At 35.2% G+C, this 139239-nt stretch overlaps 1 protein-coding gene across 13 annotated transcripts; it reads right to left on the reverse strand.

Moving 5' to 3' along the window:
• Positions 1-53026: 53026 nt before the first annotated feature.
• Positions 53027-113898, reverse strand: GPATCH2L (G-patch domain containing 2 like). Of its 13 annotated transcripts, none has more exons than XR_007950625.1 (11): positions 113618-113725; positions 110399-111070; positions 100963-101027; positions 98306-98482; positions 92008-92087; positions 89492-89559; positions 88263-88317; positions 86764-86849; positions 68467-68528; positions 67042-67136; positions 58339-58437 (listed from the first exon to the last, which is right to left on the reverse strand). XR_007950625.1 is itself a non-coding variant. In XM_051977548.1 (11 exons), the coding sequence occupies exons 2-10, from the start codon at positions 111058-111060 to the stop codon at positions 67287-67289; spliced, it is 1296 nt and encodes a 431-aa protein (XP_051833508.1). In that variant the 5' UTR covers positions 111061-111070; positions 113618-113725; the 3' UTR covers positions 67042-67136; positions 67257-67286. The 13 variants fall into 13 exon arrangements, 8 of the variants coding, with proteins under 8 accessions (XP_051833504.1, XP_051833503.1, XP_051833505.1 ...); XR_007950627.1 differs by lacking the exon at positions 58339-58437 and adding an exon at positions 64004-64086; XR_007950626.1 differs by lacking the exon at positions 58339-58437 and adding an exon at positions 64098-64195.
• Positions 113899-139239: the final 25341 nt, after the last annotated feature.

Raw genomic sequence — 139239 nt, forward strand, 5'->3', positions numbered from 1 at the left:
TAATTTAATAACAAAATACTTAAATGGTAAAATACATAAGTCCATCTATGAGTTTAGTTTTTAAGTTGATTACATGAGTACCAACTTCTCCCATTTTTCTTGAATCATTGTAACTAAGTCTGTTTCCTGCCTGAATAATTCTGGTATTCCTATAAAGCCTTCCTTGAGCTTGTGATTGGTTGGTTATCAACATAGCCAGCACTGATGGCAAACAATTCCAAAGTAGGCTTTTAGATGCCTTAAATTGGCTTTCTTGTGCCCTCTGTTCCCTGGCAGCCTCTGCAACAAGAGCATCATGTAGGGCAATAGCTGACTCAGTTCCAAATCTGACATAAGTGGCACCAAAGCTATGATTTGAAGGAATCTAGGGATCTCAAGTAGAATGTGTAACAAATTTTGCAAATCCTAAAGTGATGTCTAAATGTTTTGTTGTTGTTCAAGCATTTTTCAACCATCTCAAACTCTTTTTGATGTCTTTTGGAGTTTTCTTAGCAAAGATATTGGAGTGGTTTGCCATTTTCTTCTCTAGCTTATTTTACAAGAAACTGAGGCAAATAAGAGTTAAGTGACTTGCTAAAGATCACACACCTAATAAGTGTCTGAGACCAAATTTGAACACAGGTCTTCCTATCTCTAGGCCCTTGCAGTCTATCCTCTGCACCACCTAACTGCCTATATCTAAATGTAAACTATCTTGATTCTACAAGGCAAGTGTAGAAGTAGAAGATCATTTGGTGTTTTATATATTTATTTGTGTATGCACATGTGTATATATATGTGTACATATGTGTTTGTGTATACATAACTTTCTTCAAATGCATATTAAAACAACTTTAACATTTTTTTTAAAGTCTTGAGTTTTAAATTCTAACCCTGCTTCCTTCACTGCCCTTCCCATTTCCTGAGGCAATAAGCAATCAGATATATATATATATATTTATACATGTACCATCAAGTAGAACATTTCCATATTTGTCATTTGTAGGGAAATATTTGAATAAAGGAAAAAACAAAAAAAAAGTAAAAAATAGAATACTTCAATCTGTATTCAAACAATATCATTTTTTTTTCCTCTGGAAGCAAATATGCTTCATCATTAGTCTACTGGGATTGTCTTGGATCATTGTATTGCCAAGAATAGCAAAGTCATTCACAATTCTTCATCATACACTATTGCTGTTACTGTGTACAACGTTCTCTTAGTTCTGCTCACTTCACTTTGCATCAGTTCATGTAAGTACAAGTTTTTTTTTTTTTAATCAACCTGCTTAGCAGTTCTTACAGCATAATAACATTCCATTACAATCATATGACACAGCCTTTTTGGCCATTCCCCAAATTCCAATTCTCAGCCATCACAAAAAGAGATTCTATAAATATTTTTGCATAAGTCCTTTTCTCTTTTTTGGAAGTCTTTGAGATATAGACCTACTAGTAGGATTGCAGGGTCAAAAGCCATGCACAGTTTTATAATCCTTTTGGGTATAGTTCTTAATTGCTCATCAAAATGGTTGGTCGGCTCACAACTCCACCAATATTGCATTACTTTTGGGAGCGACCATTGTGAGAAGCCAAAAAAGCACGAAGTATAATTTTCGCATGGGGAATAACCAGTTGGCAAGCTTGATTAGGATGTGTATGAAAGAGAGCAACATGAAATAATACTGGAAAAGTAAGTGGGAGCTAAGATGTGAAGGGCTTTCATTAATCAATGCCAGATGAAGGTGCTACATTTTCTAGAAAGGTACTAGGGAGCCATTGATAATTTTTGAGCACAGCAACATGGTTTTAAAAACATTAATTTAGTTCTCTGTAAGATGGATTAGGAAGAAAAGAAATTGGAGTCAGGAAAACTGATTGGAAAGGTATAAGAAATAAAGATGTCCATTTCTTGAAGAATGACTAAACAAGTTGTGATCTATGATTAGGCTATAAAAAATGATGAATAGGATATCTTCAGAAAAGTCTAGAAAGTCTATACAAAGTATAATGAAAGGAACATTGTATACAGTAACAGCAATATTGTATGATGATCAACTGTGAATGATCTAGCTATTTTCAGTAAAACAACAATCTAAGACCATTCTAAGGAACATATAATGAAAAATGCTATGCATTTCCAGAGAAAGAATTGATGAAAAGTGAATACAGAACAAAGAACATTTTTAATCTTTATTTTTCTTGGGGTTATCTGTGTTTTCTTTCATATGACTAATATGGAAATGTCTTGCATGACCGCATATGGATAATTTATATTAAATTCCTGGCCTTTTTTGATGATGAGAGAGGCCAGAGGAGGAAGAGAATCTGAAACTTAAAATTCTAAAAAGTGAATGTTAACATTTGTTTTTACATGTAATTAGGAAAATAAAATATTAAATCCGAAAAATTTGAATGACAAAAAAATTAGAAAGTGTGAGGTGATGATCTGATGTAGAGTAAAGACAACATGAGTAAAGAGAGAGGACAGATATGAAAGGAGGTAGGATGAATAAAATTTTGCCACTGATTGAATGTAAGTTTTGAGGTAAAGGGGAAAATTGAGGGTGACTAACATATTTTGAATCTGGGTGACAGATTAAAAATAAGAGAGAAGGAATGATCAAGGAGGGAAGCAGGAAGGAATATAGTATCAAGAGCAGAAGTGAAGGGATTAGTTTCAACAAAGAGACAAACTACCTCTTCATCAGTAAAGAGAGAAAGACAGAGAGAGATACACACATACAGAGACAGAGAGACAGAGAAAGACAGACAGAGAGAAACACACAGAGAGACAAAGAGACAGAGACAGAGAAACAGGGAAAGGCAGAGACAGAAACAGAAAGATAGAAACAGAGAGGGGGAGAAGAGAGAAGGGAAGGGAAGGAAAGAGAAAGGGATGGGAATGGAGGAGAGGGGAAGGGAGAAAGGAAGATAGGAGAGGTAAGAGAAGGGAGAAGGGGAGGGGAGAGGGAAGAGAAGGAGAATCAGTTTAAAAAGTTGAGTGACTTTCATGAGGAGCAATACCCAGCCTATGAGAAAAAAAGAGAGAAGGTAGACAACTCAAGGGTGGGATTTATTTCAAGTCTCTCCCCACTACAATCCATATTTCACTCAAGCTATCAAATTGGTCTTCCCAAAGTGAATTCTTGACCTCTAGTGATTAAACTCCAGTGATTCCCTATTATCTCCAGGAGTAAAATAAAATTCACTGATTGGCTGTTAAAACTATTTATAATCTGGCCTCTTGCTACCTTTCTAGTACCATATTTTTTTTCTTATACCTTATTTCCCTCCATACATTTTGTGATTCAATGATACTGGCCTCAATGTTACTATTCTTCCATAACACTCCTTCTACCAAGTGCATCTTCACTAGCTGTTCTCCCATTGCTGGAAGTTTCTCCCTCCTCATTCTGGCTTCCTACATGTCCCAGTTAAAGCTCTATCTAAAAACAGAAATTGTTCCTAATTTCCATTAATGTTAATACCTTCCCTGACTCAGAATATCTCCAATTTCTCTTGTATATATTTTGTTCTCAAATAATTGTTTGCTTGTTGTTTTCCCCTTTTGAGTGTGAGTTCCTCGAAGGCAGGGACTGTTGTTCTTTTTTTTTTTAATATTTTATTTTATTTTATAATAACTTTATATTGACAGAATCCATGCCAGGGTAATTTTTTTACAACATTATCCCTTGCACTCGCTTTTGTTCTGATTTTTCCCCTCCCTCCCTCCACCCCCTCCCCTAGATGACAAGCAGTCCTATATATGTTAGATATGTTGCAGTATATCCTAGATACAATATATGTTTGCAGAACCAAACAGTTCTCTTGTTGCACAGGGAGAATTGGATTCAGAAGATAAAAATAACCCGGGAAGAAAATCAAAAATGCAAATAGTTCACATTCGTTTCCCAGTGTTCTTTATTTGGGTGTAGCTGCTTCTGTCTATCATTTATCAATTGAAACTCAGGTCTCTTTGTCAAAGAAATCCACTTCCATCAGAATACATCCTCATACAATATCGTTGTCGAAGTGTATAATGATCTCCTGGCTCTGCTCATTTCACTTAGCATCAGTTCATGTAAGTCTCTCCAAGCCTCTCTGTATTCATCCTGCTGGTCATTTCTTATAGAACAATAATATTCCATAACATTCATAAACCACAATTTACCCAACCATTCTCCAATTGATGGGCATCCATTCAATTTCCAGTTTCTAGCCACTACAAACAGGGCTGCCACAAACATTTTGGCACATACAGGTCCCTTTCCCTTCTTTACTATTTCTTTGGGATATAAGCCCAATAGAAACACTGCTGGATCAAAGGGTATGCACAGTTTGATAACTTTTGGGGCGTAATTCCAGATTGCTTTCCAGAATGGTTGGATTCATTCACAACCCCACCAACAATGCATCAGTGAGGGACTGTTGTTCTTACATTTCTTGATATCCCCAGCACTAAGCACAATGCACAACACCTAGTAGACATTTAATAAATGTTTGCCTTAACTTGACTCAATGTCAAATAGAGCCTATCTGTGTTGTCAAAGTGGAATGAAGATGGAAGTCATGAATTTAGGAGAGTCGTGAAGTAGGATGGTGGGATGTTCAAAGGAGATGTCACATTTTAAGGAAAAATTCCCAAGTGTGAAGGCAAGGCAAAAGCAAAGAAAAAGACTATTTAGTCAAGTACAAACTTCCTGAGAAATAAAAGAATAGGAAGTCAGTAGGTAACGGGGGGTAAAAAAGATGAACGATACAGATGGAATAAACTCCAAAGGAAAAGACATTACACTGTAGTAATTGCAAAAGGATAATCAAAGTAGGGGTGAAGATCAAAGGATGCCTATTTCTCTTCTTAGACCAGTATTTCAAGGGCACGAAAAGCACATTCAGTTATGGAGAAGATACCAGGTAAAATGTCATCTGAAAAGAGGCAGATCCCCATTACTACAAGAAGATGGATAAAATATTCAAAGTCACTCACCTCAAACTCAATAAATCAAAAACTAAATTCATTTTCCCCAAAAAAATTCTCTCTCCTCCTACCTTTGATGTTTTGGTTGATATTACACACTGTTTTATCTTCCAATTAGTTGTAGATTGCTTTTAGTACTTTCTCAGTAAACTCTAACAGGGGACAGATAGGTGGCGCTATAGGGCTCAGAGTGCCAGATCTGAAGTCAGGAAAACTCATCGTCCTGAGTTCAAATTTGATCTCGGACACTCACTAGCTGGGTGATCCTTGACAAGTCACTTCTCCTATTTACCTCAGTTTCCTCATCTGTAAAATGATCCGGAGAAGGAAATGACAAACCACTCCAAGTATATTTGCCAAGAAAACCCCAAAAGGGAGTCATGAAGAGTCAGACTGAAAACAACTCAACTACAACAAAAATCTGATATCTACTTCTTATTGCCATTAAAAGTATCTTTGTATATACCCTCATGTCTTTTTTTTTCTTTTGCTGAGGCAATTGGGGTTAAGTGACTTGTCCAGGGTCACACAGTCAGGAAATGTTAGTGTCTGAGGCCACATTTGAACTCAGGTCCTCCTCACTTCAGGAGGCTGATACTCTATCCACTGTGTCATCTAGCTGCCCCACCCTTGTGTCTTCTTGACAGACTATTGCAGTAGTCTCCAAACTGATGTTCTCATACCTCTACTCTAAGTCTTTTCCAGTTTATCCTTCACACCTTTGCCCAAGTATTCTCTCTGATACATTGATCCCATTATTATGCCATTCAAAAGAACTCAACAAATTGCCTTCCAAATATAGTATAATCTCCTGATCCTGCCATTCAAAGCTCTTCACAATTGTATTTCATTCCACCTTTTCAGCATTATCTTTAACTGCTTCCCTTTAGTTATTCTAGATTCCAGTCAACCAATATTATACTCTCTCTCTCCCCTATCATTACCTTTTCCTTTCCTTGTTCTCATGCTTTCTAATATTCTATACCAATACTGGACTTTATTCCCCCTCACTTCCATTTTTCCTTCAAAGTAAATCAAGGTGTTACTTCCATCATTATAGACTTTTCTAACCATCCTCCCCATCTCTACCCTTACCTGAAATTGATCATTTTCTCCATAAATTTCTCATCCTATTTTTCCTATCTCCCTAGCACTTATTTCATTGTTCCTCATGTCTTGTTTTTTTCTTTATATAACAACATCACCTTCTCTACTTTCACTATGAGATTGCAAACTCCTTGAGAATAGTCTTCTGTATTGATGCTTTTTGCCCCAGTGTCTTGCCTCTGGGAGATTTTGATGTTTGTCAATTTAATAAAACTGAAAAAAGATACATGCTAATGATGGCACAATGGAGAGCACCAGATTTGGAATCAAGAAGATCTGAGTTCAAATTTGACTTCAAAACTAGATTAGTGATCCTAAGAAAGTTACTTGACTTTCTGTCAAGTCTGTTTCAGTTTCCTCCTGATAATAACACCACCTACCTCCCAGGATTGTTATAAGGATCCAGTGAGACAAAATATATAAAACATCTTTCAAATCTTAAAGTGCTATATAAATACCAGCTATTAATTTATTATTTATTCTGAGAAATAGTCAATCTGAATAGGTACAGAGACACTTACTAACAACTCCTTTGGAAAATAAAAAAAAGAACAGGTTGCAAATAGAACATTCTTGTTGAAGGGGAAATGGCAAGATCATAGAGAGTCAGAGAAAGGGTGCATTTGAGGAAGAAGTACAATTTGGCCAGATACTAAGGTCTTCATTTTTTTGTTGTTTATCATCATCATCATCATCATTGCCTTCTCTTCCTCCTCCTTCTCTGTTCTCCACTCTTCTCCTTCTCTCCTATTTCTCTTTCTTCTCCTCCTTTTTCTTTTTCTTCTTCTTTTACTTCTTCTTCTGCCGCTGCTGCTGTTTCTGCTTCTTCAGCAATTGAAAGGGTCTTAGCAAAAAATAATAAAAATCCTGGAATAAGGGATCCTCATAAATGAGAATAGAAAAAAAGAGGAAGAGAGTCTATTGATATTTCAAAAGTAGAATTCACCAAAACTTGGTTTACTATAGCTAGCTAAAGTTGGCTACCAAGAACAAGTTGATAAATTTTCAGTGAGAGCATTTATACTTGAGCAATCAGTAAATGATAAAATCTGGGCTCAATTTATGATTTTGTTCATCATCCAGATCTAAGAAAATGATGGAAAAAAACCGTAATATAATTAAATTAATTGATTTAATAATTAACTTCAAATGTATCATTTATACTTTTTTCCCAGGAGAGCTAGCTGGTTGTTACTAGAACACCCTTGCATGAATCAAAGATCACACCGAGGTTTTGAGTATGGCTGCTTGATATCATTAAAATCAATACACAAATCTGAAAGAGGAGCTATCCTGATTGATTTAGTTGGAGATTCCTTAAGTTTGATGCCCCAGAAGGACATGTGGGCAGAGATGTCTAGCTGGAAGTTGGAAATTTCTGACTGGAATTTGAGATACGAATCAGAGCTAGAGATGCAGAAATGTAAACTGTCCACATGGTTTCAATGGAGTAGATGCCAATGGAGAAATATAGAAAGACAAGATCATGTATTGATTACATATACATATATTTGATCTTATCTATCTGTGTTACTTTATACAAAAAACCCTCTCAATATTCCTCATAAATTTCATTAGTTATTGTCATATTTAGCCATTATTGCTTTCTAAAATGTTTTCCCTTGAATCCAAATCTAGATTAATTCTGTCTCCTCTCCAGCTTAGTCTCTTCTGAAATTAACATTTTCTTTATGATCCCCAGCCCAAACTAAATCCTTGATAGTCTCCCTCAGATATTGCTTGATAGATATTTTACTGTGAAGCTGCCCATGTTAGAGGCCACCTAATAAGTTAGCTGCTCTCAAGCCACTCTGAGCACTTGTGGTCATTCACACTGGGTCATTCACACACACACACACACACACACACACACACACACACACACACACACACACACACACAACTAGCGGAGTTGCTGGGATGAAATCAGAAAGACCTGAGACCAATATGGCCTCAAACATACTATGTGACCTTAGAAGCCATTTAATCCTTGTCTAACTCAGATTCTTCAGTTATAAAATAAAGAATAATAGTAGTTCCAATCTCCCAGGTCTGTTATGAGGTTTAATGAGGTAATATTTGTAAAGCACTTAGTAGAGTGTCTGGCACATAAAGTGCTTAATAAATGGTTGTTTCCTTCCTCTTCATTCCATTCAGCTAGTAAGCATTCATTTGAGAGGGAAATCTTCATAGGACAATACATTAAACATTTTTATTTAAATTTTTTTGAACATTTTAATTGAAACTCAAGTACTATTTGATTGGTTCATTTTATATTACTCTCCTATTCATCAAAGAAAAAAAATCTACCCCAAAATCAGAGGAAATAATCTGTGTAGATCAATCAGATGTTAAGGGGCTTGCCCTTCTAACAATTTATGAGAGAAACTGCCCTAATTCATGCCGTTTCAAAGTTTGTCATAAAATCATTACAAAGCTAACTTTCCAAAGCATTTCCCATCCTCTAAAAATAGTCCAAGCATTAGAGAATAAATGTAGAGAAGATGATAACTTTGAGAATCTTGGAGCTGATTAAAAACAAAGGCATGAATGAAAGAAAACACATTTGATGGAATGACTGGAAAAAAGAAGAAACCCAGAATGATGGTGCAATGCCAACCCAAACTTTTAACCATCCATCATGTTTCCTGCTAATAATCATCAGAGCATTTAGATGTTGGTTTGGACAAAGTCTATATGGAGCAAGAGAGACAAACAAACATTGATACCCTATAAAGAATAGAATGAGCACTCTATACAGGAAATAACTCAGTTTCTATTTTCTGCTCTGACTTCTCTTTAAAATCATATTCGTCAATGGGACAAAGTGTTGCTCAGTGGTAGGGAGCTATGACAGACAGGAGTGTTAATTGCATATTAAAAACAGCAAACCCAAGTCACAACAATACTGGGGAGTTTGGCCCATAAACACCCAACATTATCTTCATTTAATAAAATAAGAATAAAAAATATATGAATAAATAAAAAGAATAAGAATAAAAAGGAATGGCTACAATGGGGGGAAGAAGTAGATTCCAAAAGTTAAGAACAGAAGTACTATCACCCACCAGCTGGAATGTTCCTCTAGAGTTAGGTCCCTGATAGGTAAGGTGACAGACACCCCAACATGAGATACCTGACACTCAGCCAAAACCTGGGTTCTTCCCCCTCAGGCAAGTTAGAAAACAACAGACCATTGGCTGTTCCCCCTCTCCCTCTGGCCTTATCTCATCCCCCAAGCTGGTGATAGAATTATGTCTACAGATTTCTTGCTAAGAAGGAAACAGCAAAAGAGAGCTCTCAACATCCAAAGGAACTAATTGGGTTTGGTTACAATTGTCCAGGTTAAGCAGCACCAACAGATATATCTCCTGGAGAATTCTGAAGCAGCTGTATCAGCTCTCAGGGACTAAGGAGCCATTCTGAGCTCTCAAGCAAAGAGAGATCCATTTGTCTCCACCTGAATTTAACCCAGGTGAAGAGAGGGCAGCTGAATTGTTTGTCAGTCAGGAACTATGATAGCTTTTTTAAGTCCTCTTTTTTCTCAACTTTGCCCTTTACACACATTTCATTAAACGCAAAATAAAAAGAGAAGTGGTAAAATGTAGGACAAATGCCCAAGAGTTTTTGTTTTGTTTTGTGTATGTACTTTTTTTTTTGCAAAGAGCAGCCAGTCTAATATACTCTCCCTACCCCAAAAAAGGGGGTGAAAATGGTGTAAATACAAGGAGAAAAAAAATTTTTTAACTTGTGATTCCTAGAAGCCCTACTTCAGAAAACAGGTTTTGACAAGGTATTTCAGTATATTTTAGCAAAAAAGAAAAAAAAAATTACCTTCTAGTTAATAATGAATTACTTCTTCCTCCCCAGAAAGTTATTTCCCCAGAACTGAAAATATCACCATCATCCAGAGAGTGAGGCACAATTTGGGAGTCTTATGTCATAGTGGAGCCTGAATCCTAGAGAGAAACATCACTTTTGATTCTATTAGAGCTTCCTTTTCATGTGACTTTTATTGATGAAGATTACAGATGTCACAAATGGGCTACCCTGACAAAGGTTTCTTTGCTGGTTCCTCCTTAGTTATTTTGTGGTGAAGAGCTAAGGAAAAATTAAAATGGGAAGTATTTTATCAAATGGATTACTCTGCCTTCCTCTATCAGTTACATGTGGGCATCTTGGGGTGTTTTTCAGACATTAATTCACAGATCTTGCTCACTTAGGTGATTTCATAGCATTAGGGAAATGGAGGCACTGAAGAACAGCATGACTTTGCCTGGGATCACAGGGCCTAAGTCTATATGGCAGCTAAAACTTTTTAAAAAGAGATGAAATTGATTCATTAACATAGCATTTCCCCACTGACACAATTAATGGTCCATTTTCAATTCTCCTTTGTGAATTATCCACTTTGTAAAGATTTGTTTCTCTCAAACTGAGGGTGTGAAGTCCCATGGTATTGTGGAGAATGGGAGAGAATAGAGGTGGTTTTCATCTGTTAATACCTTGCTAGAGCCTTTCTTTCCAAATTACCTTTAAATTAACTATTTTTATATAATTGTATTAAATATCTTTATATTTACTGCATATATATTATGTGTGTGTGCTTATTACCTCCCTCATTAGAATATAAATTCTGTGTGTTAGGATTGTTTTATTCTATTTATTTTTATTCCACCACTTAGCAGAGTGCCTGGCATATAATGGGGGATTAGTAAGTATTTCATTGATTGTTTGAAAGGAATATATTAGGAAAGAGAAGAAAGTGACAGATTTGAAAATAGCTAGGCAGATAAGCACTTCCTATGTCCTTGTGGTTGCATGAAAAATTAGAATTTGTGAATAAAGAATTGGGTGATACTCCCTGAAAGACTAAAGAACTAGAGATAGCCATGGGTAAAATGGGAGGAAAAGAAATTATCTTCCATATTTCTGCATGTCCATCCTTTTTAGCCCATCCGTGCATTTTGAGTGTCTTCACTGCCACCCAAATATGTGTCTACTAAGCTCCTCTCATTTCTTCTACGGGAGCATCTATTTCCTGCAGCACTTCTTCTTGGGCCACATATGGCTTTCAAAGTGCCCAGGTTGACAATTATTTAATAATTTACTAATTTTAATAATTTAATAATAATTTAATAATTAATAATAACTCACCAACAAATATTAATAAAGTTCCTAACAGGTGTCCTGCTATCAAGGACTAAAATTAAAATACCAAAAAAAGGATAAACCTTGATCATTAGAGTGCTTATGATATGAGGAAGAAAAGGCAATATAGAAGAATTAGAAAATAAAAATAAAATGTATTAATTTTAAATGCTATAGGCATGCTGAACAGAGAGAAGTTAGTATAGACTGGAGGATCAGAGAGGTTTCACAAAGAGGTGATATTTGAACTGTACTTTTAAAATGTATAGGATTTCCAGCACCAATCCTGAAGTCAGGAGGACCTGAGTTCAAATCTAACCTCACTTAACACTTCCTAGCTGTGTGATCCTGAGCAAGTTACTTAACTCCAATTGCCTCAACAAAAGGAAAAAAAAAGTATAGGATTTCTATGATGCTGAGCATTTAAATATAAGAATAGTATGAACAAAGACATAGAAATGAATAAACATGAGACCTCAAAGAAGTTTAGTATCTCATTCAGAGCATATCTCTAAAATAGCACAAGGATTTCTGTTGGGAAGGATTAAAAATAATGCTGGATAATATTATTATAAAATTTATTATTATTAGTTACAGTTAATTTTAATATTGTCCCAAGGAGCCCTAATTAATTATTGTTTGCCTCTCAAAAAAGGCAGAGGGGCAAGTAGATGATACAATGAATAAAGCACTAGCCCTGGAGTCAGGAGTTCAAATACAGCCTCAGACATTTACTAGCTGTGTTACCCTATCCAAGTCACTTAACTCAAGCTGCTTTCAAAAAAATAAAAAAAAAACAATGAAGGGGGCACAGCTAAGTGGTGCAGTGGATAGAGTGTCAGACCTGGAGGCAGGAAGCCTCATCTTCCTGATTTCAAATCTGGACCCAGACACTTATCAACTGGGTGACCCTGGGCAAGTCACTTAATCCTATTTGCCTCAGTTTCCTTATCTGTAAAGAGAGCTAGAGAAGAAAATAGCAAACCACTCCAGTAGCTTTGCCAAGAAAGCCCCAAAGAGGGTCAAGAAAAGTTGGATACAACTGGAAAATAACAATATTCTAATGAGATATGATTAAAGGAAAAGAAAAAAGATACATCAGCCTTTTGGATGCCTCCATCCATATTGCCTCCTTCCTCCCCACCATTCTCTCAGTCAAGGAGGCTTTGATAGAAGCAGAGGGGAAAGGAATTATCTGTATCATCGCTATCTACACTCCTACATTCCAACAATTTAAGCATTAATAGCATTCTTTTGGGAATTTTTTTAAATTTATAAACTGACACCAAATCCATGTTTCTTAATTAGATAGGAAAAGAAATACAGGGAAATGCTGTACTCCGGAATGGTGCTATTTTTTAAATTTAATTTTATTTATTTATTATTATTATTTTGTTGTTGTCAGAATGGCATTTCTTAGCCTTCATCCTACTTGCCATCCAACCCCCTCAGACCTCCTGAGAGGTCACTTCTTGATCTACTGAGCCACCTGCTGCTCAGATGACAATGTGATCAAGCAAACATTTCTCTTTGTTACTGCCGCACGTGTCTGAGAAAAAAACAGCATCAAAGATCACGTCTGTTGGGATAACCTATTGATTTGTATCACATTTCTCCCAATCTCCATTTTATTGTTGTTCAAGAAGGGGTCAGGCTAGGTCAAAAATAACTCTTTCCAATGGAGGCAACAGAATGGAGAATTCTAAAAGGAATTCTAAATTCTCTAAGGAGTGTTGGCAGGGGAAGTAATAGGAGATGAAAGAATCTCTACATCAAATGTGAACTGTAGGGATGGAGGGGTAGGGTGGAGTCTATGAAATGACATCTTAGGGGAAAAAATGTGAGGGCATACAGAATGCTGCTTGAAGTAAAATAATCTATAAAACAAGGATTAGAAATATTTTGATTGTACTGATTTTTGTGGTGAGTAATGATAAAATTATAATAGCTAGCATTTATCTGACAACCTAGTATGTGTCAGGTACTGAGCTGCATGCCTTACAAATATTCTCTTATTCCACTTTTACAACACTAGAAGGTAGGTACTCTTATTTTCTCATTTTAGAATTGAGGAAACTGAGACGGAGATTAAGTGACTCAGTGTTCTAATTGGTATCTATTTCCAATCTCTCTGCCACTCTGATCCAACTTCCACACAGCTGTCAAAAAAATCTTAAGGTGCATGGCTGACCAACACAATGGGTTGTGGATGGCAGGGACATCTCCTTCACATTCTCTCCTCACCCCTTTCACTATTTGGGTAACCCAGCCAGTATAGTAGAGTAGGGGGAAGAATGGCTATACTACCATGAGGGGGGCACTCCCAACTAGTCTTTCCCTTTCACCTGGACTCCTTGAGGGCTCACCAGGTTTAGAGTACATAACAATCAATAATTCTATTCCTTCTGAAGAGATACAAGAGGGCCAGAGCTTACCATCTGCCTCCTACCACATTATGATCCTAATTCTCTATGTAACCTAAGGAGATCTAGAATCTGCCATCTACCCCATGGTTAAAATAATCTTTCCACATGGTCCTACACTCCAAAACTTCCTTTTTTGTTGACTCTCCCATTTAGGATGCAAGTTTCTTGAAAGAGCTTTCTCTTTTTCTATTTATCCCTAATACTTAGCAACAGTAAGTATTTAGTACTTATTCATTCATATTATTCTCTTGTTCAAAAACCTTCAATAATTCCCTATTATTAGATAAATTTTTCCAGTTTACATTTTAAAGCCTTCCAAAATCTAGCTCAATCTAACTTTACAGCTACATCTCACATTGTTGCCCTTCATTCACTATATGTTCCAAGCAAATTGACCTATCGTGTTTCCCTGATAATAAGACACTGTCTTATTATTTTTTTGGACAGAAAAACCCCAGAGGGCTTATTTTCAGTGGAGGGCTTATTTTAATGAACATTGACAGCAATTTTAATAAACAGGTAAATATGAACAAAAAAAGTACCTTTATTCATGTCATCTTCTTCAACAACATCGTCATAAGTGTCCATACCCTGAATTCCGTCCTGGATGTCTTGCACCTCTATTTCCTTCAGAAGAAGTGGACCCAATCTGTCATGTCCAGCAATATAGCTCTCTTTAAATGAACATGTCTTGTCCAGGTAACCTGCTCGTAGTACCCTTGGCGACACAGCTATCAGTAATTTTATCCCATGACTTCTTCACCCAAGTCACGACTTCTTGCAGACAGGGCTTCACAAAGTTTCCATGCTGATTTCTTTCCATTCTATTTTCAATGTAGTCATTGACTTCCATGCGCAAATGGTCCTTGAATGGCTTGTTTATTGCAATATCAAGGGTCTGGAGATAGGCTGTCATTCCTGCAGGAATCATTACTTGTTCTATTCTTCTCTCTGCAAGGAAGTTCTTCATTTCTTTAGCGCGGAGTGCTGGCTGAGTTCTTCTTTTATCCTCCATCATGCCCCCTGAGTTCTTTTATCCTCCATCATGCCCCTTTTATCCTCCATCATGCCCCCTCACTCCCGCTTACATACTGGGTTATTATGTTGTCCTGCTTCAGCTCTCCTCCACGGCACTGCTCTCAATGGCACCAGCAAGCAAATCACTGGGGAAGAACAGGGTGACGCGTTCACTGCTGCAGCTCTGATTGGAGGCAGCTCGGAGCGCGGCATGCATTTCACCCAGTGGGGTGGGGGTGGGGGGGCGGTGCATACAGAGGGTACTGTAATGTAGCGTGTAGCACAGGGGATCACCTTCACTACAGTAGCAATCTCAATAGGGCTTATTTTCGGGGGAGGGCTTATTTTAGAGGAATCTTACACAGTAAGGGGAGGGCTTATTTTCGGGATAGGTCTTATTATCAGGGAACCACGGTACTAACTAGTACTTGAACTCAACAAACTATCTTCTTCCTCTATGAATTCACACAAACTATTCCCACTACCTGGAACATATTTGTCTCCTTACGGCCTCTTCTTCAAATCATTGCTTTCCTATAAAGCAACTAGGTAGTGTTGAAGATAGAATGCTAGAATCCGAGCTCTAATACAGCCTCAGACATTTACTACCTGAGTATGTGATCTTTAATTTCTACCTCAGTTTACTCGTCTGTAAAAATGGATCATAATAACTGCTACTTCAAATCTGTTAGTGAGTTAGGTGGATGTCTACACCAAGCATGTGAAGATTTCCCTGGTGAATAGGAAGATGAAAATACTTTGTTCCAATAGCTATGCTTTCATAGCTACTGAAGGCATCTGAAAAGGTATTAAATGCTTAGAGAATGGACAAAGATCAAAGATATCAAGGTCATCCACTCAAAAATCAAAGATATCAAGGTCATCCACTTCATCCCAGCCATTGCCAGTTGTCCAGACTTTTTATCTTGCCATTTGACTTAAATGTCTGGAAAAAAGAGGGAGATTACTCTGCCTCGATTAATTAATTTACAAGTCAAGAAATCATTTCATGTCATTGGTCTTCAAAAATGAAAGATAAACAACAACCTCCCAAGATTGTTAGGAGGATCAAATGAGCTAGTTTTTATAAAACACTTAGCATTAATTCCTATTGTATAGACTAGGTGCTATATAAATGCTAGATGTTATCATTATTGTTATTAATGTTCAAATCAGGTGTCTCTTATCCTTTACCAGATAATAATAATTATCTTATTATTTGAATTGTCCTGGAATTTGATCTCTAGCACATTTCAATTTAAAATCTCATTTTCTCTCCTCAGTCTTCAAATACATATATGAAGTGAATTAGTGGTCAGTACTATCATAGTTATTTTACAGATATGTGGAAGTAGGAAAAAACAAGTTATGTGACATAATGAATTTTGATTTGGATTTATTCCCAACTCATCTGTTATTCTTTTGGTCCTTTTCTTTCTTTGCTTTCTACAAGTATAAAATCATGCTCTAACTCAAGAGACACTACTGATGTAACTTTTAAACTTGGAGAAGACAAAGAAATGAAAAGGCTGCAATGGTCTCCATAGAACCTCTGACAGATCTTATTAAAATTCTTCAAAAATTCTGTGGAATAGAAAAAAGAAACTTGATTCCAAGAATCAGTTAGAAGGAAATAAAGACTAGGCTAAAAAAATGAAGATCTAGAGAATTTCCAATGACTACTTAGAATTTTTACTTAATAATAGCTAATATTAATATAACACTTTACAGATCTGTGCAGGTCTACACATAAATGAATTAATTTGATCTTCATACCAACCTAATAAGATAAGAGCTATAATTATCCCCATTTTACAGATGAGGAAACTGAAGTAGACAGAGATTAAACTGAATTGCTCAGGGTCACACATCTGAAGTGTCTGAGGGTAGATTTGAACTAGATGCCAAGTCCAGCATTTTATATCCTGAATAACTATTTAGTAATAATAATTATTGCTAGTTATAGCATTGGAATGGTGCTGGCAGGCTAACAGTAATATTGCAATGAAGCTGGTAAATATCTGACCTATGAAGAGCCTGATATTTAAGAAGATCCAAGTCTTAGAAGATAAGGGGAAATAAATAATAATTGTCCTCAGAATAGAATTTAATAAGGTAAAGACCTCTTAGCCCAATTTGCTCTTCTTCCCACCTTGAGGTTTTCATCTTGAGGTTAAGTCAAGCCCAAGATGTAAATCTGGAGTGAAGTCTTCTTGAGGATGGTCCACTCCAAATGGTCTTGGGAATCAGAATCATCTCTTTCAATTAGGTATAAAATAATTTTTCTGGGACTGTTTGAAGTGGGAAACACTGAAGGTCAAATCAAACTTCTTTTTTTGTTGTTTTTTGTTTTGCTGAGGCAATTGGGGTTAAGTGACTTGTCCAGTATCACACAGCTAGGAAGTATTAAGCGTCTGAGGTCGGATATGAACTCACATCCTCTTGACTTCAGGGCAGGTGCTCTATCCACTTACCATCCAGCTGCCCTCAGATCAGATTTCTTAAGGCTACTTTATATTATAGCAGAATTCCTGGATCTTTTCTTTTAGTCCTGACTGATGACTATGGAACTGCATAGACTGGTCTCTGGAAACACAAGTGCAAGATGGACATATTTGGGCTGATTTGGAAGGAAGGAAGGAAGGAAGGAAGGAAGGGAAGGAGAGGAAAGGAGGAAGGAAAGAAGTGAGAAAGGGAAGAAGGGAGGGAGGATGGGAGGGAGGGAGGGAGGATGGAAGGGAGGAAGAGAGAATGGGAGGGAGGAAGAGAAGAAAGGAGGAATCAGATTCCAAATAAGGGAAAATCCATGCAATTTCTAATATATATAAGAAAGAGGAGAAGCATGGGAAATCGTGATGGCAACTGAGGCATTTCAATTTATTTTCCCTCTTACTAGCTAAAGAGAAAAGAGGATAATAAACAAATTAAAATAAAACAGAAATTGAAAATATCTATTATAAATGTTCATTCTAATCCTGATTCCCTACATTGCCTACAGAGTCCAACTCTTCCTTTGGGCAAAGGGGAAAAAAAGCCAGTACTCTTAAATGATAGGTCCTTAGTCTTTTTGATGTTAAGAATGCATCAGAACAATGTTTTTAAATACATAAAATGCAACACACAAGACTAAAAATTAATCCAATATTTAAAGATTTATCAAAATATTTTTCATAAAACAAATTCACAAATCTCCTGTAATTTATTTATAGACACCTCTTCCCCCAGGTTAAAAATCCATGTTTTAGATAGTGTTATGGTTATAAAGTCCAGGAAAAGGAAGGTCCAAATTCTTTCAAGAACCGCTTCAAGAGTTAACCAAGGCTTTCGGTATTTATTTACAGGTTAAAGAGGCAAGATCTGATTGAAGGAAAAGTACTCCAAGGAGTTGAACGGGAGCTAACAAGGAGCTCTCTCCAGCGGCACTGCGGGCGATTACTCCCGAGCACCCAGCCATACCAAAATCAATAAACAATTTCAGCGAGGCCCAGGGAACTTTGCCACACTTAATAAAAGTCTCCAGTCACAGTTATGGCTTCATTTCACCTTAACATCTTCTTTAACTGTCCCTTCTTTTCAAGATCAATTAGAGGATCATGCAAAGAGAATAAAGAGAAAAAAATACACACACACACACACACACACACACACACACACACACACACACCTAAACAAACAAGGTCAAGACAAGTTTTGAACTCTCTCATATACACCTTCCCATTTTAAATGTTCAATATGAGGTAAAACTAAGGAATATGTGGGGAGAGGAGGTGGGCAGTTATTGCTACGGGGCAATGGGGCAGAGGGGCAATAACTGAGTTGCTCTAGCTTTCAAAAACAAATGAGTTAACAAATGTGGAGAGACCGATTATCCAGTTTCTGGATTATCCAGGATTCTTTCTTGCCTATTTATTTCCATCCTGCTGAGTCTTTTGGACATTTAGCACTTCTACTTAAGAGTGTACAGCAAAAATGGAAGTCAAACTGAAATGTCCCAATTAGCACTTCTAAGAAAATTGTTACTGACCATGGTCAAGGGGAGAGAAGTATTAGACTTTATTAGTTAAGATGATTTTTTAATCTGTATTTATCTTTGTGTATACTAGAACATTTGTTTAATGATTATACGAGGGGTAGATATAAAATTAATGCCTGCCTTATTGTAGGATAGTAGGTACTAACTATATTTTTAAAAATTTTAGCACATATTTAGCAGAGGAAAGCTAATCCATGATAAAAATTAAATCTGTACAATAATGAGAAATGTCTAAAAGAAGAGTCCTAGGATGTTTCATTCCTGGATAGCATGTATATATGTGTGCATAGACATGTATGTGTGTATTTTATACACACACACACACACACACACACACACATTATTCTACCTCTTCTGCAAATTTAATGATTGGAGGTCTTTGAGAGATTGATTAGAAAAGAAATCTCCAACACTAATTAATTTGTCATTTCCCTTAGATCCAGAAAGACCTTAATTTAGAAAGGTCAAGGAGCATCCATTGCATACCAAACCATTACCAGTTGCCTTGACTTTTTTTTACCATTAGATTTTGATGATTTTTTGGAAGAAAAAGATATCACACTCCTGATGTCATTGGTTCTCTTCAAAAATGAAGAACAAATAACAGCAGCAGCTTCCAAAGTAGAAATAAAAACAAAGAGAGATTGCTAAATGCATGAAGAGTGAAAACAAATATCTACCAACAAAATGTATTTCAAAAGTAAAAAATAAAATGATCTTATCTATGTCTCCTCCCTCCATAAGGAGAGCAATTGCTCCCTGCTTTAGTTAACAGTGTAATAAGTTGCAAATGGCTAAATATGGTTTTTAAAAGAAGGTGAGGTCTTAGATTGGCTAAAATGATAGGAAAAGATAATAATGAATGTTAGAAGGGATGTGGGAAAACTGGGACACTATTGCATTGTTGGGGGAATTGTGAACTGATCATTCTGGAGAGCAATTTGGCACTGTGCCCAAAAGGCTATCAAACTGTGATCCAGCAGTGTTTCTACTGGGCTTATATCCTTTTTTTAAAATTTTTATTATTATTATTATTTAATAATAATTTTATGTTGACAGAATCCATGCCAGGGTAATTTTTTTACATTATCCCTTGCACTTGCTTCTGTTCCGATTTTTCTCCTCCCTCCCTCCACCCCCTCCCCTAGACGGCAAGCAGTCCTATATATGTTAGATATGTTGCAGTATATCCTAGATACAATATATGTTTGCAGAGCCGAACAGTTCTCTTGTTGCACAGGGAGAATGGGATTCAGAAGGTAAAAATAACCCGGGAAGAAAAACAAAAATGCAAATAGTTCACATTCATTTCCCAGTGTTCTTTCTTTGGGTGTAGCTGCTTCTGTCCATCATTTATCAATTGAAACTCAGGTCTCTGTAAAAGAAATCCACTTCCATCAGAATTGGGCTTATATCCTAAAGAGATCTTAAACTAGGGAAAGGGACCCACATGTGCAAAAATGTTTGTATTGGCCCTTTTCGTAATGGCAAGAAACTGGAAACTGAGCGGATGGCCATCAGTTGGAGAATGTCTGAATAAGTTATTGTGTATGGATGTTATGGAATATTATTCTGTAAGAAATGACCAGCAGGATGATTTCAGAGAGATCTGGAGAAACTTACAGAAACTGATGCTAAGGGAAATGAGCAGAATCAGGAGATCATTGTACATGGCAACAGCAAGATTATATGATGATCAATTTTGATAGACAGGGCTCTTTTCAACAAGGAGATGATTCCGCCCAGTTCCAGTGATCTTGTGATAATGAGAGTCATCCACATCCATAGAGAAGGCTGTGGAAACTGAGTGTGGTTCACAAATATAGCATTTTCACTTTTTGTTGTTTGCTTTCATTTTATTTTCTTTCGCATTTTTTTTCCTTTTTGATCTTATTTTCCTTGTACAGCAAGATAATTGTATAAATATGTAGAGATATATTGGATTTAACATATTTTTAACATGTCTAACATACATTGGATTACTTGCCATCTAGGGGAGGAGTTGGGGGGCAGTGGGGGAAAATTGGAACACAAGGTTTTGCAAGGGTCAATGTTGAAAAATTATCCTTGCATATGTCTTGAAAATAAAAAGCTTCAATTAAAAAAAGGAGGCAGGGGATGTCTCATCTGGTATTGTCTCTGAGAAGTTGGGTGTTTAGGTAGTTTAAAGGAAGAAATATATTAGGTGACATCATTTTCTTTTTCTCTCAATATTCAATTCTGAACAAACTATAGATGAAAAATTCAACAGAAAACTTTTTTCTTCTCAAAACCTTTCAAAGAGAATGAGTAAACTGTGTTGACTCTCTATTACTTTCTTCTTTCAATAAATTGCACTGGCAACCCAGCTATTAAAATGATGTGTCAAACAATTAAGAAAAAGGTGGGACATCTGGAACTTTCTTTGCATCAAGGCTTGTTGGTGCATCTAGCTGTGGCCTATTAGATTGTAAACACCTTATGGACAGAATGATACCAAGAGAAAAGTAATGGACAAAGTCAGAGAATCTGACTTCAAACACCCACTCAGAGACTTACTACTTATGTGATCTTAGAAAAATTGCTTAAGTTCTCTGAACCTCAGTAACTTCTTTTGTTAAGGGAGAAGGGATGTGGGAGCTGGACTTAATGACCTCCAAGTTCTTTTCAAACTCTAAAGTTATCACATGAATATAGGAACAAAGTCATCTTCCATCTTTGTAATCCAAATATTGTTATCATTATAAGTTCTTCATTCTCATTCATTCACCCCATATATTAATTTATTGTTCAATCTTGTTATTTCTATCTTCGAAATTCTTTTACAGGTACCCTTGCTTCCATTCATACAGACACAACTCTAGTTCAGGCCCCCATAATATTTCACTTGGACAACTGCAATAGTGTTCTAATATATTTCCTGATCTCAAGCCCCTTCCCTCTCTACTCCATTCTATCTTCCACTAAGCCACTCAGGCCATTTTTCCTAAAGCACAGATATAATAACCACATTCTCTCCCTACTTAATGAGCTTCAGTAACTCCCTTTTACCTCCATGATCAAATGTAAGTGTTTGATACTTAAACCTCTTCATAACATAGTCCTTTCTCATACCCTTACTTCACTTCCCTGCACACATGCTACAAATGAGCTATACAGGCCTATTTGTAGTTCCTTACAACCAACAATCCATCTCCTATCTTTGTCTTTGCCTAATTTTCATGCAATACTCTGAATCCTTCACTGCTGCCTCCTAGTTTCCATAGATTTCTTTGAGACTTATTTCAAAATCCATTTTCTACAAAAGTTTCTTCTAGTCCCCCAGCTGCCAGTGTTTCCCCCTTTCAGATTATATTTATCTCTTCTGAAGAGTTAAAAACCCTCTGAGGGAAATGCCTGCCATGAGCTGGAAAATCCACATAAATTTTGGGGCCCTCCCTTCATACCAGAGAAGTCTGAATTATGTATTATATATGTTTACATTGTACAATACTATGTATTTTATGCATTTCTAAGTTTCTAAACTTTTCCTGTGTTGCCTGCTGTCCAGGATTATGTCTCATTCGCAGCTTCTGCAAAATTCCCCCCAAATTCCTATTTCTTATGCTGACCTGTGATATGTGGAAACCATGAGGAGGAAAGTCACAGTATGGAAGGGATAATTGTAGATATTTTGTCGAACCTAGCTATGTACAAATTGTCTCCTTCTCTTTGAGAGTAGGAGATATATTTTGTTTCTTTGTATCCTCAGTATTCAGGCACAACGCCTGGCACACTAAATAATTGACTGACTAGCATGGTGTTACTGTCATTTCAGTTGTATCCAACTCTTTGTGACCACATTTGGGGTTTTACTTGGCAATGATACTAGAGGGATTTGCCATTTCCTTTTCCAGCTCATTATACAGATGAGGAAGCTGAGGAAAACAGGGTTGAGTGACTTGCCCAGGGTCAGATAGCTAGTGAGTGATTTGAACTCACAAAGATGAGTCTTCCTGACTTCAGATTCAGAGCTCTATCCATTGCACCACCTTGCTGTTCTAATATTAGTTGAACTGAATCCAATATCTCTTTAATTCTCATTTCCAGACAATTCATTCTTAGGTCTAATCCTCTCATTCTTTAACCATTCCCATCTCCTGTACCTTCTAACCCATAGTTTGCCTCATCAATATATTCACATTTTGTTCTTCTTTTGGTAGTAAATGGTAGCAAATGATAAAGAAAAACTCCAAAATAACAAATTCATGTGAGATGATGTTTTCTTTTTTAGACAGTACTTTTTGCACATTGAGTGGCTCTTCTATGGAAGATTTATGAGGAAACATGGAAAAGCACATCACAATGTGAGGCGGCATGAAGGACTTATAACCCGTTGAAAGGGATATCTCCATCAATTAATAATCACTAATATACCATAGCATGTTATTAAGTAAAAGATAGTTTCATTCTAAGTCTTCCCTGGTAATTTAGAATTTTGTTTTCTAGCTCTGCATGTTTATTCCTGTTCACTTTTCTTACAATTGTGAGAAATAAAGTGTACCAAATAAATTCCTAATTAAACCAAAATTCCTAAATAAAGCCCATATCCTGGATTTATAGGCTTCTGTTCCACAAACCAAGTCAGATATTGTGGTAAATCAATCAGAAAGTCAATCAAGTATTTTCCTGGTTTGGAAAATAATAATACCTAATAAATTACATATATATAAGCATAAATATAATTATATAACATAATATATAAATATATTTAATTATGTAGAATTATGCATATAATTGCAATTTTATATAATCAAATAATTATATATCATATATTATGCATATAATATATATTACATATTACATAAATATATATACTTATAAGTAGTTATATTCCTAGTTTGAGTGACCTTTCATGGCTGCTGTATATAATTATTTCATTTAGATTTTTCAAAACTTTATGGTGATATGAACTCAAACCAACATATTAAATAACAGAATCCTTACTTAAGTGGTGGCTGGGTAAAATTGGCTATGTCTTTAAATTTCTATTATGTGATAAATAACTCCCATTTGAAAAATTCATCAAATTAAGACAGTATATTATATGTCAATGCAACTCAAACAGGTTTTTGCACAAAAGGGCAAGTTCTATATTAATGCTAGACTTTAAGGAGCATGCTATTACAACTGTAAGTTGTCACCAAACCTTGATGTTGGCATAAGGGTAGGCTACAGAAGATTAAGGGGAAAAAGTTTGAAGGATTAGTAAAGAGTATAGACAAAAGATTAAGGATAAGTACTGGGTTAGAAAATAGACCAGAGATTTCAGTGATACAGGGAACTCCCAGGTGAGGAAATTCCTCCTACTAAGGCAGATCAGACCCTTCTCTCCAAGGGAGAGTCTCCTGCAAGTTGCAGCCTAGAGAGTTACACTAAGGTTAATGACCTCTCTATCACATAAATAGTGTATGTCAGAGGTCAGACTTGAAGCCATGTGTTCCTAGTTCCAAGGTCAGCTCCCTGATTATGATGTCATAAGTGTTTCTCAGTACATATTGTGTATACATGTACATACACATAAGCATTATTTTTAAATGAATATGTTAAAAAAAAAAAAGAAACCTGGGTATCAGTGGATTTAAAGCTTTCTTTCAGTTACAGGGAAATATGTGGACAGAGTATGGAAGACCTAAATTCAAATCTCATTCGCCTTAATTATGTGACCTTGGGAAAAACTCTAACTTTCTCCATGCTTAGTTTTCTCATCTATAATTGAGATAATAAAAGCACCTAATTCTCAGGGCCCTTGTATCAAATGAAACATATGTAAAATTCTTTATAAACTTTAAAGCACTATAATTGCTAGCTTTTACTGTTGTTAATTGTCAATATTATTAAAATGAGTATAACAATCAACCAAGAAATGAATAAAATGCTTCAATTCATTACAACAAGTGGCAAGAAGACTTCATGTACTATGCAGGGCTTTTAAAAAATACTTAATTTGAACCATGCAGTAGATAGAAAAATTGACCTTAAATATAAATCAATCCCTGATTCTCTGAATATTCTTATGAAATGATCTGTATAGCAATTGCATGTACAAGCTATGGGGATAATTTCAGAACCTTTCTATAATAAAAGGGGATAAAAATATTCAAGAAAATGTGTCACATAAACATACATGCAAGTGGATCATCTCACCCTCGAGACTCAATTAAACAGTTTCTCCTCCACAGCATCTTAAGCTGCTGCTTAGGTTTCCACATTACTACATTTGGTTTCTCAATCTCTTCGCCTATGAGCGCCATGCCCTGGATTTTCTCTCCTAGCCCATATATTTGCAAACTCTGGAAAAAGCCGTCTTGTAGCATTATCATCTTTGTGGGGTGCTAGAAAGCCCTGATTTAAATCTTATTCTGATGGTAAAGGGTCCTGCAGAGGAAAGGAAGGTTGAAACACCACTACAGCCATAGTTTTGGGGGAGATTTATTTAGAGCCGCATCAATTTTTTTATGTGTATGCTGTATCTTTTTTTTTCCCCTGTGAGGTCAATCAAGGTCGAAGCAAGTTGTATCAGATCCTGTATGATGAAAATTCATTCTTTCATAATACTACAGTACTTAGTTTTATGATAATTGTGGGATCTGTAAGCAGTTGGGGAGATAGAGGGATGGTACAAGAACCAGGTAAATGAAATAAGATGATTTTTATAAGCCATTTCAAAATGATGGAGAACAGAATAAAAATAATTCAATAATTCAGGTCTTGGTAACAAATGATTCCAGGATAAATCAAATACTGTGCCTTAATAATATTACCTAGTTCTTTTTATGTGTGGCTGTTTTAGAATGAAGAAGTTAGTTCTACTTTTTGAAGATATGAGCCCTTTAGTGATATCAATGCCAGTACTGTTTTCCATAAACAGTATCCCTTTTCCATAAACATTAAACAGTATTTTCATTTCAAAAAAATAGCACAGCAAGTACAACCAACAGTATCTTCCAAATCAAACACATTAGTTGTTAATGGACAAATATCCTACTAGATTGTCTTGTAGGCTGTGTGGGTTGTGATATGTTGAACTAGTCTTACATTTAATTCCCATAGGCATTCAATGACAAGTTTTGGTAAGATAACTACAAGTTAACTACAGTGTCAATGTGAATAGCTAATTGGCCTATGTGATGATTAAAGTCATGATTTTGATATTGAAGACTAGTCGGCCAAATGGAATCCACACTGATTTAGGAAATAAAGGACATTCCATCACAAGTCCCCAAATGCCACTATGAAACCCTGTCCCAACTTCCTGTTCTTTCATCCATCAGTTACAGTGGCTAAACTGGGACCTTGCATTAGGCACCAAAACTATTGAATAAATTCATTAGTTTAATTTAGGAAAAGAAAACTAAATTTTAAGTGTCACTATTGCCCAGTAGTAATGCCCAATACTTCTAATATCAACTACCAGGAAGTGTAGGCTAGGAGATCATTTGAGTTTATGAGTTCTATACTGACATGAGCTCAACAATATTGTAGCCACATGATGTTCAACATTAACATAGTGAAGTCATGGGATGCCTTTTATGTTACCTAAGAATGGGTTGACTAATTCAGGTCACAAACAGAGCAAACCAAAGTTCTCATGCTAACCAACACTCTTCTCTAAGTGAAATTCTAAGTAACAGCTAAAATAAATTAAATTTGGGGGGTGGGGGGAAGCAGAGAATGAGAGAGGAAACAAGAAACCTAGCTATTGATTCTTTTGATAAATTATAAATCATTAAGAGTTGGAAGGTATCTTTAGAGATTTTCTGATGTAGCTGCCTACCTCATGGAGTCAATAAACACTTATGCCCACTACATGCAAGCACTAAACAAAGCCCTGCAAACAAGAAAAGCAAAAGACTGCCTTCAAGGAGTTCACAATCAATGAGAATCTTTACTTCTTACTAGTTTAACAGGCCACCCACCACACGGGACTATGTGCTTATTCCCAAGCTTGTTTTGTGCAGTATTATCAGACACCTTCAACAAGGATGAAAATGGCATCGAGGTCAGCTGTCTCACTGATGTTAACTTATTTAACTTGAAAAAAGCTATAAGCTAAGACTAAAGTGAAGAGAGAATTGATGTTCTCATGCCAACCATGGATTTATTTTTTAAAAATCTAATGTTGCAAGAACCATACACATGGGCATTATATCTCTTATAGCAAAAGTCACCATTCAAGCCCTAAAACTTACCTTTTAGACCTAAGCTCACATTTTACATTATATGGAGTGATATTCAACTTAGATTATGGTTGACTCAGAATATGATCAATACAGAATATACAACATTAGTTAAAGGATTCATCAAAAACAAAGGATTCACAGAGGTTTCTGAGGAGAAACTATTTCCAACTTAGGGTTCTGAGATGGAGACTTTTACAGAATTTATGCCTTCATGATTTACTTCTTAATATTAAAAATCAAAGGATCATGAAATAAGATTTTTCTCTATGTTTTTCCATCTCTTGTGGAATCTGAGATCATTTTTATATGTACCTGGAAGGTACCTTGTTGGAACAATGATTTGTTTTCTACAACAAATAGAAACCAGAGTGAGAACTTGAATTGTCTACAAATTTCAATCAGTAATGTATTGTGAAGATGTGAACCACTGTTCAAGTACAGATCAGATTGTATTCATCAAGATCCTTTCTTCCAGCATGCTGTGTATACTCCCCCTTGATCTTTGTGGGCAGTTTTTATGAGCTATCATAACTGAAAACAGACTCATCACCTGGTGGCCAATTGTCTCTGATAAACTTCTCTAAGTTTAGCAAGACTGAGCTTGGATTGTAATGCATTACTAGGTCCTTATATTAACCTTTTCTGACTCTGGCAGAAGTCAGAAAGCAGACTTAAAAGCAGGTAGAAATGTGTCCATTTGAAGGCTCTTTTACAATTCATAAATAGAGCAAAAAACTATGGAGGGCAGGGATTGCTGAGGGAAAACCAATCTAACCTATAAGTATGGTCAAAACCTATTTGGAAACAGAATATTTTTAAAGATTGTGATAAAATAATAGAACTATTGTAGAAACCAATAGTTTGAATTTTATGTCTAGAAAATGAATTAGCTTCTTGTGACAAAAATAACTCTGCAAGTCATAATGTTGAAATTGGGAAGGAGAACCCTAAATGTCCCAGAGTGGTGTCACAAGATGTCTCAAAATAATTTGCAGGCTTGAATCCGTCTCCTAGTCAAGGGACAAAGTTTTATTGAAAACAATGGTATGCTACTACTAAACAGACTGAATTTTACGGGAATCCAGTAAAGAAACAGAACCAAGGAGAGTCATTTTATCCAGCTTCTAAAATAGATATGCCAATTCTATGGCTCAAGGGATAGGGAGTCGATCATTGGCATGTTAATTCTACAGCCCAAGGGTAGGGCTAGGAATAGTCTATTTAGTATCAGACAGATTGGACATAAGAGTTTCCTGAGGCAGACTCCAAAACCAAAAGTTTTAGGGTTTCATATTATATCAATAATAGCCGAATGGATTCAGGTAATGACTAAAATCTTACCTTGACTTGAGTTTAATTCAGTAACTTTCAACTCATTGTATTTTATTCCCAAAACTTAGAATATGAGGGTGTCTTTTTTTGAGATTCCTTATTTTATTTTTTTTAATTATAGCTTTTTATTGACAGAACATATGCATGGGTAAATTTTTATAACATTGTCCCTTGCACTCACTTCTGTTCCAGTTTTGCCCTTCCCTCCCTCCAACTCCTCCCCTAGATGGTAGACAGTCTTATACATGTTAAATATGTTAAAGTATATCCTAGATACAATATATGTGTGCAGATTCATATAGTTCTCTTGTTGTACAGGAAGAATTGGATTCAGAAGGCAAAAATAACCTAGGAAGAAAAAAAAATGCAAGTAGTCCACATTCATTTCCCAGTGTTCTTTCTCTGGGTGTAGATGATTCTGTCCATCATTGATCAATTGGAACTGAATTAGATCTTCTCTTTGTCGAAGATAGCCACTTCCATCAGAATACATCCTCATACAGTATTGTTGTTGCCGTGTATAATAATCTCCTGGTTTTGTTCATTTCACTCAGCATCAGTTCATGTAAGTCTCTACAAGCCTCTCTGTATTCATCCTGCTGGGCATTTCTTACAGAACAATAATATTCCATAACATTCATATACCACAATTCAGCCATTGTCCAATTGATGGGCATCCACTCACTTTCCAGTTTCTAGCCACAACAAAAAGGGCTGCCACAAACATTTTTGCACATGTGAGTCTCTTGCCTTCCTTTGGGATATAAGCCAGTGGTAACACTGCTGGATCAAAGTGTATCCACAGTTTGATAACTTTTTGAGCATAGTTCCAAACTGTTCTCCAGAATGGCTGGATGTATTCACAATTTCATTAACAATGCATCAGTGTCCCAGTTTCCCCACATCTCTTCCAACATTGGTCATTATATTTTCCTGTCATCTTAGCCAATCTGACAGGTGTGTAGTGGTATCTCAGAGTTGTCTTAATTTGCATTTCTCTGATCAATAGTGATTTGGAACACTCATACGAGTAGAAATAGTTTCAATTTCACCATCTGAAAATTGTTCCTATCCTTTGACCCACGTATGAATTGGAGAATGGCTTGATTTTTAATAAATTTGAGTCAATTCTATATATATTTTGGAAATGAGGCCTTTATCAGAACCTTTAACTGTAAAAATGTTTTCCCACTTTATTGTTTCCCTTCTAATCTTGTTTGCATTAGTTTTGTTTGTACCAAAGCTTTTTAATTTGATATAATCAAAATTTTCTATTTTGTGATCAATAATAATCTCTAGTTCTCTTTGGTCACTGGGGATGCCTTTTTAAGTACACAGAGAATTTGAGACACAAAACAAATTAGCTAAGGTAACAAAGGTATATGGCTTGAGCTTGACTCCTGTGGAATGGAGCTATTCTGAGGTCATGAGGTCATGCAATATTTCGTAGCATTATGTAATAAATGGATTCATTAATACAAGTCAAACATACCTACTTCTACAACTGTCTCCAAAAGGGTTTGAAAAGTCATTAGAAATATTAAATGATTTTTCACCAAGTCCAAAGTCTATCAAGGAAAGATATCCAGAGTTTATCCAGAATTCAAAGTAGATTGGTGAGGAAATGAGGTATCATTCTAGGATCTTCCTGTGTAGGACAAAGACCATCAGCTCAAATAAATTAAGGAGATTTCTCAAGGTAAAAGGAGAAAGGAATTTTATTAAGATCTTCCAAGAAAGGGTGTCTCTCTGTCCATAATCAATTAGGCAAGGAGAAGTGTGGCCCTGTTAACAGACAAGAATTATATAGGGGCCTGGGCTAACACTCTTTATAGGCTGGATTTTTGCCCAGATTAGCCAGGACAAAATGAAGAAGGGACCCCGAAACTCTAAAACTCCTTGAAGGAGAAAATCTTCAACTCTGCCTCAGTGAGGCTCCTGCCCTAGGGAAACAAGACAAACAGTTTCATTTTGTTATCTAGGTGGGGTTGATTCAGTCCTGAGCTAAAAGAATTCCAGACCTATTGAATTAAAGAAACTCATTCAATTCTACTCAAATTCCAGCCCAAGCTGAAACCCAGCTTGTAGATGAGCCAACTTGGGCTGTCCCAGCCCTCCTCACTGGGTCTGACCTGCTCGCTGTCCCAGCCCCCACTAAGACCCAATATAATAGCTTCCTTCAACGAAGGTCTTTTGCAGATGTACCTTGGTAGCTCCCTTTGCTGCTAGGACCTTCTGTCCACTGAGAACTGAATTCTCAGCAAAACTCCATTTTCCAATAGATCTGCCAGTATAAGAAGTCAGTCTCTTGGTAAACTGATTTCTATCTAACAATAAACTTTCATTTTGCAACTAATATTTTGGGAATGAGTGAATTCTTTTACTCCTAGAACCTGTGGCCAATTTAAAGGGGATTCTTAACAACTCTCTTATAGCCACTAATCTAGACCACTCAAACAGCATCAAAATGACCTCACATTCTAAGTCATAAATGAGGAAAAACTTCTAACCAACCACATTTTTAGGATGACTAAATTACCTCATATGGGAGTTCTAATGCCAAGGTGGCCCCAACTTAGTCTCACAAAATAAGAGCTGTGTGGTCCATTTTTTGCAAACCATGTGATCTCTGGAGAAAGAGACTTAGGCCTAGGGCACAGCTGACCTTCGACCTTCACTCAATTCTTAGAACACTGTCTCCATCTTGTGAGATAGCTTTCACAAATGAGCAGAACCAGGAGATCATTATATACCTCAACAACGATACTGTTTGAGGATGTATTCTGATGGAAGTGGATCTCTTAGATAAAGAGAGTTAATTCAGATCAAAGATGGACAGAAGCAGCTCCACCCAAAGAAAGAACACTGGGAAATGAATATAAACTGCTTGCATTTTTGTTTTTCTTCCCGGGTTATTTCTACCTTCTGAATTCAATTCTCCCTGTGCAACAAGAGAACTGTTCGGTTCTGCAAACATATATTGTATCTAGGATATACTGTAACCTATTCAACATGTAAAGGACTGCTTGCCATCTAGGGGAGGGGGGAAAGGAGGGAGGGGAAAAATCGGAACAGAAGTGAATGCAAGGGATAATGTTGTAAAAAAAAAAAAAAATTACCCTGGCATGGGTTCTATCAATAAAAAGTTATTTTAAAAAAAGAACTCAGATAAACAAACTCTTTAAAAAGAAAAAAAGAGAGAGAGAGAGATAGTTTTCACAGTTCACTTCATTCACTCCATTCTTCCTTTATGGACAGCTAATATTATGATATTGTAAAACATGCTTTTGTCTTTGAGTCTAATGGTGGTGTTGTGGTATAGGATAATAAAGTAGGAAGAGATGTAGTTATTGAGGGGGGGAAAAACACTTCTCTAGGTGAAATTCTAAGTAGAATAGCTAATAAACAAACAAATCTATAATTAATTAATTAAGGGAGGAATGAGAAAAGCAGCAAGTTACCTAGCTATTGACTCCTCTGATGAATCATAAATCATTAAGGGTTGGAAGGTATCTTTTAGAGATTTTCTGATATAGCTGCCCACACCTCATGGAGTCAGTAAACATTTATGGATAGCCCATTATATTCAAACACTAAACAAAGCCCTGCAAACACATAAAGAAGGAAAAGACAGTCCTGCCTTTAAGAAGATCATAATCTAATGGGAATCTTCATTATTTCTTACAAGCTTAACCACCCAACCACATGTGCACTGTGTGTTTATTTCTGAGTGTGTTTTTTGCAGACACCTTCAACAAGGATAAAAATGGCAACTTTCTCACTGATGGTAACTCATTTAACTTGAAAAAGTTACAAGCCAAGACTAAAGTGAGGAGAGAATGCATGACTTTTTATTTACAAATGATTATGCACTTAATGCAGCCTTTGAGGCAGAAGTACAATATAATATGGATTGATTCACTACTTATCATGCTAATTTTGCCCTGAAAATTAATTTCGAGGCAAAAAAAAAAAATGTTCTCTACCAGCCAGTCCCACACCATCCATATGTGGAAATATCACAACAAATGAAGAAATTTTGAATGTTGTAGATAAATTCATTTACTTTGGCAATATACTTTATAGAGATGTGCACATGGATGATGAAGTTGACACACACATTGCCAGAGCTAACTCACCATTTGGAAGAATCCAAAGGGAAAAATGGGAGAGAAGAAGCATTAGACTGACTATCAAACAAAAATGGCTCTACAGAGCCATTGTGCTGACCTCATTGTGGTATGCCTATGAACCTTGGACAATCTACCAGCACAAAGCCAGGAAATTGAGTAACCCCAATGTCACCTGGAAAGATAAGGTACTGAAGGGGGAGGGAAACTGTGTTCCCTTTAAAATTATCACTCTGAAACTGTGTTCCCTTTTGAGACTCAGACTCTCCTGGGAAAGCATATCTTCCCAGATAAGTTATCTTTTGAGGATGCCAGACCCTTTGAATTCCAATTGGAGATCTGGGCCAGATACCAATAAGCATCTTTAGCTTATTAGGGAACTTTAGCTTTCTTTCAACCTAAAATCTGAAGCCCTAAGACTCCTTTTAAAGGGCAATTTCCGAACTCACTCTTTGCAGAAGATCCAAAGTAGCTTGCTCTGCTCCTAAGACTCTACCCGCTGAGAAGGCATTTTCCTCTCAGTGCCAGCTTCCATTTCCTTAATAGGACTTTGCCACTAAAGAAGTCAGTCTCTTAGCAAAACTGGCTTCTTATCCAACAATAAACTTTCATTTTTGCCAATTAATATTTCGGATTCATGAATTATTTCACAAAGAACCTGCACTGACCAAAAGGGGATTTTAACAACTCTCTGACTGCCACTAACCTCATCAGTACCAGACACTAAAGTCCTCTCTTAAGCTGAACTTCCAAGCATTCAAACTCTACTACAGAGAATGCTACTCCAATGCACTAACCACATTGTTCAAATGACGAATGTAATCACACAAGGAAAGTGCTCACACAAAGGTCAGAAGAAGCAATAACAGAAAACTCTCAAAGTCTCTCTGAAGAACTCTGGAATCCATTGTGAGACATGAGAGACATTGTCACAATACTGTCAGCATGGTAAATTCACATCAAAGAAGGCACTATGCACAAAACAGAATTGCAATCTCAAAAGAAAGTGACATGTTAATTTAGAGACATCTTCATTCTAAATGTTATATGAACTATTTGTGCCCACCCAGTGCCAGAGTCTTCTGAGCTTATATTGATCTGCTCAGCCACAGTTAGACATACTATACCTTGACCCCAACATAGTGGTGCCATTTTGGTCATTTTTGAGAACCAAGAATGACCAACTAACCACCACCACAATAATTGCTATTACTATTGCTACTACTGATATAATAGGACTCTTTGGTCCCCTGATCTTTGTGGTGGGGCCTGCATCAGAAAACCCTGAATCTCCTGGTTCTGGCTCACAAACCACCCCCTTCCTCCCTTTTTTATCTGGCCACTGGGAAACTCCTAAAATAATCCCCACATTCAATTCACTTGGAGATCACTCTTTAGTTTCTAGCCTTGAGAATAATATAACCACCCATAACTGACCTGGAGATTACTCCCTCAATTCATCCAGAGTTCACTCCTTAGCCCTGGGCCACAGAAGGCTAAATAAAATTGAAATGTCTCCCAAATGTTCCCTACTTTTCTAAGCAGACTCCTAGTCCACTGAGAACTGCTCAGTGTAAATAAACCCCTTTTTGCCAAACCCAACTTGGAGACTGGGATTGTGAATTCTTTCACAAAATCTGCAACATCGGCCTGGGAACCCCCAAGCGCTGTTAGGGTGTCTTATCCCTCAACATTACTATCACTATCACCACCACTACTATTGTTATTACTACTACTATTACTATTTCCACAACTATCATAACTACTACTACTGTTTCTATCTCCAGCACCAGCACTATTACTATTACTACCATCATTATCACCACCTACTACTATTACTACAATCACTACTAGAACTAGAACCACCACCACACCACTACTACTATATATTTAGCTAGCATTGACATACCATTTTAAGTTTTGCAAAGTGCTTTACATGTTAACTCATTACATGTTAATTCACTTTCTACTTGACTAAGTAGCCAAATCTAGATTTAGAAAGTACTAAAACTGAGACAAAAATCTGTCATTTCTACTCCTTGGTCCTATTTCTGACCTCAGGAGCTAACAAAAATGAATTTAATGCTCTTTCTTCATGATAATCCATGACCATTTAAAGATAGCTACCATGTCTGTTCTAATTGTTCTTTTCACCAGGCTAAAGATACTCAGGTAAATATATAACTTTCAAGTTTCTTCATACTCCATTCTGTTTGCCTATCTCTAGTTATATTCCAATTTGGTTTTTTGGAGGGAGAAAGTATGGAGGATGATGAGGTTTAGATTTAGGGAACCAAAATGAGATTAGGGTTTCTGGTGGTCAGGGAGTTAAATGATAAGGTCTAGTGGCAGGTTCGGGGTTCAGGGAACCAAATGAAGAGGTTTGGCTCCCCTGAAACCCCTTGGGATTTGGCGCAAGGGTAGGGAGTTTTGGGGACTCCCTTCTGGCGGCACATAGGTTCTCTGTAAAGGAATTTATAGACCCGAAAATCTAGATTGATAAAAGAGGTTTATTATGGGGATTGGAAGTAAGGTTAGAAATCCTGACAGAGAGGCATAGGAAAATAAATGAGGATAAAGAGAGGATAACACTGGAAAAGAATATTATTCCAGCAGGCAGATCTATGGAAAATGGGGTTTTGCACTGAGAATGCAGTTCTCAGTGGGCAGAAAGTCCTGGTAGCTGAGTAAGCCACCGAGGTCCATCTGCCAAGCCCTTAGTTGATGGAACCTCATTATATTGGTTATCTTGGTGGGGGTTGAGAAACCCAAGCAGATCATCAGAATGGGGGCTGGGACAACCGGAACAGATCAGAACCCATGGGGGCTGAGAGAGCCCAAGTTGGCTCAGATCCAGTGGGGCTGGGACAAGCCCTCATCTCCTATTGGAATTCAAAGGAGTGCTTTTGACCAGGATTTGTGAATCAAAGGCCCTGGCTTCCGGGCCTGAAATGCCTCAGCCACAAGGGACTGGGAATCTGAAAGGAATCACAGATCACTCTGAAAAGAATCATAAATCAATAGGAAATATAGTTTCTTAAAGGAACCACAAACTGCTTCAGAGGAGATACAAATAGTTTTTTTCATGAATATAGGGAACTCCTCATGGGAATACTTTGTTCCTAATATAGACCATGAGTGTTGATTGGAACACTAAGAGCTTAAGAGACTTCCCCATGGTCATATGCTATTTTGTATAAAAGATAGGATTTGAACCCATGTCTTTCTGACTCCAAAATTGACCTTATATCTAATATACACTTTCTAATTTGTTATTGTCTCCCTTAAAATGTGGTTCTCTAGAATTGAAAACACATATATTTGTCCGAATAAGACTTTAGATTGATCTATATCTATTTGGTTTCAACTTGATAAAAGCTATGGGAATCCCAATTCTGTCATCTGTAGATTTTTATCACCTGAAAATCTAGTAAGTATTGTCTTCATCCAAATATTAAACTGGGAAGGAATCTAGATATGGCCCTTTAGAGCCTACAGGTTTTCCTCTAGGTTAACATATCATTGATCATAATTTTTTGGCTATGATCAATCATATATGATTTCTTCATCTTGAACCCCAAAATGAAAGACTATACCAAATAGCTTTCTAATACTTTAAAATTAGAATTTAATATTAAATATTTTGTCTTCAGGATTTCCCTGATTTATCAGCCTAATAATAGATCCCAAAAAGATATGAGGTTGACTTGCCATAGGAAAAAATGCATACATTTATGCCAATTTGTAGTGATCATTGCTTTACTTATTAAGTGCTCATAAGCCATTTAAATGTAAAATTTTAGAATTTTACTAAGGATAGATATGTTTCAACCAATTGCTATCCTGCAATTCATTTTTCCCTTTTTTTTTTTTTGAAATTGGAAATTTTCTCCACAATTTCTCAAAAATTACTAGTAGCAGTTAGATAAATGTGACTATATTCCCCTCATATGATAGAATAGCTTTTATCTATATCAGATGTTTGAGCATATAATTTAGAGAAGACACATTGTCTCTTTGTATCTCCTCATCTATCTAGGGTTTTAATGCCCTCTTAAAACATATTGGTTATTCCTTTCATTTTGAAGATCATTTTTTTAATAACTACAGTGGATTTTTCTTGATCCATTTATGATCGTTAAAAGAACCTTAGATAAATAAATTTCTATGTTCTTTTATCTCAGTAATCAGAATGTATTGGGTTTGTCCAATCCAAAGATCCCAAGTTCAAACATTTTCTCTCTTAGGATACAAAGCATAAGCTACAAATGTCTTCCTTTTCTTCAAGATTTATGAGCAGAATGGGACCTACCACTACAGTAAAAGAGACATTTGTGACTTGTGTATATAGACATTCAATAAAATGTGTTTTGATTTTCCAAAAATTATCTACAATGAGGTATGTCACAGAATCAAGGTGAGGGATAAAAGGTTCATCCTGAAGTCAGAATAGAATTCCGTCAATATTCTGTACCTTGGAATGATAAATTTTAGGCCTCAAGAAAAGCCTTTGGCAAAAGGAGACCAAAAACAATCAGAGAAAAGCTACTGTCTGAACATCTGTCCACTTCACCAACCAACAGTACTATCACAAAAAATTACTGTAAGCAGATTCATCGTGACTAAAGCAACAACCTTGACCAGTCACTTCTGAGCCCACTTACATTCATAATGATACTGTCTCTCCACCTTTCCCTTCCCCCAACAAGCATGAAAGATGAGTGGCTTCATGGAACGAGTCCCCGAGCTGTGATGGGAATCCGTCTCACTTCACTGCAAAAAATATATATATCCCAGTACAGCTGTGATGAATTCTTTCATTATTCATCTGCAATCTCACTGCTATTTCTTTCTCTTTCTTTTTTAAATAAAAATGAAAACAGATTAAATGACAAATGTTGAGAATAACTGGTTTTACATAGCCAGGCCAGAATACCGAAGACAGGGAGAAAGAGACAGAGAAGAAACACTGCATAAACTCAAAGTACAAAGCCAAAGAAAAGAAAAAATTCTTCGTAGTAGGGAAGCTTGGAAGTCTTTAAATGTTGACACGATCTGCATGGTGATTGCATGGGGTCAGCTCAAGGCTGAGGAGTTTATTTCCTACTTAAATGCTTCCATTTGGAACAATTTACGGCCCTCCAGATATTTGACTGAGAAAGCCTTTTGGATAGAAACTGTTCATCAACATTTCAGTAGCAGACATATTCATGAGGCCAAGGAGGAAAACATCAAGAATCACAGGATTGCATCTCTGAAGTCAAAGGGGGTCAGGTTTTGGTACTTACTAAAAAATGGGAAAGACTTACAAGGCAATTCTTAGTGAGAGGATAGATCTTGTCTTTAAATGTCTGCATAACATCCAATACATGCTGGGCATGCCAGGAAAACATAAGGATGTAGAAGGCAAAGAATTGAATTAGGAGTCAGGAGACAGGTTCTGGTCTTGGCTTGAGCTGAGTGACCTTGAACAAGTCTTTTTGACTCTCTTAGGCCTTAATTTGCACAAAGTATTCCCTTATTTGTTGTTATCATTGAATTGGATTGAAATCTGTAAAAGAAGGGATCTTTAAACTTTCTAATTTTCCCAAGTTAAACTTTACTTGGTCATTGTTTGGGCCCTAACGGGCTCAGAGTGAATGAAAATAGCACATATATATGTGTGATTATGTAAGTATATATTTATGTATGGTACATGTATATAGACCAGGTGAAAAAAGGCCATTCTCTGTTTCAATTCTTACCTAGCCTTAATCACTGAATAGGTGTTGCCTCAGTTAAACTGAGTTCTTCAAGATCTTAGCTTAAAAATTCCAACTTCTACTTGCATTCAGGGCCATCTCCAGTTATCCTGATCTGTGTCTTGCCACTGGACCCATGTTTCTAGACGAGAATGTGAAGCTGATGACCTTGCACAGTCTTCACTTCAATCCAACTCACTTGCATATCATGGCATCACCTCCCTGATGTCATGGTCATCATTGAGAATGAAGGACAACCAATAAAGTTCTCTTCTAGTTCTGATTCTATGATCCTGTCATATAACTACCACTGTTGAAACAACACACTGATGAATAATCTGCCAAATTAGTAGCCAATTCTTTGGCCTTTTTCATAGAATAGAGCATCCTAACAAAACAGCTATTTGCTTTATCTGATGTCCAGTTAGTATGCAGTCAACCAGATTGAGGACTGATAAACACCAAAACTTCTCTCTCCAAAGTTACTAATGATCTCCTCTTAGTTGTCAAACCAGAGAGAAACATGGACATATTTGAACCAATCCCTCCAAAAGGAGATAGAAGGTGCCCTGTACTCATGACAACCGTCCTCATCCATTCCACTATATGAAGGAACATGACAAGGCTTTTATTTTCAGAACAAAGCTTCATTGATTATTCCCTGTTAATGCTTCCCTGTTGATGGAGGAAAGAGACTGGAGGGAAATGACAGAATGTAATATCCGGACCCCTCAAGAAGAAAATCAATTTGATTTGGTTTTACATTTCACTAAAGATAACCTCTTCTTCCCAATTCCAACCAACAAGTCATTGCTTATCACTCCTATCTCTCCTTACCCCTCCAATCTCCAACTTATGTATTTATTCAATCTTCCCTTTTTAAAATCCACTCAAGCATAAGGGGTGAAGGTAGAGTGTGCAAAAAGAACAAAGGAGCTTATGAAAAAAAAAAAAAAGATTCCACATTTCATTCATGTTCTATTAGTAATTTAGAGCAACTAACTAAACAGGTTAGAGGATACTTAGCAATTTAACATCAGAAAGGAAGGACCTATCCAGGCAGCCAACTTATCTGACTTATTGCAAATGCATCCAGGAGACAGCTAATCTCAACGCATGACCTTGGAAAACTGACAACCTAGAAACCATATACCCCCCCTGGCACAATGCAGAAGATACAAGTTCGGAGGAAGTGGCAAGGAGCAGATCACATCATGCATAGTGAGAGTACACTGTATATTTAGACCAGGTCAACAGATGTTTTTAAAGCACAATAAGAAATAAGTAGCATAACCTTGAAGTCTAAATTGGATCTTCTAAAAAAGCAAACTAATTGTTTTAAGTTAACTAGTTTTTGATTTTCATTTGTAGGGAACTACTTAAAGTGACTTTTTCTAGTTGTCATTCAAAGTACTATCTAAATAACTAGAGAGGTGATCAAGGAGAACAGCCCCTCTTGTGGGAAGCTTGACAAGTCCTTTGTAGGGGTGCTCATCTACTTTTGGTGTCTACCTGACACTCAACTCTCAACTGTGGTTCTAAAATGCCATAGTACACACAGTGGTCACACCCCAATTAAGCCATCTTAACAGACTGACTAGAGTAAATTGAGAGTAAGTAAACTATGTTAGTGAGTTAGGGCATGTCTATCCCAATGGGCAGATAAGGACAGTTTTGTTCCAAGGCCCATGAAGGCAGCTGAAGCAAGCACTGTAGCTCTACAGTCAGACATCAAACATGCCATGGTCATCCAGAGTATCCTGAGACATGACAACTCATCCTGAATTATATGTTGATAATGGACACCCCATGATGTCATTAGTCCTCTTCAAAAACAAAGAACAGAAGAAGAAAAAGGAGAAGCAGGAGGAAGAAAAGAAAAAATAGAGCAACTCTCATCTTGTATCTCAGGCTTCTTTACTGGCCAGTAGCTTTATGTGAAATATCTAACCCGTACTTTGTGTCATATAATTGTCAAAATAATGCTAATTCAAGCATTATTTTAAAATCCCATTTTTATGAAAAATTATCCTATTTGTTATTTCCCAGGGAAATAAGAACTTTTCAGAAATTAACCCACAATACCAAAAAAAAAAAAAAAAAAAAACCATCAAGTGTTGTGCCACAGTTCCCTTTTATTGTCCTGCCTCAGTTTCCTAAATTGTTCTGCCTCAGTCCCCCTCCCCCCCACCCCACCCCATCCCCGGCTGCAACACCCTCTTACCTCTCCTCCCCCGACCATTAGGACTGATATACTCGATGATATATTCGATGTCGGAATGCTTTGAGACATCAGACCTGGAACCAAAATGGATCCTTTGGGCCCAGAAAAAAGAGGGAGAAAATTTTCTCCCTCTCAGAAATCCAAATAAAATAAAAACTTTCTAAAATCTCTATCTTGCCTCAGTTTCTCCAGCATTACACAGGTAGTTATTCTTCCTGAAAAAAACACTTCACTTGATCCTTCCATTCTTGATAATATTCTTACATCTCTTTTGCCTTTTTTGTAGATAAACTCCTTTCCCATTTGGTTGCAAGCTCCTTGACACTAGGTAATGTCTTTTGCCTTGCTTTGTATCACCAGCTCTAAGCACAGTGCTTATGAACCTAATAGGTATGCTTTATATTTGTTTGATTGATTCATCTCAAATTTTTAATGATTATAGCCCTCAAACATCAAAATATCTTAATCCTAAAAAGGGGGTGTGTCATCTTAAGATCTGAATAATAAGGCTTGAGTCAGGTTTTTTTTTTAATTTTTTTTTTTTTTGCCATTTGATTCAAAGTTTCAAAATATGATTCTGAAGGATATTTTTAATTCCCTGATACTATTTGATTCAAATAGTGAGCTACTATGGTTCAGAAGCCACAAAGAATTCTCACAATATGGTTACCAAACATGAAATTATAAAAACAAATTAACAAGACTAAGAAAGTTAAAGTAGATTTGGAGCACATGATGGCAACAACATGGAATTGTTTTTTTGTTTGTTTTTTGACAGACATTAAAATGGTTTGTTATTTTCTTATCCAGTTCATTTTACAGATGAAGAAACTGGGCAAACAGACTTAAGTGCCTTGCCCAGAGTTACACAGCTAATAAATGTCTGAAACCAGATTTGAACTCATGAAGATGAGTCTTTCTGATTCCAAATTCAGTGCTCTACACACTGTGCACCTAGCTGGTATATGATAGGCACTTAGTAAATATTTGTTGAACTGAATTATGCAATTTTAAATCTGGCTTAAAGTAGTGATAAAAAGGCAAAGAATATAATAGATTCAAATCCTGCATGGACCATTTATAAGCACTGTTCTGTTCAATAATCATTGAATGCATCCACAACAGCAGCTTGCCATTTTGGAAGTTTAAACTCCTAAGTACATATTCTGAGTGAGAAAAGTGAACTGGATAAATTCATTGTCATTATTGAAAATGCAATTCAAAAAGTATCCTTGTCTAAAGGGAGCATCATTTTTGTACTTGAAGGATAGTACAACATTGCACTTCACTGAATATTAAGTTCTTCACAAAGAAAAGGTAAAAATGTGGGAAATAATACTAAAGCATAAATTGCTAAGATCCTAAGAATCAAAAAGTGCACCAGAGGAACCCAAGATGGTAGAGTGAAGTCAGGAAGCTGCTTGAGCTGAGTTTCCTTAAAAACCAAATGAAACCAAGTCTCTGAACAGAATCTGATGGAATGAAACCAACTTCCAACTCTAGATAAATTGGAAAAACTTCAAGATCAGTCTCACTGGGGTAAAATAAAAAGTGGTGCTCAGCTTAACTCAGAGTTTGGGAAAGTCAGTGAGAGGGTCTTAATCACAGCAGATCAGCAACTGAGACCCTTGGACTTGGCTTAATAGAGGAGCAAACAAATGGGGCAGCCTTCAGTTCTAGCTCAGAAGACAAACTCTTGGAAACCAGACTGTTTCCTGGAAAGAGCAAGCAAAGCTACCCCTCTGCAAGCATAAACGGCCCCTACGCTCAAAGTCAACAAGGCTCAGAACCACACAGGAAGCTTGGAACTGTGTCCTTTACCTTAGGAGCAGAGCTCCATCATAAAAGTAAAAAGAGTAAATACCAAAAGAAAAGAAAATGAGCAAGAAACCGAAAAGAACCTTGACCATAGAAAGCTACTATGGTAACAGGGAAGACCAAAGCACTAACTCAGATGAGGACAAAATATCCACAGAAGAAATCCCAAAGAATATATGAAGCCTGAAGAGCTTCTTAGAAGTCCTCATAAAAGAGTTTAAAAGGCAAATAAAAGAGGTAGAAGAAAAAATGATAAAAGAAATGAGAGGTATACAAAAGGATCAACACAGCTTGGAAAAGGAAGGCAATTCCTTAAAAAATATACTTGGCCAAATGCAAAAAAAAAAAAAAAAAATCCACTGAAGAAAACAACACTATGAAAAATAAAATTATTCAAATGGAAAAAGAGATGCAAAACTATCTTAAGAAAAGCACACACTAAAAACTAAGACAGAAGTTAATGACTCTATGAGACATCAAGAATCAGTCAAATAAATTTTAAAAAGTGAAAAAATGGAAGAAAATGTAAAACACATCAATGCAAAAACAGTCAAACCCAGAATATAGATCCAGGAGAGACAATTTAAAAATCACTGGTCTATGGGCAGTTAGGTGGCACAGTAGATAGAGCACCAACCCTTAAGTCAGGAGGACCAGAGTTCAAATCTAGCCTCAGACATTTAATAGTTTCTAGCTATGTGACCTTGGAGCAAGTTACTTAACTTCAATTGCCTCAGGAAAAAAAAAAATCACTGGTTTACTTGAAGGCCATGACCAAAAAAAAAGAGACTGTATATCATTGCTCAAGAGATCATCAAGTAAAACTGCCCTGATATACTAGAAACAGAGGGGGAAATAAATCATTGAAAAAAGAAATCTATCGATAACCTCCAGAAAGAAATCCCATAAGGAAAAACCCCAAGGAATATTGTTACAAAAAAATACTGCAAGCTGCCAAACAAAAGCAATTCAAGTATCAAGATACAACAGTCAGGATTACCTAGGATCTAGCAGTGTCTACAATAAAGGACTGGAGGACCTGGAACACTATATTCCAGTAGGCAAAGGACCTGAGATTAGAGTCAAGAAGTAACTACTCAGGGAAACTGGATCATCATTTTTCAGGGGAGGAGATGGGTCTTCTATCTATCTATTGAAAGAGACTTCCAATCATTTCTTAAGGGAAAAAAAAAAAAAAAAAAAAACAGAACTAAATAGAAAATATGACCTTCAAACATAGGACTCAAGAAAAGCATAAGAAAATATTTTCCCTAGATTTCTTTGTGAAGAAAATATATTCCCTATTATTCCTTCTTGAGAACTGTATCTGCTATTTGGGCAGTTAGAGGGAAAGATCACATGGACGGAGGGTGTGGTTGTGATGATATCTGATGTGATGATATCAAAGAAAAAGACATTAAGGGTATGAAAAGAATTGTACTGGGAGACTAGGAAAGGGGAGATATAATGGGACAAATTAAATCACATGAAGGGGCACAAATGACTGATTACATTAGAAGGAAAAGGAGGGGGATGAGCTTGATCTCATCAGTTTTGGCTCAAAGAGGGAATAACAATCATTCAGTTGGGTATAGAAATTTATCTTACCATTTAAAGGAGAAGGAGAAAGAGGAAAGAAAGGGGAGGTGCAGGATAAAAGGGAGGGCAGAAACACTAGAAGGAAGGGGTAAGAGAAGGGTAAGGGGTAATAGAAAATAGTGCAAATAGTGGGTAGGGTAGATTAAAAACAAAATACTACAAAAGAGGGACAGAATGGAAAGAGAGAACAAAAGTATATATAGGGGAGAAAATAGAATGGAGACATACAGAGTTGGTAATCATAACTGTGAATGTAAATGGGATGAATAGCAGAGTGGATTTTAAAACAGAAACCTACAATATGTTTACAGGAAACGCATTTGACACAGAGAGACACATATAGAATAAAGGTAAAAGGTTGGAATAGAATTTATTATGCTTCAGCTGAAGTAAAAAAAAAAAAAAGCAGGGGTAGCAATTCTGATCACAGATAAAGCAAAACTAAAAATAGATAAATAGATCTTATCAAAAGAGATAAGGAAAGTACATCTTGATAAATGGTACCATAAACAATGAAATAGTAGCATATTAAATATACATGCACTAGGTGATAGAGCAGCCAAATTCCTAGAGAAAATTTTAAGGCAGTGACAAGAAGAAATAGACAGCAAAATTATACTAGTGGGAGACCTCAACCTTCCCCCTCTCAGAATCAGACAAATTTAGCCATGAAAATAAATAATTAACAAACTAGGAAGGTTAATAAAATCCTAGAAAACCTGGATATGGTAGACATCTGGAGAAAACTGAATAAGGACAGAAAGGAATACATCTTTTTCTCAGCAGGACATGGCACCTACACAAAAACTGACCATGTATTAGAGAATAAAAACCTTACAATCAAATGCAGAAATACAGAAATAGTAAATACTTCCTCTTTAGATCATAATGCAATAAAAATTATGTTCAATAAAGGGCCAGGGGAAAACAGACTAAAAAACCAACTGGAAATTAAATCATCTCTCTTTTTTTTTTTTTTTGCTAAGGCAATTGGGGTTAAGTGACCTGCGCCCAGGATCACACAGCTAGGAAGTGTCTGAGATCAGATTTGAACTCAGGTCTGCCTGAATTCAGAGGTGGTGCGCTATCTATTGCACCACCTAGCTGCCCCTAAATAATCTATCTAATTGTAAAGAATGAATGAGTCAAACAATAAATCACAGAAACAATTCATAATTTCATTCATGAGAATGACAATAATGAGACAATATACAAAAAACCTACAGGATGCAACTAAAGCAATTATTAGTGGAAATCTTATACCTCTAAATAGTTACATAAATAAAATAGATAAAGAGGAGATCAATGAATGTGCATGCAACTGAAAAGGAAAAGATAATGATAAATTTTGGAGAGGATGTGGGAAAACTGGGACACTGATACATTGTTGGTGGAGTTGTGAAATGATCCAACCATTCTGGGAAGCAATTTGGAACTATGTCCAAAGGGCTATAAAATCTTTTGATCCAGCAGTGTTATCTGTATCCCAAGGAAATCATAAAGGAGAGAAAAAGACCCACTTTTGCAAAAATCTTAGCAGCTCTTTTTGTGGTGCAAGGAATTAAAATATGAGTAGATATCCATCAATTGGGGAATGGTTGAATAAATTATGATATATGAAGGTAATGGATTATTATTGTTCTATAAAAAAAATGATGTACAAGCTGATTTTGGAAAGGCCTGGAAAGATTTACATGAACTGATGCTGAGTGAAATAAGCAGAACTAGAAATACAGAGTAGATATCCATCAATTGGGGAATGGTTGAATAAATTATGATATATGGAGGTAATGGATTATTATTGTTCTATTAAAAAATGATGTACAAGCTGATTTTGGAAAGGCCTGGAAAGATTTACATGAACTGATGCTGAGTGAAATAAGCAGACTAGAAATACAGTAACAGCAAGATTGTGTGATAACCAACTATGAAAGATTTGATTCTTCTCAGTGATTCAATGATTGAAGGCAATTCCAGTAAACTTTGGATAGAAAACACCATCTCCATCCAGAAAGAGAACTATTGAGATTGAATGTAAATCAATATATGCTATGTTCACTTCTTTTTTCTATTTTTTTTCCTCTCCTGTGTTTTTTTCCCTTTTTGTTCTGATTTTTCTCTCTCAACATGATTCAGAAAGAAATGTGTATTTAAAAAGTTAATATATATGTATTACCAGAAAAAAATATATTAAAAAAAAAGTAATAAGAGTCACTACAGGTTCAAATATTTCTATTTACTCATTAATCTCCTCTTTTCCTATTTTAAATTTATATAAGGATCATTTTTTAGACAAACTTAGTGTTTTAGGAAAAATGACCAAAAGAGTTATCTTTGAACCAACTAAAAAGTTACTGTGCAAAGAAAAGTAACCAGAGACTAACCTCTGTTCTACTTGTGGTTCTCCCTGATCCACAGGATCAGTGTGATCTTGGGAAGACATGTCTAGATCTGTTTCCTCATCTGTAAAATGTTTAACATTCTTATCAATAATGATTTGAAGGAGTGATGAAATAACACAGATCCCAACAGTTTTCAACAATCTAGAACAATGGATCTATGATATCAATTATACAGGATGGGAGAACAGTTAACATGGAAAAGACTGTAATCAATGGTGCAACACCCACGGGCACAATGCAAATGTGATTATTGGATTTAAGAAAAAAAGTGCAAAATGTTGTTTCCATTTTACCCTGGAAAATATTTGAATTACTATGGTCCGTGTTGGTATTAAGTGTCCCATCTTAGAAAGGTCACTGGCAAGGTCAAGACCGGCAGGAGTGGGGTACAGCAGATATAACACTGGATTGAAAACAAAACAACTCAAGTTCAAATCTGACCTCAGAAATTGGCAATGGGCAATCTTTCTCATTAATTCATTTTTGAAATGAGGGGATTAGACTTAATGTCTATAAATCTAAATCTCTAAATTTTACATCTAGAAAAAAATGAGACTGAAAGAACTGTGATTATTTAGCAAAGAAAAGACTGATTTAGTGACGAGCTAGCTATCTTCAAATATTTGAAAATCAACAAATGGAAGAACTTGCTTTGATTGACTTCAGAAAAGTTACAGAAAGATAGGTTTCAACAGAGTTTGTTTTTTTTTTTTTTAATTTCCTTATTATTAAAGCATCCCAAAGTGGAATGAGGCTCTGTCTCAATTAGTAGTTTACATTTCCTATTACTAAAGGTCTTCAAGTAAAGGCTGGGCATCTATTCAGGAATACAAGGAATTTGTTAAGGTAAACATCCTCCCTATTGACTCCTGAGGTTTATTTCCAATTCAGATATGAAAATAAGGGTTAGATTAAATTATCTCTCATGATCCTTCCAGCTCTGATATCCTAGAAATTTATGGCTCCACGATCCCAAACCTGTTAAAGGTTTGGCTTCAAGAATCTCTCTTCTAGTCGGAATAATAGACTGTTTAAGGAGTAGAGTTTTTTGGTAAAATGAACAAAAACATTGTACAACAGTAACAAAAATAACCTTCTCCCTGTTAATGTTGCACTTCTAATGTTGCAATAATGCAAAGAATAAAATTACTTCTGGAATCACAAATGACAAGTTGGTTTCACAGCACTTCTATTCTAAATCATTCAAATTCTGAACACGCCCGACTCCAGATCCTAATAGAACACTGACTAAAATTTTACTTGATTCTTGACTGATAATTTGCTATCATTAAACAGGGCCACAATCATACTCAAGCACATGGGCATACTTGGTCATGCAGGAAATTCCCTCTTCCCCTACCAACAATTACATATGAAACTGCAAGGAAGACACCTGAATGGTCTTAAGGTCATGTAGCTCAGGTTAAGATTATTAGGTCTGGGACTAAGCCATGGGAAAAAGAAGAATGTCTACCTTTGACAATCTCATCAGACTATTTTTCATAATCACCTTTGATACTGATTTCTTCCAAAGAAGCATTTTGCAGAGCAACAAAGACAATGTATCCAACAGCTACAGAAACAAGAATCAGCACCAAAAGTATACAATGGACCACAAGGACAATAATAAAAGTCAACATTCTAAAAATCATAAATAAATTAAATACACTTATTACTTGTAGGGTCTTTTTTTTAACGGATATATAAAATTTTTTCCCCTTGATGACCTATGTGGAAATAGTTTGAATTTGTTTATAATCAGAATTTTAAGAATGACCAACAGAAAAACAGCTTCTCCTTTGGGGAATTCAATGCCTGTTATTCTCTGCAGAATTCTGGAAATTGAAATTCTGGTAATGGAAAGCAATCACTGCACAAAGGAAAAAATATTTTCAGAATGGTTGTTACATCACTCAAAATTTCAAACAGAAAAGTTGGTTTCTAAGTTAGTTCTTAAAAAAAAAAACACCTTATAAATCTTAAGGTAGCTTCATTAATTTTGAAGTATTTCTGGAAATTTCACTTATGTATTTCTTAAGAGACATGGCACAGTGGATAGAGGAAGTCCCAGGACCAAGACGACCAAATATCTCACTTTTGACATGTTAGCTATACAATCAATTCTGGGCAAAGTTTTCTCCTAAAAAGAAATAATACGTCTAGTCCCTATTCTTACTTCTAGAAAAGCAGCAGGCAAATTCTCACACTATACTGCTTGTTTTGAATTAGCAGCCAGTGTTCTCCAGGGATGCTTTAGTCTATCAGCCTATAACTATTACTATCAGGTCAGTCAGTGACAGTATAGGAACAAATTAAAACTATCTTTGTCTTGTGGTATTAAAACTGATCATTCAGTTAACCATGTGATATTGATATGACAATCAGCTGTCCCCTCCCTTTTTATATATCCCCAAGTTATTTCCAAAGCTTTTTTAGGACAAATTCCTATATTTGATACTTAGAACAAACCCAAAGAGTTGAAATCTAAAAGTAAAAATTATACACAGTCTGTACTAAACAATACATAGCTGTTCTACATATATTACAGGAGAAAGAATTTGAGGTAGTGTTTCAAGGTGGTAGATGGAGTCCAAGTGGCATGTCTCACTCTACAATCCATTCCTAAAAGAACTGTCTACTTTCAGTGATGGTGAATCTGCTAGTCTTGGTGTTCTTTCTCCATGTAAGTCAATTAACTTTACACTGAAAAAAAAAGTTGTTCATAGAATTCCTTGGATGAATGAAGTTATTTAATTTAATCTTAAAATCGAAGTAAAAGTAGTCTACAAAAAGGAAGATTACACCTTGGAAAAGCTATTTTGCTAAGACATGTCATCAATCACAAGATTGAGCAGATCTATTTGGTAGAATATCCTAGCACAACCAATCACCATTCATATATAATTTTGGAGCTTACAGGACTTTTAGAGATTACTCCAAGACTCGCCTTTTACAGAGTAGGAAACAGAGGCTTATTAGGTATTTTGACATTAACTGGCAAAGGTCTCTCATGAATCCCAGGTTCATGTTCTTGTCAATACATCATATTTTAGTCCATTTGTATTTTCTTGATTTCAAAGATCCTAATATTGACTATACTGGCCACTTTCAAACATGAAAACAGATCCTTATGTGAAGCTGTCAATATTAAAAGAGATTTGCTTTCTTTTATAATGTTCATATGGGAAAGGATAACTCTACTTGAGGATATCAATGACAGAATAATACACCAGAATTAAACAGCTGACAAAAAAAAAAAAGTAAGTCAGAAAATGGATTAAGAAATCCCAATCAGAAACCTTGCTAGGAAAATACTAGATCATATTTCTTAATTGTGCTCCTTTATATGGCCAATCTATCCATATTGAGTGAAATGATAATGGAGAAGAGCCAATTGGAATGGCTTCCCTAAAAAAGTATGGAAACCACTGTTTCAACATATAGTGTCAAACAAAACAGAAATTCCAATATTCCCAGTTTGTGCTGTTATTAGTGTTATCAATAATAATAATAAAAAAGGTAATCAAAATACTACCAACTATTGAGTACCAGCATAAAAGCACATGGGCAGCAGTGAAATCTGTGGTAACAATGACTGATGTAGATGCCATGATTAACAGCTATAAAACTGCTGAAATATACATATACATTTATAAGAAAATGCTTCCATTAATATATACATATTACTACTATATTTTACAAGGAGAGTACTTTTCTCTTCAAGTTTAAATAATAATTTTATTAATTTTATTCAAGCTGTACTTAAACCTATTCTTTTGCTAAGACATATCATCAATCAGGAAGATTGAGCAGGATCAATTTGGTAGAATATCCCAGCACAACCAATCACCATTCACATATAATTTTGGAGCTTACAGGACTTTTAGAGATTACTCCAAGATTCTCCTTTTACAAAGTAGGAAACAGAGGCTTATTAGATAAGGAAAGTCACATGAAGTGAAATTACATTGAGCGACTTAATATTTCTCTTATTAACTGAATTCCATATTCAAATATAAATCAGGCACATTTTCCCAAAAGTTCTCACTCAGCTATTTTATCTCTTATATGCCATACCTTCCTACCACATAACAATTCTTGACATTTGAAATGTTATTTCACCTCTTTGTATTTAATTGAATATATTTTGTAATTACTTATCTGTGTATATATACTGTTCCATTTCTCTGCTGTCCAATCCCGGCACCATAGAATATTAAATATTGTACACAGTTTGCTCTTATCTTCATAAGTGTCTATTACAATATCTGACATAGAGAAGACATTATAATGTTTGAATTTAAAATATGACTGTCTAAAAATACTGCTCCTGTTTATCAATGGCAAAATCCAATGTTATCCTTCAGACTTCCTGAAGAATTACCTAGGTTAGTGAAATATTTAATACAAAAAAGAAGTAGAAGTAACCTATTGAAATACATGAACTGGAATTCCTGCAAAGGGCTTAAAATTTGAGTGAAACATCTGTCAGACTGGCTAGAATGACAGAGAAAGATAATGCAGAATGTTGGAGGGGATGTGGGAAAACAGGGACACTAATACATTGTTGGTGGAATTGTGAACACATCCAGCCATTCTGGAGAGCAAACTCCAAACTATGGAACTATGCTCAAAAAGTTATCAAACTGTGCATACCCTTTGATCCAGCAGTGTTAGTACTGGGCTTATATCCCAAAGAGATCATAAAGAAGGGAAAGGGATCTGTATGTGCACGAATGTTTGTGGCAGCCCTGTTTGTAGTGGCTAGAAACTGAAAACTGAGTAGATACCCATCAATTGGAGAATGGCTGAATAAATTGTGGTATATGAATATTATGAAATATTATTGTTCGGTAAGAAATGAACAGCAGAATGATTTCAGAAAGGCCTGGAGAGACTTACACAAACTGAGTGAAACGAGCAAGGCCAGATCATTATATGCTTCAACAACAATACTATATGAGGATCAATTCTGATGCACCTGGCCATCCTCAGCAATGAGATGAACCAAATCAGTTCCAATGGAGCAGTAATGAACTGAACCAGCTACACCCAGGGAAAGAACTCTGGGAGATGACTAAGAGCCATTACATTGAATTCCCAAATCCCTATATTTTCGCCTGCCTGCATTTTGGATTTCCTTCACAGGATAATTGTACACTATTTCAAAGTCTGATTCTTTTTATACAGCAAAATAATGGTTTGGTCATGTATACTTATTGTGTATCTAATTTATACTTTAATATATTTAACATCTAATGGTCATCCTGCCATCTAGGGGAGGGGTGGGGGGAAGGAGGAGAAAAATTGGAACAAAAGGTTTGGCAATTGTCAATGCTGTAAAATTACCCATACATATAACTTGTAAATAAAAAGCTATTAAAAAAAAAAAAAGTTTGAGATCCATTTAGGTATTGATTCCATTCCCCTCTTCCTTTTAGGAGAAAATTTAACAACATTCCACTTGTATCAGATAAATAAGCACCAAGTTTTTTAGGTATTCTTTCACTTACTTTCTCCATTTTCAGTAACTGTTAAGACTTAATTCCCTAAGAGCTGTAAGTCCCTTTCAGAAACTTAACCATTATCTTTCACTATTTACTTTCTCTCCATCACATATATTGTTTTTCAAGGATAACATGTACTCTAAAGGACTCCTGAGAGTCAGAACAGGTGTGACGCACCTATCTGGAATTCTGGAATACTGAAAACAAATTGACTTGCAAAAAAATTAACAAAATAATAAAGAGTATTTTAAGAACTTGGGGAATAGGTTCAATACAGTCTTACATCAAATATTTAGAAAAGAGGACTTTGGTGCCCGGGGAGACTTATGTGAACTGATGCTGAGTGAAATGAGCAGGACCAGGAAATCATTATATACTTCAACAACACTATGTGATGAACAATTCTGATGGACATGGCTCTCTTCAATGATGAGATGAATCAAATCAGCTCCAATAGAGCAGTAATGAATTGAACCAGCTACACCCAGCAAAAGAACTCTGGGAGATGACTATGAACCATTACATAGAATTCCCAATCCCTATATTTTTGTCCGCCTGCATTTTTGATTTCCTTCACAGGCTAACTGTACACTATTTCAGAGTCCGATTCTTTATGTACAGCAAAATAACTGTTTGGACATGTATACTTATATTGTATTTAATTTATACCTTAACATATTTAACATGTATTGGTCAACCTGCCATCGGGGAGGAGGAGATGGGGGGAAGGAGGGGAAAAATTGGAACAAAAGGTTTGGCAATTGTCAATGCTGTAAAATTATTCGTGCATATAACTTGTAAATAAAAAGCTATAATTAAAAAAAAAAAAAGAAAATTAGACTTCTGGTCCTTCATCCACTGCATAAATCTTGGCTAAATTTTAAAATACTAAAATACAAAAGATTAATATCTAAAAGTTGATTACCATCTTATTCTAACAGATTGCTAATTACATATTTGTGCACTGTAACATTTTCCTACTCAAATGAACTCTTTACTAGTATCACAGGCGCACCTTTTACTCCTCAGTCTGGTATTTAAGGTCTACTAATCTAGGTAATTTGGGGCTAAACAAATCTGTCTGCTACCTACACCTTTAGCTGAAATAATTCACTCTATTCCCCTATTTTCAGAGTATTCCCAGCTACTCCCTAACCTTGGTCATCTTCTTCAATCTTTGCATTCACACAGGTTAGGGTCCATATTAGACAGATTTTCACTTGAAGTCATCAGCTTCACCATAGATATCTCAAACTGAGCTGATGGGAGAGCTTCCCCTTTAATGTTTCTTACATCATTTTATCTATATGCCTTTATGTTTGTTTTGCTCTTATATCATGGCTATCTAGAAATATTTTAATCTGATAAGACTTCAAAATTCTTTAAGGGCAGGGGTCACACTGCTTTTTATTTCATTATATGCCTAACAGATGTTTATTAAACTGAAACCTCATCATACCAGCAAATGGAAATAGCATTTTAAATCATGATTTGGTCTATACATAAAAAAATCCTGGAATCATTCATCTAACATCAACGCATATTGGGATTTTTAATACAATAAAAAATTCCCATACATCAACTAAGTCAATTGAAACTATTGGAAAAGTGTAATAATCTATTTTGTTTTACCTCTTTTAATCTAGACATGGTAAAGATATCATTTTCTTCATATCTTTATCTCATCTAGAAAGCAATTTCCAGAGGATCATTCTAATCCTTAACAAGTGAGGGAAAAAAGCAACAAAGGAAATCTGATACATTATCATCGTTTTTACCAAGGTTAAGTCCATGTAATTAAAAGTATAGAGTTGATGTTGAGCAAAACAAGAAGAACCAGGAATACAATGTACACAGTTAATAGCAAAAATGTGTGATGATCAACTATGAAAGACTTGGTTTTTTTCTCAGTGGCTCAGTGATCCAAGGCAATCCCAATAAATTTTGGATGGAAAACACCGTCTGCATCCAGAAAAATAACTTTGGAGATTGACTGTAAATCAACACATGCTGTGTTCAATTATTTTTTTTTGTTCTCCCATGGTTTTTCCCTCTTTTGACTTTTCTCTCCCAACATGATTCATAAAGCAATGTGTAGTAAAAATTAATTTAAAAAATAAAGTATAGAAATACCACAGTGTTCTAGGTAACATCTAGAATTAGTTAAATTTTATTGGTTAGGCCTCTACCCTTGAAAATACGCCTTCCTCTTAAGGCACGTCTTCAGATTCTTATTCTTCAAAATATTGGTAATCCTCGACTTCCAAAGTAATAATCTCATCAGTTGTCTATTAGAAACTTGAGGGGATTTTTTCTTTCTTTTTGGAAAAAGATAATCCTTGATATTTCTCACCTTTGTTCACTTTTCTTCTATGTTTTCATTGACACGACTTTTATGTGTTATGAATTCCATATAATCTGTTTCATTAGGTGTTGAGAGTTAACCCCTATTCATCTAATCCCTGATGTCCTCTCCCTACCCTCCCACATTGCTATTGTTTTATAAAAGAATGAGGACTCATGCTAGAGTTTTGCTTCTACAACAAAGCATCTCTGAATCAGTAACTATCAGAGTGGGGAGAAAGGACACATTTGTAGTAAAAAGCCCTTTTATAATCCCCCAAAATTCCAACATCCAAAAAATATATATATATTTAGTCCTCAAATGACTTGAGGTTTACTGATAGCAACATTAAATTGTTTCCTCTGTTTCACACAATTCCTATAGGGTCACATAATCTTAAATTGAAAGGAACTTTTGAGGTCATCTAGTGCATGAATCCCCATCCTTGCCCCCCAAACTCATACTTATAATACACACATTCTCAGAATTACAGAATTTGTTTGTTTGCTTTTTTCCAATGACAGAAAATGTGTTACCTCATAAGGCAGCTCATTCCCTGAGATAATATCATCAAAACTATATCCACCCTATCCTTATCATAGGTCTGACAGGATACACTAAATAATGCTATAAAAGAACATGGAACTACTAAATCTTTTTTTTTTTAAATTCAGCTTTTACCCCTAAAAGTACTGACTGGATTTGTCTATTCCTGAGAACGAAGATCAGACAAACCAAAATGTAGAAAGGATCTAAATAAAATTATCTTATGTTTGAAGCAATCTTCTGGAAAACAGGTAGTATTAAAACTATGGCCACATCATTTGCATGATCCATTTGTCTAGTTTTTAAGTCTTGGTTAGTTCTCCATCTCTGTGATCACCACATATATCTTTCTATCTTCATTCTTTAACTTTTGGAGTCTGTTCTCTCATCTACAAAATCCCCTTTTCTAATAGGATTCCACTTTTATTCCCACACTGTAAAAACTATTAGTTCATTGGCTTCAACAACATCTAACACTGAATACTAAATGCCTATATACACTCCTACTTTACTATGGCATTTTAGTTCTAGTTAATTGTAAGGCTTGGATGTGAGAGGGACCAAAAGCAGCAGGCATTCATTTTAGACTAGTCATTTCCCCACTAGAACAGCTTAGGTGCAGTCTCTTTCACCTTCCAACAGAAGAATATTGATTATGACAATAATACATTTGATTTTAAGAAGCATTTAGATTTGAAAATTTAAGGCTGTCTGATATACTTCCTAGCTAAAACATTATTTAACATCTTTTTAAAAGGATAACAATTTTTTCTTTTTACCTACATAATTGTGAGAATGGTTTTCTTAATATTACAATAAAAAAATTCTTTAAAATGCTAGTTTTAAAAACCCCCTTCGAAGTCTTCAGTTAGATGTAAATCTGAAAGTAAAAGGCCCACTAAAAGTACAATGTTCAAGATCCTTAGTTAGGCTATATAATGACAGTGTGTGCACTCAATTTGTATTTACCAGAATCTGAAAGGAATATAAACTATGGGATTCAGCTTGAGTTATTTCTTTTGTGCAAATCAAATATTTACTAGGCTAAAGGTCTGGCTCAAGAAGCAGTGTCCCACATTTTCTAAGAATTTGCTGATTATCTGATTTTAAAATATTGTGTTTTTCCGAAAATTCTTTGTAGGATCTTGTGATTGATTTCTTAAAACCTTGATATAACAGAAAGGACAATGAAAAAAAACAAAAAAACAAAATATACTCAGGATTAATATCCTTTGGAAATCCATTTGTAAAGAATATGGAGAACAAAGCATCACAAAAAAGACATTTGGTCAATATTCATAATTCCTTAAGCATGCAAATACAGCACCTAAGTCAAGGAGCACAATTTGCATCCCCCCACTGTGCTTAATAAATCATTTTCCCAAGTACAAATTATTTTTCCATCTTATTGAGTACCACCTATAACAAGTACTCAAACGAGCAGACAAGAATATCCCCAAACCAAACATTTTGATATGCAGTCCTGGCACATCATTTTGTAAATTTGGCTCTCAATCTGCAAACTGGGCTGGTCAATGGGAAACTATATTAACAAGGAATATAAGGCATTGGAAAGAAGGGAGGGAAACCCTATACATCATCCAAATAATACACTGAAAATTTGAGAGCAATCAGGATATAAGGTGCCTCTACATACTGGCAAGTACAAAGTAATCAAAGATGTAAGAGAAAGAAGACCCCACCTCTCAACTCCGTGTCCCCTGCCTATACTGCAAAGTAGAGATTAATCAGACTATAATCAAAGACTATTTTGATCTAATGTCAAGACATGTGGACCAAGAATTTAGAAACTTAAAATTTAATCTTAGGTTGCTTAAGTGGCTAGTCAACTTAAAAGTTCTGTGGCTCTCTATGCCTTACTGGGATATTGTTAAAGGTAAATAAGTTGATACATAGTCTTTAATTTCCAGCCAAAAAGGGGTTATAATGGTCAACATAATTATTAACACCTCTGTTATCTAAGCCAATCCTTTTGCAAGTTAAATCATAATAACACTGATAGCCAATGGTTTTGCTTAACCTACAGTAGAAAGACCACTTTGAAGTTTGTAAATCATTAGAGGCAGGATTCAAACACAGGTGTTCCCAATTCTAAGTCCAGTACTCTATCAGCTACACATCTGCCCACGTGAGACAGTGGGCTTGGTACAAGGAAAAATAATATTCTATGGCCACAAATCCATCACTGATTAAATATATCAGTTAACAAAAAGGCCATAAGCCAGTACTACTACTATGGAAACACAAAGAGTATGCTCCCTCTTAATAGTGAGTCAGATGCATCATCTACTTCATCTTTGTATCTGAACACAATGGACAACACATACTTCTATGGAGGACAAAAGAAAACAGCTGGGCCCTGAACCCTTCTCAAATATATGATTGAAAAGGTTAGGGAGTTCCTTAATTTCTATTACTAGAAAAGCTTCTGAGCTTCAGGAAATGGGAGCACTTATCTCCCTTCAACATCTACTGTAGTATAGAAAATGATCAGCGATGTGTGAGAGTCCCTATAGAATTTACTGTGTACATAGTATGCACATAAAACAATCAATTTACTGACTTTTCATTCTTTTACAGTTTCCTCTTACATATTTCACAGTATAAAGTACTCAAAGTGAGCACCTTTACGTTAAGCCCCTTAAAACATGTGGTCTAATACTACTGTAGGAAATGGCAGCCTCCCTTTAGCAGTTCCCATTAGCTACATCTCCCTCATATTGATAGCATCGCAACTAACCTCAGGTATGACCAGAGATCTTCACAATGCTTCAAGAATGAAGGGAGACCATGGAAATTTTTATCAAAAAAAAAAAAAAAAAAAAAAACAGATGGCCCAAAGGAGTTGTTATAGCAACAGATAAGCTTAAGGTTATTGGCTTGAAAGATCAATAACTCACATGGATAAAAGGACTGCTTAAGGAAGGGTTTGACTTGGGAAATGCAATTTTTAAAAATATTTTACTAGATACCGTAGAGCTTATTTTCACCTAAATTATCTTCATTATGCCAATTTGAATGTGTTTAATGGGATTTCTTACTCAAGAAAAGAACACAGGAGAAAAAGCAATGATTAGCATAATCATGAACAATATTAAGGTATCTACTAGATAAACTTTTTCTGAGGCCCAAGTTATTGGCCCATGTCTCTCCTAAGATCCAGCATGATTGATGGAGCCTTGCTGTACTGAAACCACCAAAACACAAAATTCCAAAGTCTCAAACTTGAAATGAGTCTCATGTTTTGGTGTCCTACCTCCTAGTCAATTTCATGCTAGTCTTAAACTCAGTTCTCACACTTGCCTGGAGCTAGCTGAAAGTCAGCTCTTCTTCAAAGGATATCGGCAGCACTGCCACAAAATAAGATGCAAAAGCAATCACCAGTTTCACAACAACAAAGAGACATCTGCAAAAAAGCAACAGCTCTGTAAAAGTAGTTGTAGATAGATGTTGGGACAGCAGTGACAGATAAACATAATAAATACAGCATAGCAAGAATTTTTTTCAACTGCCCCAACATGTTAATACTTTTTAAAAAATGAATCATAGGCATGATTTTCCAATAAAAAGATCAAGTTGCTGTGATTGAAGATAAGTGCGCTGAAAATGACGATAGGTATTGCCAAATAAGATAGCTGGGACAGTATAGTCCAAAGTCTAAAATGTTTTTAACAAATCCAGCCAATACTTGATGAGCATAATGCCTCTCTAGCTGCATCCAGAGCTTTTTTCCTGCGGCATTTTAAAAAAGGTCGCTGTAGCTGGCCCTGTGATTTTCTCTGCTGCATAGGTCCGGACTGACCACTCAGAATTCGGAGATTTCTGAGTCTGAGATGATGGTGGGATTGTTTCCACTTCGTCCATGTGAACAGGTAAAGCTGTTGGAATAAAAATAAGAAAGAAGCAAGGGGAAGGGGACAAGACAAGGGAAGGGAAACAGGTAGGCAAAGGGAAAAAAATGTTCAAATTAAAATAACAAACTTTCAGAGAAAAAACAATTCCACTAATTCCCAGAAACCTCAATATTTTAAAAGGGCAGACAATATAAATCTATACTTGTATATTTTATTTGCTTAACATTAACAAAAAGAAAAGACTATGTGTTCAGTTAGGTACTCATATAACAGTTTCCATCTAAACTAAGTTAACATGCACTTTAATGAATAAATTTAGCTGTGGGAATTACTAATGTGAATTTCTAATACTTTTATCCTAACATCATTAATATAAAAAAGGCAGGGCAAAAAGAAGTTAGAACATCAGCATCCAAACAACAGTTCAGATCAAGTTGCCCATTAATATATAATAGGCAATACACTTCATAAAGTAAAATTTGGAATGAAAGCAAACTAATAGGAAAGAATGGGATTACTTTTACCTCATTAAAAGACAATCCCATTCTTTTACAGATATTGTGGCCTAGAGGAAAGAGCAAAACTTTTTAAACTGTGGTTAGTGAACCCCATCTGGGATCATGTAAATAAATATGGGGTGGTCATGACATTATAATTTATTATCAGTAAATGTTTGATTTGGATACCTATTTTATATACCTATGTACCTGGGGTCATGTAAAAATTTCTCAGGTGAAAAAGTCACAAGTGGAAAATGTTTAAGAAGCCCCATGATACCAATTTTGAAGTCAGGAAGACCTTGATTTAAAAGTTATATACAGTGTAAAACATGCCCAATTTATTTAATTTGCCCCTAGGCAACTCTCTAAAATTATCTGTTGATCTACATTAATAATTTCCATACTACTATTGAATAAGGATCACATAGGTCTAGACCCAAAAAAAAAAAAAAAAAAAAAAGGAACAAAAATCTGTGATTAAAAACTTAACAAAATGCAACTGATGGTGTAATGGGCTGAGGCTCAAGTTGATGCACTGAGGTCCCAAGCACGTGAGGTTAAATAGTAACTGGATCATACTCTATTAATATTTATAAGCTTGGAGAAAGAATGGCCCCGCCCACTCTTTGTGCAAGCCCTGATGTGTTGTATAGGAAATGACAATTTTGGTGGGTGGAGGCAAGGGAGTGGAAAGGGAAACGGAAAGAGAGACTGCTGGCTGGCATCTTGACACAGCTGCGCGCATTGCTATCACGATGGCCCTTCACCTCCAATCCCCCTCTGCTAGCTGGCTTCCTGTCGCAGCTGCCCATATTGCTATCGCAATCCCCCTTCACCTCTACTGAGAATAAAGATTGAAGATTTTCCCCTTAACCTAAATTCCTGACTCCAGCTGATTTTAAATATGCGGTCATCACATGATGGGAAGTAGAAGGAAAGTTAACCTTTTACATAGTATCTTAAGGATGAAGAATTTATTCTATATCTCAAAGATAAGAATATTTAAATCCATTTGGATTATCTCATCATAGTGATGATATCTAGAAAAATCTGCCACCCTAAGCCCACTGAAGTTACTTGTTTTTCTAATAATAATTTAGCCTGAAATCTACATTTCAAAGTTAGCAATCTACTATTTAGAAAAAAATACTTGAATATCTATCTTCGAAACAGACAAGGGCTAGTCTACCTAAAATAAATTCAACTCAAGAAACTACCAACAATCCTATGAGGTGGGTACTGCTGTTATAATTATCTCCATTTTATAAATATGGAAAACAGGCTTTGAGAAATTAAGTAACTTACCCATCGTAAAGTAGCTAATAAGCATCTAAGCACTTCAATCCAGATTTTTAACTCGTGAATTCAATACTTTATCTTCCTTGCAATATGATATGGGTTCATTTAAAACAGAGTTGGTGTATATTGTATATTCTTAATCCTAGCATATTCTTATAATAAATATATAATAATATAATAAGTATCCTACACAAAACAAAATAGAAGGAAAAGACAACTTTTAAAGATGTAGGTGAATCCAGAACAACTAAGCCAGAACTTGAAAGAAGGTATTAAGTGTAGTCATAGGGGATCAGCCTGAATAAATGCACAGAAGGAGTTCATAAATAGGAATGGAGAAAGATAACACTAGAAAGTAAGTTTGAAGGCAGATAGTCACCAACCTTAAACTGCCAAATTATGAAGTCTGTGTCTGAACCTACAGACAATTGGGAGTCACTGAAATTTTCTGAGTGAGTACAAAGATCAAATTTATACAGCAGTTGCAAAAATGATAGATGGGAAAAAAAGGAGACTATAGTCTGAGAGATCAGTCAAGGAGCTATTATAATATAGATTAGACAAGAGTTGGAGTAAGAGCTTTGTACTAAAAATAGGGAAGAAAGAAAAAATTTAAGATATTGCATGGGTAGAATTTATAGATATGAGAACTCACTGAGGAAGAAGAAAATAAACAAAGATGATGCAACAGTTTGCAGAGTCCTGGTGACCCACAACACAGTGATATCCTTAAAGAACAGGGAAGCTGGAAAGAAAGGCAGTTTAAAGTAGAAAAAGATGAATTCATTTTCTGTAAAGACTAATTCTGAGGTGCCAGTGGACTATTCAGATAAAATGTCCTAGCAATTAAGAATATTGAAGCTGAAATGAGAAAACCAGGCTGGACATAAATTTGAGAAACAGCTGCATTTAAAGAAACAATACCTCCAGATTCCTGTTCCAATGCCTTTACGAAACCCTAAACAATCTTTCCAAACCTCATTTCTTCATGGGTTAAGATGGAGACGTTAATTTTATTTACCTACTTCACAAGGTTGTTGAGGATCAAATAAAAGGATCACAAAAAGTGTTTTTATAAACTTTAAAAGATGGAAATTAACAGTATCTGCTGAGAGGTGAAAAATGAAATCATAGGAATGGACAAGGTTGATAATAAAGATTAAGGGCAAGGACAAAGAGTTGGGGGAACCCATGCTTTGGGATTGGGGTTAATGGTTAAAAGATGAATTACTATCTGAGAAAGAACAAACAGGTAGGAAGAAAATAAGGGAGAAAATATGTTCAGAAAATGTTGTTAGTTAGGGCACAGAGAACTCTCTCAAAGGAGCAATGAGTGAAGGGCTCAACAATGTCAAAATACTATATAAAAAGGTCAAGGAAAATAACTAAGAAAATGCCACCATGAAGTCATCGGAGAAAGATTACTCCAACACAGTTAAGAAAAATGGTTTCCCCTTTATGAAGAGTAAACTAGCAAAGATGATAAAAGATATGATGATAACGTTGGTAGGATTGTGGAAGGGCACATAAGCTAATATGCTGTCAGTAGAGCCATATCTGAATTGGTCTAAATATTCTGGACCATTCAAATGTCTAATACACAGATCTTCCTAGTAGGCATATACCAGAGGGCTGTCAATAACAAAAAGAAAGGTCCCATATACACCAAAATATTCAAAGCAGTACCCCTTTTGTAGTAGCAAAGAAATGGGAACAAAATAACACTATGAATTGGGTAAGAGCTAAACATATTATATAGCACAAGAATGTAATGCAATATTACTATATCTGGGAAGAAATGATAAATATGAAGAATACAGAAAAGAACTCATCATATGGATTAAAGTGAAGTGAAGTAAAAAAAAAAAAAATCAGACAATAAATATGCACAATTACTACTTCAATGTAAACAGAAATTTTTTTTTAAAGGACCATAAAAGGAACAAAAAAGAAATTTTAATTTTAGCATCTCCAATCCTAGAAACAAAATGAGAAACTATAAATTTTGGTTTTTTGATAGAGAGAGATTCTGGGCATGAAAATGTCAAATTTGGTTGATATGTGGAGTCAATTTTTCTAGTTTTTTTTTTTTTTTCTTCTTCTTCATTCTTTGTTTCAAGGGATAGTTTAACTGTGTAGGAAAAGGAAGAGGTACATATTCAGGAAATAAGAGAAATGTAAAAATAAAAATATTTGTAATAATTATACATTGATTTTTAAAATGTTTGTTAATTATTGTTCAGTTGTTTTAATCATGTCCTCTTTTTGGGGTTTTCTTGGCAAAGATACTGGAATGACTTGCCATTTTCTGCTCCAGTTCATTTACAGATGAGGAAATGAAAGCAAACAGCATTAAGTCACTTGCTAACAGTCACATAGTGAGTAAATGTCTGAGGCCAGACTTGAACCTAGGAAGATGAGGATTCCTGAATACAGACCCAGCATTCTATTTATTATGCCACTTAGCTGAACCTTGGTAACAGTTATAAAGATAGAATGGAAGAAACAAAACCATACTGGCAAAAGTCTGAGGAAAGAGTAAGTAATGGTAAAGTGGTAGAAATATAGACTACTCCTAGGAGGAAGTTCAGTAGTATTTGGAGAAAAAGCAGAAAGCTAGCTTGAGGAGTTAGCAAAATCAAGAGAAGATTTTTTTTCTTTAGGAAGATGCTAATATTTTCCACAAAGAGCTAAAAAAGCCAATAGTGAGAGATCAAAGATAAGGAACAGAAAGCAAAATGATTCATGAAGCAAGGTATAAGAAGGAGTGAAGAGAGATGATATCAAAGGCACAAATGAGGATTAGTCTTGGAATGGAAGAGAAAGACCTCATCTGTTAATACAAGTGAAAGGAAGTGAAGATTGATGAACACATAGTAAAGTTTTTTTCTTGTTATAAAACAATGGAAATGAAGTAGCTCAAGATAATTACCTTGGTTTTTGTAGAAGAGGTGATTTGCTAAAAGTGGGGGAGGAAAATAGAGGGAAAGGGTAAAGCTGAGGAAAAATAAGGTTTCTAACAGTTACTGTGTGAAATATAAGAATCAATAACAATAAACTGCTATGCTCTGGATAAGGGCCAAATTAAGATAAGACAATAATATTTGCAGTGGACCCAAATTAGCAATGATTTCATGATGTTCTCTAGCAGCAAAAATGACACCATCTCAAGAAAGTAAAGTAGTATTTTCATCCGGATTTTTATTTGTTTGGTCGGGGTTTTTTGGCTAGTTAGAAAATATACCAACTTCTTTTATCTAGTAACTGCAGTTTTGCTATACAATTCCAATTGTTACTTATAAATCTGTAACTTTCCCTAGGTAATAAATCTAGATGTGGTTCTGTATGCAGATCATTTGAATCACATGGGAAGCAAAAGTCTTTTCAAGTGAGATGACTTAAAGGAAAGGAAATAGCTATTTTCTCAATGATTCTATGAACAGATATTTTCCATGATCTCTCATTTCTGCCACTTTAAAAAAGGGTACTTAAGGCTTCCCAACTTATTTCTACTCTTTATTTACTACCCCTTTATTAACATCTTTAAATTCAGTCAATTTCAACTCAAAACTTTATACAGACAGGGGAGGGGAGGGGAAAACAGGGAAAGATTTGTGGCTGCATGTTTAAGAAAGAAGCTGAATTCATCACAATGACAGGGGAGAGTGTTGGCAGAGATCTGAGCTATTTATTCTTTTAGGAAAATCCTATAAAGAATGACACGAGGAAGCTTCTATCTGCAGTCTTGTTCATCACACTGGTGAAGAGTCCGATAACAGATGTATGCAGTAGCGTGATTTAGTGCCGGGAGCTGGCCCCTGATGTGTATTAATACAGCGGCATAGCGGAACGCACCTCTCTTCATCACTCATTTCTATAAAAGAGGTGGAATCTGAGATGGCCCGATGTTAGGCAGAGCAAGCCCATTTGTTCTACTGACTGATGGTGCAGGCTTGGGCTGTGTCCTTCACCTCTATGGGGTACTTGGGTTGCAAAAAAAAAAAAAAAAAAAAAAACAAGAAAAAAAGGGAAAAAAATTTCACTGAAGCAAGGCCTGGTCAACAAGTGAGACATGAGTAGTTAAAATTCCAAAAAAGAAAAGGTTTAAAAGCATATCTCATTTAATTTCTCTCTGTTTGGGTATTCCTCATCTAAGACAGAATTTTTAAAACTCTTCCCAACCATTCTTCTCCTACAAAGGATAAAATGCTAAAAATAGAAAAGATAGACAATTAAAAAAAAAAAAAAAAAGAATGTAATTACAACAAAAATTAGAGATGTTGTAAGGCACTAGTTGCTGCAGAATTGATGAGAATGTATAGATGATCATCTGGGGAACTGGACAAATACTACTAACTGTTAGTCCTTTGATTAATAAAGACCCTTCAGTTGGCCAAATATGGAACACTTTTAACAGTCAATTGAAATACAACAGAATAGTAACAGGCAAATTTCTGAGTATGAAAAGCTTTAAGATGGGAAGTCATTTATATAAGAAAGAGAGACAGAGAGATAGAAACAGAGACAGAGAGCTGGAGACAAAGACTCAGAGAGAGAAAACCATATTTTTTTGAGGCTTACCCTCTTCCCAACTACCTAGCTACTCTGTAACTTCATTTGTGAATCCTTTTTTTAAGGTCTTCAAATAAGACTTGCAACAAAAAAGAGCCCAAACACTTTTAATTTTGATACTCCTTTATTTTTAAATTCTGTAAGTGGAAGGAACATTTGTGATTAATACTGAAATCTAGACAGTGAATCAATCCAATCCAGTCTAATCTAATACACATTTGTTAATAGATCATGTGCATCCTTAACAGGACTAAAATGATATTCAGGATTATTTTTTGAGATTAGCTTTTTTTTATTTTCTAATTTTTTTCTCCTGATTCCCAAATTTCCATTAGGGAATTTTCTGACAGACAAGATATTACACTCGTTAGTGAATTTTCATTATAAATACTTCAAGGAACCATGAATTCACTGGAAAGAATACTTGTTTGACCAGTGTAAATTAAATAGCCTTTATTCCTTTGGAGATCTTTATAAGTTTTTCAAAGACCTGCTGTCAAATTTCTAAGAGATAAGATCCCAAGATTTCCCTATCTTCTGCATGCTGTTCTGGGTTAGACTTACCATCTCTAATTTCATCATAATGCTGCTAACTCAAGCCTTGATTAATACCACCACTTCCCGAGCCTCATTTTGCCTCCAACTGCAGGATGTGGTACCCAAATTCTTCCCAATGCTATCTATCCTTCAAAGAGGGCAGAAATTGGAATTTTGGCCTCACTTCACTCTGCATTAGTTGTTCTGCCTGATTTCAACTGCACATAACATGATACCTCCATCTGGTAGCCCCCGGTGCCTCATTTCCCCTCTCCCCTTAAACTTATAATCCCTACTTCCCTGCTTTCTTTTGTGCTGTCTCTCCTCCATTAAATCATAAACTCTTTGATGGCAGGGACTATCTTTTTATTCCTATTTGCAGTGCTTAGTATAGTACCTGGCATATAGTTAATGGTTAATAAAATGATTATTGGATTTACTGGATTGGATTGGTTCAAAGTCTAGATTCTCAACATTACTCACAAATGTTCCATTTTCAAGATTTTTTAAAAATGACACTCCTTTATCCAATCATGGTCTATCATTCCATCTCTTTCTATGCCAAACCCCTCATAAACCTATCATTCATTCTCAGAGACCTCTAATAACACTATCCCTCAATATTTTCTCTGGCTATCACACTACTTTGACTTTAATTTTCTTTATTACACAATCCCAACCCTATAATTAACCAGTTCAATGCCACACTATCTTCCATTCTCAAATCTCTTGACTTATTTATCTGTCATTTACAATTCACGCTTTGCAACACCAACTCTGGAATCCTTCTATCTACCTTCTCTACTCCTACTCATATACTGTAGAACAGAGCTAAAGGAATTCATATAATCAAACTGACTGAATCCATTACAAATATAGGTTTTCTAATTTCTAATGAGTCATCACTGCTGTAAAAAATAATAATAATAATTTACTCTCCCAAACTGATTTCCTCTGCCACTTCCAAAAGAGGTTTCTACATACACCCCTTCACCTTACTCTCCACTTAACTGAGGAATTTGTTTTATACTTTATAGAGAAAATTGAGGTCATTCACTCCTTCTTCTTCCCTCCTTTTTTCTTCATCTCAAAATCCCTTTATCTTCCTTTACTCTATTCTCCAAAAAGATGATCTTTCTCATAAGATCAATCCTTTTATATGAATCCTTGATTATATCTACTCTCATCTTCTCCTTTATCCCAAATTAGCTTGTATTTACTCTGCATATACTTATAAAATATTCATGTTTTCTCCCCCTGATAAAATGTAAACTCCTTGTGAATGTAGATTATTCTCCTGTAATCTCTTGTATCCTCAGCACTTAAGTGCCACAGGGTAGGCACTTAATACTTGTTTATGGACTGATTCTCTAAATATTTTTTGTAAATTATTAGGTGCTAACACAAATGGAGGCTATTACTACCAGGTTGGTCTTATGATGGTTGACATTTTTGTAAATCTATCAGCAGGTCCATAATTAAAACCTTCCCAGACTGGTAGGATCCGCCAAAGCTAATGCTCTACTGGCATAATCTTTGAGAAATCGGGGTCATTTCCAGGTCTAAGTAAAGCATGTTGCACCTATTAAGCAAATAGTTTTCTTTGCCTAATGAACAGGCCCCTTAAAGCTATTCCAATTGGTTACTCTCTCTACCACAGCACACATATTTTGTTTATTGCAGAATACAGGGAGAAGACTTTGAATCAAATCCAATTTACCTGCAGTTGGGCTGGACAGAGATGCTGTGGTCATAGGTTTCCGTTTCCTCTTTATGTCCCTTGAACATGGTGGTCCCAAGTGTACATTTGCCTGTCTGTACATGAGAAAAAGAGATAAAGACTACCAACTTATAACATGAGGAAAAAAAGATAAAAACTCTATTAACTTACAAATTAAAGCAGTTCTCTTAATGAAATGTATTTAGTTTACTTACACTGGAAGCTTAACACTTGCCCTCATCATGTCATTCTCTCCTCAAAAATCTTGAGTGATTCCTTATTATCTCTAGGATAAATAAGACAAACCCCTCAGACTGGCACTTAAAGACCTCTTTGATCTGACTACCACCCTTTCCCAATTTTTTTCATTTTATTCTTTCACACAAAATTCAGCCAATCCAGTCTATTAATTGCTCTTTAAACTCAGTACTCCATTTCCTCCCCTGGAAACCCTTGCACAAGTTGTCTTCCATATTTATAATGTACTCCCTTTTCAACTTTCTCTTAGGATCTCTAGCTTCCTTCAAGACTTAGGCTCAGGATTCAGGTATCATCTCTCCTGTGTGAATCCTTCCTGATCTTCCCAAGATGTGAGTTCTCTCTCCTTAAATTACTATGTATTTACTCATCCTTGTACAGGTCATATCCCCTCAGTAAAATATCTAAGTTTCTTTAGAATATTGTTCATTTTCATATCTTTACTACCACTATCTGTCACAAAATTCCTTCCCCATAGTTGGTGCTTAATACATTCACATTGACTGATTAAACTGAATCATGGAACATAAAAAAATCTGCAGTCCTTCTGCCAATTTAAATTAAATTTTTATCTAAAATCATTCAGAATTAATCAAAAGTAGTCCATAACTTCACCAACAATATACAGCCATACTATCTTTACCATTTGACTTCAGAGCATCAGATATACAGTATTAATTTTGAAACAATATTGTAGAAACATGATGATATCAGATATAAGAGCTAAAGAGTCAAATGTTCTAAAATCATTAATGAAATGTCTATTCTCAAGTAAACAAACATTGAAAAATTTAATTCTATAATGAACACAGGCATTTGCATAACACTTTATAAATAATCCATTTTAACCTTCCTATCTCTAACATGGATTTTTTTTATCCTATTGAAGATCAACAATAAATTTTTTTTTGCTTTTAAGAAATTTTAAATTAAATTAAAAACATTAGTTGCAACTAATCATGTCCAAATCAAAGAGAGGTGTTCTTTGAAGTATTGTGCTCAATTTCAAGTACTACATTTAATTAAGGATACTGGCAATAAAAGGAGAGCAACCAGGATGGTGAAGTGACTAGAAACCATGACCTATAAAAGTAGATGAAACTAAAGCTATTTAGCCTAAAGACAGGAAGCCTGAGGGAGGAAAGGAAGGATAGTGGAAGATGATACCTGTCTTGAAGAATTTCAAAGGCTGCCATACAGAAAAAGATATTAAGATTTGCTCTGTTTGTCTGCGGAGAACAATGGGCAGAGAGACAGATTTCAGTTCAATAAAAGAAAACATTTCCTAATAATTAATCCTGTTCAAAAATAGCTTTCTTTTGAAGGAAGTTATTTTCTCATCATTAGTGGTCTTAAGAGTGTCCACTGGATAAACACTCATGGTTAGATACCATAAATTTTACTTTTGTTTGGGTATGCCTTACACTAATATCACTCCTCTGTGACTATTTAGCAAGTCTAATTTTGATAAAAAGTTCTAAATTCAATAATAATATATTTGAACCTTCATTTAGGAAAATTTCTAATCTCTAGGCAGAGGTAATAGGGTGCTCTGCTCTAATACTTTTAAACTTTAATACATCAATGCTTTTACACACTGACAGGGAAGTTGGAGGAAAAAGTCGTTCTTGGGATCTCTCTTTACTTAGGTACAGTGATAGGGAGTCTTCTGCAGTAAGACACTCATAGGGCTTCTCTTCTTAATATTTCTTCCCACCACAACCATACCTTGATCCTACCTTCCTTTTTATCAACCAGAAGCTGGTGCATCTGAGCTGCAAGTTCTTTACAACTCATCTAAATGATCCTCCCTGCTTCCTCTATTTCCAGACAGTTAGAATCTCTTATCTGGTTCTGAGAGAACTCTCTTTTGTTGCAGATACTTTATTCAAGGAAGTTTACTGGCCTTGTTAACACTAGCCTTGACTGGCTGATTCAAATAAGCAATCTTACCTCTAACAAAGATTGTGACTGATCTTAATTTTTCATCTAAAATAAATTTTAAAAAGCTATAGTGGTGGAAACCACATAGATTTTAGGGATAATTATATTGGTCCTAAGTGAAAACCAAGATAATTATTTTTAACAGTATTATAGAAAGAACCACAGAAATAATTTTGCTAAAATATCCTCTGATCATGAATGTCAAGCAGGCTTTAAAAAGGAAGACTGTGTCCACCAAAGGTTATTTGCCATAACTCGCATACCATCCAAATAGATGGATTTTATACAAACAGCAAGGCCTTCCTTTGGTCAGATGGAAGAAGACGGAAGGAGATATAAGCCAAAGTCAGAATCAAAGTCCCTTTTCCCCCAAGCAGTCCTTCTCAGAACAATTGGCTGCAATGTTGCATTTTCTCTAAATTCTGGAATAAATTCAATTCTATTAATTAACTTGATAATTTACAGATGATTCCTGGTGGTTGAATGAGCTTTCTGATACCTAACTACATAAGAAACTCTAGTTCCAAGGCTGTTTGCCATTTAAAGTCTACGACTTATGAAAAGGTGCTCCAAATCATTATTGATCAGAGAAATGCAAATTAAGATAACTCTGAGATACACTACACACCTCTCAGATTGGCTAAGATGACAGAAAAAGATAATGACCAATATTGGAGGGGATGTGGGAAAACTGGGACACTGATACATGTTGGTGGAATTGTGAATGCATCCAGCCATTCTGGAGAACAATTTGGAACTATGCTCAAAAAGTTGTCAAACTGTGCATACCCTTTGATCCAGCAATGCTACTACTGGGCGTATATCCCAAAGAGATCCTAAGAAGGGAAAGGGACCCACATGTGCAAAAACGTTTGTGGCAGCCCTCTTTGTAGTGTCAAGAAACTGGAAACTGAATGGATGCCTATCAGTTGGGGAATGGTTGAATAAGTTATGGTATATGAATATTATTGTTCTGTAAGAAATAACCAGCAGGATGATTTCAAAGAGGCCTGAAAAGACTTACATGAATTGATGCTGAGTGAAACAAGCAGGAGCAGGAGATTATTATACATGGCAACAATAAGATTATACAATGATCAATTCTGATGGACATGGCTCTCTTCAACAATGAGATTATTCAAACCAATTCCAATTGTTCAGTGATGAAGAGAGCCATCTACACCCAGAGAGAACTGTGGGAACTGAGTGTGGAACAAAACATAGTATTCTCACTCTTTCTGCTATTGTTTGCTTGCATTTTTGTTTTTCTTCTCAGGTTTTTTTCTTTCTTTCTAGATCCCATTTTTCTTGTGCAGCAAGATAACTATAAATATGTATACATATATTGGATTTAACATATACTTTAACATATTTAACATATATTAGACTACCTGCCATCTAGGGGAGAGGGTGGAGGGAAGGAGGGGAAAAGTTGGAACACAAGGTTTTGCAAGGGTCAATGTTGAAAGATTACCCATTAATATGTTTTGTAAATATAAAGCTATAATAAAAAAAAAAAAAATAAAGTCTATGACTGAGAATGACTGAGCATTTAATTTAGTAACTTGACCAAGTTGATCAATTCTACTCTGACCTATTACAGGAAGAGGTTTTGTTGATTATAATTTACATTCATGCTTGCAATCTATATCTCAATAAAAAAAAAAAAAAAACCTCAGAAAACAATTTCTTAGTACAGTAAAATAATATTCCTCCAAGAATAATGGGTGATCTTGCCATAGACATGCAATTGCTTGGAAGGGTTATCTAGATTAAGTCATACTAAATGTGAATCCTTTCTACAACATATGCAGCAAATGCATACAGAATTTGTTTGAAGACCTCTAAGGAGGAATTAGTACCAGGACCTCCAAAGGCTACCAATTCTGCCTTGGACAACTCTAAACCATGCAGAACTTCTTTCTTATATTAAACCTTCAATTTTTCCCTTCACTTTCTAGTTCTGTCTGTTGGAACCAAGCAGAACAAGCCTGAGTCTTCTTCCATAGGGCAATCCTTCAAATCTTGAAGAGTTATCAAGTCCTCCTTGTCTAAATGCTCCTGGGTCCTTCAAAATAACTCACATAGCATGACTTTCGGTCCTTCACTATCTGGGTGAAAGAATCCTCTAGATTCTTTCCTGGCTTATCAATGTGCTTACTAAAACATGGTGCCTAGAGCTGAAGACAATACTCCAATGTCACAAGAACAGGCACCAACCAATCCTAGTGCTCTCATAATGCAATCTAGGATTGTATTAGCTTTGACATACCACTGACTCATATTGAACTTGCTACCACTCAACCCTTTTTATGAGTAACTGTTATTTAACTATGCTATCTCTATCTTATATTTATGAAGCTGATTTTTTTTAATCCAAGTATAAACATTTACTTATACCTATTCCTATCATATTTCATCTTAGATTTAGCCCAAATTTCAATCCGTCAAGTTCTGTTGAGATTCTGAAAGTTATCCAAGTTATTAGCCATCCCTTCTAGCTTTGTGTCATCTGCAAATTTAATGAGCATGCTATTACCTAAGACAATGATAAAACCATTGAACAGCAACACAGGATATCAAGCTAAAACACCAAAGGCATTCCATTAGAAACTTCCTTCCAAGATGACACAGAAATATCAGAACTCTGTGGGTCCCGTCATTCATCCAATTTTGAATCCATTCATGCTAACTAGTTCACATTTCTACATTCTTTTCACATAAACAGCATGAAATAGACACTATCTTTATAGGACCATGCCAGGATATTGCATTCATTCTGTCACCTATCTTTATTTTCTATACACATCTATTTAAAAGGTAAGTAGGCTATTGAGTACCCTGTGCATCCACATTTGTTTTTCCAGATGATTTCTGAATTCTCATCAGAAGTTTTTCTTTATGTACTTTGAAAATTTTAATCTTAAAATCTCTCCAAGAGACAGAGCCAAGAGAAAGGCAAAAAGGCAGGAATTCGCTTGAGTTCCCCACAAAACTTTTGAAACAATTTTAAACAATGCCTCAAAACAAACTCTGGAGTGGCAAGACGCCAAAAAAGAATAGGATAAAACAATTTTCAAACCTGATACAATTCAAAAGGTTAGCAAGAAGGGTCTATTGTACCAAGGTTAAAAGTAGAATGCAGACTGCACCCCACCAAACCAGCAAGAGGCCTTGGGGTCAACTCAGAAGCAGCAATGGCAGTTTCTAGACTTCTCGGCTCATAGATGGTAAAGTGTTCAGACAACTTATTAGAAGAAGATTGAAAGGGCCCTTTTGCTGACCCTGAGGGCAACACCCTTTTGCACTGCCCAATTTGGATTTGATTCACAGTACTGGGTTCTCAGTTTCAGAGCTTGTACCCAAAGAGGAGGTAGGACCTTCCTCACAGTTCTAGGGCAAAAAAAAAAAAAGTACTTGTAATTGCTCACAGTCCAAAGCACAGGCCAAAGGAGTAATAAACACAACTCCTCCCAGACCAAAATCCCTTGGAAGAACTAAAAACTTACAGATCCTTAGAATTATCTCTGAAACAGCTGCACAAAAAAATCTGAAGCTGCACAAAAAAACCTGAAGCCTGGGACAGTGTCCCCTTCACTCCAGAGCTGCACAGAATTAAAAGTCTATGTGTATAATAGATATATAATATGATGTGTGTATAGAAAAAAAACAATCAAAGAGGGAAACGAAAAGAAAATAAGGTTGAATACTATGGACTGACAAAAATCAGTATTTTAAGCTAACTTTAAACTCTTTTAAAGATAATAGCCTTATCACTGATGATATCAATGATTCAATATAAGTCATTATAAAGTTATCAATACAATCTAGAGTGCAACTGATTCATTCAATTGCCATTTAAGTGTGAGACATGGTGCTAGACATTAGGAGATGATTAACATAAAAACTCACAATAACATATCACTAAACTTTACAAAATGCATTCCCATTCTTTGAGATAAGTCCAAATATTACTATCCCCATTTTGTAGAAGACATGAGGCTTAGAGAGTTGTTGTCTCTTAACCACACAAGTTTATATGTCAGAACTAGAGCTTAACTCCTTCCATCAAACCAAAATTCTTCCCATTTATTATAAATATAATTGTGACAATAATACTGAATAATCTAGAAATACTTTTGTTCCAGAATAATTTCTGAATCCTAAAGCAAATCAAAGGAATAAATAAAGATGAAGATCTTTTAAACTAGGACCTCATAATGGAAATGAATTTGGAAACTAATCCAAAATGAGATATACTGGCCCTTTAATTTTTATTTAATTTTCTTTGCATTTTACAAACACAGGATCATAGAACTAGAGCTGGAATAATATCAAGAAACATCTAGCCCATTTTGTAGATAAGGAAAATGAGGTCCAACGGGATTAAAAAAGATTTATCTGAGTCACACAGTGCTAGAGGTGACATTTGAACTCAGATTCTTTAATTCATTTTAAGTTGTGTTCTTTCTACCATACCACCTAATCTCTGTTTCAGCTTCTACTCTTAGTGAGCGAAGAATTCAATTTAATTCCACTCAAAATATTAAACACTTACATAGGCTAAGCACTGGGGATAAAGTATTTTGTTTTGTTTTGGTTTTTTTGGGAGGGTTAAGCATACTCCCTGAACTCAAGATGCTTTTTACCATAAAATAAGAAGAATGCGACATACATGCAAACAAGTATGAAAAAAGATGAATAGGACAGGAATACAGTCCAGACAAACTGTCCTAAGAAAATGTAAGGTAGAAATCACCTTTAGACGGGAAGAGATAGAAAGGAAATTGATGAAATTTGGGAAAAACCTATAGATCCTGCCAACGCTTATTTCATAGCTGAATAGACATATGAATTCCTCTCTGGAAGAAACTTATTTAGCCAAATAATTTGCAAAGCAAAATTAGGTTACAAAAGCAATGAATAAAATTCCTCATTTCAAATAACTTTACACAAAGAGCAATAAACAAATCACAAGGCAATGTTGCAAATTATTAACAATTCACTGAAAACGTACACTCACACATACACACACACACACACGTGTGTGTGTGCACATAAATATATCTTATATTCAACTCCAAGAAGCTGAAGAATTAGGTGTGCTATTAAAATTTCACTATTGTTTAGCAAAGTAAGACTAGATGGCTATGTCTCTGGGAGGGAAGTTATGTACTTTTGGAAGAAAATATTTTGGATAAACATGCTTATTTATAGCAAAAAGTAACTGAAATGACTATTTTTTAGATTTAGGATAAGCAATGTTTTAGTCACTTCTAATGATAAAAAGCAGCTTATATTCACTCACTATGCCAAGTTGCCTGTAGTAGCACTGTATTGCCATTGTTTTTAAAGCCATTCATTTTGGAAAACTTCATTAAAAGGATTCATATTTTGCATAAGAATAGAAATGAAGTTGAATGTTCCCATGCTAAAAGATCTGTATTTACAGCCACTATTATGAATAAAATTGATGTTTCTGAGGACCACAATACACTGTTTTCTTTATTGATTTTCAACATCAATTAACATTTATTTTAGTACAAAGTAACAAACATTATAATAGCATTAAGTTCTTATTAGCATGTACTATAGAAGTATGTGTTAATCCTATAGAAGGACCTGGGTCTAAGACTCTAAGAGCAAGGAAAAAAAAAAAACTTTTAACAACTAGAAAGAAACCACAATGGACTGTAGAAATGAAAAAAAAATCTTAATAGTAAGAAATTTCCACTAGTTTTACTCAAATTTGACCCACAAAGGTCATTAGTTAAAATTACTACAATTCACTTACTCCTAAAAAGAGAGATCTCTCTGCAAGTCTTTTTATATAAATAGTCACCAAGTTCAGATAGGGCATGTCATGAACTTGATTCAATAGGATCTGATTATCTTCAACTCTGGGAAATATGGAATGATGGGTTTTTTTAAGTCATGTCCAACTCTTTGTGTCCCCTTTTGGGGATTTTTTTTTTTTTTTTGCAAAGATACTAGAGTATCTTTTTCCTTCTCTAGCTACTTTTATAGATGACAAAACTGAGGTTAACAAGGGTCAAGTAACTTGCCCAGGATCACACAGCTAGTTAAGTGTCATGAAGCTTATAGCTTAGTGGGAAGTGAGATATATTTATACATACATAATTATTTGTTATAAAATGATAAATGTGTAGTATATTTAAGAAGTACAAACTATAATGATTTCAAAAAAGAGAAGAGTCAGGGAAGTATTCTTAGAGGAAGTGTCATTTTAGCTGTGTTTTAAAGAACAAAAGAATTTAACAGGCAAAATAAGGATTATAGAAAAGTAATAATAATAGCTGGAATTTATATGGCGCTTTAAGGTCTATAAAGTGTTTTACATATATAATCCCATTTGTTGACAGGGTAGAAGAAAGTATGTAAAGCAAAGGGCATGTTCAAAATATATTAAGTTGTCTAATTTGGCTGAAATAAAAAATACATGGATGGGAAGAGAATGAGATAAGACTGAAAAAGAAGTCTGAAACTGACAAGTTTTAAAAGGGAGCAACATGAGATTTTTTTTTTTAAGCAGAGGAGGCCTTGGAGAGAAAGTACAATAGAAAGAATACTAGATCTCGCTGCAAAGAACTTTGCCAGTGATTAGTGGTGACACTGAGTATGGTCCATTCCATTTAGCATCAATTTCTCATCTATAAGTTAGAGATAACAGTACTCACACACTATTCTACATCATATCAGATTGTTTAAAGGAATAATTTTCTAAGCATAAAATTACATTTAATTATGAACTTCATAGTGACATGATCAGGTCTGCATAAGGAAGGCTATTTTAGTGGCTGTACAGAAAAGAAAGACAAAATAACAAGGAAAATTTGTGAAAAGGCTATTGTAGAAGAGTCCCTAACAAGGAGAAATCCTATATAAATTACCTAACACAAAGAGAATTTTATATACAAAAAAGCTCATTCAGCACTCTTCTCCACCAGCCTTCACACATCTTTGGCAAGATCACATGTAAATAATGGACTGGAATTCCTGAAGCTGCCCCAGGGTTACCCAAGGCAAGGACACAAGTTGGCAATCTCCACATTCCCTAACACAAAAAAGATTGAGGTAAACCTGAAGACCATCCCTGGGAAGTCTACTTAATAGGGAGAGAGGAATCAGAAAAATGATAAAAGGAAAAAAAAAAAAAAAAAAAAAAAGGCTGAAATATCAAACATTTCAAGAGAAAAAGCCTAAATAAAAACCCAGCACACAAGTGAAACAGAGCAGATTCTAAAACCATAAGGAAGAATGAACAAAATCTGAAAGAGAATACAAAAATCTCTTAACTAATCTTATTATATGAAGGAGAGAAGACTCCCGTAGACTCCAAAACGTGAAGAAATTCAGAATGGTTCAAAGGGGAAATAAAATCTACAAAAGAAGAAATTAAAAATAAATATGGATAAGAAATTGGAGCTTTTGTTGGAGAATTCAAAAATACAATCAACAGATTAGGAAAAATGTACCCAGGATAAAGAATCTCTCTAGCGAAATGAAAAATTAACAGATTTGGAATTAAAAATATTAAAGTAAAGGAAAATTTGAGAGAAGAAAAACAATAAGCATTAATATTAAAAGAACACCATATAAATTCTATACAAGTCAAAGTAACTGACCTTGAAGACAAAATGAACAGAGATAATTAAAGGATTATAGTTCTCCCAGAAGAACATGACAGTACTATAATGCAGGACCTAACACAAGAAAACTGTCCAGAACTTGTTGACACAGACAACAAATTGTTGATTGAGATATAGCAGATAACAATGAGGGGTGAAAAAAATTTAGCTCAAATTCTAAAAAACACAAAAGTTAAATTTAATACAATGATAAATCACACCAAATTTTGCAAGCAACAAAGAGACTTAACTATGAAAGAAAGGAAATTCAAATAACACAAAATTGATTCCATAACCACATAAAAATTGTAAAATAAAATGGAATCATACACTCCAAAAGTGAATGCACCAATTAACCCAATATGACAACCTTGGAAACCTGGGCTTAATCATAGACCTCAAGCAATGGAAATATTCAAAAAGGTAAATAAAGCTATCATGGAAAGAACAAGTAATGAAATCTCATATTTAGAGATTTTGGGGAGGAAGATTAAACAATAACAGAGTAAAAGAAAGAACAGAGAGGGATCATCAAAAAATGAAAATGAAAAAAAGGACATAATAAAGATTTAAGTGGAACTTAAAATATCAGAAAAAAAGATCAATAAACAGCCAAAGACTAAATCCCATGACAGCTGCCCCTTCTCATTAAAGGTGAATTAATGTCTTTTGTGGGACACAGCTGCAGCAAGACATTGCAAAAATTAAGGAAGGAAAAGTGGGGGATGAAGAGAAATGAACAATATACTCTTAAGTCCATGAGAAAACAGTGAAGAAATGGTGATTCCTATAGTCTTTCAGTAAGATGGGTTCTGTGAATGACTAGGAGAAGGAGCAGAGGTAATGGATTGAAACTGGGAACTAGAAAGGGTGTGGCACTGAGAAACACTTCTCTCATGTGGAAATTAAGTATTTATCAGGAGGAAAAAAGGGAGACTTCCCTATGGGTTTAGTTTTGGAAGTTTATTGTATGTATTAAGAAGCAATCTTCTTAGAATCTACAGAATCTTCATGGACAATAGGAATATGCAAGATACTAGGAGAAAATGGCATATAGAATAGGCACGGAAGAGTGAGGTGAGATGGTTTTAAATAACTAAAATTATAATAGCATGGTCTTTGAGAAAGGAGACTGATCATAGTGAGGGCAATGACCCATAGTATGATTTGAGACCTAGAGTGACTTCTACTATACAGTAACATTTTTGTTCAAGAATGACCCCTTTATGAACTGATGCTGTTAAGAGTCTTAACAGAAAAAAGGAGGTGATATTTATATTTATATTCATAAAGGCAGTAACAAAGAAACACGTTACAAGAAATTAAGACTTGATCCTTTGTAACATAGTGAAATCTGGAAAAGCTATTATTCTCTCTTTTAATCTACTGCTTTTTATCATTTCCCTTGATATTCCCAGTTTTTTGTTTTTTCCAAATGAATTTTGTTAATTTTATCAAGTTCTAGACAGTAATTCCTTGGTAATATGATTGGCATGATATTAAAAGTATAAATTAACTTTGATCATTTTTATGTGAGCACAGCCCAGTCATGACAATGAATATTCCACAGGCTATTTTTGTGACCCCAGGCAAGTCACTTCACCTTGCTTGCCTCAGTTTCCTCATCTGTAAAATGAGGAGAAGGAAATGGCAAAACACTCCAGTATTTTTTGCCAAGAAAACCCCAAAAGGGGTCACAAAGAGTTGCACATAACTATAAAAAGATTAAACAAACTTTTTAACCGAATCTAAGTAACTCTTCTGCATGCTTTAGTAGGTTGGGCTCCAAATATTTTGTGTCTTTTGGGGTTATTTGGAATGGGATTCCCCTTTCTATTACGGCTTTTTTGGTTTTATTATTACTGTTATTATTATGATATGGAAATAGTTGATTTGTGAGGGTTTATTTTGTAGCTTTCAACTATGATGAAGCTATTGTTTCAATTAATATCTTTGCTAGTTCCCTAGTGAAATATAACCTTTTATCAACAAATAGAAATAATTCTATCCCCTCTCTTCACCTATCTTTATACCTTTCATTTTTTTCTCTTGTCCTATTTGCTATTGCTAAACATTTCTAGAACATCAAATAACAGTGGGACAATGGATCTCCTTGCTTTACTCCTTAATTTGTTCAAAGAGGTTCTAGTACATTCTCATTTCATATGATGCTTCCTTTTGGTTTTAGGTGCTTTTTATGACTTTTTTTAAATAGATATGTGGTCAAAGGATATGAACAAACATTTCTCAAAAGAAGAATTGTAAAGTACCCAGGATCACATGAAAAAATGTTCCAAGTCACTAATAATAAGAGAAATGCAAATCAATATAACCCTGAAGTTTTATCTTATATTTTTCAAATTGGCAAGTGTTGTAAAAAAATGACAATACAGACAAGTTCTCACTATACATAATATTAGAATTATGCAAATTCAACTTTATATAAAGAATTCTCAAAGAAATCTGCATTCTAAAAAAAAATCTGTTAACTTTACTGTATGGTACTATGCTCCCTCTTTTTATTCCTTCCCCTCGGCTTAACATTCTGTGGCCTCTCCCTAAAGCCTCCAAGTGAAAGCAGAATGGACAGAGAGGACTGATACCTAGTCCACACTCAACAATCACTTCTCTGTTCCCAATCCCCATGTTTCTCTAAGACATCTCTATCTGTGTTCTGTGTCCATTTCCCATGTTTGCCCTCACATGCTCTTGCTCTCAGTTCCAGCCATGCCCCACACAGCTACCCCTGACTTCTGTGTATTCTTCTCCTATTTTCCACTTCTTGTCTCCAGCCCCAACATGTCCTTGAACTATGTGCCAACTCCCTTCTCTCACTTCCCCATGTCCACAAGCAAATTCACAATATGGAAAACACACAGAGATCTGTAGCTGCTCCATTTACATAAAGCAACAGACGTCTGTAGTCAATTTTTGAGATATTATAGGATAAGAGACACCTTAATACATTGTAGGTGGAGCTATCAAATGGTATGACTATTTGGAAAACAATTTAGAAACGTAAATAAAATGACCAAAATGTTCACTGATAAAAACTAAGTTCCACTATACACACACACACACATGCACACGCACACACACACGTATGTGAATATATTTATAGCAATACTTTTTGTGATAGCAAAGAATTGAAAATAAAGCTTCACAAGACACCCATATCCCCCAAGGAACTTTGCTACTGGTTGGGAGGAGCCAACTGAGGTTACAAAGCCATAATCCTGGCTTTGCTCCATCAGCTGCAGTGAGGGATAGTAATATAGGCCTGTGTTCTCCCTATCCTTTCGCTTCTCTCTCTTTCCATCTCATTTCTCAAGTCACCTTTTCTGTCAGATAAACCTCAGAAATTATTTTGAGTTTTTTTTTTATTTTACATAAGCGGTGAATTGAAGACTATTTGAATTGATTATATTATGCATAAATATTTACATTTTATCTAAAAAAAATAATAAAGCTCCATTAATTGGGGAATAGATAAACAATTTGCAGTAGATGACTGTAATTGAATATTAGAGTGTTAGAAGAAATAACCTAGGTAAAGAATACAGAACAAGATTGTACATGAACTGACACAGTGAAGTAAACTGAGACAAGAAAATATACACAATGATTAAAACAATGTAAATTCAAAGAAGTGTATGTACACAAACACACAAAATCAATGTTATCTCAAACTATCAAAGAATTATTTTACAAAGCTAAAAGAAAAAAACAATAAAGTTCACTAAAGAAACAAAAGTTCAATAATATCACAGAAATCAATGGGAAAAATATGTAAAAACACCAGATCTTAAAGTAGGCTACAGAGTTGCAATTATCAAAACAATCTGATACTGGGGTTAGGGGGAGGGGAAGAACCACTGATAAATGGAACAGATAGATATACAACATACTGAAGCATATGAGCAGAAACCTTGTATCTACGTGGATCACAACAAAATATGGAGGAAACTGTATGTGGGCCAAAAGGCAACAGTAAGAACCAAACATGGAACAACTGATTGGTTTAAGATTGAGAAAGGACTCTGACAAGGGTATATTCTGTAAGCAGAAAATATAATGCAAAATACTAGGCTGGATGAATCAAAAGCTAAGATTAAAGAACAATAGCCATAAAGTCAGATACACAGATGATAACATTCCAATGGCAAAAAGTGAAGAAGAATTAAGAATTAAGACACCTCTTGAAAGAAAAATTAAATAACATCTCCTGAAAGACGAGGGTTTAAAAGCTGGCTTGAAATGTAACTTTAAAAAATAACTAAGATCGTGGCAACTGGTTCCATCACCTCTTGGCAAACAGAAATGAAAGCAGTGCCAGATGTATTCTTGGACTCAAAGATCACTGTAGATGGCAACTTCAGCCATGAAATTACAAAATGGAAAACAGACAGCATACTGAAAAGCAGAGACAACACCTTGCCCACAAAGGTCCATATACTCAAAGCTTTACTTTTCCAGTAATGATACAAGGCTGTGAAATATGGACCATAAGGAAAGCTGAGCACCACCACTTGAACAGCAAGATCAAATCAGTCAATGCTTATAGAAATTAATTCAGACTATTCACTAGAACAACAAATACTGAAGCTAAATCTAAAATACTCTGTCACATGAGAAGACAGAACTCATTGGAAAATACCCTGGTGTTGGGGGAAATTAAAGGCAAAAAAAGAACAGCAAAGGTTGAGATGGACAGATAGTGTCATAGAAGCAACGAACATGAGCTTGAACAGACTTGAGGAGACAGTAGAGGATAAAAGGACCTGCCATGTACAGTCCCTGGGGTCACAAAGATTCATATTTGACTGAAAAACTGAACAGCAACAGCATCAAACTTGATATCTAATAAACCAAAAGATCCCAGCTACTGAGAAAGCTGTTCAAATGGGTAAATAAATTAGACGTAAAGGATGACATAAGCAAATTATTAACAAAGCAAAGAAGAAATCACCTATCCTGATCTATGGAGAAAGGAAAGAGTTCTTGGCCAAAAATCTATAATAAATCTAAGAGACAAAAAAAAAAAAAAAATGAACAGAACTAAATAAACTATTGGAGGATTTAGAGGTGAAAGACTTACAAAGTCTTCCAAATGGGATCGTGAAAGAATAGACTTATTTCTCAGCACCACATAGTATCTTTACCAAAAGAGATCATTTACTGGAAACACAAGTTAAAATAAATGTAAAAATGCAGAAATACTAATCTAGACTACAACACAATAAAAAATAGTAATTAACACACACAAGTAAAGATATAGTACTGAATGAAAGCTTACTAATAACATTTTGGATAATAAATAGATCCATTAACAAATCACTAAAAATATGTGATTATAATGATTACCTTGAGGGAGACAGTAGAATTCAGTACAAGTTGGAAGTTTTTTCCTCTATTTTCTTTTATTCACTCTCCTCAATCTTTTATAATATATCCATATAACTGATTACTCAACTGAAACTTATTTCTACAAAATTAATCTTTTAAATGCCAAAAATTTCATGATCTTTTCTCACTCTTCATGCTGCTTCATATTTCTGCAGCATTTGATACTATTAAACTACCTCCTTACTCTGAGATTCTCTTCTCTATTTCTATAATGTTTCTCTCTCCTGGTTCTCTTCCTATCCTCCATGTCTCCTTAATCTTTTTCTTTTTTTGGGGGGGGGGGGGGCTGGCTCATCATCCACATCATATATGTGTCTTACCATATCTGTATATGTACTGAAGGTTCCATGGGCACTCTTTTATTCTCTCTCTACCCTCTGTCTCAGTAACCTCATTGGTTCCCATGTGTTTACTCCAAATCTATATATTCAGATTCACACTTCAATGCTACATCAATAGCTGTCTCTTGGACATTTCAAACTGGATATTCTAAAGATTTCTCTAATACAATATACCAAAAAACAGATTTTATTAGCTTTCCATCAAAACCTACTGCTCTATTAAACTTCCCTATTTCTGAAAAGAGAACTTCCATCCTTCCAGTCTCCCAAATTCAAATCCATGAATACAATCTTTATGACTCTTTATTCTCCCTCATTCCATATATCACATGATCAGTTGTCAACTCCTATCCTTTCTATCTCCACAATATCCCTCCCTTTCCTCTATTCATACATCTAGTATCTTATTTCAAGTCTTCCTTTACATCTTAAGACTTCAGAGATGGATTCCTAATTGATCATCTTGTCTCAAAATCTCCAAATTCCAATTCATCCTTTACTTAAGCACAAATCTGATTCGTGTCATTCCACTACTCAAAAACATACCATGAACTCCCCATTAATTCTAGGATCAAGTATAAACTCTTGTTCAGTTTTTAAAGCCCCTTTCAACTTGGCTCCATCCAACTCTCCAGGCTCTTCATACATTAATCTCCTGAGCTACAATCTATGATTCTGCCAAATTGACCCTATCTTTTTCTCACAAAGGATACTACATCTACCATTTCCAGGCCTCGGAATAGCTATCTCCAAGATCTAGAATGTACTCCTTCCTCAAATCCACTTTAAAGAATGCTTCACTTCCTTCAAGGCAATTTAAATACCACCCTTTCCTGATCTTCCCAATAGCTAATGCCCTATACCTCTTTTAACTATCTTTCATTTATATTATACATACATATGTGTGTATAAACAGGTATATATGTATATGTACATAATGTCTCACCCTATTAAATAAAAAATCTTTGAAAGTAGGTATTGTTTCATCTTTTGTCTTTGTATTTCCAGTGCCTAACACAGCACCTGACACATTGAAGACAAAAAATAAATACATGGTGCTATGTGACTGAAACTAAAGAACTAAAACTTTAAAGAAATGAAAAATAAAATTAGAAGTTGCTTTTTAGAAAAGTCTGTAAATGAGCCCTTATTGATATGTCTAACAAAATTGACAAGCTTTAGTAAAATATGGTTAAAAAGAGGGATGAAAAATAAATTAGCAAACTTTAAAATAAGATGAAAACACAACAAATAAAAAGAATTGAGAGCCTACCATATAAAGTTATATGACTAGAAAACTAAAAATTTTAACTATTTTTATCTACAAAAATAAAGTTCCTGAATTAACAAGACAACAATAGAACTCTTAAACCCATTTCAGAAAAGGAAATCTGAATACCCATAAAAAACTACACCTATCCAACACCCCCTCCAAAAAACAAACAAATAAAACCAACAATGAATTTACAAAATAATCCCATCAAAATTATAAAGGAAAATTTATATCTGCACTAAAAACATTATTCTCAACATTGTGAAATAACCCTAACCTATGGAAATTCTTTTGTGACACAATGATAACTAAATTAGGAAAGAACAAAATAAAGAATAAGAACTACAAACCAATATTCTATTAATGAATTCAAAAATCTTAAGACAAAATCCTGGCAAAAAGATTACAACAAAATATCAAAAAAAAATTATTCACTGTGATCAGATTGGAGTAATTATGCCAAGGCATGGTACAATGATGGTTTAACATCAGGAAAACACTGAACATAATTGATCATATTTAAAAACCATTTTTTAATGTAAGAAAAAGCTTTTAAATTTAATTTAAAATCTCATAAAACACAGGCATAGAATAAAAGGACATGTTTAATGAGAGTATATGAGAGAGAGAAAGAACATCCCAGCAAAAAGAAAACAGACCAAAGCATCTCCCAATCCATTTTCACTTATTTAAAAGTGCTTTTTATGATTATTTTATGAGGTAAGGACGTCAGTTTAAAATTTTTGTTGATATGTTTATTAACAATTTCTCCCATCAAAGAAAAAAAAATAAGGCACTATCCTTTTAAAAATACTGATATTATATTCCATGAATAATTTGAAGAATCCTCAAAGACCATCAATAATTCTTAAGCTACGCTGCACCTGTATAGCTACAGGATGCTATCCATTAAGCAGATGCTGAAGAACCTTTACAGTTGTCAAATGTTTGGGAAATTGGAATTACAGTTGTCCATGCAAGAGCTGACTCTGCTCAGCAGCCTGAAAGGAGAAAACCTTCATAGCCTAAGCATGATTATCAAATTCTTTGTGCTCTTAAAGGAGAGTAATTATAGGCATGTGAAAAAAGGGAAGCACTCCCTGAGGTACTCTTCCTTGCATTCCTCCCAAGAGGCACCAGAGCCATTAAAAATTCCAAGATGAAGAGGAAAACAGCCTGGGAACAGCCAGGAGGCAATACAGCAAATTAATACACTAACTGTCCTCAGGGAATGCTGTGATAAAACAGGAAACACTTCTCTCTTCGCAAAATAAAATTATACCACTAATGATAACACAGTCACCACACACACACACAAAAAAACCATTCTAATGATGGGTGTGAAATTCCCAATGCTGCCCAGATGCTTTGAATGAAATCTTTCCCCACTACATACAAAATTAGACAGAAAAAAAAAGGGAAAGCTCTTTCCTAAGACCAGCTCTCTCCTTAGTACCAAGCATGTGTCCTCCTCTCCCCCACCCCCCCAAAAAATCTCTTCCAACCATACCTGAAGTCAATCTCAATGACCAATAATGAATTCTTTTTATTCAGTCTCAGGTGCAGTTGGAATATTCCTTCAATGGCTGGCTAGAGACCCCTTCCTTAAAAAGCTCTAAAGAGAGAAGGCCCATCCATTATTTTGGGAAAATAAGATGGCCTGTAAGGTTCAGTGTTTTATCAGTCACATTTTCTAAGAGTTTCACAGAGGCCATAGGTACTTATCAAATGATTAACAAAGAAAGAATGGTATTTAGGAGAGAAAAATAGAGATATCTATTTTCATTCTCCTTAGTGTTCAGCCAATGACAATATGTGAAGCAATATACAGTGTTTCTTTATAGTCTGATGTGCTCACGAATACAGTCTAGACTTCTCCATGTTCCCAACACTTAAGCCACTAATACTGATAGGCAAGAAATAGAAGATAATTATATGACTAATGAGATATATAGATAAGAAACATAAGCTGCTATGCAGCACAGCTTTTTAAAGGAAACAGGGAATACCAATAAAAGCACAGATACTAATTAACCATTGTATAACCTTATTGACAGACTTAAGATGTGGACAAAACCAATCACTTCACTTTACTTCTGACATGATACAGTACACTGGATCTGTCTAAAAAGATTTACTTAAGTTAACATGTAATGAAAGCAATAGTCATCTAACCAAAAAAGACCCAACCAAAAGTTAGGGAACTACATTCACATTGCTTTTTAAAACTGGGGATTTAAATCCAAAGAAGATGCTAAGAGAGAAGTGGTTTATACTAACTAAAGAGTTTCTGTGTTTTCTGTATAACTATTTATAAAACTTTTTCTTTCAAAAAACTTTTCCCACAACTTCCCCACTTTATTCTACAGTATATCACAGGCCCATGATTAGTGTCACAGCTTCTTGTGGTAACAATAACAGTACCTATGAAGAGTCTTTATCTTTTCAAACATTAAGGTTAACCCTATATGAAAATTATTAAAATAGTAAATGTATGGACTTTCTGCCATTAGGATCAAACAATACTTAGCTAATTGGCATCTATCAATTAGCTATGCAAAGAAATGCATGTACAATACTTGCACAATAAATATGTTGGAAACACACAAACAGATTGATTAATAAGATTTTCAGGTCTGTCAATGTGCACAGAATTAAGAGCTGACTTTAAAACTATGACCTTAGACTAACTATCCAACTTTACTTTGTAAAGTTGATCAACTTTGATCTTTTCTTAAGAGAACCTCTCTCTGGAGAAGCAGTATTAATATTATTGTTTGCAGATGAGGCTTTGATTGGCATTGATTAGAAGGAAATTAGAGAAGCTCCTCAAAGAGACTAGAAATATTACCTTGCAGAACAGTGCGCTGGTAAGCATCTTCGGTGGGAAGCATCAGCAAGAACATCCAAAGAATAGAGGGGAGAAAGGGGATTGAACTGAAAGAACAAAAAGGAAGTCATTTCAATTAGCCCCACTTGAAAGACACAACCTACCCATGAAAAAATAAACACTGTCAGAATACTTTTCACTACTCTATCTCGACCATTTATGCTATCCTAAAACTTTGTCACAAAAAACAAGTTAGGGAGACTATATAATGTACTGCTCAACATTATGCTCAATGATTGCAGCATGACCACTCCATTCCCTCAAAAGAATGAATTTTCTTTATTCTGTTAATCCTCTAAAAATATTTTAATGTATCATAGTGTTGCATTTTCTGCAAAAAGTACCATTAACTGGCAGTTTTACCTATTGGACTTCATTTAAATTCATTCTCAAGTAGACTAGCAAAGTATTATTTCCTATTCTAATTTAGAGAATCATTTTGATGGACAATAAAAGTATCTGTAATATGGTGTTTTGAAAATGGTACAGCCCAGGGAATCAGAAAACCCAGGTTCCAATTATAACTTTGCCACTCACTTGCAATGTGATTTGGGGCAGGGCAGTTAACATCTTGGCCTTTAGTGTCTTCTAACATGGAAATGTTGTAGAGTGCAGGTGTAAAGCTAAGAAGACCCAGATTGTTCAAATCTCTCTTCTGCAACTTATGAGCTGTAATAAGCAATAAAAAATAATACCTATAGTGCCCTCTTCACAAGGTTGTTGCGAGATTCAAATGAAGTATATAAAGTATTCTGCAACCTTGAGAATACTATGTGCCAATAACAATTATTATTATCTATCCTGATCACTATACAGGGTCATCGGGATAAAAGCTAAAAGGTTTTGAAAAAGAAGGTGCTATAAATATGCCAAGTAGGGTATATACATACTTTAGCATAAAATACTTTTAATAACCTGAAATAGCTTTGCCTTCTTTGTCCAAAAACCCCAGCTGACTAAAAATATCTTTTAAAAAAGTAAAAATTATTTTCCAGCTTCTAGATATGAATATTATTCTATTGTTAGTGCAGCAATTTCACTAAAAGAGATCCAAATCCAATAGAAGATTGTGAAAGAAATGAAGTCTTATTGATCGGCTTCCATGATTACATATTCTTTTTTTTTTTTTTTTCTGTTATAAACAACTAATCATTAGGGGGAAAAAACTCATGGAACTAAGAATGGAAATACCTCACCCAGGAAAAATCTACAAACAGTTCATTCTATGATATCCTCGTTGCCAGTTCAAAACTAAATAATTACCATCTGACAGCCAAACAAAGAATCAGTGACTAAAAAATAAAGTAACCACCACAACACTGAAGCCTGAAAAGGAAATTAGCCACAGCAACCTATAGCTGTGTTCTAAGGCATAATATAATTCAGTGAGAGTCAAATATCCATGGAACACAGAATGCTTAGAATACAAAAGTTAAATGTATGGATAATGACTTCCTTACCTCATGTGAACAGGCAGGAATGTGGGGAAAATCAGAAGCCAACGCTTTGTTCTTTCTAAAGAAAAGGAAACCAAATGAGAAAATAAAGATGATAGAAGAGCCAACTTACCTGGTTGCGTTCTCTCTTCCCTGTTGATGGTAACCAGAAACTAAAGGGAGGGAAAGAACAAAAAAGGGAAGAAAACAAAATACAAGAAGCAGGAAAAAGATAAAGGAAAAGAAAACAAAAAGATGGAGGGAAAACAAATTAAGGAAATGAAAAGATGGAGTTGGGAAGAGAGGGAAAGAAATATTAAACATGTGCAAGTTTCACACTGAAAACAACTTTCCAAAGGAAAAGCCTCCTAATGAGAATATCAAGCATAGGGGCAACACGATAATGAATCCATTTGCAAAGCTATATAAATAAACTGCTGACTAACAACCTAATTGCCAAGTCAACAAGAGCTTATTAACCACAGATTATAAGTATCTTTGCCAACTGTTATAGACAAAACAGTACCTATGTTGGATAAATTCTACTGAAACTGGCTCCCAAGCATGCAAGAAGAAAAACCAAATGGCCATTATATTGTGTGAAACAAGATTTACAGGATATGGCTATCATAAGAAAGAACAGAACATTCCTCCTACAACAACAGATTGCTCAAAGAGTTCACCAATAATTAGCACAAAAATTCTTTCTTTCTAAAGTTACACAAGATCTCCTACTTTTAACACATGACAAGATTTATTTTAATAGCTTCCTCTCCTTTGCCACTCAGTATTTAAACCAATGCAAGTAGTAGTAGGCATTCAATATATATTTATTGAACATGGGCAGAGGAGAAGGTAGTAGCTGAAGATAATTTTCAATTTTGCAGATTTATATTAAAAGAAAAAAAATAACTATTAAGTTAGGCATTCAACAAAAAATTTATGAGAAGCTGCTTTTAATAGCACATACATCTAAAAAGCAAAGCAAGAAGGAAAAGTAGACTAGAAATTTTAAAAAAACAGCTATATAAGATATGTCACATGGTTTAGTGCTCTAGATAGGACAAATGTCATAAACAACATTTCACTGGATTTTTAAAGTCTCTTTCATAATGCTAAAACTCTGTTTTTTAATGAGAAATTTCTGGTGGCTATAAAAATTCCCATTCTTCCTCCCCCCTACATAGAACAGGAAATTCCTGACCTTTCTCTTTCTTAGAAATCAACCAACCAGAAACACAACAGGTACTTACTCTTTCTGACGTGGATCACTAATTATGTGGCCTACCCTCTCAGTCCCTAAAGTGCTCATGCTGGTTTCCTAAAAAGATAGAGAAGTGAAATATGTCACCACTACCATGAACACTAACACACAGTGCAAAGTATAATTTTCTGTTAGAATTTTTGAAAAGTACTTCAAATTCACTTATGTGAAGTTCATCCTTCCTTGCATCTATGGTTAAAGACAAACCCAATGATATTAGCCAATAGTTAGACCCAAAAGTTAACCTGTTTCCAGTGAGCCTAATGTGCTTACTGCTAGACAGTAAGCTAGACAGGATAATAGGGACCATCCTGTGAATCTTTGTATTTCTTTCAAATACTTAGTGCAATGTCTAGTACATAGTAAAGGTTCGCTAAATGAGCTGGATGAACTACTAAGGACTCAAGACTAAAATTAATCACCACATATTGGTATCCTACCAACCAAACCATTTTCTCCTTCCCCTCTTTCCCCAAAATTAGAAACTGGTATTGTTTTTACAAACTGATCAGTTCTTAGCCTAAGCTTTTAACATCACAGGTCTCATAAAATAGTAACATAAATGATCACAAAACCGTCATCTTTGGAATATAGCAAAATGACAGGAAAACTCACCCTTCACTTAACATGAACATCCATTACATTAACTGTGAAGGCAAATGGACGAGGCTGTGTGCACATACTAATACATAACATGAAGAGTTGCACAATATGTATAAATGTTGCTAGATAAGCACAAGTCAAATGTGTACAGAAGTCAAGAAATACATAAGCCTGTTGTGTGCACACAGTCTTTTGGCAAGTATTTTGTGTGTTCATCTATGTGGTGAATTAATCTAAGCATTAAGCTGTACATCTTAGCATAACAAGTGCTATAGAAAATTAATTTGAGGTCAGGTTCTGGGCGGGAATGGAGCTAAATGAAAAGGTTTTACACCCTGTATTCTTCATCTCTTATGGCCATGCCTCCTGGTCACAGACACACATGAGGTGGAGGGGCTTTGGGGAGGGATGGGTGAAAAATGGGCTATTTGTTACAGCAGAAAAATTATTAACTTAAAGTGCCGTAATGTTTAAATTTACAGTTTATTACTGTGTAAATTACAAGCCGTACTTTCAGTAATTAGCAGCTCGCTGGCAGGGAGCTGTGAATGAAACTCATTATTTATGATTACAATTTAGAAAAAGAGAAGAGAAGGACAGGGAACGGGGAAATAGGGGGAGGTGGGTAGAACAGTGACCTCCCTTGTAAATGACAAACACCCCTTTAAGGTGATGAAGATGAATTTAACAAGTAAATATTATCCTATTCATTTCAAATTGTCAGTGATATTTTCAATAGATTCTTGTCCCCTCCTAGCTGAAGATAGCTTGATTTTCTCCATATCAATTGAAGGCTTTTATTTTATAACTTATATAGATAGAGAGGCAAGTATTAGCTTTCAAATCTAACAGAGAGGCTTGGAAAACTGAAAAAGCCCTCTCCCCTACCTTTCTCTTTCCACTATAAACTCTTTAACTTACTAGATCTCCAACTACGCTTCCAACATAGCAAAAGGGATATGGGACATTCTAATATACACAAAATGAGTTTCAGGAGTAGATAGATACTCTTCCAACAAATGAAACCAAGCAACATGTTACAATATAAAAAGTGCCAAATTCAATGATATAAGACACTTCTCTAGTTCTCAGATTCCTCATGTAAAATGAGGAAATTATGCTAGATGACCTTTGTATATGGGGGCAGGAGTATGATTACAAACAGTAATCTCAACAGAAATTTTTTTAAAAACTAATTTTTGTTCATTTAAACTTCAGTAAACAACTACACCTTCAATCTTCCTCATATTCCTTCTCTAACTCTCTTTCTAAGCCATTCTGGCCAAATAGAGCTGCTATTCTTCTGGCCCTGATTATGTATCTCACAAAGCTATTTAAAAAAAAGAGATTGAAGACTCCCTATGTCCTAAATGTCTCTAAAGAGTCCCGAAGCCTCATTCAGTAGCAAGTATTAGTTCTGATGGTCTTTGACAAATACTGAGATGAAAGGTCAAAACTATGTTGAACAAAGAAATCTTCATAAATTTAGACAAAGAGTTATGATAAGGAATAGAAAAGATCTTAAGAGCAAAAAGACTTCAAGTAACATAATTAAACACAACAGTAATCTGTAAGCTAAAGTACCGAACATAAAGAAAGTGAAGTCAGGACTACAAGATGATTCACAATAAATCTTCTGATGACCAATATTTTCTCTACCTAAAACAGAGTACAAAATTAGGCTTAAACAAGAATTAGGGATGAGGTAGGGATGAGGGTGCTAAGGGAGCTAGAAGTTCTGTAGTTTTCCATTCACTGACAAATATGCTTCTGTCATATGATCTAATAGGAATTTATCTATGGGGAATGTCAACTTATAGCAACATTTTTGATTACAATAAGCAAGAAACAACATCATTATTACCCTACTTATGCTAATAAATTCAATGAGAGTCATCACACCTTTCCAACAAGCCTTCTTCGTCCTTTTCTGAGGCATCGGGCAGCAGCTCCAGGGAGCCGATTCAAGCGTGAATGGAATCCTGGAAATAAAAGGGAAAGACCTCAAAATTCAATTTCAATTGAACAAGTATTTATAAATCAAGTTCTATGTTCAAGGCACCATAGCAGGTGTTGTGAATTTTAAAAACAATAACCCAATGAAGTTATCTCTATCTTCAAGAAGCTTATAGTCTCAGTGATGTGATCTATGATGTGAAGTTTGTCAGCCTATGATGGCAGGCACCAAAAGTTGGGGTTTGATCATGTAAAGAATTCACAATGACCATTCACTTTGGTCAAAGGTAGTTTTATTTAGGGAAAAGTTATATAGACAAAATGAAGGGATACAATAGATACTGGGAATGGTAAATATGAAATAGAACTGGAAGAGCATCTGAAAGACAAGTTCCTCAGTGTAACTCACAAAATACCCAGTAGAAAGGAAACATCCCATGAGATGGGGCAGCTAAATCCTGAAAGGGATTTAATACTCCAAAAGAGTGAGTTAACTGTAAGGAGAAGTGGGGTTGGGAAGTATAGTAGAGTTAAGGGAAATATTACATGGCATGGGGGAAGGAAAAAGACACTTAATAAGGCAGACTGCCTTGGCAGGTTGACCCCAAAGGAAGTTAGCAGCCATGGAATGGCCCACAAATAGGTTTTACGGGAAAACTTAACTTCAGGTGCATGATTGGGACAGGGTGGTTCTCAAGAGTTTGACATAACTTTGATTTCAGACTGGACCACGTCCCCAAAAGTGGGACCAAGGAGCTAAACTGATCTCAATCTGCCTGCTTGCCTCAGAGATCAATTTTATCAATTCCTCTGTTAACCACATCTAACATTGAAGACATTGTCATTAATACTCAATAAAGTTGAAGAGGATTTGCTACTTAGATGGTGACAAAACTTTAATAATTTTGCCATGAAAATTGAACTCATAAAGCTCATTTCTCAAATTTTAGCCATTCCAAAACCCTAAGTCCTTAATTCCCAGGATTTTAAATATGCGGGAAGAATTTATGATGTCATCACTTTGAGGAACTATCTTCACTAACTTAATCTTAACCAAGATTATAAGTCATGAATGTAAATTAAGTGCTGGTTTATTATTATTATATTTATATGACTGATCAAAGCATTTAGAAATTAAGTGACTTGTCTAGGGTCATACACCTAATGTATATCCCAAGTTTGACCCTAAGTTTCCCATTTCCAAAACCAATACCTTTATATCCTTTATATCATGTTTCTCCTACAATTAAGCTGTTTCTTTTTAAATAAACAGTCCAGCAACAAATATTCATTAAGAACCTACTACCTGACCAACCAGTGTCCTAGGCCCTGGGGCGATGGGGTTCATGGAAACTAGGGGAAAGGTAGGGTAAAAATACAAAGAACGGAACAATTCCACTCTCAAAGAGCGTACATTTTAATGGGATGATAGACAGACCTATATATCGCTACAGATATATAGATACACAAATACACAAATGTATAGATATACAAAAAGAATGCAAAATGTTTTGGAAGGGAAGACAAAATGAGTAAGGTTTGGACAAGGGTTAGGAAAGGTTTCATGTACCAGATGATACTTGAACTGCATCTTGTAAGAAGGCATTATATAAGGCAAAGGTAAAGAAAAGTACATTTTAGACAGTAAAAAGGCTGTGTGTGAAAAAGAAACCAAGTCAGTTTGGCTAAAATATATGAAAGAGGAAGTGGTATACAACTAGGCTGGAAAAATAGTTTATAGTCAAACTTAGCTAAGAGAGAGTTTACATTATTATCTGAGAAGCAATAAGAAGCCAATGAAGTTTATTGAGCTTGAGAGGTACACAGATCTGCCCTTAATGCAAACTGATTTGGCAGTAATGTAAAAGTCAGATTAGTGTGGGAAAAACCTTGAGGCAAGGAGATCAATAGTAAACGGCAGCAATAAATTAGTAAAGAAATGAAGACCTGAACTAAAATGACAGCTGTGTAAACAGAAATTGGTTCAGATACCAAGGATATTGCAGAAGTAGAAATGGCAAATTTTAACAACTAAATATGTGGAATAAGAGTGAGGAGACAAGAATAATATCAAGGCTAGAAATTTCGGAATTGGAAGGATGATGATGATTTCAATAGAAAAAGAGAAGTTTAGAAGAGAAGTAGGTTTATGAAGAAAAAAAAATAAATTCTACTATAAATGTTTCCAGGACACACAGTTTGAAATGTCCAGTATAGATAATTAGAGAGATGTTCCTGAAGATCAGAACTCTGTTAACTCAAAAATATATTAAAAGGTAAGTCACAAAGCTTATTGTAATACTGACATTAGGCTTTACCAAAAATTACTTCTATTACAATCAGAAAAGTACAAGGTTCTCCTATTTAAAATCATTAACAAAATTTCCCAAGGTAACATGATTAAAAACAAAAACTCCCCAAAGAGTGGGACCAAGGAGCTAAACTGATCTCAAAAAAAAAAAAAAAAAAAAAACTAAACACATAATGAAACTTACAAATTCAAATGAATTATTCTCTTCAAAGTCCTAACCTAAAGTCAAAACCTATTTATTCCAAAGGTATTATCATTGCTCATAACAATTTTAGAACCAACTTTAAAGCCATGAAATTTTCTTTCAAATATTCTCAATAATGAAAAATCTTCATTCTTTGGTAGATTTGATTTTTGAAACCAATTTAAGGACTTTAGAGCAAATCTAAAAAAACAGAGTAAATTGAAAATTAAAATTTGAGGACAAAAATGGCAACATGACTACAAAATTAAGACTGACTCCTTAATTCTGATTCTGAAAACAATGCCAAACAAGGAATTCTGAAATTATTTTGAGTAATGGCAGTTATCATCAAAATAAGTGTATGGTTCTTTTACATATAAAACTGACAGCATTAAGGATCTTGAACAGCTCCTGAAGAAGAGAGGGAAGAAAACATAAAGGGAGAAGAAGGAATAAGTATTTAAGTGCTTACTATGTCAGGTATTGTGTTAAAAGTTTTACAAATATTACTACAAACTCACCATATAAAATCTCTTCAATTAAAAAACTAAACAAAAAAAATTTACCACAAAAGTGGTAAAAACATTAAGACATAATATTGAACACAAATCAAGAATTTCCTAAAAACTGATTAATTCATTACGGAGAATCAAAGTTATAGAATTCTAGAGTTGCAAGGAAACTTAGATTATTTATTCCAACCCCCTTACTTCACAGTTGAGAAAACTGAGGCTCAGAAAGAGTCTTTCTGAGCCTACATAAATGACTTGTCCAAGTCTGTCTACCTTAACAGAAGCCAAAGGGAAAAAAGGGGGATGGAAGGGACCCTAGAAGTCAGGTCTCAAAAGCCAGTTCAATGTCCACTTCACAAATGATAAGGAAATATAATGGCATAATGAAAAGAGACCCAGATTGCCAATTTAAAACCTAAATTCTAATAAAATTAGCAACTGCTAACTTATAGGACCTTGGATAAGAACCTCAACCTTGAATCTGTTTCTTTAGCTCAGAAAATGCTAAAGTACCTATATCTTGTACATGGTACCATACAAAAGGGTGAGCCCTGGAGCCAGAAAGGCCTAGGTATAAATTCTGTCTCTAGAGGGGGGGACCCAATCCAGAGGTTCTAGAAAAAGTTGTGGGAATACTACACTGTTATACACATTTGTAGTATTGCCAAGAGTAAAGATCATCTTACTCTTTGTATTTATATTCCTAGTTACAATCCCTAGCTGTATTTGTACCCCTAGTGCCTAGCACGGTGCATGGACCATAAGCACATAAATGTTAATCCACTGATTTACAGAAGCAGAGAGAATAGTAATAGGGCTTCTGGCTAAGATAACTGCCTACTGGAGGCAAGCAGACCTGGTTCAACACTGATAACTAAAACAAAAACCTAAAAAATATAGCACTATATCAAATAATAATTTAAAAAAATCCAGTGTAAAACTATAGTGATTACATGACAATAAATAATATAGGAGGGAAAAACCATATTCAAAAATGAAAGTGATTTAAAAACAAAAGGTAATAAAATAAAATATTAAATAAAAAAGGAGAATTTTAATAATCCAGGTAGGAAGTCACGAATCTGGTTTACGGTTGTAACATTATTGAATGGGGAACAAGGAAGATATGAAAGAGATTTTGTGGCAGCAGAATCAACAAATCTGGCAAGTGATTAGACATGAAGGGATATGGGAGAGAAAAAGAGTCAGGATGACTTCAAAATGATTAGAAGAATAGTGGGGCCTTAGCAGAAATAAAGGAGTTATAATGAAGTAAAGGGTTAGGGGGAAAAGATTAGTGAGTTTTGTTTTGAACATGTTCAAGTGACCAGATTTCCTGGTGGAGATCTCCAACAATCTCTAACAAAGGAGAATTGAGGAAGCTTATAAGTAAAAATTAGAGATTTTGGAATCATTTGCTTACAGGTAGTAATTAAGGCTATGGAAGTAGATAATTATAGTCATTAAGAGAAACATTTATGTTTCTCTTGGGTAAAATTAAGGGGGTAAATATACACTGATCCAAATAAAACATCAAGAAATCAATAAATAAGAATCAGGAAAGAAAAGCATTACAAGAGCCAAAAGGAAGAGTGTAGGAGAAGAGAGTAGTCAATTTGCTGAATGTTGCAGAAAGATAAGTAGCACGTGAACCATCTTAAAAAAAAAAAAAAAAAAAAGTCATTAGACTTAATAGTCAACAGACTGGGAGTCACCCCAGAAAAGTCTGGTTTGAATGTTAAAGCTGACAAGTAAATCTGGAAAAGATTAAAAAGTAGAAAGTGAAGAATTAAGAGTCAATGAGTGAAGACAGTGACCTTCTCCTGAATCTCACAAAAGAAAGCAGAGAGCTACGAGGACAATTTGAAGGAGATGACACAGTTAACATGTCAATATCTGAATGCAGCAGTCTCAATATCAATTCTTTAGATACCAAAATATTCCATGCTTTTCAGTCATGCAACACCAATGGAAGAATACTGAGGTAAAAAAAGAGCTTTTGGTTTTTTATACAGTTTAAATACTGGCACTATTAAAATACACCTGTAATTTCCTAAAGACCATCTAGATTGCTTTCATGGTCCTGTTCAATTCTGAACCCCATCTTGGCACAGAAATGAGATTACCATTTTTTCTCAGAGATGGAAACAAGAAAAAATGTAGAAAGGTTTTGTGGTATGCAACAGAAGACAAGAAGTTACTACCAGTAGTTGGCCTCTGTTTTTTTAATTCAAATAGGACAACAGGTTCTTTACTTGGGGGTACAGGAAGAAGGATGGCATAAAGGCCTTAAGGATAGAAATTTTGGAATAGTTACTATAGAATGAATATAAGTCAAATAAGGGAAAATAAAAATACTTCTATTGAACTACAAGGGTCCAGTTGAGATAGGATAACATAAAATTTACAGAAGATATTATCTGCAGAGTTCTGTGAAATCAATCAGCCTATAAATATAAACAGACAACATGAATTTGGGAGGAATTTATGAGGAGAGTTTAACCCAGACTAAGAGTGTGGCAATTTAGATTTGAAGAATATAAGGCAGTACAGAGCTAAAGAATTCAACTATAAGACTGATAATATGAAGAAAAAAAATAAGATCAGAGCAGGGATGATGTATTGAATGAATATGAAAGGATGCAAGAGGACAAAATATATAAAAAGACCAAAAAATGAGAATAAGAGTTATTCAAAGAAATATTTTTTAATCTCTTAGTAAAATAAACTATTATTCTAAAAACTTTCCTTACAGAAATCTATTCTTACCAAACCCAAAGAGCCAACATTTCGGCATCCTCCAGTGAGTAGTTAAGAAATCATTAGTTTCAATGTAGCTCAGCAAAATAAGTAATGACCTGTAATATCCTAATAGGAATGCAAGTACAAGTATTGGAAGAAACTCTCTTCAGCTTACCATATACTCCACTATGCCCCACTTTACCTCAAATTTACAGATGAAAAAATTAAAGCCTAAAGAGAAAATGAGCCAGCTCTGAATTCTCCAAGTGGGTTTTTTTTAAGACCTCTACCCTTGGTCCCATTCCAATCTAATTTCATACCCATATAGTTGTTTGAAGGAACCCAAGAACATTTAGGACGTCATTAACACAGGCAGACAGAATTTATATATCCTTCTGCAATGGGACAATCATCTAATCAGCCTATAGTTAATCAGATGTGACCAAATAATTAAATTATCATTAATCTTGCCTCCCAAACAACTTGGAAACTCACCTCTTTGAGCTGGACGAGAGGGCAAAAGGAATGTAGAATCTGAAAGTTTGTCTAGTCCTGCATCCATTCTCTCTACCTCAGATCGATGATCAGGTGCCCACTTGGGGAGAAGATTGGGGACTGTGAATCCTGAGACACATTCACCTTCATAAAACCAATCACTTTGTTCATCATCCCCTGAAACAGGTAAGCCAAGTTATCAACAATTAAATCTTACAAAGAGGCCAAAAAAAAAACTTTTATAATGTCACATTTTAGGGAATTAAAAAAAAAATTTAATATTATAGCACATTTAAGTATATGCCCGTAAACACATCAAATTGCAAAAGGTAGAACTATCTACCTTACATTGTAAAGAAAATTTTTATAAATCTTTCAGAGATAAGAAGTGTGAGTTATAAGATTGAATAGCTTTTAAATTGATTATTCTGTACCATATCTAGTAGAGGGGAAAGGTTAGTTGAAGACTGTAATCCATAAATTGTCTTACAATTCAAATTTTGGTGGTTTTGGAATGCATTCTATGTATTCAAACTTTATGTCATACAAAGAACATGTATTCATACCTTTCTCCCTAATAGTTCATTAACAGGAGAGAGATAAGCAACTTAACATTGGTTTAATAGTCTGATCACTAAGAAATTAAGAGAAAACAGAATTTTAGAATTGGAAGGAATTTTAGTGATCATGTAATCTAATCCACTCTTTTTATCAGTGAGGAAACTGAGGTCAAGGGAGATTATGTTCTTTGTTCAAGATCATATTAATGACCAGGCCAGGGCTGAAATCTCTTATCACTTAGCTCTCTCAGTTTAAGATGTCTTCCTGCTACAGGTGAAACAAAATGTGCTTTGTTGTTGAGAAAATTTCTGCCTGCCAAAACAGAAATATGATAAATTACTTCATCCCTCTTCTCAAAAATACAGAATTAAGAAATGATGGAGAGGGCAACAAAGTACTACAACTGTTACTTGAGTGAATATATTAATTCCACTATGAACTGTATCTTAGGAGAGCTACTTTGAACTTGCCAGTCTTTTGAATTTAAACACAGAATTGTGATCAATGTTAAATCATTTTGGCAGTCTCCAAAAAAGTAAAGTTAATGCAACCTGCCAAATTTTAACTTGGGTAAATTATCTATATCCAATGATATTCCTATGAAAGCAGGTCTACTCACTGGCCCCTCAAAAAAAAAAAAAAAAAAAGCACATCATTATAGCCCAGCAATAACTGCCAAGAAAACAAGAATGTAGTAAAATTAAAGATCACTTAATAAGATATTCTTTTTATGTTCATTATACCTTCTAATCTCAAAAAAAAAAAATTCCCTAGACCTCATAATAATATTTTACACATATAAATATTTTCAAATAAGAAATGCCAAACACTATCCTGAAACAGGAAGCAATTATATAAATTTAAAAAAAAATCAATATAGCTTTTCTGGGATAAAAGAGAATTTGATAAATCATCTAAATTATATATCTAATTCAGTACTAAACCTATATCACATTAATAGGACCATCTTTCTATTTGAGGGAGAAAAAAAGTTAAAAAGGCCACTAAGTACAAAATTCATAATCTCCCTTGATAGTAGCTCAATACTTTATTCTCATTTTCATAAATGTCTTCCTAAACTTAATCCTTTATATTGAAGTCAGGTCCCTATATAAAAATAATGCTCCATAAATTTAAACTTATTAGGTCACTCCACTGTTTCTCCTTAAGTAAAATCAAAATGTGAAGTGTTCAAGTATTAGTAGTTCTGGGTAGTATATGCAAACAGCTCTTTGTGCATATAAAAAGGACCACAGTAAAATTATCAGACTTGACCAGGACTGAAAAAAGCAGCAAGACTCTAAACATTTGCCTAGGGAGAAGACCCCCACAAAATCAAATTAGGTCCCCTATAACTAACTTATCCTTCCTTATAGTGTTCAAAGTGGCATTCACAGTAGCTCACATAGCATTTCCTGGACTTAAATAGGAGGGTATGAATGCCATCTCAGATTTTAGTAAACCTGACAGCTCTGAGGTAAAGATGTCTCAGTCTTCCCAGACATAGCAGAATCCTTTCAACTGTTAGTAGAATTTGACAAAGTGAACTATGATTTGGAAATGTTGTCACTATTGTTATGCCATTAACTCCCTACAAAGAATCCGAGAATGTTAAAGCTAGTTTAAAAAAATAAAAATCTAAACCAACTTCACATTTCCAGAATCACATGACACAAACCTATTAAACAAAAATTCATCTTTTAGGGCAGTAAAAGTTAAAATTCATTATTAATATATTAAACTTGCCTGCAATGTTCCATGTTACAAATGTCACGTCTGTAGAACAGCATGAAGATTTTTTTTTTTTTTAACAAAAAGCAACACTCAACAAAATTCTAATCTTTTTCAGGGATAAAAATATATACAAGCAATTAAATTTTTCCTACACAAGAATAAAAAAGTTTTATATATCACACAATGATAAAGATAATATTATGGATATATCTGTTTGCTCAGAAAAAATAGCAGCCCAAAGATGCATTCCTATTATTCAAACATTATTTAAATTCCACATTCAAAAAGAATCACTCTTATAATTACTAGGCTTGTTTCATAAACACTGAGGCACAGCCTCAGGACTCTGAGATAATGATTACCTTGACGACCTTCATCATTGGTGAAAAGACCCGCATCACTGCTACTACATACACTGCTGGTTTCACTGGAAAAAAAGAATAAAACAAACAAAAACTGTACATAAGTTCCAGTCATATAATATTTTAGACATCTCAAATTAGTTTAAAGGTCCCAAAATTTCCTGCACTGCATTCACTTATCTTATGAGTAATTAAGACACAAAATAATTACAGAAATTTTGAATGGGAAAATTTCATGTCCCAATCAGAAAAGAACTGATAGCTTCATAATTTCTAGAAATTCATTTATGCCTCATTGTACTTTGTAATGAAATCTTTAGATTTTAAAAAACTTTTTGATGATATAAAAATTGTTTAACTAGTTTAGGGCAATATCCACATATATGTCAATATATGTAGTTTTCCCATAAAGAGACATTCGCTACAACAAAAATAGTTTAGAAAGTGACAAATTAAGTTACTTAGATCCAATTTTTAAAAATTTTATCATAAACAATGTGAAATGCTACTAGCATATTCTCAATTTTTGCTACTGTACAAGAGCAGGGAAAACCCCAAGAAACAGAATAAACCATTCAAAATCAAAATACAATAAAGAAAGCTATGACATTTTTTGAACTTTGTGCTGTCAATGTCAAGAAAGTATTAAAAGCCTTCATTCTTAGACAGAAGGAAAGGGAAATAGGAGAAAAAAAGATACTGCTACCACCACTACCAAACTCACGTAATTCAATTTATGACATTTCTAATCAGTCTTATTTTCTGAAATATCACCATTAGCAATTCCTGCTGCTTTTGATGATTTGATTTTTTTATCATCTTCACAGATTTTTGAAATGAAGGTTTTCGCTATACTTAGAACAATCTCTTTCATTGCTAAAAATAGAAGAACTTAAGGATGGCAAGAAGCAACAATTATATATTGTCAAATAAAGGCTTTGCAACCTAATACAAAACAGATACATTTGGTAAAATGCATTCTATATGTAATACCTAAAGATTAAAGGCAGTTAGGTGGCATAGGGGCTAATAATAATGATAATAATTAGAATTATAACAATATTTAACATTTATTAGTGTTTAATTCACTATGTACCAGACACTATGATAAACACTTTACAACTGTGTTGGAAGCAAGACAACCTTAAATTAGATCTTGCCTCAGATGCTTAACAGTATGACCTTGGGCAAGTCACAAATTTTATGCCAGTCTTCTCACCTGTAAAATGAGAGAATTAGACTCAAGGTCTTCTGAAGTCATTTCCAATTCTAAAAACCGTAATCGCATGATTATATTCTACAGGATTCTGTCCATGGGAAAAGTGTTACTTCTGGAATAAGAGGTCCTAGATTTGGTTCCTGCTTTCAATGTTTTTTGTATGACTTTCAGCACACCAGTTCTAGAGATGGAAGTCTCTGAAGTTCCATTTATTTCTAGATCTACTTTCTTTTGTAATCTAGTCAAAGAATAAGGCTAATATCAATTGTCTGACTTTGAATCATATCTGCAGCATCATGAATAAGCAAATTCTTAAAAAATATATTATTTCATGTTACTATATTCTTCACTTAAAAATATAAACCTGTTTCTTTTTTTCCATATAAAATCACAAATTATGAACAGCTTGTTTTTTTATCACAGTATACAATAAATTTAACACAATTTCAAATTATTTTGCTTTTCAGTCTTCCTTAAGCTTCCTTCTCTTCTCAGGAATGATTTTTAATGCTTCACTGATAACTGTTTTATAGCACTATCATTCCACACTCCCCATTATAAATGACAATAATTATAATCATGGTCAAGTCAAACATTGTCCATGTATGAAAACACACGTTTCATTCTATACTCTGGTCTAACACACAATGTCAGAAGGGAGGAAGTATGCATCTAATGGAGCAGTCATTACATGGTTTAGAATGTTAGTCTTTCAAAATTGTTTTTCTTTCTAATATTCTAATTATTCTAATATTTGTTCTCCTGATTTATTTTACATTAATTCACTTAAGACTTTGAAGGTTTTTCTTAATCCATTTCTTTTGTAATTTTTTAGGCACAATGCCAATACATTCCTATACTATTAGTCACTAAACTTTTCCTGACTGATTCCTGTCCTCCTTCATTTCCAATTCCTTTCATAACAAAAAATATTTGTGGAAATAGTATTATACATAGGGATCTTTTCCCCTCTTTCTTTTATCTTTTTGAGGTATATGCCTAGTTAGTACTATTGGGTCAAAGGATATGCAGTTAAGAGACTCTAGTGGTACAGTTTCTTTCCAGAATGACTGGATCAACTCACAGCTTCACCAACAGTGCATTACTATGTCTGTCCTCTCCAAAACCCTTCAACAATTGTCATTCTCCCCTTTTGTCATCTTTGCCCAACTGATGCATGCAAGACAGGACTGGATAACTGTTGGTGCCTTTTTTTCCAAATGGTTACTATCAACAATATGCTTTTCTTTTTTTGAGAACTGTCTTGTTTTAACATGAACCCACAAAAATTATTTTTTTAAAATAATTCTCAAAGTAGATCATCACATGACCAGCAAACAGCAATAATCTTACTCCTCCTTTGCTTATCTTATTACCTCAATTTTTTTTTTCTCCTCCTGTCTTATTCTTAATAGTTCACATTTCAAGAACTACATCAAACATTTGTGATGATATATTTGATTTACCCCTGACCTCACTGGAAAAGTCTCTATCACTTCTCTATTACAAAGAACATAAGCTGGGCAATAATATGAAGGTCAAAATTTTAAAATTTCCTGCCTATATATATTTTCCATTACTTGCAACACCATTCCCAGAGAATAAATGATCTTGCCCTAATTTTTCTATATCATCTAATGTCATCTTGTCTTTCCATTAAGCTGTTGAAAATGTTTAAATACAGTTCATTATGAAGTAACTTTAGGACATTAAATGGCACCCACTTTCCCTTTATGCAACAGCATAAAGATTTCTGGATCGCAACTGGAAAAAGCCATTTCCTTCAGCCATATGCCTCATAATCATGAAAAAAAATTTCATTTTTTTCCTTTAATCTTTTCCCCTTCTACATCTAATATCTGATGTATTTACTAAGCAATAATATTTACAAATTTGTTTGAAAAACTCATGTTTGAAATTTATTTTCTTCCTCATAAAAACTTCTAACTTATTGTATAACTTGCAGATAAACAGTCCAAGGATATGAATATGAACAAAGGCCTAAATAGAAAACTGGAATATCATAAATGTCATTAAATCTTGCTTCAATGCAGTAACAGTAAGAGAATTTCAAATTAAAACAAGTTTTCCACTTAGGAGACTTTACTTCGACCCATGCAAATGGCAAAGATGAAAAATAAGGAATCAAAACAACAACAAAAAGACCATGATAAGACAGGCAACAATGATACAATTACTTAAAGCTACACAGTATTTCAACCATTCTAGATGTGGAGTTAGAATTATGCAAGTAAAGTGACTAACCTATCCATCTTTCAATATTATCCTATTAAAAGGAAGTTAATAATAAAGAAAATGAAAAATATATAGAAAAATTTCTAACTGAATAAAAAGCTTTATCATTTAATTTTGAAAATATGTAGGCAGAGGAGGAAAGGTATCTTATTCTAGAAGATCTCACATTACCAACTATAGGATTTGATATTTCCCCAGAAGTTAATCTCCCAATAACTTGTCAAGACCAAATATGCAACAAAAGAAGCTATTCTAAAAGGGACCTGTATGTGCAAGAATGTTTGTAGTAGCCCTCTTTGTAGTGGCCGGAAACTGAAAATTGAGTGGAAGTCCATCAATTGGAGAACAGCTGAAGAAATTGTGATATATGAAATGTTATGGAATATTATTATTCTGTAAGAAATGACCAGCAGGACGATTTCAGAAAGGCCTGGAGAGACTTACATGAACTGATGCTGAGTGAAATGAGCAGGACCAGAAGATCATTATATACTTCAACAACAATACTATATGATGATCATTTCTGATGGATGTAGCCCTCTTCAACAATGAGATGAACCAAATCAGTTCCAATAGAGCAGTAATGAACTGAACCAGCTACACCCAGGGAAAGAACTCCAGGAGATGACTACAAACCACTACATAGAATTCCCAATACCTCTATTTTTGTCCACCTGCACTTTTTATTTCCTTCACAGGCTAATTGTATATTATTTCAAAGTCCGATTCTTTTTGTACAGCAAAATAACTGTTTGGACATATATACATATATCATATTTAACTTATACTTTAACATATTTAACATGTATTGGTCAACCTGCCATCTGGGGGAAGGAATGGGGGGAAGGAGGGGAAAAGTTGGAACAAAAGGTTTTGCAATTGTCAATGCTGAAAAAGTACTCATGCATATATCTTGTAAATAAAAAGCTATAATAAAAAATAAAATAAAAGAGAAGTTATTCTAGAGCATACTATAAAGATATTTTCTTTTTAATGGATTAAAAGGGAAAAATAAGCAAAAGAACCTAAGTAGGAAACTTCAAAACCAGTACAAACAGTAAGAAGTCAACCAGTCACTATAATCAATGTCAAGTGAAATTTCCCTCATTGAACATTTAAATCTTTGCACTTCCCAAGCAGATAAAAAAAGCAAATGCATGGCTAAATTAGAGTAAACAGAGTTTTTAGTATATATGCTCAAAATAAGAATAAAATAAACCCAGCTCTTACTGAAACTCACTTGTCTTGTCTCCCATTCCAGAAATATAATGGGGAAAGAGTCAATATTGTATAAGAAAACATTAGACTTGGATTAAAGATGGAGGTTTAAATCCTCAGGCTTTTACTATCCCAGTAAGATCTTAAAACAGTCACTTCCATTCTCTAGGCCTATATTATTATCTGTAAAATGAATTGAACTTTAAAGTCTCTTTCAGTTTTACATCTATGATACTATGAAACTTCTGACTGTAGTTTAACTCTCAAGAGAAGTAAGCTATTATGCAACAGCAAACCTATCCTGGTAGTTTCCTGAGCTGGCATTCTGCCCCTTCCCCAGAGAAAAGCAAATGAACACAGACTCCATGAAAATGAGTTCCACTTTAGCCTTAAGTATGTGGAATTGGGGTGAGGGATTAAAAAACTGTCCTTTTAATACTATCCTCATATTAAATAACCTCAATATATTCTTTCCCAAAGTACACCTGAAGTAAACTATGATCTTTTAGAGTTTGCCCCCAAGATACTTAATAACTTTCCTCTGAACCCAATACAAAGATTTTAATCCTTTCACTATTTCTTCAGAGCATAGAGGGAAAACCTCAAGTTAGGCTTAAAAAAAAAAAAAAGGTTCACAATAGCAGATGGAATCAATTCACCATTTCTTAGGGAAAATGGTTAATTCTAATCTTCTAGTTAAATTTTCAAAGTTCCTCTAAATTCTCAAAACTGGGGAAAAGTGTAAAACACTCTCTCCAGAACAGCTTGCTCTTTTACTTGGAGAGTTTGCCAGTCTTGTCACATCATTTGTCACTGATGTCTATAAGATTGAAAATAAAGGACTGATTTACGTTATCTACATTACCTAGTAAGGATTCACAATGTCTCATTATCCTCAAGAGATGATGGTGGTAGTAGTAATAGTAATAGAAGTTGTTTGTATTCTGGTTATTTACACATATAATATGTTGATAAACAAGTTATCAAAGTAAAATGAATTCTTAGAAAAACTAATAAATATTACACATTAAAAAAAAATAAAAATGGGATTGTTGTGACCATACTTTGGTTCTAAAAATTGGGCCCTTTTTATCTAATAGACCTAAAGCTACTATAGCAAACTACTAAATAACTTTATAAAATGTTTAAATAATCAGGAATCTCTACTAGAAATGCCCAAATTCTGAAATACTACTATGCTTACAGAAGTAGCAAAATATATAGAAAGATATCATAGATCAACATCTCCACTTATAGGATTAAAAAGCAGTATCTTCAACCTGCTACACATGTCCTTTTTCCCAGCTCCAGTAAGCACTGATTAATGACCTCCACTTGCAAAGGAGGCTACTTACCTTAACCATGAAATAATGAATGCTATTGATTCAACAAGCTACTGCTATAGAGTGTTATTGATCACCCAATCTTTGGTTAAAATGGTCCTCATTTAGCAATTTCACTGTCGCAAACACCTAGAGCAAAGCACACTCATAATTAAAGAGTTTGGGGGAGTTTAAGTGAGAGGTGATGGACAGAGAGCTCAGCTTTCATCCATTTATTCCTGCTTCTGAACTATTGTTTGTGTCAGAAGGGATATTGATTTTCTATAAAAATAAGAAAACAAGAGGCACTGCAGGGCTGCAGAAGGTCAGCCTGGGCTACAAAAGGAGGGGTAGGTTTAGCACTCTGTCTCTGTCACTTGCCTTCTAGGAAGAAGGGAATATTTTCTTTCCTGTGAAATTGGCCTTTAATACATCACTTCAGGAAGCTCTTGGCTGCCACTTCAAGCCATCACCAAACCAATTCAATTAACCCAAGAGAAAAGAGCTGAACTACACATTCAGTGAGAACAACCAAGTTGGTCTGTTAGCCCAACACCCTATGATTAGCTTGTGTGAATCAACTCATTGTTACTGATAAAATGTATTTTCTGTCCCTACTCCCCAAAAAAATCTTATTCATAAGATCACATATACATATTTATGTGTATATATGTGTACATATGCACATACACACAAAATTAATGACAAATAAGCTATACAACATGTAAATGTATGAATAAATAACCTAAAGAAAGAGATGAATATATAAGAAATACCTTCATGATTATTTTTCATTCATGATCCAATCACACTCGTCATGATTGAGCAAAAAATAATTGGTTATCACAGGACAGTGAAAGAAAAGGGGGAAAAAAGGAAATTAAAGTGACTCCATATTTAGTCAATTTCAAAAATGAATTTCAGAAAAGCTAGACAAAAAAACTACCTTCAAGTAATTGAGTTATGCCAGCATTTTTTAAATTAAAGGCAGCACCTACTTTTCTTTAAAAAGTCCATCTTAAAATTGCTACACATAAGTTCATCATGAAGTTTTCATAAATTAAACTTCTTTTACTAATTCTCAGATCAGCAACATAGAAAGTAAAATTAATAATATTTGAATCTAACAATAAAAATGGGGCAAGTGGGAGAATTCTGGAAATCTAACTAGTTAATACTTAGTAAATAGCTTCAAACTTCCATATCTTGAATAACATATCAATAAACAATCTAAATTATAAGGTAAGCAAAAAGGATGCTGAGCAAAGAGGATGCTAAAAAGTAGTGGGCACATTTGTCATTAACTAAAAAAAAATTACAAATTTTAACTAACAATATTTTGATAGAAGTCTCAACTCAATGTACAGCCTTAGAGAAGCAAGGAAAATTCTCCCATTTCCCAAATGAAGTGAATATAAAAGGGAAGAATCATATTTAGCTTCTATATTTTCATTTATGTTAGAGTCCTGGCTAGTTAAGATGTGGTAGCCTTTAGAATTGTTGAATAACTATAAAATTCTTAAGGAATTCTTCCCTCTGCTTCTAACGTAATTCCATCCCAGGACTCCTTTCTACCTATATTAGAAGAGGATTTGGGACAGGAGGTAAGGAAAATTAAGTTAAATTCTGAGAAATGTCAAGAACAGGAAGCTCTTGATATCCCTTATCCTGTCTAAACTAGAATAGGAGAGTTATTTTCCAAATTGAAAAAAGAAATATGTGTTCCTGACACCCTCAAATATTAGAGAATTATACCCATAAACCTATTTTCAAGACAAACTTGGTGAGAAACAAAGGCCTAAAAAAGAGGTCCAAATTCTGCAATGGTAGAAACATGCAAACCTGTCCCTTTCTTAAGCCAGACTTTCAGATAACCAGATAACCAAAAAGTATATTGTCAAGACTAACTCCTATCAGATGAAATAAATATACTCGTAAGTCAAGATGAAAGGGAAGAGAAACTTATATAGTTGACTAATTAAAGGATCTACATCTAGAAGCTAGATAAAAAAAAAAAATCACTAATCCAGATTAGAGGTTTGTGAACTTTAAAAAAAAAATGCAAAGAATATTTCAATGTAACTAGTTTCCTTTGTAAATCTATATATTTTGTTTTATGTATTTGAAAAATATTACTTTGAGCATTCATGACACAAAAATAGCTAAAAACTCCTAGTCTAGGGCCTAGACCCTAAAATAATAATAAAATTAGAATAGAATAAAGAAAATAATTATATCCATATGTAAAATAGTTTAAGAAATAACTAATGTAAAAAGAAAAAATTGAAAAGTATTTAGAAAAAAGTCACAAGCTACTATTCCAAAGTACAGAGTTAAGTAGGAAAAAATTAAAATTTTGTAAATATGTTAAAAAATGAAAGCCATAATGATCTAAGAAACTAAGCTATTTAAAAAAAAAGGAGAAAGGAAACTTGGATAAATCAAGAATTTCAATAATGTAAAAGAGAAGGAAAACTTAATAAGAAAAGTACAGGATTAAAGAATGTGTACATGAAGAGAAATATTTAAATAATGTATTCAAGGAAGAGAAGTAAAGTAAAACTGTAAACTCCCCTTGATATATTTCTGAAGACTAGAGAATGTAAGGTTTAGAGTGAAATCAAGATGCTGGGATTAAAAGCCAATCAATAAAAACAACAGACATTCAAGCACAAGGCAGCTTTTCCTGAACCTGACATATCTTACCCTGAAACTGCCCATGATTTATGCCTATGCTTTCAAGACACATTTTGGAAAAGCAAAGTCCTAGAAGAGGTCACAAGTCCTGCAGTGTAAAAAAGTTTTAAGATGAGTCAGAAATAAGACTCATGGAAGACATCAAGTTGAGCCTCTTCAGTGGGAGTCCACCAACTGTCAAGGTCCTAGGTGCCTCTATCTGGAATAAGATGGTTAAGAAAAACTAGGCTGACATGTTAGCCAAAATTCTTTACATATTAAGTCTTTTATAAAAGTTAGCATGAAAAAGCTAATAGGAATCAATGTTTTTATTTTTGATGCTTCCCTGTATGGAAAGAATTTGGTTGTTTTTATATTAGACATGTTACATGTCTGATTAATGCAAGTGTTTTAGCAGTTTAAAACTCAGATATTTCCAAATAATTCACACTAAGTAAAAATGTTGACATAAAGAGTAACAGTTTTCAAAGCCAAATCCAAAGTTTCACATGAGTGGCACAAAACATGCTCATAAGTACAACACAAAAGATGGATGATTTCTGAATATCACCTCTTGTTACTAAGATCATGTAAGAAGCCTGGAGATATCTACACTATTGGTTAACATAGGACTTCAAAATCAAAACTGCAGAAGCAAATATGTTATGAAAGGCTGGCACTAGACCGCGGGCTGTACTTTGGAAACAGTTGGGAAAACCTTTGGTTTGTGTAAGGGGGGCCTCACCATTCCGACATGTTCTCATCAGAGCCCTGTTTTTGTTCATCACCTTCACACTCCATCCTCTCCTTCCTGACGGATTTGCTAAGGAAAGTCCTGTTTTCTGTAGGCTCACACAACCCATGGCCTGTTGAAGTCCAGGGAGCGTTCTCTTTCCAACGCGACAGCCGCTGCTTCTTGGCAGACTTGAACCTGCAGTTTCTTTCATAGCTCCAATCTGACACCTTTAGTTTTTGTTGGAGGCTGGCAGCCACTTCTGAGGTCACTCGCTTAACCTTCCTCCTCCGCCGCAATGGTCTACAGGGCGCATTCTCAGTAAAGGAGTCTGACTCATGCCATGTGTGCTGCTTGCTCTTTAGGGTGGCACTGAGAGCGGGGTGTCGCTTGGCCACCATTGTGTCATCAGAGTCACTGAAGTTGGTGACTGCAGCCGCTTCCCGACAGTCTTTCAGAGCCTCATCCAAGCTGGATTCCGAGGCCTCGCTATAGCAGCAGGTATGCTCCGCTAAGTGGGTGAAATCAGAACGCCGCTTCCGACCCCTCCGCTTTCGAAGTTGTCGTCTCTGCTGTCGGGGGCTCAGAGCCATCTCCTCCCACAGCTCATCTAGTTTATTTTGCTCAGATGTCTGCTCCAGGGCTGAGGCCAAATCATGTACTAGCTCATCCATGAAGCCACGTCTGCCAAAATACAAGCATTTAAAAACAAAATTAAGAAGTGAAGCAGATAGTATTGTATACCATATTGCCATCCCATATACTCATATGCCACTAGTAACTTCTGGCACTGTAAACATATCCTACTTAAGAGTTGGAAATAGGGAAGGAAGTCACCTTTCATTAAAATACACTCCAATTCCTTTTCTAAAGTCTTTGCTCTCCCCAAAAAATCTTCTAAAAACGTAGTTGACACATACTCTATGCCAAAAGAGTGCATGTTTTTATAAAAAAGAACTACAAAGTTTCACATAAAATAAGAGAAAACATGATGAAATGGAAATACAGTAGATTTGGAGTCAGAAGACTTGCTGATTGCTTTTATAAAATAGGATCTTTTGTGAGGACTATATATAATGTGTGTGTGTATGTGTATGTGTGTGTGTATATATATATATATATATATAATTATTATAATCTGGCAACTCACAAAAGAGCAAATTGCTCAATATTAGCACCTAAAACATAGTTCAGTACAAAAAACCCCATTTAACACCTCCTGTCCTTTAAGAATACTTAAAAGGAATTGAATAATTGCCAACATTTAATTTTCTCCCTAAAGATGCTGGCATCCTTTCAAATTACAAGTCTTGTTGCTACCAAAAAAAAAAAAAACCCTATATACCAACAAACAAAAACCAAGCTAAGCATAAAACTGATGGTATTGAATTTTGGGGTTCAAATTTCTAGCTAATTGGTTTTCTGGACTTATTTTTTTTATTCACACTGACTCAAAACAAAGAGATTGAACTTGAAATTTCACACTTGCTTAAACTAGAAATTGTACTGTAAAACAACTTCACTTTCAAAATTTTCATGATGAGAGGAAGGGATAAAATCTGTTTTCAAAAAAACTAACTTCTGATAAGTTTTCAACAAAACAACTACAACACTTCTCCAAAATGTAGAAAGTTGGGGTGGACTAAATCTCAACCACTATCCCTTGTAAAAGAGAGGCCTTGAACCAAGAAAAAAAGAGGTATTTTTAAATGTATTCTTGTTCCTTATTAAGCACATTTTAAGCACATTTGCAAAAAAAAAAAAAAAAAAAGTGTTCACCACCGTTTAAAGTTTGGTGGTTACCAGTCAATATTTCCCACAGTTCTCAAATGTGACCACATTAATTTGGATATTTCCCTCCAAGGCATTCATGCCTGCCCAACCTATGCAACTCTTGTTTATAGTCCCCAAGATCCCCAAAGAAAGCCAACTCAAATGCTAGAGGACCTTCCTTGATTTCTCCTATCCTCACAAAAATACTTATGCTATTTTCCCTTACTCTCAATCCTTCTTTTTCAATCATACATTTTCCTAATGGCAATTCATGAAACAAAGTATTCTGTTATCAGTTTGTGGTTACAATGGCTTTTCAATCATTCCATTTTCACCATGTAGTCAAGGCAGCAAATTCTATGTAGAATGTCATCTACTGTAGCCACTTGTAGAAGATGCAAAGATGTAAGTAATTACCAAGATGATGTTTCTCTGACATATAATTCAAATCATCAAAATGCTAGAATAACATTTCACCTAAAAAATATTAAAGTAGCTGAAAACCATTGCTGTCCTCAAGTCCAAAAAAAGATAAAGGAGGTGATCATTGCTCTAAAATCTCAGACTTACTAATGGTGCAAACTTCAATGCATATACTAAGTCAAAATAGAAAAGTTTAATGTATTTAATAATAATATACACATACACACGCATTCCTAGTGGAAATGTCTTTCCTCCCTCAAATACAATATCGCTCAAACAGGTGATGTCAAAAGAATTTCCAGACTCAAACACCTCCAGTTGCAAGTGCACTGAAATCAATGCAGGCACACATAATGGAACAGAGGAAGCATCCCTGTTCAAAGTTAAAAATTGAAACCAATGGACATAAGTGGAGAGGAGAGGTGGGAGATGCTGGTGAAAAGGAAGATCCTGATCTTCCCAAGCCAGACCCAAAGAGGTTTGGGGCTCACTCGTGGTCAAAGAGCTCCTCTCAGTCCAGGCTATTAGCTAGCATTGTCAGACAAGACCATGGAGAATCAGTTTCATCTCCCATCCTCCTCCAGAGTGCACAAGGGTGGGTGACTGCGTGGACTAAATTTCAACCCCTTATCTTGGGGAAGGGAGGCCCCGTGCCACAGAACCTCGGAAGACCAGTAAAAAAGTAAAAAGTGGGGACGGGGAGGAGGAGGAGATGATAGGAAGAAGAGAGGAAAGATGAAGAAGGAAGCGGAAAACAGGAGGAGGAAGAATAGAAGTAGGAGGAGGGAAGGAAAATGAAGTAAGGAGGTAGAGAGGAGAGAGAAAGAGGAGGAGGCGGAGGAGGAGGAGGAAAAGGAGAAGCAAGAAGGCAAAAGGCGTTGCCTAGGAAACAGGGCCCCGGGGTCCTAGTCGCGGCCAGGGGTGCCGGAGAAGGCCTTGGACCCCACACAGGCGAGGCCCAACACTCAGCGGTCAACCTCGGATTCCTGCCCCCCTCCCCGGGGCCCGCCCACCACTACCACTACTACCGCACACCTAGGAGCTGCCTCCCATGATTTTCGCCATGGTCCCCCCAGAGTCCGCGTTCCAGATGGAGAAAGAGATGCCGAAGACCGGCAGGACCCGGGGGCCCAGGCTCCCGCCCACCTCCCACTCACCAGCTGCCGCAGCCCCAGTCAACGGCCACCGCAGTTTGGGCCCCGTCTCTCCGCGGGGGGTTCCCTCTGTGACCTCATTTCCGGTCCTGACCAGAGGTGGGGAGGAGCAGGAAGGCCCAAGAAATCCCTCCTTCCTCCCTTCCCCCAAGCTCCAGCCCCGCCCGAGCGCTACCTCTAGACCGCTCGGCACAAGAGGACACCAGCTGGGGCCTCCGAAGGGAAAAGGGGAGCCACGTGAGCCCCGCCCCAGGGGCGGGGCGACCGCTGAGCGTCCAGGCACTCCCCCCGAAGCTTCTGGCCTCCCAGAGCGTGGATAGGTCTCCTGTTACGCACCCTCTCAAATCTGGGAGGCACCAGGAAGTTACCAGTTTCTCAAAACGTTTGAGCCTTCCTCCCCCTTGTTTTAAGGAAACCACATCTGGCTCGATAGTTGTGGCGCCCAGAGTTTAAGTGACTTGCCCAGGAGCTCCCAGTCAATATCTATGACCTGAGACATTTATTAGCTAGGTTAACCTCTTTGCCTCAGTTTCTTTTGAGAACCACTAAAGGACCTTTTAGAGATCTCTTATTCTTCCAAAAATAATAATAATAATAATAACCTTTTTTATTTTCCCTTTGAGTAAGACTAGAATCATGGATCTAGAGTGAAAATGGTTTAAATCTGTTAACATATATAAAGTACTTTGTACACCTTATTTTTTTAAAATAATTATAACTTTTTATTGACAGAGCCCATGTCAGGGTAATTTTTTACAACATTATCCCTTGCACTCACTTCTGTTCCAATTTTTCCCCTCCCTACCTCCACCTGATGGCAAGCAGTCTTATACATGTTAAATACAGTATATCCTAGATACAATATATGTGTGCAGAACCCAACAGTTCTCTTGTTGCACAGGAAGAATTGGATTCTGAAGGTAAAAATAACCTGGGAAGAAAAACAAAAGTGCAGTTTACACTCATTTCCCAGTGTAAACCTTAAATATTATATAAATGCAAGGACTCAGAGGCCATCTATACTCCAACTTTTTAAACTATGGTTCCTGACCCCACATGGGTCTTATAATTGAGTGTGGGGGTCACAAAACTAAGATTTTCATTTTTGCATACCTATTTTATATGCCTATTCACCTAAGGTTACATAAAAATTTCTCAGGCCTTGGTTATGAGTAGAAAAATGGTTATGAGTAGAAAAAAGTTTAAGAAGCCTTGATCTATACAAATCCCCTCATTTTATAGAAGAGAAAACAGAAGGTCCCGATATGGTTAAATGACAAGGACAGAATCCTGCTTCCTAACTAGAGCAAATCACTTTCACCTCTCTTCTTCACTTTTGTCTTTGTAAAACGAGGATAATAATAACTATTTCCTCAAATGAATTTTACATATGTTAAGTCCTTATGGCAAAGAAAAGGCCTCTTAAGAGTAAATCTCCACTATATCAGAAATGATTATTGTCTCTAAAGATTGCAAAACATCTTACAAATATCTCATTTTATCTTCCTGATAACCCTAGAAAATAGATGCTATTATCCCCATTTTACAGATGGGAAAATTTAGCTGAGAGTTCAATAATCATTTATGAAGTGCCTGTTGGCACCAGATACAAAAAAAGAGGCAAAAGACAGCCCTAACAGGGCTTACAATTATAATAGACTTCTTTTTTTTTTTTTAAATAGCTTTTTATTTACAAGTTAGATGCATGGGTAATTTTATAGCATTGACAATTGCCAACCTTTTGTTCTAATTTTTCCCCTCCTTCCCCCCACTCCCTCCCCTAGATGACAGGATGACCAATACATGTTAAATATATTAAAGTATAAATAAAATACAAAATAAGTATACATGTCCAAACAGTTATTTTGCTGTACAAAAAGAATTGGACTCTGAAATATTGTACAATTAGCCTGTGAAGGAAATAAAAAATGCAGGTGGGCAAAAATATAGGAACTGGGAATTCAATGTAATGGTTCTTAGTCACCTCCCAGAGTTCTTTCGCTAGGTGTAGCTGGTTCAGTTCATTACTGCTCCATTTAGAACCGGTTTGGTTCATCTCATTGCTGAAGATGGCCAGGTCCATAAGAATTGATCATCATATAGTATTGTTGTTGAAGTATATAATCTGGTCCTGCTCATTTCACTCAGCATCAGTTCGTGGAGTTCTCTCCAGGCCTTTCTGAAATCATACTGTTGGTCATTTCGTACCGAACAATAATATTCCATAATATTCATATACCACAATTTACCCAACGATTCTCCAATTGATGGGCATCCACTTAATTTCCAGTTTCTGGCCACTACAAAGAGGGCTGCCACAAACATTCTTGTACATACAGGTCCCTTTCCTCTCTTTAAGATCTCTTTGGGATATAAGCCCAGTAATAACACTGCTGGATCAAAGAATAATAGACTTCTAAGCACACAAAACTGATTATGTGACCCTGGGCAGTTCACTAAAACTCTCAGTGACCCAAACAACTCTCTGAAGTTCATAAATGGAAGAACATTGCTCACATCTATGAATTTTGTTTATAAAATCACAAATCTATATCCAGAAGCAACCTCACTGGCCATGTAATAGGAAATCCTCATTTTACAGGTGAAAAAACTGAGATCTCAAAAGGTAAAGGGTTTTGCCCAAGGTTACACAATAGTGTCAGAGTTGGGATTTGAACCTAAATCTTCTGAAGAAATACTGCTCTCTCCAATGCTGTAATACAGCAGTAGACTGGGAGTTAAGCTGTCCAGGTTCTAGACTTCGAGCACTGCCACTAACTTAAGAAAGTCACTTCATCTGTTCCTCATTTTCTTCATATATAAATTGAGAGGTTGAACTAAGGTCTTTCCAAGAGCTAAAATTATGTTTCATTTCTAGCATTCTATGTGACTTCTCAGGAATCAAAAACTCAGAATTGGAAAAGCATCTCAGAGGTATTCCTGAACAGGAATTCTCTCATCGATATTTTCAACAAGTCATTCGGCTTTTTCTTAGACTCTAATAGTAACTCATTACTTCAAGAAACAAAATATTCCCCCCTTAGAAATCTTTAATTATTAGTTAAGATTTTCCTTATGTGGAGCTAAAATATTCCTCTTTTCTGTTCAGATTCATTGTACTTCTATCCCGTAGGGCAAGGCAAACAAATTAATCCTTTTTCCCCATTTCAATTCTTCAAATATTTAAACACAACTATGTTGTTGTAGGCCCTAAATTTTCTTTCCCCCAGACTGAATTTCTCCCCCATTCATTAAGCTACTATCCTGGTCACCATCTTAAAAATTTTGCAGCAGTGCTATTCCACAGGTGAAATGGTAATTTAGCATCCCTGCCAGAACACAGAGCTAATTTAGTGAAAAGAGCTTAAATATTTTTTGTCCTAACCCTTTCTAACAAATTTTTTTTCAAAAAAGATAATCATAATAGTGTTGTCTTTGTCATACTCAAAAGACACTACAGTCTCTTCATTTCTATAATCTGTAATTGGTTATTTTTTCTCAGCTATAAACTAGCTATTAAATGAGCTGGAGAAGGAAATGGCAACCTCAATCAGCATCTTTGCTGAGAAAACCCCAAATGGGGTCATCAGACATAACTGAACAACTTTATTTAGTGCTCCTTATGACTAAATTTGAGAATTGGAAATGCAATCATCTAATGCAACCTATACCACAACTATACATCCTCTGTATCAGGGCTTCTTAAACTTTTCACATGTGCAGCATCTTTTCACGGAAGAAATTTTTGTGTGATCCTGGGTAAATGGGTGTATAAAATAGGTATACAAACAAACATTACTGATAATAAATCATAATTTCATGACCCCCACATTCAGTTATGTGACCCTACATGAGGTCACAACACAGTTTAAGAAATTTTGCCCTATATCTTCCTAAAAGCACTCATTTAGCCTCTGTTTGAAGACTTCCAGTGAGAGGAGACTAATTCCAATTTTAAATGGTTCTAATTCTTAGGAAGTTTTCTCTGATACAAAGATTAAGTTTGATTCTTGGCAACTTCTATCATTTTTTTTCCTCTTGTTCTTCTCTCTGGGATAAGGTAAAATAAATTAAATCTCTCTCCCCAGCAGCAATACTTGTCTGCCAACAAATCAGCATAGTGGTATAGTGTATAGTGTTCAGGACCAAAGAAGATTCATCTATCCCTAGTTCAAATTTAGCCTTAGACACTTACTATCTGTAGGATCCTGTTTGCCTCAGTTTCCTCATCTGTAAACTGAGTTGCAGAAGGAAATGGCAAACCACTCCAGTATCTCTGCCAAGAAAACCCCAAAACTGGATCACAAAGACATGACTGAAACAACAACAACAAAGTGCAACCCAAACCACCCAGTTTTCTGGTCTATAAGTTTAAGCTTAATTGGTTCCTCTGAAAAGTCCTCATATGGCACAGATTTAAGATCTGTTATCATTTGTCATTTCTCTTAAGTCTTGTATTTGAAAGTCAAATTTTCTATTCAGCTCTGATGTTTTCATCAAGAATGCTTTGAAGTCCATTATTTCTCTGATCCTTCAATATAGAAACCACCAAATCTTGTGTTATCCTGACTTTGGCTCCACGACATGTGAATTGTTTCTTTTTGGCTGCTTGCAATATTTTATCCTTGACCTGAGAACTATAAAATTTGGTCAAAATATTTCTGGGAATTATCATCTTGGTTTTCTTTCAGGAGGTTATTGCTGAATTATTTTAATTTCTATTTTACTCTTTCATTCTAGAATATTAGGACAATTTTCCTTGATTTCTTGAAAGATGATACCTAGACTTTTTTTGGTCATGTCTTTCAGGTAATACAATAATTTTTAAATTTTCTCTCCTAAATCTATTTTCCCCAATAAGTTGTTTTCCAATGATATATTTCTTATTGTAGTCTATTTTTTCATTCCTTTTGTTTTATTTTTATGGAATTCTCATAAAGTCATTAGATTCCATTTGCTCAATTCTAGTTTTTGAGGATCAGAGAGCTTGTGATATGATATTCCAGAGGACAAATGAACTAAAATTACAACCAAGAAACACCTACCAGCAAAATTGAGGATAATTGTTCAGAAGAAAACTGGATATTCAATGAAATAATGGACTTAAAAAAAAACATTTTGAAGTAAGTTCTTCTGATAGACTTCATTTCTCAAATGAGAACCAAGTCAAATGTATAAAAACAAGTCATTTCTCAAGTAATAAATGATCAAAAAATATGAATAGTTTTCAAATAATCAAAGTTATCTATAGATATAGAGAAAAAAATACTCTAAATCACTACTGATTAGAGGAATGCTAATTAAAGCTATTCTGAAATACTATCTTATACTTATTGGATTGGCTAATAGAACAGTAAGGAAAAATGACCAATATTGAAGGAAATATGAGGAAAATGAGGCATTAATGTCCTATTGGTGGACTTGTGAACTGATTCAACTATTCTGTAGAACAATTTGAAACTATGCCTAAAGATCTATAAAACCATGCAACCATTTTGCAATATTAAATTAATTGTTAAATTAAAAATTAATGCTAAATATCATTATTGTGATTATGATTAAAATTGTATATTAAATGTAACAAGACAGTTAAATTAACCTGCTAATTTCCCTCTTTCTGAAATTTTTTTCTGTGTATTTAAAAAAATATAGACTTATTAAAAAATTGTCACTCCTCATGATTCCTCTTATCTCTATTTTGTAACAAATAAGTATAATTAAGGAAGATAAATCAACATATTTGTTATGTCTGAAAACATATGTCTCATTCTATACCTCTATTTTATCACCATTCTACTAAGAGTTGGGAACATTTTTTGCCATTAGTTTTCTGAAGTCATAATTAATCGAAGTTCTAAAGTTTTCAGTGTTGGTTTCCTTTACATTGTTGTGGTCAAGTTTTAATTGTTCTCCTGGTCCTACTCATTTCCCTTGGTTTTATTTTATACAAATCTTCCCAAGAGTCTCTGACTTGTTCCAATTCATCTTTTATTATGGTGCCATTATGTTCCATTTCTTTACATACTACAATTTATTCACCCATTCCATAACTAATGGCTACATACTTTGTTTCCAGTTTTTTCCTAGAACAAAAAGTGCTAGTGCAATTACTTTTTGTTCATATGGGACCTTTTGACTTTCTTAATGTATATGCCTAGTAATGATATACATTGGACCAAAGGGCCACTTGTTACAGAATTCTGAATGGGGGCTATATCTGTGGGTTCCAGAAGTTTTTAAATGAGGAGACTTGACCAGTTTCTACTAGCTATTTGAATAGGTCCAGTGACTAGGACCCCGTCATTGATACAACTTTCCAGTTGCCTAAGACATAAAAAGGCCAAGCTTACTAGAAATCAATTTGTCTCATACTCGATTAATGTATCACTGTCATGCAAGTGAATGAACTCTCATGATACAATGTATTTGTTGGTACTCTCTAAATGAAAGATTATATACTACACTAATGGGAAAAGAAGAAAACCCACATGCAAGACTTATGTGATGAAATGAAGTTAGACTATATTCTGTACAACTGATGGAAACCTCAAGATCATCTAGAGATGGGAATACTCCAGATGTCTAAGTCTTCATCCACTTTGGGTGGGTGGTATGGCAACTTTTTGGAATACTGTTAGGAGCAGCTTCTTAGATAGCTTCCCAATTTTTTTCTTTAATTGAGGAAAAAAGTCCATCTTTGATATGTGTTAGGACGCTCCCTTAATTTTCCAGGAAACAGGGTTATTGTTGTTGCTGTTGTTCATCTTTCATTTTTGAAGATCAATGACATCACAGGAGATGTCTTAACTTGTGTATGAAGTAGATTTAAGTGGAGTGAAGTTGTGCAAAGTTATCAGTCTCACTATCTTTTCTAGAGTTTCCAGTTTGGGAACTTTAGAAAGTCCAGTAAAAGATGATGATAGCGTGGGATGCAATGAATGACCGTCCTCGGTATCTTTGATGTCTTACTAAGTTCTCAATTCTTCACAGGATATACTTTGGCCACCTTCTTGGTCATTGGAACAAATTGTTCTCTTCAACTAATTCTGCCAGGGGAAATCTTCACATGCTTTGGATATATTAAATGGAAACAAGGTATTATCCATTACTTCATTTTCCATATCTGTACCTTAGGATTTCAGAGTGTTCAGATAATTAAGGAATAAGAAAGGGAAATGTGAAGAAAATTTGAGTCATCTCTTGACTGACTTGGGACCTATATACATAAAGATAGGAAACAGTTTTTCATGGCCTTTGCAAGAGTTCTAAAAACACTTAGCTTATATCAAAAGATTATATAAAGATACCAAAATCTGTTCATAATCAATATCTAATTTAATTCTTTTTTAATCATTAAAACTTTTTATTTTCAAAACATATGCATAGTTTTCAGCATTCACCCTTGCAAAACCTTGTGATTCAATTTTTTTTCTCTCTCTCTTCCTCCTGTTATGCCACAGTTCCTTTTTATTGTCCTGATTCAGTTTCCCTAAATTGTTCTGCCTCAGTTTCCCTAATTGGTCCTGCCTCAGTTTTCTTAATTGTTCTGCCTCAATCCCCTTAGTTACAAATCCCCTTTTCCGTTCATTAAGACTGATATAACTCAGGGCTACTTACTCTAAGGTTACAATTTATCAATGTGTAAACTCAAGATAAAGGGGAGTCCAGACTTCCTGGCTCTAAACCTCCTTAACTCCCAATTTGTTAGAATTTATGGTCCTATTCCCTGTTCTGTCATTGTTCTCCTTGATCCCATCTTATCATAATGTCTGGTTCCTCCCCTACCCTGTCAGAACCAGATTGACAGTCTGTTCCTGCTCTCAGAGCTCTGACTCCGCCCCTGCCTCAGTCTACCCCTATAGCTGAGCCACAGGTGTATATATACTTCATGGGAAGCACACATTAGCTGCTGGATGCTTTGGACATCAGCCCTGGGGGCAATATGCCCCCAGCACAATCTCTCCCTTTCAAATAAAATATTAAAAACTCTCTAATCTCTATCCTGCCTTGGTTTTTCCGGCATTACACTCCCATCCTCTTCCCTAGATGGCAAGTAATACAATATATGTTAAACATGTGCAATTTCTTTTATTTATATATATATATATATATATATATATATATATATATATACATATATATATATATATATATATATATATATATATTTCCACAATTATGTTGCACAAGAAAAAAACAGATTTAATTTCTCTGTGTTGGTCTCTTGATTATAAAGCAGAGCTGTCAAATATGTGGTCAGCAACATTCTTGAGAATGAAACCAGCAGGGATCCCTTTGTACAGCTTAGAGGTCCTTCACTTCTTTTTGAATTTGGCACCATCTCTAAAATACACTAAAGGAGTATTTTAAATGAGTATTAGTATTCATTCAGAGTTGTGTTCAGAACTTGAATAAGCACTAATACAATAATTTAGTGACTTTAGAAGCATAATTGCTAATTGTTTTTAGTAATAGTTGAGCCAATTCACAACTAGATCTATCAGAGTGTAAGTATTCTAGTAGGAACAATATCTACTCAAATTTTCGGTAAAGTTTTTACCTAAAAAAGAGAAGTTGTCCCTAGATTTGATGGACACAGGAATAAAGCTAGACTAAGTTTTCCCCAAAAAGCAGGAAAATTATGCCTAAGATTTGATTTATCCAAGGACTAAGACTCTAACCATTGACACAATTTCCTAGTTGCTTAGGCATAAAATCTACTAGAATCAGTGCCTCTCGGATTTAATGACTTCCAAACTACCATAAAAGTCAACAAAGCCTTTTTTCTTGTTCAGTCATTTTTAAGTCACGTCACTCTTTGGGCCTCCATTTGGGATTTTCTTTGCAAAGATACTAGGGTGATTTGACATTTTCTTCTCTGGTCAACAAACTCTTAGGATCAATCATAGTTAGATATGGAAATGAGGGCTGTATATACCTGAAATAGTTCTATATTTTTGCTGAGTATACCTTCAATGTTATTGTTAAATAAACTTCTTTTAATCCATTCATCAGTCAGTCAACAAGCATGTAATAAATGTTTACCATTTGTCAGGCACTGTATTAAGGCTTTAGAATATAAAGAAAGGCAAAAACAATCCCTACCTCAAGGAATTCGTGTTTATCATGCAAATAACTAAGTATGTCCAAGATGTGTACAAGATAAATCTCAAAGGAAAGACACTAGCATTAGAAAGACTTGGAAATCTTGCAGAAAGTGAGATTTCTAATTTGGATTTAAAGGATGTGAAAGAATCCAGGAAGCACAGGTGAGGAGAGAAAGAATTCCAGGCATGAAGAAAAGACAGTAAAAGGGAGAAAGACAGGAGATGGAATATCTTACATAAGGAAAAGCAAGAGGATAAACATTCCTGGATTGTAAAGTATGTTGAAAAGCACAAAGTATAAGGAATAGAGAGGTAGAAAGGGGCCATACTGTGAAGGCTTTTTAAAGTCAAGCCTAAGATTTTATATTTGATTTTGAAAATATTTAGAGGTATGAGTAGGGGTAGAGAGGAAGGTGACATGATCAGACCTGCACTTTAGAAGATCGCTTTGATAGCTGATTGTAGCATAGACTGGAGTAGGGAGATTCCTGAGGTAAGGAGACCAAACAGAAGCCTGTTGCAGCAGTCTAGGCAAGAAATGATGATACCTGGGTTATAGCAATGTCTAAGAAGATAAGGTGGCATAATATTGTGAAGTTAGAATTGACAGGATTTGGCAATAAGTTGAATGTGAGGGGGGAAGAAGAAATGAGAGAGAGTGATATTAAATTAAGTGATAGATGATCCTATAAATGTCCCATTTCATTCCAATGTTAAGTGGGAACCACCATATTATCCTCAATAAGGCCTGTTCTGTAACACTAGGCATTAATCACAAGATTTGGATTGAAAACACCTTGCAAAATTTACCTAAAGCAGATTGAGGGCTATGCAGAGGAAGTAAGTTATCAGACAATCAGATTCAGCTGTGTGACCAAGGTTACTTATAATAACATATGTAGAGTCCTCTCAGTGGAACAGAGAAAGAACACCCCACATAAAACCCCTGTGATTAGCAAGGTAGGTGCTTGATGTAGTTGTTGACATACAGATATAAATCATCTATACACATTCAGCAAGGAGAGACAGAGTTCCTGATTTTTTAAGAATTATGCCTTAAAAGTAGAGGAGAGGTGCATGGATTTAGTAATGATGCTATTCTAGTGGCAGCGCAAAGAGTTGAGGTGTGAGAATCCCCTTCTGGTCAGTGCAGGTTCAATGTGCAAGAATTCACAAACCCGAAATATTAATGGCAAAAAGGAAGTTTTATTGGCATTGCAGAAGTCAGCTTTGCTAGGAGACTGCACTCCTTAGTGGCAGAGAAAAAACAAAAGGTTTTTCACCGAGAAGAAGTTCTCTTCACAGGGATTCTGGCAGACAGTTATGCCAAGAAGTTCCTTGACAAGGCATAGTCCTGCTTTGGACATTCTGCAAAGAAATGAGTTTAAAATTGCCCCTTAAAGGAAATCCAAGACTGAAGTTCCCAGTTGAAAAGAAAGCCAATGTCCCCAGATCTAGATACTTGGAGTTTCAGCCACTCAATATCAGATGCAGATCTCTCAATTGAAAGAAAATCACTTTGAAGGCTTGAAAGAATTTTGAATTTCCTGAAAAGGATCAGAATCCCCAAAAGATCAATGGGGGGGAAGGGGGAGTTGCCTCAGAAAGGTGCAGTTGAATAACACCACTTAACTTTTCTGGGGAGATATGCTTCCCTGGAGGGCCTGAGACTCCAAATTTCCTTTCTTTACAGATTAAAGGAGACACAGTTTCACCCCCTATAGTAACAGTACAAATAAATGGGGACATGGAAAAACAGACCACAGAGAGAATGTTTTCCAACCTAGAGATCTCTGCTTCAAAAGTCCTGCTGGAATATGTGTTGAATTCCATGAAGGGTAAAGTGATATGAAAGTAGAAGCAAAAGATGAGAATTGGGCATTCAATCCTGTAGAAAGGGAGCTTCACACTTATCCAATTACTGCTCTCCAGGGAATGACTTCCTCCACAGAGGGGGATTTGAGCATTGGTAGGCTGTCATCACTTGGAACTCAAGAGTTTATAGAATTTTAAACAGTAACCTAATGCATCTTTGGAATAATGGTTAATGAACACATGTTTTAATGGAACCAATGTTGAATCACTTCTGGAAGCAGAGCTCCACTGGTTTGGGGAGTAACAAAAAAAAATTGCTTTTGTAAAGCAAGTTAAATCATTTAGAAGGATTGTATGGGGACTGTCCTTTGTCCCTTTTATAGTTGGTTTCATATTTGGTCCCATTAAGATGAATCCTAGTTACACCATTTCTTCAAAGAGGATCTTCAGGGGGGGAGTGGGGGGTGAAATTTCTAAAATATATAATTTGATAGGCTAGATCTGTGTCACTCTACCCATAATAAGATATACTTTACAACTATCCTGCATGAGAAGCAATTAGATAATGTATTCTAAGTTTTACATTTGGCTGTCACTACAAACTTTCCCCAAAGCACCACTCTAAAAGCATAGATAGACCAATTGGAAAAATTTGAGCAGGATATCTGGCATGGACACTATGACTGTGGATAAAAATAATTATTGATACAAACAGTCTGGGGATGGTAAGAGAAAGCATGACACCATCAGCTCTGTTATATGGGCATAGAATAGTTAACCTTTGTGATAAGGCACTTTGGGCATGGTTCTTGAATGATGGAATTGATAAGGAGGCAATTTATAGCCAACCAATTGAACACCGTAAAACTAAAGTTACATCTCTGATCAAAATTAATACATTTTCTAACCCCATTCTAACTTGGAAGTTCCAAGCCACTTAAATCTCTGGATCAAGACTAAGACTTTGGGGAGGAGTCCTCCTAGTGAAGGGACCTCAAAACTCTAAAACTCCTTGAAGGACAAATTGTCCTTGAATTCTGCCACTGTAGGGACCCCACCCGAGGACAAGCAATTCCATTCTGTTGTCTGCATGGGGCTGGTTGAGTTCAGAGCTGAAGATACCAATTCTATTGAATTGAAGAAACACCCTATTTAATTGAACATTTTCTATTCAATTCCAACTCCACCCAGCAGCCTCATTGGGAGGGGAAGCAGGCCTTGGCTTATAGCCAAAGACTTCCATATAAAAATGGCAATTTTAAACTCATTTCTTTGCAGAGGTCCTAACATGTTATGCCATGCTATGCCAAGGAAACCTCTGCCTGCTGGAATAATATTCTCTTCCAGCTCTATCCTCTCTTTATCTCCCTCACCTATTTCCCTAAGGAGACTTTAGGTCTCTCTGTGGGGATTTCTCTAAACTTACTTCTCTGCCAGGACTCCTCCACTACTTTACTCTCTGTCGGGACCTTGCTACTAAGAAAGTCAGCCTTTCTGTTCATTCATAACAAAGGCTGACTTCCCAATGCCAACATTTAATTTCTTTTATTAATCTAGGTCTTTGGGTTTGTAAATTCCTTTATGAAGGACCTCTGCACCATCAGAAGGGGGGTTCCCCAAACTCCCTATGTTTGCACCAAATCCCAAGGGGGTACAGGAGAGCCAAACCTCTCCATTTGGTTCCCTGAACCCAGAACCTGCCACTAAACCTTATCATTTAACTCCCTGACCACCAGGAACCCTAATCTCATCATTTAGTTCCCTGATCACTCTAAACCTAAACCTCATCATATTTTGGTTCCCTGACCAAAGAGAACCCCAAAACCTAAACCTCATCACTAGGACCAAAGTTGGGGTTTCTCTGAGGCTCTGTCATCCTATCTGCAAGATTGCAAAGAAACTGGTGTCATATTGCTAAATTTACAATGTCCCAAAAAGAAGTAAAGCACCAAAAAGCTGCCAAATTCTAGTGACCAGATTATAATCATATGAAGATACCCTTAAAAAACTCATAGTACAATCCCTGTATCCACTGTGGGTTCCTAGAGGCAGAGCAACAAAGAAAAACCATCTTGTCTCTATGTAGTTTATTTTGGAAAAGAACAAATAGAAAACTTTGGACTCTCCCAAGCCATCTGTTAATACCAAGGATTATTGGATAGAGGAATGGAATATTATATAAAGTGAAAAAATTCCAGTACACTTTCACTATTATTCCTGCCTACAGGTTTCATACTGTCATAATATGGTGAACAGAGAGTTAAAAAAGGGTCTCCTTCTTGAGATATTAATGTTTCACACTACAACATTGAGGTAATGTTGACCAGAATGGAGGCCCTAACTAAATCAGTCAATGGCCTATATAAAGAACATGTGGGTTGGGAAATCAGCCCTGAGAAAATCCAGGGTCCAGACTGCTCAACCAAATTTAAGGGAATACATTGGATGGAGAACCTAAATGATTCCAGTCAGAAACAAACTACTGATTTTGAACATTCTTGCTTTACCATGATATTATTGGAAAGGCTTCTAGTATTTTATCCATTAAAATAGAACTACCTTCTTCATCTTAAGATTGATAATAAAGATCTATTTATTCCTATTTTTAGTGTATTTTTAAACATAAGTGAATGCTATATTTTGCCAAATACATTCTGAGTTTATTGATGTAATCTTATGGTTTTTATTATTTTAGAGATATGCCTATGAAGGGCAAGTCTGGTTTATAGGCATCCTGTAAAAAACCTCACAAAGAAAAATGTGAACAATTATAAGCAGTACTATTTCATAAAGCATAAAGCATAAAACGTTGGAGAGTAAAATCAATCCAAAGGACGTTTAGCAATGTGTTCAACTAAACAATGTCCCCCAAAGGCATTCAAGGATTAAAATGGAAAGAAAATTCTAAACAAAAAAAAATGGAAAAGATTTGTAAAAGTTATTACAATAAACTTTTCTGTGTCAAGGATAGTGAAACTACCATAATGGATCTTAATATTACAATGCCTGAAGTACTTGCGAAGGAAACACAAGTGTCACTAAAGAGAACAAAGTTCCAGTTTGGGCCCCCCAAAAAGAGGAGATACACATCAGAGGTTATACATTTCTGAGGGCATAGAGAGGCGAATTTACATACCAATCTCTCCTGAAGGAGAGATATATATCAAAGGTGTGGAAAAACATCAACTTTATTGATACCCAAAAAAAGATGAGTGAGGAAACAACTACTCACCTAGTTCTACTAGAACTGATCTGGATAATTATTCTCTGTCTATATATGACACTTTTTTTTTTAAATGAAAATCACTTCTTTATCAGTTAAGTCTATTTTTGATGGAAGGTGTTAGTAAGGAACAAACAACTTTTCACAAATAACATTTAATAAAGACGCACAACTTTACTATCTCACATTTGAAAGGTATAGAAACAATAAGATACGACTGTGTATATTGATTACCAAAAAAAAAAAAAAAAAAAGAAAAAAGAAAAAATCACAAACCATTCCTCTCAGTAGAATAAAATATTGTCTTACAAATTTTGTAGGTTTTTTGTTTCTTATATTAAAGTATCTCTTATCCAAATATCAAGATGATTTGGTTTGCCTTGGAATATGTAACAAGACAAACAACACTTCAATCACTCTGATAATAAATATATAAAAGCATATTAGGAGATCCAGTATTCACCACTAAGATAGAGGAGATCCAATTCAAAGTCCATGGCAAGGAGGGAATCCTCAATGGATTATGAGGTCTTCTAGATGTTCCTGTTTGCAGATAACAATGCATTTATTACATCAAACCCCAAGACATTTTAAAGTCTCTTGGAGGAGTTCTGTGATGCTCAAAGAAGTTTAACCTATTTATCGCACAACAAAGATTCAATGAATTAAGAGTATCTATTATTTGAATTTCAAAATGCATTTTAATGGACACCCTAAAATCTATCCAATAGTATGTATATCTAGGACAGGCAGAGCTAATTTATGCTGAGGTCACCCCAGTTAGAATAAATTTACTTTTGAGAAGTTGTCAAATATTTTTACTGACTTCAGGTTTCCCATAATTTCAAAGGTTCAACTTTCTATACAAACATTTTACCAATATTGTGGTATGGTATCAAGGTTACAACACTTGGTTCTGCATAATAAAGCAAAATGGAAAGGCATATGGTAGATATAAACAGTCTGTAATGTATAACATTTGGGCAGCTAAGTAACTCAGCAGACAGTATGCTAGGTCTGGAACCAGGAAAACCTTAGTTCAAATCCAGCCTCAGACATTACTAGTTCTGTGATTCTGGGCAAGTCATCTAACCCTTTTGCCTTGATCCACTAGAGAAGAAAATAGCAAACCAATCTAGTGTGATTGAACAGCAGCTAAGAGAACAGAAGTAAAGGATATCATTGAGAAACCCTATAACAGAAAGAGAAGTCACATGTCAAGAAAGAAATAATAAGCAGACAGCCTGGGCACTGTACTGATATCCTCCTAATATCATCAGAAATTCAGAAAAGCTTCCAGCACTTTGTTTGGTCTCACAAAGGGAGGAGATGGAGAAACTTTGAGAGACCATGGACAGGTAGAGTAAGATAGAAAGCCATGAATAATTTCAGTCTGCATTATTGGAGGGAACTCCTGACCTGATGAGATCAAAGATTCAACTGAATATTGAGGATTGTGGTTATACTTATTCTACTACTGAGCCATCCTGGTATAAATCCAGCCTAGTCATGGTGAATAATCTTTTAAATATGTTGATGTAGTTTCTTTGCTAATATTTTATTTAATATTTTTGCATCGATATGCATTAGCAATATTTTGACATCTCTCCTGACTGCCATTCCTGACTCTGGATTTTTTTTCTTCATATTGGAAATTCCTCTAACCCTACATCCCACTCCCTAGCCTCCTCCTCCTCCCATTTGTGAGTTCCTTCCCGGAGTTTCTACTTCTAGAAGTGTCCTGGCCAGCCAGGATCCATTTCTTTTTCCTCTCCTCTCCTTTCCTTAGAGAATCTGACTCTCCAGACTTTTCTACCTCCACCCTACCTCCCTCCCTCCCTCCATCACCCTCCAGAGATATCTCTTCACCAGCCATGGCTCCCTTCTCTCTATATTCCCCTTCTGACTATATGGATTTTATCACTTTCACTTTTATTTATCTTTCCCCTTCTCCTTTCCTTCCTGGATTTTTCACCTTTCTTTTATCCATTATCTTCTCTGAATGGAATGGAAGCTACTTGAAGCTTTTAGTATAATGTCTGACACATATTAAACATTTAATAACTGTTTGGCTACCTAACTTGATTCATCTATGAATAGCATTGCTGACACCAGGTCCTACCTACTTTTTTTTCTATCAGGGTCAAGAGAACAGAACTGTCCTCTGCCATTCACAGGACTCTTACAGGACTGTCAGATTCCTAGGAAAAATTATGATTTCCTTAATTTATGGGTAGCCAACTCTCACCTTTTCTTCTCCTAATCCAAAATGATACAAAAATGAAGACCACCTCTGGCAAAAACTACATCATCCCCTACTCTTCCTCTTTATTCTCTCATCTTTATCCACCTTAGGTAAACCATCACTACCAATTCCCCATCCATCTCTGCCTGCTTTCTCCACTGTCCTTTCCTCAAAATCACCGAAACATCCAGGATTCCCAGTTCATTCACCTCTTCTGTTTTCATGAACTATATATACCTTCACTTGATCTTAGCCTCACATTAGAATCTCTATATTCTTGATGTCCCCATTACCATTCATGTTACCATGGTACTATCCCGTATGCATGTTTTAGGTCTCTAAAGTGCTCCATCTAATCATTGCCTCATATCCTTTATATTCTCTCTGTGCCTCAATCCTCTCGAATTTATTCTTTCTTTCCACTTAATAGTATTTTATTTTTTCCACATGTAAAGATAGTCTTCAATATTCATTTTCCCCACATATGTATTTTATTTTATTTTTTCATGTATATTCATTTTTAAATACACATTTCTTTATGAATTGTATTGGAAGAGAAAAATCAGAACATAAGGGAAAACCATGACAGAAGAAAAAACAGAAAAAAGTGAACATAGCATGTTCAACATTCATTTTTGTAAGATTTTTGAGTTCCAAAATTTTCTCCCTCCTTTCTCTTTCCCTTCCACTAGAGGAACTCAGATTTTTATCATTTTAAATCATTTAAGCACTCTGACTTTTATCATTTTAAATCATTTAAAACATATTTCCACATTAATCATGTTGTGAAAGAAAAATCAATACAAAAGGGGAAAGACATGAGACAGGAAAAAAAATGAAAATAGTATACTTCTATCTACATTCCATTTCCATGGGTCTTTTTCTGGATGCAAACGTCATTTTCCAACCCTAGTCTATTGGAATTGTATTGGATCACTGTATTGTTAAGAAGAGCTAAGTCTATCATAGTTGGTCATACAATTTTGCTGTTGCTGTGTACAATATTCTCTTGATTCTACTCACTTCACTCAATATCAGTTCATGTTACCCTCAGTGGATCGATACAAGCATGCTAATATTTCCTTTGCTATTTTTCACATACTTTATGGTGTCTCATTACTCCTATTATGACATAAGGATGAGGATGATGCTTTCTATTTCTTCATTCCCCTTCACCCTCCATAGTGCCTACCATAATGTGGCTTGACCCTATATTGTGCAAAAAATAATAGTAAATATTATTTATATTTATATATATATGAGGTTGATGTTATATGTAGCACTCAAGTCATGGGGTTGTAATGAGACTAAAATGAGATAACATATGAATGCATTTTTTATATATATTATTATAAAAGTAATAATAGTAAAAAAAAAAAAAGAAAAGAAAAGAAAAAAGAAAAGAAAAGAAAAGAAAAAAGAAAAGAAAAGAAAAGAAAAGAAAAGAAATCATGGTGCCCTGAACTTGACTGAGATAGCAATTGCAACTGAAAATTTTTTTCTGAGCCAATCAGGGTTAAATAACCTACCCAGGATCACATAATAAGTGTCTGAGGCTGGATTTGACTCAGGTCCTTCTAACTCCAGGGTTGGTGCTCTATCTATTGAGTCACTTAGATGCCCCATCAGTAAGAATTCTTATTTTATGTGCCTCAGGTACTTATTGCCTCTTGTAAACTTTAATTTTCTCAATTTCCTGTGCATGCATTGAAGACCGGCTATAAAAAAATTTCAAAAAAACAATGTTACATAGTGATTTTAGTGCTAGATTTGGAGTTGGGAAACCATGTTCTAATTCTACCTTTTCCTGTTTGATAGCAGTGTGACTATGGATAAGCCTTACTTTCAATTTTTCATTTATAAATTGAGGTTGATGTTATATGTAGCACTCAAGTCATGGGGTTGTAATGAGACTAAAATGAGATAACATATGAATGCATTTTATAAATGCTAAAGTGATGTGTAAATGTTAACTACTATTCTATTCTGTCATAGTGTATTATATTCTATTATATTATTTTATATTGATTATGTTACATTTATAATATTTTAAATATACCACATTATATTATATTTCATTATTATATCATGATATTATACTATACTATGTTATGCTATTTTATCATATATTTTTTCTATGCTATATTATATTATTTTATGCTAAACTATACTATGTTGTCTTATGGTATATTATGATATAATATACTATGTTAGATCTGTTTTGGGATAGAGACCTAATAGTGGTTTTGCTATGTTATAATTCTGTAGCCCTTGAGCATAGTTCCAAATTTCACAACAGTTCACAACTGCACCAATGTCTCATTTTTTCCTCACCCTTTAAAATTTATCATTTTTATTTTCTATCTTATTAGCCAATCTAACAGGTGTGATGTAGTATCTCAGAATTATTTTAATTAGCATTTCTCCAGCATTTTCCAGCAGTCTCCAGAAATCTTCACTCAATAGTAAGTTGGAGCGTTTTTTCATATGGCTATAGTTAGCTTTGATTACTTCATCTAAAAGCTGTTCATATGTTTTGATCACTTATCAGTGAGGGAAAGACATTATTATAAGTTGACTCAGTTCTCTATAGGTTTAAGAAAGGAAGCCTTTATAAGAGAAACTTCAAATTTTTTTTCACATTTATGATTGCTGAATGTATTTCCCTCCATCCTATTGCCCCCACATTCTATTCACTTTCCTTTTACCCTGTTCTTCCTCAAAATTGTTGTTTTTCTGACTACCTCTCCCCCAATCCACCCTTCTTTTCCATCATTTCCCTTCTCTTATCCCTTTCTCCTCCTACTATTCTGTAGGGTAATATAGTTTTCTAAACTCAATTGATTGTGTATACTATCCCTCTTTGAGCCAATTCTAATAAGAGTAAGGTTCACTAATTCCCCCTTACTTCTTGCCTCTTCCTCTCCACTGTAAAAAGCTTTTTCTTTTCTCTTTTATATGAGATAATTTATCCCATTCTATCTCTCTCTTTTCCTTTCTCCTAATACCTTTTTCTCTTATCTCTTATTTTTTTTTAGATATCATTCCTTTATATTCAACTCACACCTATGCCCTCTATCTATGTATACTTTTAACTGTCCTAAAAATAAGAAAGATTTTATAAATAATAATTATCATTTTCTCATATAGAGATGTAAAAAGTTTAACCTTATTAAGTCCCTTATGATTTCCTTTTCCTATTTACCTTTTTATGTTTTTCCTGAGTCCTATATTTGAAAGTCTAAATTTTTATTTAACTCTGGTCTTTTCATCAAGATTACTTGAAAGTCCTCTATTTCACTGAAGGATTACACTCAGTTTTGTTGAGTAGATGATTCTTGGTTGTAATCCTAGCTCCCTGGCTCTCCAGAATATCATATTCCAAACCCTCTGATCCTTTAATGTACAAGTTGCCAACTCTTGTGTTATACTGATTATGACTCCACCACATTTGAATTGTTTCTTTCTGGATGCTTACACTATTTTCTCCTTGACATGAAAGTTCTGGTATTTGGCCATAATACTCTTTTGAGTTTTCATTTGGGGATCTTTAATGAGTTGTTTGGTGAATTCTTTTGTATTCTGTTTTACTCTATAGTTCTAGAATATCAGGGTGGTTTTCTTTGATAATTTCTGAAAGATGTTTAGGCTCTTTTATTTAACATGGCTTTCAGGTTATCCAATAATTTTAAAATGATCTCTCCTAGATTTATTTTCAGTTGTTTAGTTTATTTTCAATTGTTTTTCCAGTGAGATTTGTTTTCACATTGATTTCTTTTTTTTCTATTATTTTGGTTTTGTTTATTGTTTTTTGATTTCTCCTAAAGTCATTTCCTTTCGTTTGTTTGATTCTAATTTTTAAGGAATTATCTTCTTCAGGAAGCTTTTGCATCCCCTTTTCTACTTGTCCAATTGTGCTTTTTAGAGATTGTTTTTCTTCAGTGAATTTTTATGGTTTTTTTTCCCCATTTGACCAATTCTGATTTTTAAGGCATTCTTTTCCTCAGTTCCTTTTTGTACATCTCTTACCATTTGGCCTTGTCTATTTTTTAAGATATTATTTTCTTCAAGTTTTTTTTTTTGAAGGGGTGTGTGTGTGTGTGTGTGTGTGTGTTTACTAAGCTGCTGACTCTTTTTTCATTATTTTATTATATCACTCTCATTTATCTTCCCAATTTTTCTCTACTTCCCTTCCTTGATTTTCAAAATCCTTTTTGAGCTCTTACATTAAAACAATTCATATTTTTTTGGGGGGCTTTGAATTTAAGAGCTTTGACTTTTATCTTGTTTGTGTGTTTTGATCTTCCTTGTCACCATACTAACTTTCTATGGTCAGAAATTTTTTCTGTTGTTTGCAAACAAGCCTGCTTGACTTTTTAACTTTTTGTTAAACTGGGGCTCTGCTTCCAGGGTGGAGGTTGCATTGTCCTAAACTTCAGGGAGTTTGTGCAGCAATTTCCACAGATATTTCCAGGAACCTGCAGGTTTTCAGTTTTTCCCAAGTGGTATCATCATTCTTCGCCTGATCTGTGCTCTGGTCCATGACTTTTTTCTGCCCTGGAACTTTGAAGAGGGTCCTTCCTCCACTATGGCTACAAATTCTGGTGCACTAGTGTTCCTCCTCACCCTGGGACCACCACCCAGGACTGTGACCTAGACATCAGCATGGACAAACAACAGAGTCCTGCCTCAATGTTAGCAAAGGGACCCCCTATAATCTTCTTCAGACAGTTATTTGAATTCCTTGTCATCTGTGGACTGAGAGCTCTGGAAACAGCTAATGCTTTCAAGGTGTGCTTCTTGTTTTTTAGGACTTGGTATGTGTGAGGGCAGCTTGCAGTAGACTGTGCTCCATTCTCATCCAGATAAGACAGACCTTTCTTAATGACTTTCTAAGATTTTGGTATCTGTAAGCTGAAAGGTCTGGGAACTGCCACTGCTGTCCCTAATTCAGTTTTCTGGAGGCACTGGGCAGTAGTCCTTCTGGTTTGCTGGGGCATGGCTTGCACAGGTGGGGCCTGTACTGGACTGTGCTCTACTCTCACCCCAGTGCAACAGAACTTTCCTGTCTTGGAATGGGAAACTTTTTCATTCTGTCTTTTTGTAGCTGGTTTTGACACTGTAGGATGTATTTAGAGACATTATTTAAAGGTATCTATAGAGATTTGGGGGAACACTCCGGGGAATCCATGTCTTTACTTGACCATCTTGGTCTGATCTTGCTCAGAGTCACCACACATGCCAACATCACCATGTATGTGCTCTTTTCTCATCCTGGCTTCCAAATGTAGCTCTTAGAATTGTAATCAAATCAATACTACTATTGTAGTATTGAACATGTCAATCAATTATTTTTAGATTCCATCATCATCCCTGTCCAAAATACTCCTCCCTAGCTACTGCTTCCCATTTTATGTTGTTTTCTCCTATTAAAATTGAAGTTCTTCAAGTCAAAAAACTATTCTCCTTATTTGCATTTGTTTACTCGGCAAGCTACTGCTTCCCATTTTATGTTGTTTTCTCCTATTAAAATTGAAGTTCTTCAAGTCAAAAAACTATTCTCCTTATTTGCATTTGTTTACTCGGCAATTAACTGGTATATAACTGCTTTAAAAGTGTACCCTGCCCCCTTCCCCATTCATTGTCTAATGGGAAAGAGCTCTTACATCTTCTATATTTGTGAAAATGCTCTTTTTAAATGTTTTCTTGGATATAAGAATGTTATGAGATATTTGATTATGCAGGTGTTTTAACTTCCAGAAAATTAAGCTCTGCATGGAAGAGAAGTATTTATTTAATATCATCAGGTTGCATGTTACCAGTGAAGATGAAAAGCCTTGATGTAAAATAACATAGAAGGGGCATCATTTTCAAACCTTTCCCAGGACACACAAATGCCTCCCGTCCCTCCATTCACTCGTTCTCCATGTGGCACCCCACCCAACCTCTAGTTATTGAAGGGATTAAGGAATAAGCACAGGTGGAAATAAATACTACCCAGCTGTCAGGATCAAAATTTTAGCATCCTCCCTGCCATGGGTTTTTGGATTTAATGTGTGAGCTTTTACTTCCTGCTATTCCTGGAATTGCTATTTATGGAATGATCTTTGAGTTTATCTGAACTTTAGCCCTGGGGGGAATAAATTTAACATGGGATCATAGAATTTAGAGTTAGAACAGTAAAAGCCTGAGATTCCTTATGGATTTTCCAAAAATGCATGCATGCCTTGTATTATCCTTTCAATATATTCAGGGTCCATTTGTGCAGAGAATTAGGGATTAATAGTCATTGTTCTAAATACATCTTAAGCACTCATCGTCTTTGTCCAGTGTCTGTGTGGTGTATTTATTCTTACATTTGGCTGCCTGGATTTTATTTTGACTACAGCACTAAGACACAGTGTTCGAAGCACTGAACCAGAAACTACATTTTTTTAAGGTATATTTGTGTGTGTGTATGTGTGTGTGTGTGTGTGTGTGTGTGTGTGTGTCAGAGACAGAGAAAAACAGACAGAGACAGAGACAGAGAACAGGGTGAATGCAAAAGTGGCAAGACAAAGAAATAGCTTTTATTTTTCTCAGTCTGGATTGATTTGGAGAATCTACTAGCTAAACTGATCTAGCTAGTTCATAAAAAATATGATATCCTGCCCCCCACTCTGTACTCCTAATACTTGATTTGGTGGGGTGGGAGAAGAGGTACCTTGCAAGAGATATTGAGCCAGCCATTATCCATGGTGATTCTTATTTAGCAAACTCTCTACTTTAAAAAAGAGGGTGCTTTGAGGAAAATTGTTGTTTAAACAATTCCTAGACATCAAAAGGGTATGACTAAACTGAGTGGACAAACTGAATGGATGGAGGGATTAGTTTTTGGAACTCTGGGTCCAGAGATTAACCATACTTTATAGCAGCAAAGAAGGAAAATAGCAAGGTAGATGACAATGAGCTCAATCTAGGTAAATCCTGGTATGCTAGTGGATGGTGGGGTGGGATGTAAAGTATGTTCTGATACTATGGAGAGTTAAGGTGGCTTTTCCCTTTCTGGTTTCCCAATTGGGACATCACAGGGACATCACCTTGGTGATGGCAACCACTATTAGGTTATCACCCTAATAGTGCTTAGTACTGGGGGAGAAGATTAGAAGTCAATTTCCCATTAGCACTAAGTTATATAGGTAGTAGAGCAGAAAAGAAGCTAAAAACCTATAGTCAGAGGAATCACAGGATCATAGATTCAAAGCTAGAAAAGATTTTGGAAATCAAGGAATCAAATTACCTCATTTTCAAGATAAGAAAACTGAGGCACATAAAGGTGAAGGGCTTGTATAAGGCCATCTATTGTTGAGTGATATTGTCGGAATTTGAATTCATGTCCACTGAATCTATAGCCTCATCCACTTTCCACTGCCCCATAGGGCTACTTGCTCTGATCCAATATTTCTTCTTTAAAAATGACTCAGTGTTTTACTGAAAAGAGATTAAGTGATAACATGTCTCCTTTTCTTTGCTGTTTCTGTACATTCTCAGCAAATCATGAATCTTCCAAGAAAATTGCTACTCACTCAAGAAACAGCTTCTTCAGATAATTCTTCCTACAACCCAGAAAATTCAGTACAATGGGCTAAGAGGCCAATCTGAAATCAAAGAACTTTTCAATACCAGCTCTGCTATTATCCTGGTCAGATTAGCTCTCCAGCTCTATTTTATGGATGATGGATCCATAAAATTTAGAACCAGAAGGGAGAGATTCTCACTCCCTTATTTTATAGGTGAGGGAGCAAGCTTGGGTAGGTAACTCATACATGGTCTCCTCTTCTGTCAAATGATGGGGTTGGACTAGATGACCTAGAAAATTTCTTTCAAGTTCTAAATCTATGATGTTCTGAAGGCAGTCTTAAGTAATTTTTTTAAAATAAATATGGTGGAAGGCAGCAGATAGAGCACTAGTCCTAAAATCAGGAGGACCTGAGGTCAAATCTGGACTCAGACACTTAATACTTATTAGCTGTGTGATCCTGAACAAGTCACATAGCCCCAATTGCTTCAGGAAAAAAAGAAAGAAAGAAAGAACAAAAGAAAGAAAAAAGAAAGAAAGGAAGGAAGGAAGGAAGGAAGAAAAGGAAGGAAGAAAAGGAAGGAAGGAAGGAAGGAAGAAAGAAAGAAAGAAAGAAAGAAAGAAAGAAAGAAAGAAAGAAAGAAAGAAAGAAAGAAAGAAAGAAAGAAAGAAAGAAGAAAAGAAAGGAAGGAAGGAAGGAAGAAAGAAAGAAAGAAAAGGAAGGAAGGAAGAAAGAAAAAAGAAAGGAAGAAACAAAGAAAGAAAGAAAGAGAGAGAAAGAAAAAGGGGAAAAAGAATAAATGCATAAATATGGTGGTTTCCCTTCCCCTATATAACCAATTCTGTTGTGTACCACCATTATTTTCTTTAATTTTAATTTTGTTATTATATATTTTTGACATCACCTTCATTTCTATATACTTTCTTCTTCCTTCCCCAAAGAGCATTCCTTGCAACAAAGAATAAAAAAGGAAGGGGGAATGAAGCTCATACAAATTAATCAACACATCAACCCAGTCTGACAATAGATGTGCTGAACAACTGCTTTTTTGAAAGATCTTTTCCAAACATCCAGAGCTTTTAATTTACTTTTTTTTAATGTATAAATTCAGCTCAATAATACAGCATGCTGGGACTTTTTTCTTTATAGTAATTGCTTACTCTTCTATAGATTGCTTATAAAGTGATTTGTAAATCACATCCCACTTTATAGATGAGGAAACTGAGGATCAGGGAGGTTAAGACATTTGTCCAAGGTCAGCAGCTAGTGTAAATGCTAGAGCTGTGTTTATGAATCCAAGTCTTTTGATACCAAGACCAATACTTTCCCATTACATTCAATTCATTCATCCAATTCCATCCAATTTGATTCTATCCAAATCAATTCAGTCAATTCAGCAATCATTGATTAAGCACTTACTAGGTGCCAGGAACTATTCTAGGCTCTGGGAATACAAAGACAAGTCAGTAAGGAGTTTATATTCTTGGAGGAAAGATGGGGAAGGAGCCAAGTACTTGTACAATATGTATATAGATAAATAAAAACAAAATATAT

Source organism: Antechinus flavipes, chromosome 2 (assembly GCF_016432865.1).
Source record: "Antechinus flavipes isolate AdamAnt ecotype Samford, QLD, Australia chromosome 2, AdamAnt_v2, whole genome shotgun sequence".
NCBI classification, from domain to species: Eukaryota; Metazoa; Chordata; class Mammalia; order Dasyuromorphia; family Dasyuridae; genus Antechinus; species Antechinus flavipes.

What these genes read in the sequence shown, in the direction of transcription:
- GPATCH2L (XM_051977544.1), bottom strand. Translation starts at nt 111,060, where the DNA reads ATGGATGAGCTAGTACATGATTTGGCCTCAGCCCTGGAGCAGACATCT. An exon ending in CAATGATGAAGGTCGTCAAG is followed by an intron (nt 98,483 to 100,962) that starts GTAATCATTATC and finishes TACCTGTTTCAG; the next exon opens with GGGATGATGAACAAAGTGAT. An exon ending in CTCTCGTCCAGCTCAAAGAG is followed by an intron (nt 92,088 to 98,305) that starts GTGAGTTTCCAA and finishes TTTTATTTCCAG; the next exon opens with GATTCCATTCACGCTTGAAT.